General features: G+C 42.9%; 6 protein-coding genes, 3 long non-coding RNA genes and 1 other non-coding gene across 15 annotated transcripts; 5 read left to right on the top strand and 5 right to left on the bottom strand.

Annotated features, from left to right (window-relative positions):
- Positions 1-15,435: 15,435 nt before the first annotated feature.
- On the bottom strand, positions 15,436-25,458 carry LOC115251036 (uncharacterized). Its single transcript, XR_003889591.1, has 3 exons — positions 25,262-25,458; positions 16,865-17,152; positions 15,436-16,786 (listed from the first exon to the last, which is right to left on the bottom strand). It is a non-coding gene; the product is annotated as an uncharacterized lncRNA (long non-coding RNA).
- Positions 20,054-20,822, top strand: LOC115251037 (uncharacterized). The gene is made up of 3 exons (XR_003889592.1): positions 20,054-20,187; positions 20,527-20,641; positions 20,734-20,822. It is a non-coding gene; the product is annotated as an uncharacterized lncRNA (long non-coding RNA).
- A 913-nt stretch (positions 25,459-26,371) lies between the features above and the next one.
- Positions 26,372-47,717, bottom strand: fbln1 (fibulin 1). 2 transcript variants are annotated; one of them, XM_003967483.3, is made up of 17 exons: positions 47,512-47,717; positions 43,933-44,050; positions 42,418-42,547; positions 41,266-41,425; positions 40,831-40,893; positions 40,638-40,724; positions 40,389-40,526; positions 40,167-40,304; positions 39,798-39,941; positions 39,583-39,708; positions 39,323-39,448; positions 39,108-39,227; positions 38,865-38,996; positions 38,640-38,763; positions 34,656-34,801; positions 33,973-34,113; positions 26,372-26,874 (listed from the first exon to the last, which is right to left on the bottom strand). In XM_003967483.3, exons 1-17 carry the CDS (start codon positions 47,564-47,566, stop codon positions 26,735-26,737), a joined length of 2,088 nt encoding a protein of 695 aa, XP_003967532.2. In that variant the 5' UTR covers positions 47,567-47,717; the 3' UTR covers positions 26,372-26,734. The 2 variants fall into 2 exon arrangements, with proteins under 2 accessions (XP_003967532.2, XP_011605754.1); XM_011607452.2 differs by lacking the exons at positions 26,372-26,874; positions 33,973-34,113; positions 34,656-34,801 and adding an exon at positions 37,191-38,150.
- A 179-nt stretch (positions 47,718-47,896) lies between these two features.
- LOC101061951 (E3 ubiquitin-protein ligase TRIM33-like) lies at positions 47,897-57,414 on the bottom strand. Of its 2 annotated transcripts, XM_011607612.2 has the most exons (19): positions 57,360-57,414; positions 56,892-57,295; positions 56,623-56,741; positions 56,344-56,491; positions 56,064-56,196; positions 55,835-55,951; positions 54,939-55,053; positions 54,595-54,741; positions 54,368-54,482; positions 53,664-54,031; positions 52,612-52,761; positions 52,447-52,543; positions 52,303-52,360; positions 52,076-52,208; positions 51,520-51,863; positions 51,276-51,399; positions 50,783-50,842; positions 50,305-50,454; positions 47,897-50,217 (listed from the first exon to the last, which is right to left on the bottom strand). In XM_011607612.2, exons 2-19 carry the CDS (start codon positions 57,256-57,258, stop codon positions 50,089-50,091), a joined length of 2,874 nt encoding a protein of 957 aa, XP_011605914.2. In that variant the 5' UTR covers positions 57,259-57,295; positions 57,360-57,414; the 3' UTR covers positions 47,897-50,088. The 2 variants fall into 2 exon arrangements, with proteins under 2 accessions (XP_011605914.2, XP_029698074.1); XM_029842214.1 differs by having other exon boundaries at positions 50,057-50,217; positions 52,639-52,761; positions 56,892-57,411.
- LOC101070818 (3-oxo-5-beta-steroid 4-dehydrogenase) lies at positions 56,655-60,644 on the top strand. Its single transcript, XM_003967482.3, has 10 exons — positions 56,655-56,791; positions 58,137-58,266; positions 58,502-58,669; positions 58,752-58,868; positions 59,018-59,095; positions 59,326-59,448; positions 59,651-59,760; positions 59,910-60,075; positions 60,181-60,263; positions 60,355-60,644. Exons 2-10 carry the CDS (start codon positions 58,174-58,176, stop codon positions 60,395-60,397), a joined length of 981 nt encoding a protein of 326 aa, XP_003967531.1. The 5' UTR covers positions 56,655-56,791; positions 58,137-58,173; the 3' UTR covers positions 60,398-60,644.
- Positions 60,645-61,546: 902 nt separating this feature from the next.
- On the top strand, positions 61,547-68,056 carry slc6a13 (solute carrier family 6 member 13). 3 transcript variants are annotated; one of them, XM_029842216.1, is made up of 16 exons: positions 61,619-61,673; positions 61,866-61,957; positions 63,371-63,580; positions 64,188-64,322; positions 64,801-64,941; positions 65,124-65,205; positions 65,368-65,500; positions 65,647-65,781; positions 65,991-66,094; positions 66,206-66,330; positions 66,420-66,532; positions 66,604-66,741; positions 66,899-67,001; positions 67,208-67,308; positions 67,542-67,712; positions 67,889-68,056. In XM_029842216.1, the coding sequence occupies exons 2-16, from the start codon at positions 61,948-61,950 to the stop codon at positions 68,051-68,053; spliced, it is 1,866 nt and encodes a 621-aa protein (XP_029698076.1). In that variant the 5' UTR covers positions 61,619-61,673; positions 61,866-61,947; the 3' UTR covers positions 68,054-68,056. The 3 variants fall into 3 exon arrangements, with proteins under 3 accessions (XP_003967660.1, XP_029698076.1, XP_029698075.1); XM_003967611.3 differs by lacking the exon at positions 61,866-61,957 and having other exon boundaries at positions 61,547-61,673; XM_029842215.1 differs by lacking the exon at positions 61,619-61,673 and having other exon boundaries at positions 61,715-61,957.
- On the bottom strand, positions 65,398-69,944 carry LOC105416936 (uncharacterized). Its single transcript, XR_964817.2, has 4 exons — positions 69,742-69,944; positions 69,552-69,669; positions 67,576-67,703; positions 65,398-65,532 (listed from the first exon to the last, which is right to left on the bottom strand). It is a non-coding gene; the product is annotated as an uncharacterized lncRNA (long non-coding RNA).
- mon2 (MON2 homolog, regulator of endosome-to-Golgi trafficking) lies at positions 69,567-90,482 on the top strand. Of its 2 annotated transcripts, XM_011607450.2 has the most exons (36): positions 69,567-69,707; positions 73,570-73,633; positions 74,203-74,330; positions 76,168-76,299; positions 76,534-76,663; positions 76,829-76,926; positions 77,243-77,368; positions 77,478-77,672; positions 77,951-78,075; positions 78,297-78,436; positions 78,594-78,747; positions 78,946-79,136; positions 79,218-79,299; positions 79,396-79,577; positions 79,990-80,102; positions 80,306-80,410; positions 80,692-80,772; positions 80,860-80,933; positions 81,021-81,111; positions 81,207-81,308; positions 81,533-81,535; positions 82,259-82,369; positions 83,017-83,192; positions 83,340-83,502; positions 83,734-84,027; positions 84,138-84,336; positions 84,972-85,615; positions 85,774-85,917; positions 86,765-86,782; positions 87,232-87,360; positions 88,111-88,301; positions 88,381-88,441; positions 88,521-88,644; positions 88,783-88,990; positions 89,227-89,309; positions 89,706-90,482. In XM_011607450.2, the coding sequence occupies exons 1-36, from the start codon at positions 69,600-69,602 to the stop codon at positions 89,867-89,869; spliced, it is 5,133 nt and encodes a 1,710-aa protein (XP_011605752.2). In that variant the 5' UTR covers positions 69,567-69,599; the 3' UTR covers positions 89,870-90,482. The 2 variants fall into 2 exon arrangements, with proteins under 2 accessions (XP_011605752.2, XP_011605753.2); XM_011607451.2 differs by lacking the exons at positions 81,533-81,535; positions 86,765-86,782.
- A 919-nt stretch (positions 90,483-91,401) lies between these two features.
- On the top strand, positions 91,402-91,485 carry mirlet7i (microRNA let-7i). Its single transcript, NR_105319.1, has one exon. It is a non-coding gene; the product is annotated as a microRNA let-7i (primary transcript).
- Positions 91,486-94,620: 3,135 nt separating this feature from the next.
- Positions 94,621-111,013, bottom strand: ppm1h (protein phosphatase, Mg2+/Mn2+ dependent, 1H). Its single transcript, XM_011607448.2, has 10 exons — positions 110,401-111,013; positions 106,097-106,262; positions 104,812-105,168; positions 101,638-101,750; positions 101,470-101,554; positions 101,198-101,316; positions 97,919-97,982; positions 96,860-96,967; positions 95,698-95,849; positions 94,621-95,509 (listed from the first exon to the last, which is right to left on the bottom strand). The coding sequence occupies exons 1-10, from the start codon at positions 110,631-110,633 to the stop codon at positions 95,362-95,364; spliced, it is 1,545 nt and encodes a 514-aa protein (XP_011605750.2). The 5' UTR covers positions 110,634-111,013; the 3' UTR covers positions 94,621-95,361.
- Positions 111,014-121,896: the final 10,883 nt, after the last annotated feature.

Genomic DNA, 121,896 nt, shown 5'->3' with positions numbered 1-121,896 from the left:
GATTCATGTCAATACCTTCATCTTGTCAGCTTTGCTCCAGACATGCAGACCATTTATGTGGAAGAGTGAGCCTGCATTAAGGAAGGATTACAGAATCCCAAAGGTTAAACATGGCCTGACCTGATCCCTTTTCCACCAGGAGGTGGACTCACAGGACGAGCCTCTCCTTTATGAGAATGGTTATTGCCGGTTTGTTTTTAAGCGCATCACTTTCTAAATCTCCAGCTGAAGCTGGAAATGGCTCCACCACTTACAGATTTCGCTCAAACGCTGTCAATGTGTTTACGGTGCCATAGGCTCTGTGTGCTGTAGCCTGCAGACTACACTGATGCATATTGGTACATTTAAGCAGGAGAAACCTGATTTATGTGGTTGTCATCAACCTTATCATCACTGTGTGAACTTTGGCAGCGGTTTGAAAATAAAAGATATTCATAAAATGGAAGAAAGCATCTATCCACATGCCTGACAAGAACGCTGTGGTCAGTGCCAGCAACATTTTACTTGATGCAATATTCCTTTACAACAAAAAAAAACAACAGGAAAAATATGTTATGGATCCATTGGAATAGCTGTGCTATGCTTTGATTTGCATGCGGGCTGTGGGAAATGTGGGTACTTGCGGAGTAATCTCCAGGATTGAGGTAATAACTGTAATTTATCTCACCGTTAATTCTTAGACCGCACGCTCTCCTCATCCACCCATGTGTCAATCAGTCAGTCAGGAAATCAGACAGGCTGACAGGCTGGCCAGCGCAGTGTCTCTGAGCCTGCCTGATACCAAAGATCGGGCCAAGCAGAGGTTGGTCACGCTGCAGAAATATGCTACCGGATAGAAAACAGAACTTTTGGTTCCTGCTGAGTCAAACCCACAGATCTCATTAAGTCATTATGTGATAATTAGTCTGCGTGTTAGTGGAAAGGTAGAATAAGAAAAGTGCTGCAGTCCGCTGCCGAGGATGTAATCTTCAGTCACTCAGCAACAGCTCGGCGGCTGGTGATTGCCATGTAATCAGTGTGTTGATCTAATTTGTGCTGACTTTGACGTGCTGCACACACACACACACACACACACACACACACACACACACACACACACACACACACACACACACACACTGGCCAGCGCTCGTGTTTTAAACTAGCAAGTGAGGTTACACTTGGAGCAGGTCATTCTGTGCTTGCATTAGCACTTGGCACAGGGTCCAAATCAAGTTCTGGCAGCACATCCAAGCCCACGGTCACGAAGAACCTACTGAGCGTGTGTCCGAGCAACAGAAGGGCCATAAACCGACTACAAGTGAATAGAAACACACTGTAAAAGCAAACGGAGATCTTTTCAAAGAAAGAGAAATTAAAAATGTTTCTCAAACCTGCATGATAAACGGGTGATTTACATGAATTACATGTTAAAGAAAACCAAGTGGATAATGTTTTTTTTATTTAAATTCTGTTTAAGTAACACTTTTCTGAATATGTCTGGTACCGCAGCAAGAATCAGTTACAAGAGTCATTAAAATGATTCTGACTAATGAAGATCAATACAAGGGCATAGCAGGGAAACAGCAACGTAGGCGTATCTAACTTTTAGTTAGCGCTGTGGCTTTGCTTCTTAGATTTGGCAGATTTAAAGCTTTTCTGCGAAACAGAATCCATTAGTGACTTTGTTTTTGGTACATAGCCAACTGGACAAATACAATGACTGTACTGTATACCAAGCAACGCAGGGTTGTCCTGGTGCCAATCACATTAATATCACAGAAAATCTGTTCAAATTAAATGTGATTATAATTATACCCGCTTGTGGCCCATGCGCAGCTTATTATTGCCGCTGTTGTACATCATTTTCAATCTGTTCTTCCAATTTTAGTAATACTTTGACTAAACTTTCATGCTATCAGCCGACACATCCAGCACCTCCATTACAAGTCCTGGCTGGAAAACGTTATGGATGGCCTGCCCACAGCTGTCTTTACCTACGGCGATGTGTTAATGTGTGAATGTATGATTAGTCATGATTTCAGGGGTCATTTCTTAATCATTTTAATGTGGTAGTTCTCAGTGTGTGCCAGTGGTAACAGGCTTCGGGGATTAAAACTGACCCAGCCAAAGCAGCAGCTGCACCTGATACATGAGGAGCTGATGGCAGGTACAGCAGGTGCCCTCCTCTAAATAAAGACTTTTATCAAGGCTTAATGATAAAAGTCTGGAATTTATTGATATTAATATGTGCACATATACCTAAAATATGTTAAATCTCTCCAAGAGAGAAGGGTGGTGAAAGCAGAAGAAAGAAAGGGTCAAGAAATGCTGCAATAGATTTAACATATTCCAGTGATATAGGGACCACAGACGGAGTTTTATTGTGTGTAGAATATATGAACACTTTATCTAAATGCACACATGTCATCGCCACTGTGATGCAAGCTATATTTATTATAGGTAATAAATAATATGTCAAGTCATGCTTGTTTGAAAGGTGAGATGTGAGGTTATGCTTTCATAACCTACTAGTTTGTAACATGTCAGCAATGCTTCTTTGCTTCAGCACAATCACAGAAACACTCACACACATCACAGATCAACCACAGATTATAGGCCACTTCTTCAGTAATTACTACTGGCCAGCCCGAAGGCATAATCTTGTAATTTCCTCAGTGATGCGCAAAGCATGCAACTCCATACATGCGCACCGATTCCACAATCATATCAGCTATTTGTTGCAACAACACACCTTTAATTCTTCATATAAGACAAGACAAGGTGGTGAAGAAAAGTGAAAAATATTAATAAAATCACTGAAGTTTGGAAATTGTTAAGGTTTCTTCTTGTGAATATGAGCTTTTGGATGAAACTGTCATGCTGCCTGGTCTCCTAAACCTCCGCAGTGGTTCTCAAATTTGCCATTAACTCACTGGAACCGTGGGCAGCTGTGTATGGAGTGAAAGTTGGGATAAATGCCGAGTGCATACGAGGAGAGAGGACTTGAGTACAAATGAAAGGAGGTGATAGGAGAAGAGCTTGAATTAGACCAGAACGTGTGGAAGGTGAAGCGGGCTCTGTTCTGTCGGTGCAGGATCCTGCTGCTGCTCCACAGGTCATCCCTGACGTTAATGTTAACATTCTCCAGACCCGCTGTCCTGCCGTCCTTTCCACATTAGAACAAAGATTTACTGCAGCTTGTTGAACCTTTTATCAGCACGCTGAGGTCTTCATTAGGCGTCTGGGGGAGAGGTTAGTGTCCTAATTTTTGCCAAATAATTGAAACATTACATCATGATGATCTGTTTCAACTAGCATGTTCAACATCTAAACACCTCATTGCCACGAGGTGCATGATAGCCAGTTCTGCCATTCTACTTGGTTTGTTTTATTTGTGTCATTCTGCATTTTGGGCTTTGTGATGTTTACAAAAGCTAGAAATTATGCTGATTTAGCTCTTTACACATCGTTTTTGCTGAGTTCGGGAACCAAATATGGTGCAATTGATTACTATGACATCATCCGAGTTTACCGTAACCTGTTACGCAACAGTCGGATCTTCAGCTGACCATTCAGAACTATTAATTATCCTGTCTCGGCGAGCGACGCTCCAAGCAAGTATTAAAGTGGGGATGGAAATTCTTTTGCCAACACTCTGACAGCCAGATACTGATACTGACTCCTAGTGTTGCAGCAATGCAGACATTGCCTCACAGCGCACACAAGACGGTACCTGTCAGCAACACTTCTGATTAAAAGATTCTTTCAAGTACAGTAACTACAAAGAGAGGGAGAGACGCTCAGGTTATATTTGTGTTTCCCACCCAGATGTCAAAACAAGAAGGAGATTTCAACCAAAATACGAATTAGAGGAGAATGATTTTTTTTTTCCAAACCGCGTACAAGATAAATATATGAATTATGTAGAAATGCACAAACAGGCAGCTATCTATATAGTGAGCCTGCTAAATCCGCGGAACAAAGGGTGAATTCTGCGTGTAAATTCCAGGAACCTCTTTAGGAGGATCCACTGCCTGGTGTTGAGAGCTGTCCTGTGCTGTTTCTGCTAGTGACGCCTATACTGCCGTCTCTCTTTTAAACCCTCTCAAATCCAATTTTTTTTAGCAGAGTGCGTTGCCATAATCTCATCTGCCGTCCTGCTACTGCTCAAAGTAAGGCCATCAAGGTTCTGGATGTCAATCATATTCTGGTGAGCATTTTGAGAAAAGAAATGGTGTTACTGTAAATGAATCAGGATCTTTATCCTGTGGAAAAGCTTTTAAGATTTTATTCTTCCAATTTCACTACAGAACCTTGTTCTCCCATGTATGTGCTATATGAAATAAAACCGGTTTACATAGTTTAGCTGATCCCTTTTAGCATTGCTCGAGAGTCAGGCTTTATTTTGGTTGTCTCATTCAGCATTGGAGCCATTCATCAAAGCAACAATGTGAATTATGTCCGATAAAAGTCCAGCGGCCTACAGGAAAAGCAGTTGTCCACACATCCATATGTATCAACGTGCGCCCACAATAATGTGGAGCCATAAAATGACCAAGCTGACCTCTTCCTTTACTGTAGTCCTCCATGAGGTCAGCGCAGCCGCTTTAACCACAAAAATAGTTTTTTTCTTCCTCCTGCTTCCCTTTTCTCCCATGGGAATTGCAACTCCGTGTTTTCCTGTTCTGCCGAATGTTTATTCTAGTAGGCATGGTGGTGGTGTGATATCTGAGCTGCAATGAGCCAAAACTGCTGTAAACACATTCCTAACGATACCTGACCGATGAATGTTAAACATGTAGGTAATGTGAGTGCTACTGAACCATGCCGGAGCCACGTCGCTTAGTGGGAGCGTACCTCAATTAGCCGCTTTCCAAATATGAGGGGGAATGGCGTGTGACAAACATCAGGCTGAATTCTCATCTGCAGCTCGTAGCAGGGTGTCTGGGATGGGCGAGGAGACGAAGGCAATCGATTGAACACAGCTCGCGTCTGGCCGGGCAGCTGGCAATCACATAATAGAACTAGAATAGAATTTTAGCGTGGAAGCGGGGATCAGCTGGTTTAGTCTGGGAGGTGAATAAAGGCACTGGGTACTGACTACAGAGAGATCTGCGGTGACTGGTCTGGTTAAATCTTGTCTGTACCAACCTTTCAGCAAAGAACCAGATGACAAATACAGCAGAGACCAGGCTGGCTGCGGTGGGCGTGTGCGGGAGGGGGTCTGATTCCTGTTACATCATCTCTCACAGACTTATCTGTCTGTGGTCGCGGGTGGTATTTGTCTGGACTGGCAGTGAGTCACACTTTCTGTTTACCTCCATATGAACCCATCCCTGAAGCTCCTCGTCCGCTTCCATGAGGACCAGTAGCAGGGTGGCTTCCACTGGGAATGTGCTGCGCCAACACCTTGCCTAACCGTGACACCTTTCCTGTGGTGCAGGCACTAGTTGCTTTATAAAAAAATCCCTTGGCTCTAACTGGCCATGTAAATATAGCTCTTCTGCTTGGGCTGTTCTTCCTCTGCAGCAGACGTAGGTCAAACATGTTGAAAATACTGTTCTAACATTTAAACCCTTTGAGCTGCTGGATTTGTAGGATTTGCCACAAAGGAAAATAAATGAATGGCAGGCTATTTAGACAAGTAGAGAAAAGTGTTTAGAGGGAAATTTATAACATATTAAAATGAAATTGAAATAGCTTGATGTGGCAGACCAAAGCCACCTGGATTGTTGAAACAAGCAGGCCTGCTTGTAAAAGAGACATATAAAAGAATAAAGTCCACGCTAAATATGGCACAAAGAGCAAGTGAGGGGAAAATTTCCACCTTTCTTATTTTTCCAAATTTCTTATTTGTTGTGCAGAATGTCTTAAATTGTTATAAACAAAGACTTTTGGATGGGATTACGTCTTCAAACAGACATTAAGCACTCAACACTGTGAACGCTGATGTTGCAAATGCAACTTAAAAAGAAATTCATGAGAGTGCAGAAAATAAACGTGTGTTGCATATTGCGCCATATTATTGTTTACAGGAAAGACAGAGTCATCCGTCATAATAAGCCGGACGTAATTTCCCTTTATTTTCCTCAGCTTTCAGCAACATTCTGTTGCATACGTGACAAAGGGTGACCCTGCAGGACAAACTGGAGGAGACATTACACTGTGATCATGAAGATGCAAATTAAGCTTTTCCTTCATAAATGCGAGATAGAAGCTCTCATTTTATTAGTATTTTGAGCTCCCCCCCTCAAAAAAAATCACATTTTTTACCAAAATGTAATTGTTCTTGTACAAGTTGTTCAACTTCAGAGGGTTTATGCATATTCAGACTGACTAACCACATTGTATCCCTGTCTTGACTGGTTTCTAAATAAAGATCAAATGTATTGTGTTACCTCAGATGTTGTAACTTCCAGGAGTTGCTGCTGGATGCTTGGCAACTGGTCATAGCCATGAAACAGGAAAGCAAATAAACTCTGCAAAGCCACAAATTTGTTGGCCTGTTTTGTTATCATTGAACAAAAGCATGCTAGTTTGGGGCTATGCTAACCATAGTTACCACGCAGACATTCTCGTCTGTCTCGCTAATTGCCCAAAATACCAAGTTGATGCAAACAACAAAATTAAATTTCTATAAAAAGAGAGGTCAAATAAAACTTGAGTACAGCCTAAGGAGCCACACACCTCACTAGCCGCCCTCGCTTTCGCTCCTCCCCACCACTGCACTTCCTATAGCAGCTACTTGGCAGGATCTCATGTGACACTCCCCCCATGAGCAAGCTCAACATTAACCAATGATGACAACATTCTCAAACGATCAGGAAGACCCATCATCCGGACACAAACTCAGATTAGTGGCTCATCCCTGGTCAAAAGAACCCCTGGCGCCTTGCTCTGGCGTCCAAATCTAAACCAGCAAACTGGACAGGCTTTAGACTTCTACTTCCCTTCACCATCACAAATGCCACTGCCAGACAACTGATACCCCCCCAACATTCTCTTTTGTACATACTGATCCCTGAATTAATGTGAGTCTCCTTTTTCAACAACATAAAGGATATATAATGGGTAAAGACAGCATGGAATATGATTATTTTTGTGTGCAAATTTTCTAAGAACACCCGATGTGACTGTAACACTGCAACCACAGACCCTCACCTGTCTACAACTAGCTGTGTCTCCACTATCTCTCTTGAACCTTTAGACAAGGAATAACTGTGTCTGCATCTGTTTCCAAGTCTAAGTGGAAACCACAGAGCAGCTAACGAGACAATGTTAGAGGCAATCAAGAAAGCCAGGCTTTGCATTTATTATAAGGAGACCAACAAAGGCTCTGGATTCATGCCACGGAGATGAGGCCACACTTCCAGTAGAGCAAGACTAATCATGAATGCAAATAAGTGCAATGAAAGAAACAAGTGAGAGAGGTGCAGTCACAGTCCTTTGGTAAACCTCTGGGAAACAGCACTTGGCACATCTCAGCGGTTCTACTTATCACTCAAAGCGAGACCAGAACAAGCAATCTGCTGAGACATTAATGTTTCTGCACCGAGCGACCACCAAAAGAGAGGCCAGATTAATCAGTCAACAACAGATTTCCAAAGTTTGAGGAAAGGTAATTTGTAATGTGTAGTTTTATAGCTGCAATAATGTATGCACCATAAAGGTAGATGCGACTCATCGTTCCCAAGATGGATTATAGAGACGAGCAGGCTAACATGTTTTATCCACTATGTGACAGCTTTATTGGAGTTATGTTGATTTGTAACCCCAAACCTGACGCTCCAATTGCCTTTATCAGTCAAATCCAATGGTTTGAGATCTGAGATATACATACTGTATACTGTGTAGATTAGCAATTCATATATCTACATAAATAAATTTAAACAGATGCCAGAAAACAAACCAGCTAAGAGACAGAATATGCAAGAAAAAGGAAAGTAATTCTCAGACAGCCAAACACTGACCAACCGATCAAAATAATTAAAAAAAAACAGTTTTGTACTCGAATACGTGACTTAGAAATTTGTTTATGTTAGATGTGATCTGATACAAGTTTAAGTGGTTGCACTCTAAATCAATAGCTGGAGATTTAGAGAAGTATGCAATGGCTGCTGGCACAGAAGTGAACCGTTCATGGCAGAGGGCATCTAGAATACGGAGGAGTGTGCCAGTTCGCGTTGAAACATAAGCAAATACTCAATGAATGAGCCAGTTTACAGGAAAAGCCGGAGCCCGGTGGAGATAGCTACTAATCTGTGCATGAAGCAGAAAGCCAAACACAGAGCAACCACAAGACAGGCCACCCGAGTACGACAGCCAAATGCATCAGACACCTTCGGGTGATACCAAACCACAGGACGCGCAAGAAGCATGAGAGCCTCGGCAAAAGCAGAGCAGCTGTAACCCACTGTTGAAACAACTGACCACACAGAGTAGGTAAAAAAGAGCAGCCATCCCACCACTGACTGTAAGGAGCAAGAAAGTCAATACACAACAATACAACACAGGATGTGCAAAGGATTTGTCGACCGCCGGTGTTTACAATGGACTGATATGCAGTTTGGTAGTTGAAATAAAATAAGTCAATGAAAAACAGGCCTTATTAAAGTTGGGTTTTTATTTTTTTAGTCCAGACTGTTCATTCAAAAAAGAACATTTTGGGCTGTAGTAAGCTGTTAAAGGAGCTGAAAGTATCAATGAGTAGATCCAGGCACTCCATTCAAGGGCTGAGATTTGTCTGAAATATTCTTTAGTGTGACATGTTTCAATAATTTGTAAAACAAACAAACAAAAAAGGCTGGACATACATTGATTGGAATCATACCGTCAACAAAAACACAAATCTTTGACTCCGACCTGAATCTGAATTTCACAGGACTTCTGACTCGACTTGTAGCAGTGGAAAATAGTGCCGCATGAGTCAGAAGAAGATTCAGAGTTTGACATGAATGAACTGACTTCATGCAGCGTGCGGTCACGTGCCGTGCCCCCAGCTTTGATCAGAAGAGAGAATTGCACCACATTGTCTAGTAGATTTTAGAAACACACACACTGAGATGACAAAGGAAGATGCGAAGAATAGGACAACCTCAATAGACATTCATTTCTGTTTTAAGCAAAAATGGCAAATAGAGTCAGATAATAGATGAGACTGATGAGGCGTAGTTTCAAAGGAACCATATTTTTTCAACTCGGGTGTTTTCACATTATTTACAATGTTGCAGTGGCATGTGCAACAAAATAAGGCAAAAAATATAATAAAAATACACTTTTCGTGACAGACTTTCAAACATTGACACAACAATAAGTTATTTTTTTAAATTACAGTATATAATTATGCATACAAAATTGGCTTACAAAGAAAGAACAATGTTTGGGTTTTTTCCACTAAATTATCATGCAAAGTCGGAGTCATTCAATGAATGACTCCCTTTGCAAAGTTCAGGAATGTGTGGGGACTCCATTCACAGAGCAATGGTCAATTATACAGCGAGCCAAAATAAAAGACTTTCACACGACTATAACTCATATTGACAACAAAACAATAACAGTGTGGTTGGTTCACAAACAAGAAAAAAATGAATGTGGGCTTTCCCAACATATTTCCCTGTGGAAAAGCCTGTTTGTCCTCAATGGAGAGTGTCACATTCTTTGCCATCAGTGTTACATCAAGCTATATGGCCTTGTGTTGTGGGTTTCCACAAGGGAGTGACAATTCCCTCTCGACCATTATTTTCAAAGCATGTGCTACATTGGTTGGATCTGATTTTAATTTTGTGTTTTTTTTCTTGGTTACAAATTGGTTCATTGACTAATCATTATTATTTATAACTCTTCAAACTGAGGCATCTAATCTCACTAAGCTTTACACAGGCGTGTAAAAATGTGGTCTCGCCCATCCATAAGAAAGTGAGGACCACATAAGCAAATACAGCAGTAAACAGGAAACATGGGCATAAGAATGCAAAATCCTTTCTGCACTTCCAGCTCCAGTTTATCCAGCAGACCGGCATCTATTTCTGGGAGACTGTGAAAGCAGCCACCATCTATTACTGCTAAAAGAAAATGCTACTACCCTTTGGAAACCGAACCTGCTTGCTGGAGAGTGATGGAATGTAGCAAGGAAAATTTATTCAAATAGTACCGTTCTTTAATAGAATTCTTGACTTCAAACCCCAAGTATTCGCTTTTAAAGAAAGGATTGTGTTCACTTGCATTTTTCTGTTTTACGTCTTTATGTTGGCAACATGCTGGGAATGGATGGGTAACTCTTCATTAAAATAAGCTCCCCAATCAAGTGGGTTTCTAATGGCAAAGTTGCACCTACGCCTGAGTGAGCTTGAGGCCTCAAGATGGTTGAGTGAAGGCCTGAAGCTGGAATTCTGGTTTCATGGGAAACAACTAGTTAGCCATTCAAACAGGCTGGCAAAGGACAGCTTTCCATGAAACGTGATGAGCAGAGAGAAAGAGGGGATTTAGAAGATGATGCCGTAAATTAATCCTGGACACGCCATGTCTTTTACAAGTATTGCCTTGTTGAAATAGACTACAAAGGGTGGACGACAAAGAGGAGAGGGGCTGAAAGAAAAGGTTAGAAGGAGAATAAGGTGGGGGTTACCACCTACCTCTGAAGTTTGCGAAAGGAAAGATGCACCCTTTTGAGTCTCAGGGAGATTAGACATTTCTTCAAGTGACAAAACACCTTATTAACCTCTGCGTGACCTCTGAGGATTGACCCTTGACTTATGACCCTGCTGTACCTTTTTCCAGTAGGGAGTCATCAGCATGAGGCTTTTCATTCCAACTAGCAGTTGTGCAAAAATGCTAAAAGAACAAGAGAATGTGAGGATTGTGTAGGTGCAAGCAGAACAAAACAAGGAAGGATATAGAGGGGGGGGTGCTCCAAGAGAGAAGAGTTTAATTAGACAAGGCACCTCTGGTAATCCACTCTTGCCCTTTTCACAACAAAAGGGTGGAAGGGATGAGCAGAGCTAGTTGAGAAGTTTTTAACAAGGGGTCAGAGAAACTTTGGTTAAGAACATGGGCCTTTAGCAAATCCACTAGCAAATCCACAGATTAGTCTGCTCCACTGTTTTCAGGAAGTCCACTCCCACCAACACAGTGTGCAAGCAGAAGATTTAGAAACTGTGCAGACACTCCAAGCCACGGAGCTGGATGGCAGGGCGTGCATGCGTGTGTGTGCCCTCATTCGCAACCGTATATGCAAGATGGCATGTGTCTGTGTCCAGGGTGTGCACAGAAGGATGGCAGACTGAGGAAGGGGTTTGTCAAGAAGGTTTTGGGCTCAAGCTTGAAGCTCTGACCAAAAGAATTCAGCAATCACTCAAGACTTTTTGTCCACAAAAAGAACTGCAGATGGTCGCTGGGACACTATGACCTCTCTACAGATAATATGTTCTTTGGAAACTGTTGTTCCTTACGGTTTCATTAAATCTTCTTTGATATTTACATGGCCTGTTAAGCTATTCTTTATACACTCAGTTGGGTCAAAATATGAAATTCTCCCCTTTAAGTAAACACCATGCTTTCTTCCCCACAGAGTCACTTGACCACAACCAAAATCGTTTGTGGACAGCAACAGAAGTCAGCACAAGACCCTGAGTCAAATCTTCAGTTACTGCTTTTCTGACAAAAGTCTTCTCTTGTTCCATCTTCTTCCCCTCCTTTATCTACTATTTGCCACAGTGTGTTTGCAGCACAGGCTTCCTGTGCTATTCAACCTGGAGAAATGGGGCATTGGAGTGATGACAAGGAGTAAGAATCACTTGCAAGCACTGAATCGGGCACAGCAGAGTCCTGCAACTATTTGAACTAGACCTCTTTGAACTCTGAGACCAGAATAGAAGAGAGAAAACACATTAGTAAAATAGGCAGAAAGCTGAGACACAAAAGGCAAATGATTTATTATAGCTTTCAGCTGAAATACCTGTGGAGGAGTGCAGACCCTCAGATTCTTTTCGAGCAGCGTACAGACCAGGATAAGAGAGTCAGTGCTGAGAGATACGCTGGAATGAGGAGCCAGGGAGTCTTTGGCAGTGTGGGTCGACAGAGAAGATGTTAGTACCCTTACTTGTAGGTGGGAATTTCAGGGAGAGGTAACGAAAGGGAGGTCTGCTGAATGTCTGTTTTGTAGTTTTCAGGTGTTTTTAGTTGCTGCGTATTCGAAGCCAGCGGAGATTCCACAGACACCTGCCGTGTCTAATCGGCTCTTTTATTTTAGCTTATTTAAGGGAGTGGAGAATTTTTTTTCCCCCTTATGTGAAATGTTATTTTGGCAAAGTGTCTGGAACATCAGATCATCACAAATTTTAATCATACCACATATTGGAAGCGAGAGCCAGGTGGTCCTGTAAATCGCTTGAGGCACCACAACCGATGATCCTACCTCTCCTTGTTCTTGGCAATTCCAATGCTGACAGCTTAGATGACAGGATAAAGTGGATCCATCCTTCTGGGCATGAAAATAAAACCTCAAGGGGAGTAAATTGCAGTAACAGTAGTTGAGTAAACGTGGTTTCCCCTGTGACAGTTTGAAGCCAACGCGTAACATTAGAGTTAGACTGAAGTTGCTTTTTGTCTCTTTCTCTGTTGTGTGCTGGACTCTTTGGGGAATCTCTCCGAGTGCTGCTCTCTGGTTTATCAGTGTTTGAAAGATTTCTTGCTAGGAAAAGAAGACAGCAGATATGCAACTATTCCTTGACCACCTGCATTTATTTAATAAATGCTGTCAGGCGGGGGGAAAAGAAGGCATTTATAATCCACAACTTGGAATTAAAATTCTGCACTCATATTTGCAAGAGCAAGATAAAACATGCTGTCCAATTCCAACCTCTGTGAAGACTAGTTTGGAGAATGCATTAAGTGTGCATAAAACCTTGAGCAAAGTATATGATCTTAGTTTCATATCTTTCTGGGAAACAGTATATTTAGTATAAAGACCCCCGTCTCTTTTGGGGTAAGATCAACTCTCAGATTGTCAAATGAAAATAGAGGGTTTTCATTCAGTCTAAAATTACTCAAAAATGCTAAAGGTTTAAAAAGAGTCACGGAAGACGTGCATTAATCATTTAGCATGAAGTATAGAGATAATAGCAAGCACTCTCTGGCTGTCAAGGAAAGCAGTGACGCGTTCCCATTAAAAAAAGAAACCACAAAAAAACAGAGTACAACAAAGTGGGTGTGGAGCATTATTTATTCATTATTTTACAAACATGTGCTCTGATAGATTTATGAAAGGCATCCACCACAGCATCCAACCACAGCCGCTTTCTTATTCATTCATTCATTCCAAAAAAAGTTGTATTCTCAACTTCCGAACTTCAGTTTCCATTAAATGAGTCAATATAATTTCTGTCATAAATGTGGCTTTGCCGTCCTGTTTTCAAGTCATTCTCATGCTAAATGCTTCCCAGATGAGCAGTTACTTTTATTACTGGCACTATTGCATTTTACACATGCAAAAGAAAATTCCTTCCTCTGTCTAGCTTTTGGCTGTCTGCCTTTTGATACGATTCATAGCTTTTATGCACTTTTAAAGCATGCATTTTTTTTCTTTTAGACTTAGTTATGAGCAAATGAAAGAGTGCATATTTAGAGAAATAAGCAAAATGCTTTTCCTGTTAATTCTCGTTGAACTTCAAATCCACAATGCATTTTAGAATCACAGCTATTTTCCACTAAGGATTGCTTCTATGGAACATTCCTTACGCGGCTGGAAGATTGTAGCGACTTTGAATTAGAGTGAAATCTAGCTAAACAAAGTTGCCCACAATACAAAGTGCTGGGCAGGTTGGTTAAACAACTTTGTTTTTTTTGTTTGCTGTTTGTGCTAACGTGGATGCCAAATTACTCATTTGTGATGTCTGTATTTCTAACTGTGTATTTTCTCATTGTAACTCGCAGATGGGGCACGCTAAAAACGGCAGTGATTTAATTGCTTCCAATCTGTTGTTATTTCCAAGAGCAAATAGGTTGAAAATTGTCACCGTGCATTAATGTTGCCTGTTCACAGGATTTGACATTAACATTCATTCTTAGTGTTCATTTTCATACACACCTCCCTGGTCACACCCTGTTCTTTATCTAAAAAATGGCAGGTTAATGGAAAAACAAATGTTTAACTTGAACTTAAAAATAATTTCCGCACACATTGCTAAGAGGACCACACACAGGTACTATACACACTAAAACAACACCTATGCTTGAATTCAAATGGGTGACTTGTTCTCTCTTATTCTCTCACTCACTTACACACAGCTTTGGTTTCTGCTACCCAGGACCTGAATTTCTTCCTTCCTTGGGTGTGAAGATTGTGGCTGTCCTTTAGTAACACCCTAAAATATGCATCAAGCTTTTAATTGCAATGGAAAAGGGCTCTAAGATAGAACAAAGAAAAATGAGGGCTCATTGCACTAACAACACTAGAACACTAGTGTGTTCATGCATCCTGGGCAGGAGGAAGCCGGAGTATAATGAGGAAAATCGATGAACAATTATTGTAAAGTTTGGCTATGCGGTTTATACCCACCATATAACCTCCATCTACATGTGTACATGAAGTAGCCCTTGTACAGTTTGGACTGCCAAGCTGTTGTGAAGAGCTGACACTAGTTAACAAGAGCCAGCATGAACCAAAGTGTCTGACTTTGCCTGCAAGGACAGTAAATGATGACTCATCGCTGGGCATCTAAAAATAACTGTTGAGTTAACATCACAGCGACACATAAGAAAAGCACATGAACTTCAGTTTAGAGTTTGTGGAAGAAAGAAAAATATGGAGGATGATGGTAAGTGGACTTCTGTGATGTTTCGTGGCTTTGCACGGATTAATGAAAGATTGTGTCGGTGTTGATAGGTTAAGGTAAACAAGTTTCCATCTTCAACTGAAGAGATGAAGCAGGTGAGTAATTGAGCAGTTAAATTAGTTTAATACCTTGACCAAAGTTCTGACATCTATATAGAATGTCTAAATTTTTAAAGATTGCAGGAACTAAAGTATATCTCCTCTGCATTTTCTGCTGTTGCGCATTTAATCGCTAGATCAGTAAGTAAATAATATGCGTATCTGGAAGGTTCTGACTGCTGCAATTGCACAATGAAAACCAAAGAACATTTCACACAACCCCAAAACCAATTCCATAGTGGGATACGAATCATTTTCCAGGTCAGAGTATCCACATTAGGTCAGTTAAATCCATTAATGGAAACAAAAAAAAAATCAACCTTGGCATATGTGTCTTAAACAGGCACCCACCAAGACACCTCTGACTGCTCACAAGGACCCACCACCCAATACTGAATGGAAGAGTGGCAGATAAAGAGGAAAAAAGAAAAGTCTCCAAACATGTGGGAGCCTACAAGGTCAAGTGGAGGAAAAGATTTTTGGTTTGATGAAACCAAAATGGAGCCCTTTGTCCATCATGCAAGACGTTCCGGTTGGTCGACAATAAACTCGGCATCTCAACTGTCAGTGTGAATGTTCTGGAGTCAAATGCAGGCTCCTCATATTTGAACCCCAATCCAACAGGATTTGGAGTAGCTTTGCAAAGGAAATTGGAATAAAGTTGCAGCGTCGGCCAAAGACCTATCTAGGCAGACTTGGTGTTTGTGAATATAGTAAAAGTTTGTCCACTGCATGACCTTACCAGTGCTCTTTTTTAACAGTTTCAGCTGCCACTTCTTTGTAGAAATGTTATAATGTGTGTTTTTGTTCTATTTTCTTTTGGTCAGAAAAGCCAAAATTCAGTTTATTTATAGATACTTTTGCAGTTTTAACAAGATACATTAAGTTGTCATATATTACATATACAATTTAATGACAGCCTATAAAGATGATTTTCTGGGAGTAAATGCTACCCCATCTATCACTCAGACCACCAGCCTACAATAAATGATGCTTAGGCTTTCTACAACCAACAGAGTGTCAACTAACACATCATCAGCATTCCTGAAGTATTGCCCAGTGAAAAGGTATATTTACACACGCCATAATAACACAATTGTTCAATTGGTTTGCATGAAATGTGAAATGAAATGGGAGGAGAGTGGACTCAGTGTAAGGCGAATAAATTCAGAGAGCAGGGAATTGTCTTTCTTGCCTTGTTTACCATCTACATGCAATACAAATCAGGATGCTTACAAAAATCTGCTTTTCTTTCCAATCTATGGGTGTTGTGTGGTTTCTTGTCAAATACAATCATGTACAGCAAACCCTCTTTGATAGAGACTGTTCAGATGAACGTTAGCACAGCGTTTGGGATGAAATTGTTGCCCACATGGCTGCATTTAGGTTGTTTACTTTTCATTGCAACCGAGTGGGTGTTCAGCATGTTTTGGACCTTGGATGTCCAGCCTGTCCCATCACGTCTCCAAATTTAATGCTTCATTTTGGGTGGGGGCCTTGGAAAGTTTTTGATTTTGTGCTTTTAAGTGGTTTTTATTAGCATTTGTTTTTTTTTCTTATGATGACACCCCAGTGAAATGTAACAAGTCTGTCAAGAATTCTCTAATACATGAGAGGAAAGCTGAAAATATTAATGATCAAATCACAGTTGTAGCAGCTCCAAGACTTTCCAATGCCCAAACAAGTATTCCAACAACCAGTCCACATGTCCAGAGGCTGACTAGTGAGGTGTTATGGGTATTTTCTTCAGAGAGGAGACCCTGGAACTGCTCAAGAACTTCAGTTAACTTGGTTAGTTTGGCATAATCAGCTCCTTTCTTGTGTCATACTAATCCATAACTGCCATGGAGGGAGTTGTTGTTTCGAGTGGTTAACCTGCAGGGGAGGTGTGAGTAGCAGAAGACATTAGATCGAGGGACAATTACATTTAAATTACATGTGTTCCATTATTACCTTGAAACACTTGTGTTAAAGTCACACCAAACCATTAAACTATCATTACTCCAAGCCCCCCCATGAGGCTGAAATTTTACAATAGGTGGTGGCAAGCCAAGCAATATGTCACACAATTCAGAAGAACACCAAGTGTGCCAAGCAGAAACCATACCGTAGTTCACTTCTCCACAAGACTCCAGAGACTCAGAGTCGCTGAAGTTGTGGCCAGAGCCGCACTACAGTTTGACCTTAATGTGTGTCACAGGTCTGGTTGGTCCCCTGCTGGTGGAACAATGGTGTCCAGAGCTGAAATGAAAGGGATAGCTTCTTGAGGTCAGGATAATATAATGCACAAGTTGGCTCTCAAATAAAAATGGTTTGTTGTTCTTAAAAGGAGGTTGAGGTTTTGGGGTTTTAGTCTGTCACCCCCACACCAAACTACCTTGACATTTGTTACAATGGCAGCCTTATGGTGAATACATTATGACCTTTTGAATTTAACACAAGAGGGTGATTGGCAGAAAACTTGTTTCACTGTGACTAGAGCTCTGCTTTGCCCACCTAAATGTCAGCTCTGTATAAATTTGAAGTGAGAGCGTGTATAGAGTATCATGGCCATTACTATGGTTTCTGTACAAAATCACGAGGGACATTTTTCTACTTTCAAGGCAAAAATAAAGAGCTGAATTTATGCTAGGACAAAATGTGACTAGAAATATGAATTCTTATGTGATTTTACCAAATTTATAAGCCAATGCGTTTAAAAAAAGAAGCTAAATATCTGTTTGGATTTCAGTGATCATGTCGGAGCACAGAGAAGGTAGACTATTAGAGAGGTGGCCCCAAACTGAAACTGGACCTTTCATTGGGGTCCATTGAGTCACATGACGGTAGGGTGGCTCATTACCTCTGGGGATCTCTTCCAAGATGAATTCCAAAAATGGGATACAGGGAGTCCCAGTCAATTTTTGGGACTTGATTAAATGACAAGGCTCTTTCAGGTTCACATACGCACAGAATAATGAAACTGGAAAGCACTCTGTTTTCACCACACTACTGAGTTCCGGTCTCTTTTCTCCCCTCTTGCATATTTCAACTTTTTTCCATTTTTGCTTTTATTTCAGTTGTTGCCATTCTCTATCTCACTGTTTCCTTCTGCAAACTGACCTTCCCAGGCTGGCCTGGGTCTTTATATTTCAGGCTTTGAGGCTACATCTGAAACAAAAGCAAAATTATGGGTCTGGTTTGGCTTGGGGAGAGCATATTGACCCCGGCGTGTGGTTTTCTTAGGCCAGACCAGAGAGAGGTGAGGTGGGGAGAAGAATTTGTGTGAATCTAGCTGCGTATTTGAAGAAAACCCAATAACCACAGCTAATTTGAATGTGCTATTATCAAGGGGGTGGGGTGGGGGTGTAAACTTGGGCTGACCAGTGATGCCATACAATTCACACAGCTTTTTTATGAAGAGACTTTGGGCGGAATATAGCTTTGAGAGTAACACTATCAGATCATAAATCTTCTCACCTCTTCAACACTTGTCAAACTCATTTTGTTTCTACTTCTACCGTGACTTCTGGCACTTGCTGTGTATAATCAGAAAACAGTATTTTATATATATAAAAGTCTTAATTGCACATGATATGTCAAATTATAAAACCCATTTTATAGAAGGGGCCAGAGGCAGAAAGCACATGATATTGTAGTATATTGTTGGTACACAAATAAGGGGGCAATGTGGCACAAGACAACATGTATTTTGGGATCTTACGCAGATGGATGACCTGACACAAGTTAAATAATCAGTAAAAAGGAGTTTCCTACAACAGGTCATCATCACACTGTGTGGTCTTGAACCCTATTTAGGCCTAGTGGGTGAACACTATACAATTAGGTACGCCATGTTTCACAGCAGCAGCAGCGTCTCAGGTTTGCTTCTCACATATTCTTCCTACCATACATGGTAAACGCATCCAAACTGGCTTATGGCTGATTGTATCATGCAATATGAATAACACAATTATAAAACCCCAGGAGACACACATCGTGTTTATGGAACTGCACATTCTGCAAAGGAAGACCTGACTAAATGCAGGAATGAAAGCGATGCCTCAGATGGCAATTTTGGAGTGAGAAGATAATGTGTATGTTTCTTGGCCTGAAGGTGTTTGACGCAGAGACTTTTGGGACAGGATGGAGAGCGATGCGTGACTATTTTTGCGTAACGTAAATATTTAACGAAATGCTCATGTTGTTTTCATCAAAGACTGAAAATTCAAGAAACCGCAGCCGCTAAAGTTCCTGTTATAAATCCGTTTAAAGTATTAAACAATTGTATCTTATACGCTCCCAAGAGGATTTCATCAGGCATCTGAGAAGACAGTGTCAGCACCAAAACAAAGTCGTCAAGTTTTCTGGTTTGCACGTTTGTGGAGTAGTCAATCGCCAAGTATTTGGCATGTTTATAGACTTAAGTCAGTGACTGCTGATAGATGACAGAAAGTATTTCCCTGAAGACAGAGTAGACGGCCTTGTTTTTAGGAGGTGGGTGTGTAATTTTGGGAAAAGGAGCAACAATGGAAAGAAAAGCTGTTTTTATTCCTCTAGCGAAATGGTGCCATGCTTCATTCATGATGGTGGAAAAGACTATTAAATCATCAAGTCATGAAATGTAGATGCTGGTATCACACCCAGGACTGTCTTGTACGAGCCCAGCACAAAGCCGCAGCTCTGGAATCATACTTTTTTAGAATTATTACAGTTAGATCCCATGTCACTGCAGCCATGGTCCGACAAGAAACCTCCATGCTTCTACTAAGTGTGCGATGTTGGGGGATTACACAGCCAGCTTGAGTTGCTAGATTTACTTCTAGTGGTCGTTAACATGTTTGTAGGCGTTTGATAAATGAAAGAAACAATATTGCATATTATCTTTTTAGTCACAACATCAAATCTGTCAAATTTTACATTGAGAAATAAGTGATTCTAACCTAAGAGGCTTAGAATGAGATGAAGATGTACACGATTATCAGAGACAGTACAGGATGGATGTTTTGGGTGAATGAGTGCATACAGAGGAGTTCCGATTTGTGGAAAGCTGCATCCAGCAAAACTATCAGACATAGGAAAAGCTAAACACTGGACAACTTAATGGATGCAAAGACGACATTCAACAACTGCTGTGAGAGAGCAAGCAAAGGAGATTGGAGAGGTCGAAGCGGATGCCATAAAAGGGAAGAACCAAAAGTGGAAGAGGTCATCCAAACAAATGGACGGCTTCCGTGGACGATGCGCTGCAGGTTCCAAGGGTGGCCAGTGGTCAGTTTTCCACACTTGATGTGTAGGTAAGCGGGCATTCACGAGAGGTCTGGGCAAAAGTCTGTGTGTGGTCCATAAAAGTCTAATGCCAATATTGTCCAAAAAAATGTTGCCAAATCCACAGTACGTAAAAACATGGTAATACTTGCTTAAATGTAAGAAACCCTTTACTGAAAAATACACAAACAGACATCGTCTTCCACGGAATATACTGTAAATGTTTTTACTGGATTGCACATGTGCCCGTGTCCCTGAAAAAAGTGTGTTTATCTTCCTCAAGGACAGTAAGTCACAGTCACAACAGAGGCCATTTCCCAGATGTGTTTTTATTGCTGCAGTAAGTGTTTTTCTTTTTTTTTAAACAGCAGCATAACTGAGACAATAGGATGGAACAACAGACATTATGAAGACATTTTCTGGCTTGAACTATGGCTAATAGTCGTGTCCCAGAGGATATAGCGAAGGCTGCCACTTCATCCTGTAGGTTCCATGTAGCAAAGAGTGAGTCTGCTCTTAATTTTGGTGCAGGGAACATCAGTAAGACTCATTCTATTCTTCAATTCATCCCACAGACACACCAGAACAGCTAGCAGTTACTGCAAGCTACATTTTCCACGGGAGACAGCCGCAAGCCCAAAAGCAAAGCAAAATGTCATCACCCAGGAATTCGAGAAATACCAGAAGGTCTGAGTTTTATTACAAAAATCATCTGTGAGCACAAACAAATCTGGAGCGCAAACATGCTTTTTAATTGAAATGGCAGATGGTCCCATCATGGGTAAGACAGCAGTGAGAAGGGACTGTGGAAAACAAAGCGTCCACAGTGACCACGACCCTTCATTTCTGCTGCTTCAACAAGGAGACAGGGTCTGGGGTTGGAACCCACAAAATTCAAACAGAACTCATTATTGTTGCTCCAGTGAGAGACGCACAGACAGACCAATTCACAGTTTCAAGTCGGGGCTGTTTATCCACTTCATCATCTTTGTTGTGTTTCTTTTATGCAGTTTCCCTGATAGCTCTGGGAATGGAGCCACGTTCGTACTGGCCCGAGTGCGACAAGCTATTGGGAAATAATTGGTTAAAATGCAACATTTGCCCTGAAATAAACAGTAAACAAATTGGAAATGACCTACAGGGTAAACGCTCGCGTGAATGCTTATCCCTCGGCAGTCTGCAATTTTTGGAATCCCACCATTTTAAATGTTCAACATGATTTGAATCATATGCATCAAAACGTTTTCGGTTCGCTGGCAATATAGCGAAAATGCTATATAGAACTAAATCTCCCTTAAAGATGCCTTGCCTTCCAGACTGGTCATAGTAACTGGATCCTCTGTTTAAAGTTTGCTGTAGCAGGGGACTGACTGTGTGGTTTCCATTCTGTTGGGCTGTAACCGATTGTCCCGGTGACCACAAAAAGGCATAAAAAGGAAGGAGGGTGAGGGTATAGAAGAATTTGGGAGAAGCCAGAGATCAATGTCTCAATGGCTTCCAGAGTCTCCGCTAGCCTTAATGCATTTTAACCCTAAAGCCTTTTCTGCAGCATCTGCTTTATCTTTACAAAACAACAATCAAAGCGATGTGATGCACAGTTTGAATAACATCATCACAGACACAGGATACGGTGTCTAACGACCAGTCTGGCTCCTTTGAACTTTACACTAATAGGGTAAAAATTGCTTGATTTATTGAAATCATCCAGACATGAGAGGAAACAAAAAAAAAACAAAAGACAACCTCCCAGTGGTCTAACAACAATGAGAGCCACATGTCCATTAAGAACATGTTTTCTTCCATTGTGCACAGCAGATATGTGTTCATAAGGGTGCGCAAATGTATACAAGAAATGTATGGCCAATAAACTCACTGTTGTTGTGATTAAGTGACGTTTAGCCGTTCCGTGGAGGCATCCGTACCTTGTGGGTAACCATTAACAAAGCCCGCTTTGTCCGTGTAACCTACTGCTAATGCAATAAAAACATTTTGATGGATTTCTCCAAAGACTCTGAAGTCATAAAAGGCAGAAAACACCCGCTCGGAAAAACAAACAGTGACATATTACTTATCACTGCCGCTACATTTAGTCCCAGAGAAGAGCACCGTGGCCGTTTAGCGTAACCAAAGGCCCTCCACTCGTTAATACAGCAGATGACCTTTGTCTCATTGCAGTTCCTGGAAACCTTAATCATCGTATAGTCATGCAGAGCAGAAACACGGTAGCGTTAATGGGAAAGCATGCCCACGCATTCAGCTATCGATTGTCTATTGTGTGTCATGGTTAACTGAATGCAGACCCAGTGGTTAAAAAGATGTGCTCTAGATGACTTAGCATTGCCTCTATTTATGCTTTACGGTTTTTTTTCTTTTATATTCTTTTTTTTTATAGTAGCTAGGTCAAGCTAAATATGATGACGTGTTCTCATTATTTCAGTCTGCTTCATACACTATGTGATGAGTGCTACAACTGTATGAAACCAAATGTTTTGATAAATTTGGTCAAAATAGTGTCATAAACCTCTGAGGAGCGTAGCAGTTACAGCTGTTGAGTGATTTCCTGATGGATCGCTGGGTGTGATAGCGACAGCTGCGCGCGATGATTTTTGCCTCATCCTTGTCCAGCTTCTTATGATTACGTACTTGTCACCTCTTGTCCAAACATGCAGTTAAATCACTCCGCTAACTGCCCATCCTGCTCTTTTCTGCTGTTTGGGTCACGTCTGACCACTGCTCGGCACCTCCGTGACGTCTGAGGAGGTGAGAGGTGTCCACTGAGAGATGACAGTTGAGATGAGAGCCTCAGACGGAGGCAAAACAAAACGTTTGGCACATACAGTAACCTCCTCGCCCCTTCTTTACATACAGTCTAAATTTAAACGTCACAGGTCAAACGGTTTCTTTTTGCCCAAGAAAATGAAATCGGCGGCGAAAGACAGAATCGGGTTTTTCCACATTAGGTCAGAATCTCTTCAAAAGACCGAATACACGAACAGGAACTGCAGCCGTCTTTAAACTTAAGAAGGAAAACTCCTCCTGAATAGACATAGTTTCTTTAATAAACAGTCTGTTTTTTGTCTTTATAAAAGGCATATTCCTTCTTTCCAACAGGCAATAAACTGACCAAACATATAACAAATAAATGCCATATTAAAGTCAACCATTGTGTTCCAGAAAAAGATGAATTTGCAGTCAAAGGTCACTGACAATTTTAGGTCACCATCCCATTACGGTTATGTGGTTGGATTTATTTCGCTCTTTCTCAATGATACGGGTCCGCGTGAGCACCGTGGACGTCACGGTCTGTTCTGAGCGCCTTGTAACAACACAGAAGCTGCATGTTGAATTTTCATGAGTACAACCCTCGGCCTGTGATTGATCCTCTGTGTACTCTGGCAACACGCTGGGTTCAGCAGTGGTTGTAAATAATTAGGTTGAAAATCTCTAAGTTATGGAGGGACACACTCGTATGTTTTCTGTTTTTCTTGGGGTCAAGGTGGAGCGCTTGCTTGATTGTCATTCAAAACCCCAACACGTTCAGCTGATTGACAAGGATGCAGCCAATAAAGGGACACAGTCTTATAAAAATTGTAGGTACACATGAAATACAGCATTGAGGAGTCAATACTGACGATCCTATTTTAGGTTCCAGTACACTTTTCCAGGTAAGATTTTTACATGATGAATCTTCGTTTCACTTCAGAATGAAAATGATTCATTAAAAATTGTAGAACAATGATGTTTTTTCCTCCAATGCCTGTTCCTCTAATAAAAAGTGGTGACAACATGCTGAGGATGTGGGCCGTAAACCTGAGTACAGTGTTATGTTGTATGTGTCTGCCATCTATTGGACCTCAGCGAAACACCACTCCACAAATTCCCCAAAGTCTGGTTTGTTGTGGGTCCGAGGTCTTTGGGTTTTCTTCGATCCTTAATTCTTTTCCCGATTAGCTTTCTGCTCAGTAATGCAGCAGCTACTCCCACGCAGGAACACTGGGAGTATAAACCCAACTATATTACATGTGTTTACACATGCACGTATATGTGATGAATGTAAAAACAGCGCATGAAAGATGATGATTGGAGAGAATCAATCACAGCTTGTTAAAATGTTTCAAATAACATTAAATAAAAACGAGCCACCCTCTCATTTTTTATCCTGAATCGCAAAGGATGGCAGGGAAGGGGGCCGGATTGATGCAGGAGCACCACCTGTTGGCCTTAATAACAGCGTGGCCGGACTCCACTATTTCCATATCCTGTCCATTCAGAGCCAAACTCCACCACGAGTCCACATTGAGCAGCCTGACAGCCGTTGTGCCACGGCAGGGCGCGGGCAGACAGCAAACACAGTCGGTTTAGTCATACCAAGCAGGGGCCTCCGTACAGGCAGCTCTTTCTTTCTGGGATTTTGATGGAGAGTCTGGCAGAAGATGTTTGCTCATTTGTCCCCACATGGATGTGGTTTGGTAACACTGCTTCTCCAGCTTTGTATTGTCGAGGCTCGGAGCCAGCCAGACATTTCCTGGGTGTCCTCCCACAGTCCTTTATTGTCGTTGCTGTTAAGTTTCTTACCGTGTGCTTGTGGATTTGAATGTACAGTAGGACAGAAATGTTTCACGCGGGCGCTCGGAGCCAATTCTGTTCTATTGTATTTCTCCGTCCATTCAAACTGACACCATCCCTTATTTCAGTCTCCTGTGAAATGGAGGAGATGATGTTCGTACTACATGGGCTTTATTTTACTTGTGAGAATTGAAATGGCTTGAATTCAGCTAGCGGTGGTGGAAATTGGACATGATGAACACTTTTCTCACCGCTGATTAGCATAGCAGCTGACAGATTTACAGATGTACCAAATGTCACGACAAGGTTCTTTTAATTTCCTGGATAATTTTATATCCTTGCGGACGTGAGAGATTTTCAGCCTCTTCCGAACCATCCTTCAAAATACGCCTTTCCCGGTTGAGGTGAATTATTGTATTACAAGTTAGGCTAGTCCGCCTTGGTCATGTGAAGATTAGAAATAGCTTCAGAAGACACAGCCAGAGGAAACCATTGACTAAAAAAATGTGTTTTAAGCATTCACACACAGACTTGTACCTTCTTTTTATGTCACCACCAGGCTGACCTGCTGGCCTCCATTTCCTCTGTAGAGGATATCCCCCTTCAGTAGAGCATTAATATCCATCAAAGCAGAAGACTGGAGACCCTGAAGTGTTTGCCTCCTCCACTAAAGTGTCTTTGAACCCCCCCAGAGGCTCTGGTCCGGCCCGGCCGCAGCGATGATTACAGTCTCCCAGTTAGGCTGCTACTGACGTGCTCAGATCACTTTGCGTCTGATGTTTGATGGAGAGCAAAGTTCTGGTTCACTGATAAGTGTAATTAGGAATGTGGTTGCTGGTACTGATGTTTGTGGTCGCTAAGTGCAGCTGCTACCACCTCCCCATGTGAAGAGAAGCTTACCTTCCCCAGCAGGAGATAAAGGATACAGGAGAGGTGTTTACGGCCATGGAAATGGTGAACTGCTCCTCATGGGCACCCTTACACCACAGAGGGCATTCAGAGGACATGCTCCCAGCCTCCCGTATCATTAGCTGCTGAATCAATACAGCATTCTAAATGTCACCATGGAAACTGAGTTTCCAAAGATTGTCCTGAATAAAAGCACACAGGCTTAGATAGGTTCTATTTGTGCGTCTCTGTTCGTTCGTATTGAGGTTTTGGTATTATCAAGCTCACACGCCTCATCATCATTGAGAAAGTCATCGTCACTGATGACTTCTCTTTCACAATGTTTGCACAGTGACTGGATTACCGCTGTGGGGAAATGTGGTGTTTGCATTTCAGGGTCATTTTTGGGGGGTCTGCGCGTTGGCAGGTCAAATACCAGCACTGCCTTGGGTTTTTTTTTCCCCACTGAGGATATGTTATGTAGCAAATGCAATTCTAGGTTAAAGCTAATGAATAAAGTTAGTTTCGATTGAAGCTCGTCAGCGACACGAGGCGGCTGAATCATGTTGCGCTGATTTTGTTCCCCTTCATCCATTAGATATAAATGTGCTTGAAATTTAACCCTTGTGTGGTGTTCAGGTCTGTGGGACCCGTTTTCACTTTTTATTAAAAGAAAAATGATAAAATTAATTAATTTTATCATCACAGACCCGAACACCACACAAGGGTTAAATGCTTTGGAACACAAAATAAAAACTACCATAACTAAAATAGTGTTTATTTTACAGGGGAGATCAAGGTTAATGTTACAAAACAAAGGTTTATAATGTCATATAAAAAATATTGATAAATCATCGTGTCCATGAATGACCTTTCTACATGCATGCACTTTCAATTCAAATAATATTCTGAAAATCCCATTTCTTCAAGATTACTTTCTCAAATCTTAGCTCCATTTAGCCGGAAGTGTTTAGGTGGAGGTCGAGTGTTTTAAGTTATAAACTGCCTACAGCTATCAGTTACGATATTAAAGTCTGTAACTGATGGTAGCGTTGAGAAAACAGGACCAGCGAGTACAGTGTCAGAAAAAACAAAAAAACACATGGCGAAATCTGACTCCTTTCAGAACCAAAACTCGGAGACAAAGACGTGAACATTGATGATGTTTTGGCCAGATTCGCCCTGGTGTGAAACATTGCGCATGGACAGTTTCAGGAGTGTAGACAGTGGACCGATCAGGGGTTTCACCTGGCGTACGACACCTGGAGGAAATAAAAACAGACGAAGATATCAGGAAACTAGCATTGGTTTAACTTCTATGGGTAGGTTACCCAAAAAAGATGAATATGAATATGGTTGAATATGGTTGTTAAATGTCCAAGAATTTCCTTTTTTTTCTCCACTTGTACATCAAAGCGGATTGTTGTGGTGACAAATGGAGTTTTCTGATTTCTAAAGATTCTTCCGACACGCTCATGCGGTCGAAAACAAAAGAATTTAGTTGGCGGTTCCCGGCACCCTGGAAAATAGTGTCATAAATCATATAAACTGTCATTTAACAAGTCTTGTTCCACGACCAAAGTCCTGGTCACAGTCTGTTAAAAGCAGAAGTGTTTCAGATGCATGTTTCAGCTGTCTGTCACACTCGTCTGTCAACTTTGTCTCTTTTTTACGCACAGCAGTTTTCATTCGATACAGCTGTGCAAATATGTTAGCTGCACTTACCGATTCCACGAGGTTCTGTTGTGCAAAGCAGTTCTGCGGTTGACGCGCTGGTAAGATGTTATTGTGCAACTTCGAGGACACGTGGTAATTTCCAATGTTTTTGAGATTAATTTATGTGCGTTAATAAACGCAAACATCAAAGGTCTTGAAGTTAATCTTAACAGCTAACATTGCACCATAGGAGCTTTCAAAGGGGCAAAGCATGGTCATTTCACAAATCCACCCATCACATTATCCCTAAGCTTTGGTGTTTGCTGTTCAGATCTATATTTTTTCAACACATAAAGTGTACAGTTGAAGTCAACAGCAAGCCGAGTCAAAACTGCCCGTCTGAAATAAATACCCCCGCGATTCCCCCCATGGACAGAAGACACTCTGGTAAAAATATATGGGAAAATAAACACACGGCAACAAAGCATTACTGAATTCCTGTGGAATTCATTGGGCCCTCTTTACTAAGTGAACATTTGATTACAGGGGGAGAAAGGCCAGTGTTTATACAGGCTGTCAGCAGGTCTTTTCCCTGCAGAAGACTGGTGACATTTCACTTCATATCTGTTTCAGCAGCCTACAGCAGATGCGTTCAGGCAACGCAAACGCAGCACCGTCCCCCTTAACAACAGTAACCGCCTCACGTTGACCCTTTTGCTGCCCCTAAACCTCATTTCATGGGTTAAATTCAGGTTTGCACGAGCGAACCGCGGATCACATCCCACAGTGGTCAGACTTACGAGGTGCTACTTTGTGGTAATAACGCAATGAAACTTATTTGGAAGTTGCTCACCACAGGACAAATAGTGATCCCGCTACGTGCCATCTGTTGCCTCTTTGGCGACACTGGTGTTTCTCAACAACCAGCCTTTCTCCTTTTCTTCCTCCTGCCTCATTTCTTCCTGAGGGGGCCTGGTGTTTGCAGCACCATCACTGCGACCCGCAAGGCTAAATGAGTCCCATGTGTTTGATGGAGGGCAGCAGCTTTAGTCACGCGATACAGCCATGGAGGCTTTGCTCCAGGAATCCATCTTTTAACTCTGGGAGGGCAAGCAGCAGAGCTTGAACCGTTGTCTCCATCTCTCTGTCACTTTGTTTTGCTCCCTCGTCCATCTCCGGGTGCGAGCTGTAGGCGCACAGCAGATTCCAGCGATAAGCCCTTGAAAAAGTGTGGAATGGGGCCCACTTCTACCAGGGTTGCCACCGTGTTTTGGTGTTTTGGCCCTCTGTTGCATAGTGACAGTGAAAGGAGGGGAGTGGCACCGAGTATCTATTGTTTCCGTCGTGTCAGAGCGAAGGGAAAAAGCTAACCTCTGCCGTCGGCCCGACGACAGATGCAGCATTCAGCGAGTAACTGACGTGAAAGGCGAGAAAAAAAACAATCACTTTTGAGCTTGAAAATGAGCCGTGAACCAAATGAGATGGCGCTGCGCTCCGACCTGAGCCACACAGGCCTTCAGGACTTCAGGACTTACCCGCCTTCGTAACTCAAACAAGTTTAAAAGCTCCGGTGCTGGGCTTAACAAGCACACAATGACGATGAAAAAGACATCATGATGAGCACAATCTGGACCACCACAAAGACAGATGGGCTTGAGTCCACATTAAGGCTTCTTTTAAATTGCAACAATTATGGTCTATATCTAACAAGGGGCTAAACATTCTATGATTGAGGCCAACTGAGGATAATTTTCCATCTGAATATCCGAAAAAGTAATTCTGAGAGAACCAAGAAGCACAAAAGCAGAACGACATCACTCCTATGGGGAAAATGTTGTCTGTCTCACAGTTCTGCAAATCTATTGAATGATTACATGCTGTTGAATTTAAGCAACTGCTTTTTCAGCTCTTGGAGCATTTTTTCCCCCCCTTAGATATGAACCCGAGGAAAAAACACTCAGCCTAACCCTACGCTATCCTACCACATAGCCTGTATCTTTACACTGTTTTAAGTCTCAGTAAACTCCTGAAAAAAAATGGAAGAGTCCTCATTGCCGGGAAAACATCAGCTAAGAGCTTCAACATACTCACATGAAACTTAAGGTGAAACCACAATTGCATATTCATCTTTATTCCATCTACACTATAGGGGGAATAGCCAACAGCCACAACAGGTTTGCATTGGCTGCAGCCTCACCTGAGATTAATTTATAAGTAAACATGGGAAGCCTTTCAAAACCAATTGGAACTGAACTAAGTCAAGGACATCTGAGGCCTGAAGTACTTATGCAGGAAGAGAAAGTATTAATATTGGAAAGTCTATGGTGTATTTCCATCTCACTGAGGATATCTACCGCACGGAGCAGAGGTGACTATGCTGCCTAGAACAGACACCATCAAAGAAGCCATATGATGTATCTGCTCTTTAAACACTACGCCACATCACAGAGTAGCTCCCTCTGCAGAAAATAGCTTAAAATGAAGGAATGCAAATATGCTACTGCTAGCATGCATTTATTTAGCCATTTGTCATCGTCCTTGCCCATGATGGCTACGATATTGAAGGCTTACATGTAAACAGTACAATTTCTGGGTTTTCTGGTTTATACAAGTCAGCTCGGAAGTGTATGACAAAATCCAAAATGAATGGGTTTAACACTAGAAACAAATGAAAAGTATCCATTGGCCTCACCACAGTATAGTATAATGACACACTGGTTATGGTTCTATGTATGTTCACTGCAGTGAAACCATTGGAGAGCCTCCAGGTACTGTACAACGTTCCCATGCACAAAGTCACTACAGGGTGTTCTTTAGCATCATTATGGCTGTACTTGTATTATGGTGTAGAATGGAACACTTTTTAGTGTACACACTGAGTCTGCAAGAATGCTCAAATCTGCCAGAACCTCTTTTTCTGCAATAAGGTCATAAAACTTCTCAAACTTGCCAAAGAAACTGCTAGCTCCCTTGTTTCCCCATTAGCAACACAACCAATTTCAGTTTTAATAATGCAGCGGTACAGCTGCAAAACCCGCCGGCCATAAGAACGATGATGACCAGGCAAGTCAGGCCGTCCAAGCCGAAATCTGACCACTCCAAAGAAGAGAGTGGTCAAATATTTGGAGGGTGATTAACCATAAGACGACGTTACAGATCTCTTAATGGCGCTTTGCGGGGAATCTCTTAATAGTGCCATTTAAAAAGGAGCGATATGGGGCTGGTTGGTTCCCTAATGGACTCACTCTTTTCTGGTAGCTGTGGGCAAATGACACAAGTGCACCAACATCTTAAACCGCTGCTTTTGCACTATATTACAAGTGATTATTCAAAGCCACAGCTCATAAATAAGGAGCATAAAATAAATTCACTATGTACGCGGAGTGGATAGGATGTCAGGAAAAAGATACAAACATAAACAACATTCTCCCTTTCTTAGATTATTGCAAGACAGCCAAAAGGAATGGCAAATATAAAAAAACAGCCCAAACCAAGGGAGATAAACGCAACCGATAAATATAAAATGAACCTTTATTGCTCGTGTTATGTAATGTATACATATCAGTGTTTTGACTGGACATGTTTTGGCTATGAAGACATTTATTATTTGCATCTCTCTTCGTCAAGACCACCTGTGGAGAATAGTTTGGGTCTGACTAGGTGTAGGAGACCCTGTTTTGATTAGCTGTAGCTGAGGCAGGCCCAGATTTCTCGTGGGCTTGGCGCACTCTTGTGGGCCTGCTGCATCCACTCAAACATGAAGAGCGAGTTGTCTGCTTATCTCCACGGCTGTCTTCGGCTCCTCACCAGCGCAGCCGCAAGCCAGAGCCGCAAGTTCCACTGGCTCTGAAGTAGTCGCGTCTCGCACAGTGAGCCTACATTCCACTGGGCACTGCGGACGGCTAGACCAACGACAATCATGACCTGCAGAGAGACCTCTTCCATTCATCTTACTGGCTGCCTCGCTGGCTGCCAGGCCTGTGCCAGCGGTGATGCCAGAGGGTTTTTTTTTTTCCTCTACAAAGTATAAAAAACCACAAGGGCATATTTCCACCTGCATTTCAAAAATGAATGGAATTCCTCTTAGGTTTCACTCACATAAGGGTATGATGGCAAAGTAAATTCCATCCGGTAAAAATAACTTAGATGAAGCATGATTATTTGAATGCATTCTGGGTTATTTTGGGGGGTTTCTTTACCCATAGTTTCTACTACTGGGTGCCTCATTTTTCACAGCATACATCAAGAATCTTTCAACAAATTAAAGTAATAATGAAGCTAAAAGAACGTCCTTTCGCCAACTCAGCCACATTATGTGGAAGTGAGAAATTTGCACGTGCTGTCTGTCAAATATTCAGGCCACAGACTTGACAGAAGTCTTCAGTAGAATGTTTTCTATGTGGGGACTTATTCACCCACCTGCTGAATGTCAAAATAAATCATGCCATTATCAGCCCTGTTCAAGCGATCTAGCCCTCATCGCAAGCGGAGGGCCGCATCGGCATGCATTCCTCCACTGTTTGTGTTTCCAAATATATGGATGCGCGATGTGTCAGAGCTGCCATCCTTGGTGTCAGGATAACACAGTATATCACTTTGGTGCACATACCTGCCGGGATCTGTGGCCACGCTAGTCAGAGAGTCGCAAGAATGCGTTTGATGGATTTCGATTATGCTTTCCAACTGTTGAGGGCCTGTTGTATTCGCAGAAAGGCGCTCAGGCTGTCAGGTTCGTCTTCCAGATGTGACAGCGGTAAAGTGGTGAGGGAGCCAGTGACGGATGACCAAAAACCGCCAACAGACTGTCGACATTCACGCGCATGTGTGCGTGCACGTCCGCGAAACCCCGCATGCCTTGCACGCAGCCAGCTTGATTTTAAAATAGCAAGTGAGCAGAACGGAAACGGACGGAAGCCAATCAAACCTTTTAAAAATCCCTTCAAGAGCTTATAAATGGATTCCGATAATTCCTAATTGCCACCGTTGTCCCTTTCAAAAACACATAACGGTGCCAAAAATAATCACCAATGTTAGTTCGAGTTCACGCACTTGTTCAGAAGTGGAGACGCCATGTCTGCAACTCTTCACGTCCCACCAAGCTGGAATACCAATGCTGGAGACACTGGAGATACTGGAAACTAACGCGTTTGAATAGGACACGTCAGCCGGCCTCATTGGAGGGTTACGCAACGGCAGCATCTGTGGCCCAAATCACCAGCAGCACAAGCCGCTAAATAAAAAAACCGCGAGGGCCTTCATGGCTTCGTGGACGCCACACGTCATGGCGAGCGCCCGGTGACCAAGAGGATAAAGCCTCAACTTGAATGTATAATGGACAACCGGTGCTAACATGGAAGAGCTGCGTCCAATAAGCGTCCAACGGGTTTGGGAGAGAAGTGGCTTCGCACAAACAGGCCTTTCATGTGGTTGTCGGCTGAAGTGCTCCAAAGCTCGGCGAGACGCTGAGGCCTAGGACGGGGAAGTGGAACAATACATCCAACCACATGAAGCAGACAGCCCAAGATTACTTCTGCACACATTTTCTTCGTCTTTCCCCTCTTTTCGTACAATCGAACTCTCCCACTTTGTCGTTTGCACTCCCTTCATTCGCTTCCCTCCCTTGTGTGCGCGCATCCATGCGTGCCCCTGTGTAATGAGCAGTACCATAAACAGGGAATTCCTCCTAAATCCTCTCACACAGACGCGGCGAAGATGATATATTACAAAATAAGGCTTATCGCTCATATGGAATTCACCACTGCACATTCCAAAACAATAGCAGTATTGCAAGACTAGGATATAATTATAGCTGCTTCAGCCATGAGCTCGAGTATCTGATTTCTCTCATGTCCCTGTGTTAATGTTTGCATATTAAAACACACATCTGTTTCTGCAAAAGTTTACGAGAGAATAATTGCGCCGACGGTCCATCCTGAACCGTGGATGGCCATACATCCTCTCCCGTTCCTCGGTGTCTCTCGGCTTATGGAGACAAATGTGCATATCGGCCAGCCATCCCATCATCCATCAGTGCAAACGGACACGTCCTTCCCACATACCACCCTGCCTGCCTCGCAACACCAAATAAAAACACTAAAACGGTTTCATACTTGGGGCACGGCCTCGACCAACGCCTATGTTGTTATTTACAACTGGAGATGGCTGCTGCTTTCTTTTTTGCATATGCTGGAAGTCACAACGAGCAGGCAGTTTCCACGTCAGCTGCAATCATTCATGCGTACATGCGTCTGCATTCACACGCGCGGATTCGAGCGCAGACCTCATAAGTTATTGTAGAAAATAACGATCTGCTTTGAATAAGCCTACCCATAGAAAAGGGGAATTAAACGCTGCTTTGCTTAACCGCGAGACCATGAAAACCGATGCCAAATATTTAGCGAGGCCGAGAAACAAAAAAAAGTTTTGTCTCAGAGCCACTGGAGACACAGACACCAAGAGCCACAGTACAGACGATGACAACTGCATGAAGCCACCATACTGCAAAGACCATAGCGGGACCTATCATATGCATTGATGTCAGCACCTCACCATTATCCGTGTGGGATCTTGCTTTTATCAAAAGCAAAACAAAAACCTGCACGTGACAGTCACTGAGGCTGTAAATGCCAACTACTGTATGTGCAAGAGGGTCGGTTTAAATGGACTTGACAATACACAAAGCAGAGTAAAATTCCAGTACTCACCCACATACATTCCATTCTCTACCCGCTTCATGATGTCAAAGGCATTGTCCACGTTACCTTCCAGGATGTCAAACTTGACATCATAACTGCCCGAGTGATAGGAGCCATAAGCCGGCACGGTGGTTCTCAGGAAAACAAACTCTGTTGGAAGATCACAGTTAGATAGGGAGGGGGAAAAAAGCTTTTAAAGAATAATAATTGCTCAGGGATTAAGCTCCCGATCCTCAACTAACTAATGCTTTCTTTCCAAGAAAAAGACAATAAAAAAGGAAGTAGAACCATCTTTATTGCAGATCAAGAGGTCACAGTGGGGTTGATGCTTTTCCGTTGTTGCTGCTCAAGTTTAGGGTCTTTACACCCCATATCAGAGCTTATGAGACATGACAAGAGCTTAACTTCCCCTGAGCGTGAGCGCGTTAAATTAGGGCCAGTGTCTGCATGTGATTATTAAAGCAACTCAGGACCCTATAGGACGGGTGGGCCACCCGTGTGCATCATGGAAGAGATCATGGGGGGGCTGGGGGTTGTCAAAGGCAGTCACATAGATTCTGACAGCTGCGGGAAAATGTATGTGGTGGCCACTCAAAAAATTAAGAGTCATCTTTCTGTGGGTTGCTTCCAATGTTGAGCTCCAACAGACAGATTTTACAGATTATATGGCTGTAAGACGGACCGGTACCTACCCTCCGGCTTCAGAAACTCTCTGAATGTAGGCAGGGAGATGACCGTGTGGGACAGCGAGTGGATAGGGTCCAGCACGCAGGCCATATCGTTGGGCTGGCAGGACTTTACACAGCGGATGGTGTCAGAGAGCTGAATCCTCTGGAGTCTAAAGATGGGAATAATCAGACACATGGCTAACATGACCTCTGACCTTTAGGTGATGTGTATTTAAAACAATGATAGCAAAACACCTTCAGTTTTTAAAGAAGATTCTAGCTAGGCACCACTGGAAGACGGCAACTGCCTCATCAAGACGCGTGTTGGGGGACTCCGATGGCTACTAAAGCAGCCAAAATCCAGGCTGTGTGATTTGAAAGAATAATAAACCAATGTTCGAAGCGCGTGCTGAAGTCAACCTTCGCAGACTGTGGACACTAGAGATGCCACTGATGCGTTTCTGATGCAATATTTCAGACCCTGTGGGAAATGAATTACTACGCTTGGGAAGAATAATCCACAACCTGCTCAGGAAAATATTTGGATTTGCTGAGCATCCCCAGCCTCATATCAGATAATCTCTCGAGGGGGATTTATGGGACAAGGGAGTGTTCTAAAAGACTCGTAAATTGTGAGCAACATGACTCGACAACTCCCCAGCCTCTCCTCAGGGCAGCTCTCATCCTATTATTTAGGGCTTTGTTTATTCCACAGACTAATCAGTGACAGGTTGGAGGGAATGGAGGGCCTCCACTGGCTCAAGCTAACGCCACCTGAAGTATCACGTTACACTTCCTGTCAACATCCTGACAGGGGTTTCAGAGTTTTTTTTGTCTTGTCTTTGACATGCTGGACTTTAAATTCAAAGTTGGACTGAAAAAGTCGGCATGGCTATATTGGGTTATCGACTTAATGTGCGCAGCGGCTATATGCTACATTGTGAGTCATGATCCGTGGATCTCTGGCACGCCTCACGGGACCCACTGGCTGCAGCTAAAAAGAGCAGGCGCTTCTTGGGTTGCTGGGCTCCTTCCATTGAGAGTGAGAGGAGAAGCCCCTGACAAAAAGTCAAGCCACCACTGGGTAGGGGCTTGTAATTAGCAATTAGCGGGTGGGTCCAAGTTTTGCTTTGGTGCGGGCCAAACCCACAAAATGTTCTCCGAGTTTATAATACCATGGCCAGAGCTGCAGAGAGACCCACACTGGGCCCTGGAGGATAAGGTGAAAGTTCTGTTGCAAAAGTGAGTACATTTAAAGGAATATAAACCGGGTCCGGGTTTGCTTTTCAAGCAGGGGCAGGTGGCAAAGTTTGTCTAATTACAACACATTATGGGTTCATTTGCATGTCCATTTACACCAGATAAACACGTACTCATGCATTTTACATGTGCAGACAAGCATGCATTGGCGTGTGAACATCTGTGTTTGTGCATGCACAAATGTCTTCCTGATCTTCCCCGATACCTCACGTGGCCCAGCCCACCAGAAAAACCCCAATACTTTCAGACCAGAAAGAAAAACAGACTTTTTGGATGAAAGTTCTCTGGTCAGCGTAGGCCCTTTTATTCTCTCTCTCTCTTTTTTGTAATTAGTATTTATAGTCGGCATGTTGATAACGCCCCAACACAAACACTGCAGGGCATCATTCATTCTGCATGTGGTGATGTTGCTGGACCACAAATTGTTCAGACCACCGGCCAGAGCCCAGAGCCCCATAACTCAATGTCATACGGGAGGAAAAAACCCTCCACACACCACTGTATTCTTATTTTAAGGATCTCCCCATCGGGGACCAAGTGCATCCTTACTAGTCTGACAGCTTCGGACAGGAGGAACCTCGGACATCTGAATTTACAGTTATTATAAGCCACAGCCCTCAGGCTACGGCCTCATAGCATGTCAAACTATTTATATTTTCTCTTGCTGCACATTTCCTTCTGCTGTGCCACTGCAACGCATTGCATGTCTCTTAGTCAGCCTTCGTTCAGATCATTTGGGTTTTATACCCGCAGTTTTCAGTGGAAATCTGTGTGTTTTACATTAAGCCCCCCGGATGAATGATTATACACAGATCGATGCATTCATGCAGCAAAGTAAAAGCATTAGGGTGAGTTATTGCTCAAATTCACAGATTTTCAGTTCTTGTAATGTGCTTAGGCTTTTTTTAGATTCAAAACATTTTTCGCTGGAAGAACCATTTAAATCAATGTCTGTGTAAATTCTCAGTCATCCAGGTCATTGTATCCAAGGTAGTTTTCTCTGTCAACTGGACTGGGTTTCTTCTCAAGAGAAGAAACCCAGTCCAGTTGACAGAGAAAACTACCTTGGACATTTAAATCAATCACATCTCGACGGGTAACGCCAAAAAACGAATTGCGAATTGTTTGATTTTGTCATTGGTTATCCTTGTCACCGAAGCTGTCAGAATTTTTAACAGTTTTAGGATGTCTTTATGCTTTTATGTGTGATTCGGCCTGGCCTTCCAGCTGCTCCCTGTGCTGCCTTTGATTATATTCCACAATTCACCATTAAAAAGAAGTGGCTTTGACTTGAACATGTGTTATTTCTATTTCGATTTTAATAGAAAACTGTTCATCCAACACATAAACCATAAAATGCTGCAAACGTCAGACTTTATCATGCAACCATCATCAAATTACACTCAACTGTAGGCACTTGGTCGTGACCCTCTTGTGACATATGCTGATCTAGTGCGCCACCTAGGGGTGACTCATGGCGCATTACTACCTTCTAACGTTAAAAAGTTGAAAGAAATGAGTAAAAAATATGAAAGTACATGTCCTGTTTCTTTAGTTTATGCTTTAAAAACGTTGCCCTCTTCCCACTGCTACAGGCTCTGCGACCATCCTATAACCCCCAAAAAACAAACTACTGTTTCAAGAAATTTGACATCAACCAAATTATTTTACAGTCTCTTTTTCCTCTTGTCTCCATGATACTTTGAACTACATCGTGTATAAAGCGAGTTAAGAAATGAAACTAACTATCTTTGTTAATAAAGATGGTTGGTGGACTCATTACATCACTAACTGGTAATAATAGGTGATACAATCAATTTTCTACGATGTTAAAAATGACAGAACAAGAACTCTGTTCCTCTAAGTCATAGCCGAGTCTATTCTGAATGGGGTTCATAAGCTAGTTTGGGCTCCGTTGGAGTAACAAACACCAGCACTTTAGCCAGATACGTGCTGAGGGTGCCGTAGCGACGCAATCTAAGCTCCAAAGACAGGTCAAAGTCCTGCGGCTTGTCGATGACCTTCGCCACTGACATCACGCCGCCGGTGAGCACTCGCGCCGTCTTGAAGAAACCGCCTTCATTGCCAGCAGTGATAGCGACCTGGATGTCGTCGCCGGCCACATTGTGGGAGGGGCCCATGCGGAAGATGTCGGTGGAGACGGGGATGTTGGTTGGGAAGGTGAGGTAGTAGTAGGTTATTCTCAGTGGCATGGCCAGGCACTCTTCAGACTCATTGCAAAGCAAGCGTTCGCATCGACTGCAATGACAGGAAGATGTGGGGGGAGGAGGGGGGCAAGGCAGGATAAAACAAAACAGGCAGAGGGAGAAAGAAAAAAGATGTGACTTGTATTGCCGTGCGTGGCATGCAGTGGAAGGAACATGAGTCTGCAGCATTTACACACATGTCGGGTCAGTACTGATGGATCTGTGGCTCATGCAAGACTGGCGCCACCATTAAAGAGTGATCTTCCATACAACTGTGGTGTGCATTTCTTTTGTTTTACAAAAACAGAACATGCTCCAGCTTCCTTGAAGTTATTCCAGCATGGAACATACTGGACATGCAAAGCCTCGATCCACACGTATGACTCCCGACGACCATATTTAAAAGTGACGGGACTGGTCGCTGTCCGGTTGGGAGAAACTGCAACTTTGTTCTGAGAGTATTTGGTGTGTACAGCTCGTATCTGGTCTTCCTAATTTCCCTGGAACACGTGTGCAAAAGAGGGGCAATCAAGGCACTCACGTCTCTCCGACGCGGCGGTAGTTGGTTGGGCATTCCAAGGACAGGCATCTGAATCCCCCCTGTATGTTAAAGCAGCTTTGATTCTCTGTGCACGTGTGCGTTCCTGTCAGGCATTCATCCACATCTGCGAAGGAAAAAAAAAAAATTCAAATCATTAAAATGCAGCTGCGTTTACCAAAATAAGTCAACGTGCTGGAGTGTGATGTTCCCGCGAGATCCCCGTACCCTGACAGCTGCGACCATTTGAGGTCAAGGTGTAGCCGCTGACGGGACAGGAACAGTGGAAGCTGCCCGGCGTGTTGTGACAGCGATAGGAACAAATATGGCCTCCGGTGGGAAGGGCGCACTCATCTATGTCTGAGACATGAGTGGCAACATGAGATTAAAAGCAGAAAAGTACAGTAAATATGGCCTGCTGCTAAAATAGAGCTCTGAGCATTCTTTATTAGCGCAGGAACACAACTTTACCTTCACAAGTCAGGCCATCGATGTCACTTAGCTGATAGCCGCGGCGGCAGTAGCACTGATAGGAGCCGAACACGTTGGCGCACTCTTGACTGCATGGGTTGCTCTCGCACTCGTTCAAATCTGCACGGAAAGGATCCGGTCTGACAAGTGCTAAACCGTGTGTGTCGCTAACTTGGATAAATAGAAACCTGAAGGAATATTAAGCATTACATTACCATCACAGTTTCTCCCATCGCTTGCTAGCTTGAAGCCAGTGGTGCAGCTACATTTGTAGGAGCCCAGAGTGTTTTCACACTTGTGGGCACAAAGACGACCAGGATAGTGCCTGCATTCGTTTATATCTAAAACACCAAGTGACCAGGGTTTAGAACAAAGTTCCATTCACTTGCATAGACAGAGTACGACCCTGACTTTGGGACATGCAAAGGGATCCAATGGGGTTTATTTCTGTGTGGCGAAGGAAAACTTTGCTTACCCTCACATAACCGCCTGATGCTGTTAAAGACGTAGCCAGCCTGACACTCACAGCGATAAGAGCCCACCATGTTGATGCAGCCGTGACCGAGACAAACATTCTCGGGGTTTTTACATTCGTCAATATCTGCACAGACGGACGGCATTTTAACAAAGACACGCACCTCCGCTGCATTGGAAAGGCCTTTCTACAGCTTTTTTCTATTGTAGCCATACCAGTGCATCGTTTGCCATCTTCGCTGAGGTGATATCCTCGGCCACAGGTAACAGAGTTCCTCTGGCAGTTGTAGGAGCCGACGGTGTTGATACACATCTGCCCTCTGTGGCATGGGCTCGTGTGACTGACACATTCATTGATGTCTTAAAACAGAAATAAAACAAACAACAGTGTATAATTTAAGTCTCTTCCAGCTTTGAGTTTGACTTTTTTTTTAAAGGCACTAGACACCAGATGGCAGCACTTGCATTCAAACGTTTAAGCTTTGACCAAATAATAGAAGGAACTCAACACCTGCATCACTGCTAAAGATGAAAATTGTGCGAATCCCTCCTGATGTTTTCTCTATCTCCCCAATATCTGCTCACCGATGCATTGGCCAAGGGCATCCTGGATGAACCCTGCGCCACACTTGACCTTCGGGAGACAGCGGAATGATCCCTGCGTGTTCTGGCACGCAAAATCCTGGCCGCAGTTATGGATTCCAGTCTCACACTCGTCAATATCTTAGTGAAGAAGTCACCGATTTATTGCAATAACACTTATTACAACAAATTTCAGACATGCAGCCGTCCAGCAGTCCCACTCACCTTTGCAGTTGTTATTATCAGTGAGTTCGTAGCCAGTCCCACAGCTAACCTCTCTCTGGCAACGGAAGGAGCCCTCTGTGTTGATGCACCGCTCTCCTCCACGACAGTTGCTGGCACTCAGCAAACACTCATTGATGTCTAAGAGGGTTTGAATGCAGAACCTCTGTGATTGTGAACTTTTAAGGCCTCTCTTTCTCTCTCTCTCGCTCTCTGCTCTTGCAAACAACTCAGCGTTCAGAGGAGACATACCTTCACAGGTCTTTTCGTCCGGTTTAAGTTTGTAGCCGTCGAAACAGCCGCACGTGTCGTTGCCCACGCAGCGCTGTGCGCACACCCCTGGAGAAAAAATTTTAAAAAACAGCCAAAGAATTCCGGCTGGGTGATCATTGTTTTCTCTAGATTAAATCACTGAGTGTGTGTTTACTGGCTTGTTACACTATACCTTTGCACTCATCAGTCAGAACTGAGTTATCTCCATTTTTATCTGTATCATCCTGGGCTGGCACTGCCAGGGAGAAATACGAGCGTGTGTTAAATACATCATGTTAACATTTCATATTTCTTTGAAAAAGAAGCATATATCATTGGCAATCCTTGTGTTTATATTATTTTTAATTTGTCTGGTTTTATGTGAAACAAAACATGTCTCATTTTTTCCCTTTTTGGCACTTGCTTTTTGAACGTAACAGCATTATGATATTTGTCCACCAGAGGGCGTTCCACAACAAAACCAGGGTTATAAATTGATCATTACTGTTCCTTTTTTTCCCTAAAGAAATATTTACATAAACCGATACAACCAATAAATGCATTGTCGTTCACTGCAGAGGATTTTTAAAGTGGTTTTTCATCTGTTATGCTTTGTGTTTCTACCCACATTTAGTTTGCAGTGTCGGTGTGGTCTGGTTGAGCTGGACTTCGGCTGCACAGCAATCCCGGGACACCTGGCCACACCGGTGCCCAACAGACAGGTTGTGGTCGCACGGTAGACTCTGTTCATGAGCCACCTTCCCCAGAAGACAACAGTCGCAGCACATCTACAATAGCAGAACAAATGGATGAGACAGAAACTAAAAAACAAGTAAGCGACGGTCGCCAGATATTTTGAGGTGTTAAGACACCTCAGTTATTTTCCAATCAACATTTAGAAAAACATCAAGAAACCCCTCGGATAGGAAAAATAATCCTTAAATATCACACAGTGGTGAGGTGACAGCAGCACCTCTACCCATCAATCATTGTGACAGGTTTTAATGTCAGACGTCAATGTGGGAGAAAATGTTACAGAGCATGAAGGATGGGTGTGTTTGTGTTAAACCGAGCAAAATGAGAGCATGAGAGATTAAACTCATCGTGCTCAGTTTTCCAGCACCTCTATAATATGGCTGGCTGTATTGTTAAATATGAACGCTGATAGACGTGTGTTAATTCTAATGACTACAAAATTACCAGAATTAGACTACAAGATTACGAGAAACTCCGATGCAGAGTTCATTAGCTCCAGTTGACTCCAATAAACTCAGCATGTGCTTGAAACATGAGCCACATCCGAAAACTTTCATTCAAATGAATTAAAATTGATGTCTGTGATGTTGCACTATCTGATAAAGAGTGAAAAATACCACATTTAGTTGTATGAGACGATCTAGCCTCGCAAGACAATGATAAAAGTTTACATTTAGCCACATTCTTTGTGTGATATGAAGGGAAAATAAAGTCGGGGTTTTGCTGAAAGACAATAAAACCGTTTGAGAGGTTCTTGGATTATGGCTGCAGTGGAGTCAGAAGTAAAATTATAATATCTGACAGTAACAGTGTCCAGGCCTCCCTGGAGAGACATGCTTCATCCTGCACACACACACACACAGACACACACTCACACAGAGGCCTCATCAATCATTTGCCTCCATACTGGCAGCATACAGGGTGATGTAATGTAGAATGATATATTAGAGGGACATATTTGATGCAGGTTGTGTGTAATTTCCGTCCATCTTTTTTTTTGCTTGTTATTTTCACACTGACCCACCTTTGTAGTCTTGGTCTCGCAGGTGTTGCCGAATAAGGAATCACAGGATCCTTGGTTTTTGGCCATGTTGATGCCAGTGGTGCACATGTTATCCTCCAGCACTGCTAGACAGCAGTGCTCCTGCACCGCCCTGTCAGCGAGAGGAGGGGGGACAGGTACATTAACTCCCCGTTCTTATCAATAGTCTCCCTGCTGCCTCAAAGTGAAGCCCATTAAAATCAGCCTGGGGCGAGCCCGATGGGGATCGGGCTAAAAATGCCTGAGTGGATTGTGTGTGTGTGGGTGTGTGTGTGTACGGGTGTGTGTCTGGATTTAGCTGAGGCTGTGGAAATGTGTTGTGTTTTACAGCAGTAACGTCATTTTATTTAAAATATTCTTCAAGGCTGGACGCCACGAGCACTAAGGTCAGGTTGGATGGATGGATGGATGGATGGATGGATGGATGGATGGATGGATGGATGGATGGATGGATGGAAGCCCCTCCCTTTATTAATGCACCGTGCCTGTTTGGGATTAATTACATCACTAGAGCCGAATGGCTGTTGTTTTCCTTGGAAATTAGCACAGACATGCTGATGTGGTCTCCAGCACGTTCTTCCATGATGTAATGGAGCACAAATCCCAGAATCTCTGCTGCTTATAATGTCTGTCGGCGTGCAAAAACAAGCTCATCCCCTCGTGCGTGAGCGTCATTATCAAAACACCATTAATGTCCTCATCACAAAGAAATGCCCTTGTGTTGTCTCGGGTGAGAGTCGGCGGCTCCCTCTCTGTCTGCTCTCAATCTCTGCCAAAGTGTTACTTTACGGGACCGTCAGCCACCCCCCTGTTCCCCCCATTTCCAAAAACTCCTCGCAAACTCTTACCAGAAATCTCTTTCCACATAAACCAATGAAGACGTCAAAATCGAGGCACACCTCTGCTGCAGGACCTTTTAAGGGCACGTTTGCTCCCTTGTTTTTTCTCTGTTCTCTTTTCCCTCATCTTTTCTTCTTTTCCTCGTGGTGTAATTGTTCAGATTTCCTGTTATTCTCTCTCGCTCCATCGTCCTTCTACGTTTCACCTCGGAGGTATTTCCTGGATTTCTTAACAGTCTCTCTCCTGATCTCCCCCCCCCCCCCCCCCCGCCCTTTTTGACCCTAATTCCCCCGCACGCCCCTGCCCTTCTCCTCTATCCCTCCTTACACTGTAATTTAGCCACTTAGGGTGGCTGTGATTATGTTTGCTGTCAGGGTGCACAGCAGCAGCAGACCTTCCAGGCTGTGTGGACCCATGGAAGCACTCCTAGAGTTACCAGCCAAGCTGTTATTATGCCACCATGGTTGGTGTTTCCTGCTCACATCTGAAGTGAATATTGTGCCTGGCGCAAGGAGTGGGGTAAAGTCCTCTCGCGTGTGGGACCTGCAGACGTTTCACCCATCCCTCGCTCTTCTGTGTCCAGCAAGTCATAACTCAGAAGATCAGACGTCGAAGATCCAGGGGGGAGAGAAAAGTTTGCCAGATGACGTTGCTTACATGCACGTGCTGGACCCAAAGATGAGCGGGATGGACGAGCAGTCCTCGTTGTTTTTGGCCCGTTTCTGGCCATCCCTGCAGCAGTCCTCTATGGAGATCTGCTCTCCTCCTGTGGACACTAAAAAAAAAGACAGCACAAAGTGTGTTTTTGCAAATCGCTCAGCTTCAGCTCTCAGCGTGCTACCCTTGATGGTTTTTACACCCATTAAGAGGATGCACGCGTCCCTAAGGATTCCGAGCAACGTGCTGTTTATTTGCAGTGCAAGTGGAGCACGACGACTGGTCAGTTTGATATCTAAACACAGAAAAATGGGATATTTTCATTATCCACTGACTTTGGTTTCAAGTGCTCACAAAAAAGAAGGACAAACAGAGCTGTAAACAGTCTGGTAAATTAAACCACTTGTAGCGAATGTTTTTGCCAGAGATAAAGATTTGTTTTTGCAGATACAAGGGCGTTTTGTTTTTTTTCCCTCTTGACTGGAAGCTAACCAGCCACGCAACGATCTGGCAATTTATTCACGTGAACTGGAGAGCGTGCAACTCTCTAAAGCAGGGGAGATGGAGAAAACTGCCTCACACAGAGAGAGATGGGGGGGGGGGGGGTAACCTGCTGTACAAGTTGGTCGTTTAACAGTTTAATTAAATCTAAACTATAACCAAGTTCATCTGTTGGCAATAGATGCTCTGATTCAGGAGACTTGGGGTTATTTGTGGAGTTTCAAAACCATGTATTAGAAATCTGTGATCCAGTGTTGAAGGCCAGCAGGGACACTTTCTACCAGTGACCACAAGAAAGCCGCAATATTTTTAACATCTTGGATCATACTACATGAAGGATGAGTACGTTTGCAGAAAGGAGTAAATCTCAGAAGGGGATTTATTACAGGAGAGCCACATTAGCTGACTCACTACTGACTTCTGGAAGTCTGGCACACCCCGCAGTCCCCCGGCCAATAAACACTGTAGCAGCTGGATGAAATGGGATGGCATTTTAAAAGCCTTTCACGTGGGCCCAGCCTAAGCCCTCCAGATCTCAGAGTCTCAGTGTTTAAGACCGGTCTGCAAAGTAACACCAGGGTGCTTTAGCGAGTTTTAAAAGATATTTTGTTCGCAATAGATAACAACAGGCTCATAAAAGAGCTGGGAGAGTAATTTAAGCCTTATATAACTTTGCTAATGGACCAAAGAGCAGTTCTCACAATGCTGTTAATCTTGTCTGTGTGGTTTCTTTAAGATTTTGACAGATTCTTGCAAATTGCCCAATTTGCGTTGAAGATTTAAAAGCCAAAGTAGCATCTCTCCAGCTTCGACATTAAAAAAGATATTGCATCCTCTCTGGGCGTGGGCATCGGGTATGTTTTAAATGACGAGAATAGACACTCTACTCTGCAAATGACTTCCCGGAGAGCCGTTCATCCCCTGCAGATACATTCAGAACAAGGAGAATCTCTGTCATTCCAGCGACACCACCGTCGGCTGCTCTGCAAACCCAGATTGAAAAAGCAGAAGGGCCCTAAATTAAATGTGTGGTGCCGTTTCATTAGCAGAGCTAGTAGCAGCAGACGCAGTCACTGCTCTCTGCGATGCATTGTCTTTCTTTCTGGACCGTGCCGACTCCAGTCTTGGACAGCAGTGCTGGTGGTGAGAGCTATTGTGTCTTGGCAGAGCAGCACATGGCTTGCGTGTGTCTAGACACCTCATATAAACAAGGCCTAATGAGCCTGCTGGTGCAGCGCCACTCAGGCCACAGCCAAACGTCACAACAGCAGTGTGCTCCTCAGCACGCTCCAGGCCTATTTAGAGGTTTCTCCAGACTTAATGACAGAAAAACACCGTTTCCTCCATTCTTGTCAGCTATTGTCTGGCACACGTGGGTTTTTTGACACGCTTAACTGTTATGTCTGTGTTTGACTCATGACTGCTCCTTAAGAAGATGAAACATTAGAGTAAGTGACCCTGCTGTGAGAATCGCCCCCTGTGTGACCAGGGTTACTGGGAACACTTGGATATGCCTCATCCCATCCATGTGTGACCCTGCGGCAGGCATGTGTGCATAAATCACACTCTTGTCTAGATAAGACTGGCCAGACACCAGTTAGCATCACAGCATACCAAGATACTTGGCCTTTGACTCAGAGGGTAAGACACCACTTAAATGAAAGCTTTCTTGAAATTGTCCTAGGAATCCATTGATGATTGACTCTGTAGTGCAGGGGTGGCCAACCAGTCAGAGCCTAAGAGCCACATTTTTTACTGTGTTACCGCAAAGAGCCACATCATACACGTGGGCACACATAAACATCACCTCATCCCTTCCTCACACACACAGACCTCTGCTTAGCCAGATTTATTGTAAATGTCACACACCAACATGATAATGATAGAATTTGACTTCTACAGACCACGGGCCAGTCATTTTCAACAATGAACATTGTGTGCACTGTCTCACACACACAAACTCCCAATTCAAACTAAGTCCACAAACAAAAATATCTCTTTTTTCTCTTACTATGTATGTTGCTTAGTGGGACTTCTGGCATTCCTTGCTTAGAACAATCCTCTTCAAATCTGGCTTGTATTCAGTTGTTGCCAGGCAGTCGGAACAGATCGATGCTTTGGTTTCAAGTGTTTCAGGGTAGAAAACACAGACTCGCAGACGTATGTTGACCCAAATATTGACAGGATCTTAAGCGCAGCCCGTTTGACATTGGGCTATTTTTCCATTGGCACACTTTTCCAGAACCCAATGGCCCGTTCCCTTAAAGCAGGTTTCAGTTGGTCCTCCTCACAAAGATCGATCATCTCCAACTCAGCTGCAGCCTCATCTGTGACTGGCGGTGCTTTCCAACAGTGCGTCTTCACATTAAATGGGGCAACGAGGAATACGATCTGTGGCCTTTTCAGTTGTAGATCACGGAACCGGGTCACGAAGCTTTCGTGCATTTTTTCCTGCCATTTTGAAGGCGAACTTGACACTAATTGTTTACTCAAAAGATCATGTCCCTACCGAGAAACTTTGCGGTATTTTCATCTAAGGCGCATGCGCTTTTGGCGAACGTACCGTATTGAACTCAAGCGAACTGAACACGCACATTAAAAAAACACAAACCCAAACTTTGATATGAACGTTAGAGCTGCATGAAACCAGGCAAAGAGGAGCCGCGGGTTGGCCAGGCCTGCAGTAGTGTAATGACAATAATGCAATTTTAATTTGATGGGACACTTTCTAGTATGGTCTTATTCTATATAAACATGCACAAAAAACTACAGAGAATTGCCACAATTTTGAAGCATTACTGTACATTTTTATTTATACATTGATATTTTCAACCCAGCCGTTTAAAGTCGTTTAAATGAAAGGCAGACTGAGCGTCTGCAGACTGTCGTGACATGCCCCACAGTTCTGTGACAAATTCATCACCTCTGGTCTGGCACCGGAACTTTAAATATCCCGGCAATTGGGTGCGCAGAAAATCGGACCCATTTTCTTTTTTCTTGTGCAGTTTTACATGATACTGTCCAGCCTCGCAAAACAGATGTTTGCAACTTTTTAACTAAAAGATTAAGTTAACTTACCTTGGGCAAGCAGCGTTTCGAACAGAGCGCACAGCAGCACTACGCGCAGATCCATTGAATGACCGATTAGGAGAGAAAAAAGTGAACAAAGAAAGGTGTCCGAGTATTTCAAGCTTTTGATATTCTGCTGAATGCGTTTGAACCTCCGTGTTCCTGTAATCAACGCAGACGGAGTCCGATGATGTGATGGAGTTGAGCAAGTCGCGGTTGCTGCGTGACTGGAGGAATGAGCGTCTAATTATGGCACAGTGAGGGGCGGGCTGGGGGTCACACACACCGACTCACTCATGCTCATCAAATCCAACCCTTTACTGTCCACGATCAACTCGTGCGTATGCGAAAACAATTATAATCTGGCTATTGGAGTTTAAAGTTTCGATATGTGCGTAAACGGGAGTGAATTTCAGCGTTTAGGGTTAGAAAGTATCAAGCAACAAATGTTGACACGTGTTGGAAGAGCTGAAATACATTGAAGTTACTCTGGGCGTATATTTCTAGCCTTTATTGCACGGTTTTACAGGTAGGCATGCACATATGGAGATTGTCTCCCCATCTATGGCGAAGTTCTCTGTTTGTGACTAATGACTCCTCTGATTGCTCAACATCTGGAGTCGGTTTTGGGGTAGTTTGGAAATCTGTGTTGGCTCTGACCAGACAGCAGAAACTCTAACTTTCTGAGATATATCAGAGGAAATGGGGGCGAATTTAAAACGAAATCTTTTCATTACCACTGTCTACAAAACGCTGGATGCATTCTGGCACTGGGTTCCCTGAATCTTACCAACTCTTTCTACACTTAATTTCATCAGATTTTCACATCCAGCAGTTTATGGTCGTTTTACTGCCGAACCCATTAATCTGTTTTATTAATAAAAGTCTTTAGAAAGTATAAACAAACTTGTCTTTTTCCATTTGTTCTCCACTCTGGAAAATTGCTAATGTTAGAGAAAGATTATTTCTTCTCCACATTACTGCAGCCAAAAAATATTTTTCTCTTTTATTATTAATTATTTTAGGATGAACATAACTGTTCAGTGTTCACCTGAACTCAAGAAACGAGAGATGTTTGCATCTACTTAATAATTTCTGTCATAATTAGGAGCGCCCAGTCATAAACAAACCACTCTCTCACACACCGATACAAAGAGAAACACGCACACACACACACACACATCTGTTGCAGTGGGCAAAACATGCAGAGATAATTGAAAAAGTGCCTCTCAAACGTTTTGTACCAACTGAGACCATCTGCAAATTCAATCAGTCTCCTGATTCTGGGCATTGTGACAGGAGAGAGGTTGAATAATCTAATCAGAGCCATATGTCTCCAGCACCAGTCTAGCCAGTCTGGAAACACCACCAAAGGCTTCATATCAGGACACCACAGACATACAAGAAAGCCCACAAGTAAACAGCACGTTATAAAAGAGTCATGGCGCTGTTTAGGCGTGAGTGACAATTCTTTCCTCTGTTTTTCAGTCCACCAGTCTGTTTGGTATTGCTGCTCGTACTCTCGTTTCTATTTAATGTTGGATGACTACATACATCGGGATTAATAAGCGGTCTATGGCAATGCGTTCAGGTTGCTTTTAGGGTGGCCAGGGACTGGGCTTGGGGTCAATTATCCAATCTGTCACGTCTCCATCAACGCTTGCGTGTGTTCTTTGCAGTCCTCTTCTCTTCAGCAGTATTCTCATGTGTATTTAAACACAGTAACAATAAAAGTTTCTGTTTCTTCTGGAACACCTCGGCATGGACGTCAAATTCCTCACATCTATTACCAAATCTGCCGGGCCTCTCCCCCACCTCTCAACCCCATTTGAGCTTGAACAGCAGCGGGAGCTGACCTTAAGTGCACCGGTGGAGGAAATTGGAGGGGGTGAGGTCACATTCAATCCATGTTAATCTTGTTATGAAAAGCGCAATACAGTTGCTTTGAAGCAGAACAATGCTCGTGCTGCCACATCTGTGACAATCAAACGGAGGCCACTGACACAGCTGCGCAGCCGGAGAGCCGCCTGCGAGGCCCTGGGGACTCATTTACCCACCTACAATGGACGTGCGGTATTGAGGGACTCAAAGATATAAACTATGGGTCAGGAAGGTTTATGTCAAACGTTGTCAACTCGCACATGCAGTCATCAAGCACTAAAGCAAAGTAGGTGCAAAGTGTCATTTTTCATTATACCCTGTAAACACCTGCCACCTGGCTTGCATACGTGCAGCTTTATGGGCTTTATGTTCTGCCTTTTGAATATAAAATTGTTTGAAGCATTTTCAACTGCCTCTGATTCCTTTTTGATGTTTTCTTCAACTGGTCAGCGATAAATTTTCTCCTTTTTCCACATAAGGTAGACCACACACTTCAAAGTTCTTGATTGTTCCCCTTCCTCGAACCTGCTATATTTACACATGTAGAGCAAAACAGGAAGAGCGGCCCAGACGTGACCACGCCATCTTTCATTGCTGCTGATTGTAACTGAGTTGAGAACGACAACTTCAACTGGCAACACAAAGAACTTGGATGCGTTCTGGGAAACTGGAAAACACTCAAGTTGTACAGGACGAAATGGGCCGTCAAGAGACCGAGTCGGGAGTGGACGGAGATTTCATCTCAGGAAAAGTGTGTTCTGGGAAGACGTTCTTCAGGCGTTCTTCAAACTGCTCATTAAGCCCCTTGGATGCCGCGGTAGCTCCTGGTTCAGGCTGAAAAGCAGGTAGCATTTTATTACAATGTGTCAGGTCATCTGCAACGCTGAAAAACACTTTTGTGCACAGTGTTTGAGGCAGAACCTTAGTGGCCCAGTTCCTGCAGGCCAGCCTGACATCTGACACAAACTCTGCCAGGTTTTTGTAGCGCAGACTCTCTGTCGCTTCCAGTCGTTTCCTCACAGTGTGAAGCATTGATGGTCCACTCCCATTCTTCCTATTATTGGCACACACCTACAATATTCACCAACATGGTGAGAATAACAGTATTAGACGCAACATAATTATTGATATCTATTGTGTTACAGATCTGCACTGAGGCAGTTTATGAGGGTCTGGGGCCATTTTGAGTTACATCCAGACACAAACAGTCAAAAAATTCTCTTAAATCTCAAAATATTGGCTGTGACAGCAGGATAAACACAAGACTTGTGTATTTGTAGTACAGGACTGGCATTCTCTACTTGTGAACCTTCCAGTTTTATGAAAGAACACTGCAGAATTTGCACCACTCATTTGCCTATACAGTAACTCAATGTGACGTTAATCCCGTTGGACTCACCGTGGGGGATTCTCCGAAGTCTGGGCTGCAAAACAAGTGCAGCAACAGTCTCTCACATTTCTGTAAGAGTAGAAAAGGAACATCAATTCATGCAAAAAGGAAAACTTTAAACCATTTAGTCTGTTTCAGTGTTACATCCCGTGTGTTTGTGTGTGTGGGGATGGGGGGGGGTTCCTTTTTTCTAGTGTTTGTGTCCTACAGAGTTAGTTCCCACTCCCTGAACCCATACTCTTATTTCCTCATATTTTTCTGATGATTATCAATAAATGTGGAAAAACCATCTCACAAGCTGCTTCCTCTCCTTTATGTTATTCCCTTTTTGTGATCTCCCTCTCTTGTGATATTATGGGTCATAATATCCATATATTACACACATTATAGCAGGTAGTCTATAAAAGGTTTCCACAAAAATAGTGCAGCAATGGAGAGTTCATTAAAGGATCCACACAATATCACAAACAGGAGATGCTTGGACTCTAATTAGAGTACTGACTCTCTTTTCCTCGGGAAGAAATCCTCCCTCAGACTCCGACTCCGTCTTCACTCCTCTGGCTTTGGGTTTGCATTTGGAGCCCATCTCAGGGGAATCAAGGCAGAAGGAACACGACCAACAGCCACTGAAGACAGAGCAGAGATCTAATTCAAATGTGTGTGAGCAGGCAGGACCTAGCGCTAATGCCAGGAGTAAAAAATAATGGGATTGTTTGCAGGCACAAATGCTGCCTGACAAAGCTCACCTTGGAACGTTTCGGAGTGCTGGAATGTGGCAAAAAAGGTGAAAATGCTTGGAGCACTTATCGCAGAGCAACAGCTCCCCCCCTGTCTGACACACGGTGCACACGCCTCTGTCAGAGCGCTTTAACGGAGCTTTACGCTGCGTCTCTCCTTTGAGCAAACTGTTATGATCATTTCCGTTGCTGTTGCTGTGGTCTTGGGGTGTGCTATGAGTGTGCACGGGCATCTGGACTTTATCAGTGACTCTTGGACGGGTGGAGACGTCCTCCCTGTCTTGGCTGCTCACTTGGGTCAGCAGGTCTGGTTGGTCACCTGTGCTGTCAGGGAGGTTTGTCCTTTTGGTGTCCTGAAATTGAGGATAACAGACAACAAGAATCAGGATTAGGTCCATCTACAAGTAGCTTCTATCCTAAAAGAGGCAATTTTTAGCATTAATATGAAAATAAGTGAATAAGCTTGAAAGTGACATTTTTTTAGCCATTCCAATCTATATTAAAATGCAGTTTTACCACAGAACTTGGATAAAAGTAAAGTTTAAAACCTTATTTTTCTCCTTACATAGCTAATGTCGTCATCTGGTTCATCTTTGATGACTACGATGGGACCTGGTGATGGTCTCGGTCTCTTCCTGACAGATGGGCCTTCGTCTCCAATGGTCTGATGTGTTTCTGCAGGTTCCCAGGAAGCAGATCTTGAGGAAAAGAAGGACGATCAGTCAAAATAAATCATTATTCACTAGATGTGATATGGGGGGGGGGGGGTTAAAGACCATGTTGTTTCCTTACTCTGAATTCTCCTCCTGGGAAACAGCAGCGAGCCCTGCTGGGTTCTGCTTCCCTTGCACTAAAGACAAATGAAAATTGTGTTATTTTTATCCTTAATAAGTCTGTAGCCTGCAACAGCATATGATAAAAAAACTGCTACTCTACCATCTGTACATGGCACACAAGACACAGGGGTCTGTGGTGGATTTCTCGTAGTGGCATATACTGGATCAGTCCTTTGATTCAGATATGGTGACTCAGCCTAAACACGCAATCAGAAATTAGTGGATAAGTCATTTAATATGAAGATCAAGTCAAATTTGTGTGTACTTTCATATAATGGATGATGTCACTCGCCGTGTGTCGTGGCTGAGGCAGAGCGACGTCTCCAATGGGCACGGGTGATGAGTAAAGAGGTGAAGAGAACGTACCTCCAGGTTTAGATTGGTAGCCGGAGCTGCTACCCAACAACCTATAATGCTGCAAACGACAGGGGAAACAGAACAGTGAGATAAATCTAAAGCAGCATAGATGCATTCAGGTTCAGTGTTTGGAGTTGTAACATTAGGTACATCACAAAAACTCTTTGTGTCTGCTATATCAGGGATGTTTCCTGTCACACAGATGTGTGGTTTGAACATCTCTGAGGGCTTTAATTCAAGACGTTCTTCATCACATGAGTCACAGCTTTTGCAATCCTTCCAAGAATCATGTTTTTTTTGTCAATGTAGTGCAAAAAAGACACAACAGAAGAGAAGTCCAGTGGATGTCATGACATTTTTTTTTTTGTAAAGTCATTACTTAGTTGCTATGAGCTCATTTTTACTGCTCTTTCAGCTGCACCGAAATAACACAGAAACTAAAACTTTGTAGCCTCATAATGTTTCCCTGAAATTACTTCAGGCTGATTGTAATAACTAAATAAATGAAAAAGTGATGAAATGCCATCAGCTCGCACTGAACACACCCAGAATTCGACAACAGCGGAAGAATCTTTGCTTATTGAGAGTATCAGAGTTCATTGCGGGGCAATAACAGCTTGTTCACATCAGCGACTCGAGCACACACAGCAGACTACAGAGCGTCAGACCCGGAGCCAAAACACCCTCTGAAGCAGACTAAACAATACAGATATTATCAATTGCTTCTAATGGAATTCCGGGTGTGTCCTGTGCCGGAGCGACCGCTGCACATGTGGAGAGGTTTTATTTTTGCGATTATTGGTCAAAAGCTTGACTGAAATCCACTCTGACAAGGAAAGACGTGAATTGTCCAGGATGTGAAGGCTGTCGGGTCTATTTAGGACATTGCCATCTGCTGTCTGTCCTTGTTAGGGCGGCTTGTCAGTCAAATGGAAACGCACACAAGAATCACACACTAACCTGCGGGTTAAACCCAGGGTTTGGTGGGCCGCTGGTCGGGCCGGTGTTGCTCGGAGGAGGCACCATAAACCTGCAATGTAGTTGGGCACCCACGTTGTGGGAGGGAGCACGTTGGAGAACGGTCTGGGGCCCGGACCGGGGCAGCCTGACGCTCTGGCACCATCCCCAAGGCGGCTGGGCTTGCCAGTGGGTCGTTGGGTTTAGCTTCTCTACCTCCATTTGGAGCAGAGCCAGAGTGTTCCGGGGGTTTCCGATGGCAAAACCGTAGGGGGAGCCCGAGGGTCCTTCCCTAGGGTTCTTGACATCATGAGGAATACCCTGAAAACCTGGCAGCCGTTTGCCTGGTGTGCTCTCCACCAGCAGAGAGCCTGTGGGAATCCGTGCACACAACAGGAATAAGCAGAAGAAGCAAGGATAGAAAATAGAAAATGCAGTTTTCAGTTACTTTATAGTTAATGCAGGTTTGGTGGGCCATTAATGCTTTGGTCTGTTTAATATTGACCACCTTATTTATGTTTAAACTTATATGGTTGAAAGCTGGCAGCAAACTACTTTGAATGGAAACAACAACATACATGCAGAGAACAGTACATTTTATTCTAAATGCTAATGTGATTAGCCAATAATACAGTTTAGTCCTTCATAAATACGCATTAACATGTGATCAATATCAGCTCCTACAACATAGACACTGTGTTTCTTACCCAGATCAAGACTGGAAGCCCAATATGGGGAGCGACCCTGAAAGCGTATGACAGTCTGCGGCACAAATGATGTGCTGCACTTTGCCTGCAGGAGGTTTCCAATCTGGAAGAGAATCTGCAACAGAAGGGACGTCATTAATAATTTTCAGTGTGAGACACTAGTGTGTGTCCCCACTTTGTTACAGAGCTGCGTGGGCAGAGAAGCTCAATGATCAGGGGAGCCTTACTAAACGTTTACAGTGCAGGAAGGCCGTGCCCTTGTTCCTGGCGGTGGCCCACTTGGTGAAGCCGATGACGTGATCCAGGTGTCTGGACAGATAGCCGATGTCCTCCTGCTGTTTTTGTAAAACCCTCTTGTGATCCTTTGTTACACTCTGAAAGAGCAGGAAGAAGCCAACATCTGCAGTATTCATGGATCTTGAGGGTGTTCACTCGGGGCCTGAGGGCAAAACAGACATCTCTGCCTGCAAATAAGCGAGCTTGTACACAAAGCTGCAGCATGTGATGAGAATATCCTAATATTTGATTTCTCACAAATGACCGGGTGCTTAATCAAAACCGGTTTTTGTACCTCGAGTTGATTTAACAGCATCTGGCCCTTTTTGTTCATCTCCGCAATCAAGCTGCAGATGGAGTTTTTTATTTCAGTCTCAACCGATGTGCGGTTCTCCTCCGCCTGGAGAAGCCTGGATACATAAACGTGCAGTATGTTTAGGGGGAAAAAAGACATGTTGACGTGGAGATCTCCTCAACTTCGTGAATAGAAAATGGACACAGAGTCCAAATGAGCACAGAAGTTTAGAAGAGCCAAGTCCAAAACATTTATTCTCTAAAAGCAGCAAAGAAGAAAAAGAGAAGAAACATGAGAAGAAACATGAGCAATCCCAAAGGAGTTCTAAGGAAGAACTAAACACCCTATGTGTCTATCTTTTATACCTTAAAACCCGGGCGTGGGGACAACCCCTTACCCCTCTTTTACTTATATAATTTTACTTACCTTGACCATAAACCTTTTCTATCAGTGTCCAAAATAAGGATGTCTTCCTCGTCCGTATCTCCTCTTTCCCATTTATCATTTCTACTGGTGTCCGGAATACTTCACTTTGGGTTTTTTTAAAAAGAAATGTCAGCCGTTGGCTTCATTAGTGTCCCTCGTGTCTAACTGTCTATCATCCTCTGACATTGATGGATAGTACATGACACAAATGACTTAGTGCACTATACACCATTATCACACTTCATATATTATTGAGACAGTTGTGTATACATATGCCTTATGGCACTTATGGATACATTAACCGGATTCTCATTTGAGCAAAACTTACTTAAAACATAAACTACGTGTCTTGAGCCACATTCTTATGACGAATTACATTGACCACATACGTTAAATTTTATTAGAAACATAAGCTTTTCAAGCTGAGGGGGAAAAAACACTACAATGCAGGTGCATATGAGAATATATACCTGTTGTTTATGGCAGAGGACACCTCTTCAATGAGCATCCTTTTGTCCTGCAGCTGATGGGTCATGCTGTCTACATGCTGCTTGTGATACTTATAAGCATCCTCAAGGAAATGATACCTGACAGAGTGAAGGGAAACAGCCTTAATTTAAAAAACATATATATTATTGTGCTGCTCTCAAGGTGCATCCCATGCATTGGTCTGTGGTTTATAACGCACTTGGGACGCACCTGTGGTCTTTGTGCCTGACCAGCTGACAGTCACGGCAGGTCAGCAGGTCACAGGTCTCACAGAACAACTTCACCGGCTCTTGTTTGTGGATACCACAGAACATCGGCCTCTGAGTTGACCATCCGTGGATTTCTGAAAAATGAAATGACTTTGCATTCATCAGAGAAATATCTAACATTAAGCAGCTTGATGAAGCGGCGGTAGCTGCAAAATAGAACAGAAACAGCAGAGCAACAACAGCAGAGGACCTTGAAAAGTATCTAAACGGGCTCAATCTACCTTCTGATACTTCTTCCTTCTGTGTGATAGTGTGATCTTTGGTAAATTTGACCCTTTGGTGCGCCTCCACACAGGCAGAGCACAGGTACTCGACACAGATTACACAAAACCCCACCGCCTCGGTGTTGTCATCACAGGTCATGCAGATCTGAGAAATGGGAGCAGAGAATGATCATTCTCGGAATCGTGATAAGCTGGCTGATAAGATGTTACATTGTGGTCGGCAGGAGTTAAATTAGTAAGTAAAGGTGCGGCCCCCATATGACCGTGCGTTCTAACCTGAGCTGATCTTTCCACTGTGCTGCTGGGAGCTTCGACTGAGTCCTCCACAAAAACATTTTCCATTACGTCCACTTCCATACACTCCTGTCTGCACACCGGACAGCGGATCACATTCACTGGGGCAAAACATAACCATTATTCTGGGTCTCGGAGGCAAACGAGAACGGTGAGTATGGTTGTTTTGTTTTTTAAAGCATTGATCGTTATTGTACTTGAACACATCTGAGATCGGTTCGTGGTTGTTGTTGGTAAACAAAGAGACTCACGTGGTTTCACACTGTCCACCCGGGAGTTTGGCGCCTCGACCATGGCCAAATTCCTCGACGGCGTGGGCAAACATTTCTTGCAAAACGAGTGCAGGCACGGAAGAAGTTTAGGCTCCCGACTGTAGAAGTTCAGGCAGCAAACGGGACACGAGTTTAGATTGTTTAGCTCAGCTGCAGCGCACTTTTCTTCTTGCACTTGCATGCTCTCAGCTTCGTTCTCTAAAAGCACGGCGGCGGCTGCAGCAGAAGCCCCCGCTGCCTCCTCCTGTTCTTCGCAGGCATCCATATGCTGCACTTTCAGATGGTGTCGTGCGACGTGCGCCCGCACAGGTGAGAGCAGCAAGGCGCAAGAGTCATTTTCTCGCATGTCTCCTTCGGCGTGAACAGCCAATTTCCTCTTGCAGCTGCAGTTTGTATTAAAATAATTTAAAAAAACAACAACATATATTTCTCAAAATGCGCTCCCACCTTTTCTAAGGATGACGCAGATGTTGCACCGGTTGCAGTGGAGAAGGGGGGGGGGGGGGGGGGGGGGGTCTGGTGGGTGGGTGGGGGGGGGGGGGGGGGAGATAGATAGATAGATAGATAGATAGATAGATAGATAGATAGATAGATAGATAGATAGATAGATAGATAGACAATCAATATGTGACTCAACAGCGCCATGTATTGGTGCAGTTGTTTACTGCACCGCGGTAACGTTTTTTTAAGGTACACTCACGAAGCCATTGAGCCAAGTCGTCCTGAACTTCGGTCAGATCATCACGAACACACACACACGTAATGCTACATTTGAGAGGACATTCTCCAACCGCCCCCCCCCCCCCCCAACCCCCTTCCTATTCAACCCTAAACAGACTTATGAAGATATGAGGACCAGCCAATATGTCCATACAAAATGCCCCCAGTTCCCTATAAGAATGCATATTTTGGTAAGCATATACAAGAACACACACATTGGAAGTTCTTGTGATGACACATAATGAGTCTTCTCTGTCATATTTAATGCTGTGCTCGACTCCTTATAAACTGCCCTAAAACGAGCTTCATGGAAGAAACACCATCCACCTCAAGGTTCTTGTAAAGGTTCAGTAAAAACAGAAATCAAAAACATACTTTGATAAGCTATATCCAGTAGTTCGAGTCTGACAGTGAATGTTTTCTGCCGATGTCATAAACATGTGGACTGGACCCAATGGTCCCTTGTTCAAAGTTCAATCTCTTAATAATTTACCTATTTGACAGGCAGCCGAGCCTTCATCCTATTCATCCATTTGCCAGCATGAGCCTGACAGCGGAAAACCACAGGATCCCTCTCAGTGATGGAAACCACATTCCAGTTCTGGGACTGGGCACATACGCAAACCCTCGATTGGTGAGAAAGATCTAATCTGTTTAAATTGTAAACTCTGCTATATTGATGTGTTCTATGTATGGTGCTAATGTTTAACCAGTACCAGATTTTTGTGGAGCAGCAGTGTTAAAATCTGGTACTGGTTAAACATTAGCACCGTACATAGAACACATCAATACAGTATAGAGTGGGGGGAAAACATGTTCCCCAAGCCTAAACACAAGAAGTACACACAAATATCATTTTCTTTCACCAGACACCCAAAGGCACCGCACTTGAGTGTGTCAAGCATGCCATAGATGTGGGTTACAGACATTTTGATAGTGCGTTGGTTTATTTTAATGAAGGTGAAGTAGGTCAAGCCATTAGAGAGAAGATTGCTGATGGCACCGTGAGAAGAGAGGACATCTTCTATTGTGGAAAGGTGTGTTAAAAGTCAAGTCAGGCCTTTTTTCCCCCCTCTATGCATCCACATTACATGTAATTCTACCCTGTGTCTTCCTCAGCTCTGGAACACCTTCCATCCACCAGAGTTGGTGAGACCAGCCCTGGAGAGAACACTGGATGAGTTAAAGCTAGACTATGTGGATCTTTATATCGTGGAGCTTCCAATGGCTTTCAAGGTTTTCATGCATTCCAGCTGCATTGTTCCAAAGGGCTCGACCCAAATCAGTGTTATTCACAGATTTACATTAAAGTTAAACTCACTTTACTTGTTTAAAATACAGCAGCACACTGCCTTTTTAAAAAAAAAATTGTACTTCTATTTTAGCCTGGAAATGACTTTTACCCAAAAGACAAAGATGGAAAATACATCTACCACCACACAGACCTCTGCGCAACATGGGAGGTGAGGTTTGTCATTTTTAGATAGATATAATGTCATATTGTGCATTTTATTGCCTTTCCTTTATGCTCAATCTGCATTTAGAAAATCAGGATCAAGGTCAGTGCCATAAAGAGTCAAACTCTGCTCATTTTGCCCTTTTTCACCTGGCGTTATCTTGGTCTCCTCTATCTCAGTCAATCTGTAAAGATAAATCTCTGTCCGTCTTTAAGTGGATCTTTTCTTCTCCACAGGCTCTGGAGGCCTGTGTAGATGCCGGCCTGGTGAAGTCCCTCGGGGTCTCAAACTTCAACCGCAGACAGCTGGAGCTTCTGCTGAATAAACCTGGCCTCAAGTACAAACCTGTGTCCAACCAGGTGACCCTGACTTATCTCACTAAATCCACAGAGTCAAATTAGGTTGTAATATGTAAATGTAGAATTTGGAATTCTGTTTGAATCATGAGTCATTACTTCTTGCACTGAATGGAAATTTCAAGAAGTGCGTAACCGTAATGGTGTGGTTTATGTTTCCTTCAACTGTAACGTGTATCGACTCTGTGCTTGCACGTACCTGTAGGTTGAATGTCATCCGTATTTTACACAACCAAAACTCCTGGAGTTCTGTCTCAAACACGACATTGTGATTGTTGGCTACTGCCCCATTGGCTCCTCCAGAGATGCATCCTGGTGTGTGTGGAATTCATTTCTGTTCAACGTTGTATTTAATATAGCAGAAATCTTCAGAAATTGAGCAGAAAGTTGCAAAGTTGATAAAAGAAGCAGTGGCACATTACGTTCAGGAACCTGAATAATACTAACTTATTGTCTGTTTTCAGGGTGAATTTGAAAAGCCCTCCCCTGCTGGAGGATGAGGTGCTCATATCCATCGGGAAAAAGTACAACAAGAGCAGTGCCCAGGTGGCTCTGCGCTTCAATGCCCAGCGGGGGGTGGTAGTCATCCCCAAGAGCTTCAACCTGGAGAGGATCAAACACAACTTTCAGGTGAGTGTATGAAAATGCTGCCCGGTTAATTGGAACTTTGATAATACCTGGAACAGACACTAATAGTGCTTATTTGTTCATTTGGATTCCGCCCCCACCCTCCAGATATTTGATTTTTCTCTCACCGATGAAGAAATGAAAGCCATTGAGGCCCTAAATAAAGATATTCGTTTTGTGGAGCTGCTGATGTAAGTTAAAATAGATGATGCATGCAAGTTTTACGGTATAAGTCATGTGCTTTTGTCCTTACACTCCGCCGTCTATTTTTTTTCCAAACAGGTGGAGTGACCATCCAGAATATCCCTTCCATGATGAATATTAAAAGTGTTCGATTGTTGGATTTTACTAATACTAAAAGCCTGACGTCAATACCTACATTTTATCGCAAGTTCATTTTTTTTAAATTGACCACAAGAGGGCGCCAACAAACAGGAATGAATGGCCAAATTTAAAATTCCATTATGTTTATCGTGGATGTTTGACTTCGAATGCAACGATCTATGTAAAATTTGAGTGTATCAGCTAGCATTACTTTAAAAATACATCCATTTAAACAAAAAAAATGACTTCAATAAGACTTTGTAGATCATTCATGCATTTTATGACATTTTCTCTTTGTTTGATTGGATATTTGGCTATATATTTAGTCTTAGTTGCACTTTCAAGTACAATTATGGTTTTAACGTAAGTCCAAAATAGCAATTCAGGCATATCCTCTAAATGCCCCCCCCCCATCAGCTGATATCGTTTTGTTTTACATAACCTTTAAAGGTGTAGAAACAACACAACTGTTGACTGGATTATCTTTTCATGACATCAGGTTTAGCTACTTTCAGATAGAATTCCACAATAACCTCTGACAATGAAGAGGAGTTTTTTAAGTTACATCATAATAGATGACTGTATGAATGGGGAATAAATGAGTAGAAATGGTTGAAGGAAAAGTGTTTTGGTTTAACTTTTCAAGTCTGCCTTTTATTCATTCATGTTACAAACATGGCCTAGATTTAAATACTCTTGGGTTACCCAATGTCATGTTGTTAATGATTTATTAGCTGGATGTTTTCACTTCTACAACATATGAGTGACTTTTCTTTTCTTTCTTTTTTTTTACATACATATACAGTATGTAATAAAGCAAGATAAAATAATGAGGGTAAAATCCAAAAGCAAAAGAACAAAATTGGGGGGGGGAAAGGCAATCATTAGTGGGAGGTAATTATGGGACGGTGCTCACTTTTACTCATGAGCATGAATGAGTTGCATGTGACTTTTTCACAATTAATTGGTTACTTGCCAGGACACTCAGTGTATATGTCTCTCGTTCCGATATGGAACGACCCCGGAGAGATGTGTGTCAAAGGGTTATGCAATCAGTCCCTCACTGAGACAGCACAGACCGCCAGTATGCAGCGTATGTGGGTGTCTGAAAAGAAATGGATAAAGAGGGGGGGTTGGGGGGGGGGGGGGAGTGAAAAATCCCACTGCAGGCTGCAAACAAGTTTTCATTTTCTCAGATCACATCTCATCTCCCATGTATGTGTAAAATCTGCTAAAGCGTGAGAAGGATTCTATTCCAAGGTGCATCATCTTGGCAGGTGAGTGCCTTGGATTATGGGGTATATCCAACAAATGGCTTAATAAACACTACTATATAAAAAGCCTGTTATAAAAAGAAATAATCCAGTGTGCACCTGCAGATTTATGCAACAACTGAGCAGCTGTGAGATTATTGAAAATTGGCCTCAAACTAATAAGTCATTAATTGCATTCGTTTGTAAATCTTTAAGAGGCAAAGGTAGGCATTGGGTAGCGCTTTACGTAATCAACCTGACACTCAGACCTACAGTACACCTGCACCACCAGTGTGAGATGAAATCAGGTAAGAAAAACAAGCCTTTACAAAAAACAAAAAACTTTTAAACGCAGAAAGAATTTCATTTGTGACTGATGTTTCCTGCTAGAAGTGATGCAAAGTTTGCTGTTTTTTAGGTGTAGAATTGAATATTAAATTTAGTGCTGGCAGAAAGTAAACATAGAGGTTAAGGAACCATAGTTCATTGAAGTCTGTAACCTTCTGGAAGGTAATTATTAGATGTTACTGCAGAGTATGTGCAGTTTATAATTAAAGCATTTCTTATGGTTGTAGCATGTTGAAATACGCCCGGGAACTTTAAATTCAAAGCTAAAGCAAAGATGTACAGTTTAACTCACATGGTTTTCTTTAGTATATGTTTTAAAATACCTTTCAATTTTCATTTCTCCTTCTATGTATCCAAAAATGTTGCTTTGCTTCGTTTTATTGACCGATTTATCCCTTTGGGGGTCGTGACGAGGGAGCTGGAGCCTATATGGGCAATGTATGTTTTGCCTACACCGGGTCTTGAACCAAAATCCCTCCACTTCTCAGCACAGTCCTGAGCAGACTGAGCAACCACCTCCCCCATGTTGCAATAACGCTCAATTGTCTATGCAAATATCAAAGTTCATCTTACAAATCTACACGGGGGTCCAATAAGTTACTTTAAAACAAAATAATCACGGCTACTTTTGCATATCTAATTAGAATCCGAAAGGAAAGATTTCAAGTGTTGATGCAAGTATTGTGTGGCATTTTTCCTGCTCTTTGGAGGGTCTCAGCACTCGGAAAGAAAAAAAAAATGTGTGAAAGAGTTCAGTCAAGTGTGAGCTCGCTGCAAGGCTCCGATTCTCTTGCCAGCAGAGAAAGGCGCTCCTTGGCTTTTTTTTTCCCTGAGGTACTTTCTTAAGACCAGAGGTTCTGTTTCTTACAACAAGACACAAATGGTCCATAGTCGATGCTTTAGGCATCTAAAACTTCGCCGCACAGACAGACAGGAAGGTGGGAGGTTTCGGGGAGATGCTTGTACTTTTAATATCACATGCAGAATTATGATCGTGTTAGAATGGAGACACTGACAGAGGCCACAATGCGCATCAAAAAGAGAAGGCCTGGTCTTTCAAGTTTTTCAGCACCATTAGCCTTTTAAGCTGAGTCTGGAACTTGGTCATGCTGCATGAAATCAATTGTGAACAGAAACCTGAAAAATGACATACCGTGAGAAGGACTTTAACTTGAGGCTGGTTTTCTTGATACTTCACTCCTTGTGATTTTATATCTTAGCACTGACAGGTAGTCTAAAGCGAACATGTATTTCTTAAATGACAGTATTTCTAGGGATTTCTTGCCTAATTCTATCGGAATAATTTCTGAATTTTGTTTGTTATCCTATTCCATTCTTTGCCTCTCCTTTTTCTAACATGCTTTAATGCACAGGGGACACAGGCAACATGGAGAACACATGCAATGTAGAGCCGTCCGACGTGGACAGCAGGCTGCCAGACGCTGTGCCTGGCTCGGAGGAGAAGGTGATGGACAGGGGACAGTGGAGCAACAAGATTGAGTATTTATTATCAGTGGCTGGAGAAATTATAGGCTTGGGGAATGTCTGGCGCTTCCCCTACCTGTGTTATAAGAATGGAGGAGGTGAGTGCTAGAATGACCTATCTTTAATTTGGTAACTCACGATGTGTTCTAAAGGATGTCTAATCATTGACATTTATTTACTAGCTGCACGTGGTCTATAAAGGCAAGCCTGTCTGGAGCGTCATAATTTATTGAGAACATTGTTTGTTTTGCCGATAGCAAAATATATGGCTTCCTAAAACATGCTTTCAAGGCTTCAGCAATATTTTCCAAGTATCTGAAGGAACATAGTTGAATTAGCCCAGTTTAGATAAGGAGATGCACAAGAGTTAATGTTTGACCTCTGCTAGAGGGATTCAATAATCACTGAAGGTCGCGCTTGATTATCAACTGGAAGGGGTCCAGGAAGAGGCAAACCAGTGAAGCACAGTGTGCTCAAAGGTTCAGGATGTCAAACACAGCATATTAAAAGGGTGAGGGAAAATAAAAATGAGGGTGAATGATTATTTTCATGGCCAGTTCAGCAACTGTAACCACAACCCCCACCTCTTTACAAATACACACACTCTTAAAGCTAGTTTGCATGCAGGCAGGAATGTGATAACAATATAAATGTCATTTCAATAACTAAAAATGTATCTGAATTTACTAATCTGCACAATCACAGGTGCATTCTTTATCCCGTACCTCCTCTTCCTGTTTGTTTGTGGCATCCCCATCTTCTTGCTGGAAACGTCTCTGGGCCAGTATACCAGTGAGGGGGGGATCACCTGCTGGAGGAAGGTCTGTCCATTGTTTGAAGGTAATCCCTTATTTTTAGTCGCAGTAGCAACTTAAACAGGCAACCACTAAATCTAAGAGTATAAAGAAATCTCCATTTTGGAACAGCAGAGGGGTGCACTGGTTCTGCCATGGGTCTATTGCTACCTCTCGCCCAGTGACCACTGGACAGACATGGCACCTGTCACTGTCATTTTTGCTTTCACGGCAAAACAGGCTAATTATTCACTGATGTTTTTGTAAAAGCACTGAGGCGTTTACACTATTACTGCTGCACACACACATATGTAACTACAAATTTGTAAATCTTGCTACACCTTTGTCTCTCATTTACTAGAATTGGCGCAATAATTCCATTATAGGTTCCAGCGCTGCCAGTGAACCTTTTGACGTTGACTCAAAGGAATGTCTGTTAAAGAACTACACCACTTAGACTGCTCTAACAAACTAGTTTTAAAACTGGCCACAGCTTAAAAGTATTTTAATGTCATTGTTTCCAGGTTTGGGTTATGCCACCCAGGTGATTGTTGCTCTGCTTAATATCTATTACATCGTTGTGTTAGCCTGGGCCATCTTCTACCTGTCCAACTGTTTCACCTGGGATCTGCCCTGGGCGTCCTGCAACAACACCTGGAACACAGGTGGGGTATACAATCAACACATCCCGTTGCAGACACTCCTGTTCAGCTCCTGTGCTGAATTTCCTTCTCACTTTCAGTCAAAGCATCTTTTCACTTTGCCTTGTGTGACTTAGAAACCTCAGAGAAAGCCCAGAATCCTTTGGGAGACTGAAAGTCTTTTTTTCCCCTCTATTTCATTCAAGATTCTTGTACAGCAGTTCAGCAGTGGAATAGTTCCATCAGTCACCATGAGAACGCCACCTCTCCCATCATTGAGTTCTGGGAGTAAGTGCTTTTCTTAATTGTTTGTCCGTTCTTGTCCTTGAACAGCTCTCGATGCCTCCCAGTTCGCCAGCCTTTTTCATATAATCATCATTTTCTTGCCTTTCTATCTGTTTATTTATTATCATTATTTACACTTGTCCTGCGTGTCGTTGGGCGCTCCAGGAGACGCGTGCTGAGAATTTCCTCAGGCATTGGAGATATTGGCTCTTTAAATTGGGACCTGGCCATATGTCTGGCTGTTGCATGGATCCTCTGTTACTTCTGCATCTGGAAAGGAGTCAAGTCCACTGGCAAGGTGAGACCTCTTCTTTATTTATGTTCTGATATCTGATATGCAGAAATAATGACATTAGTGGAAAATTCAAACACACCAGCTGAACAATAGAAGCAAATATTTGTCTTAAACTGGGACTTTTTTTTAATTTTCATGTTTCTCCTCAGGTGGTTTATTTCACGGCCACCTTTCCGTACATCATGTTAATCATCCTCTTGATTAGAGGAGTCACCCTGCCTGGAGCCTCTCGGGGAATCTTCTTCTACCTCTACCCTGATCTGAGTCGACTTTCTGATCCACAGGTGGGCTGGAAATCATCAAGGTCACCTACATTTTTAGGGTGCACTCTGCAGTCTTGCTGTAAATGAGTTGATCTGAAATAGTTGTGTGATTAAAAAGTTCCCCTTTGTTGCTGCCAGGCCCCTGGAGGTGAATGTGAACTGTGCATAGTTTGTATCCCCGTCTTCTTATTTTTTTTCCCCGCTCATGATGTGAGTATTCTTCCTCCTAGGTATGGGTGGATGCTGGAACTCAAATCTTATTCTCCTATGCCATCTGCATCGGTTGCCTGACTGCACTGGGAAGCTACAATAAATATAACAACAACTGTTACAGGTACAGACTGAAGAATCAGCAGCATTGCAGCAACATTCTACACTTTCTCACGCAAAACACCACACTGTATGCTAACTAATTATTATATTCCCCTGTCTGTGCTGCTTTCAGAGACTGCCTGTGCCTCTGCTTTCTGAACAGTGGCACTAGCTTTGTTGCAGGTTTTGCCATCTTCTCTATCCTGGGATTTATGTCCTATGATCAGAACCTTCCCATTTCCGAAGTGGCTGAGTCTGGTTAGTTTTCCATGGATATGTACCAGTAAAACTCACTGACTCACAGATTTATTTGAATCATTATTCATTTTAAAATGTTTCCCACTCAGGTCCAGGTTTGGCCTTCATAGCCTATCCCCGCGCTGTCACCATAATGCCTTTCCCACCTCTATGGGCAGTCTGCTTCTTTACCATGATTGTCTTTCTGGGTCTAGACAGCCAGGTGAGGCTAACATCCTAAAAAAAAGCTAAAGAAGAAGTCATCTTTATTAATCTGATGTGTGATATTTCCAGTTTGTGTGTGTGGAGAGCCTGGTGACAGCTGTGATGGACATGTATCCCTCCACCTTCCGCCGTAAATATGGCAGGGAGCTCCTCATCCTGGGAGTAGCTGTGGTCACCTATCTCTTGGGGCTCATCATGGTCACAGAGGTTTGCTTGGCATGAACTGACATTCAGAGGATGTGTTTTACAGCAGAGGCCCTCTGTTACCATGTCTCCACAATCACCATAATATGGCCATTTTACTACCTCTATAAATTTTCTTCACTTTGGTACAGGATTATTAACATATTGCCTTTATGCACAGGGGGGGATGTATGTCTTCCAGCTCTTTGATTACTATGCAGCCAGTGGAATGACCCTGCTCTTCGTGGCAATACTTGAGACTATTTGCATTGCTTGGTTTTATGGTAGGCGTGATAATCATATATACAACAGTGTACCAAACAAAAGTAGCTCTTTTGATCTTTTTAAATTTGATTTCATGAATTAATGATTAGTAAGTAAAATAATCATTTGAAAAGGCAGAGGCAACTAATTACTAAATGTGACTTTTTCTTTTCTTTACACAGAATATTGATGAAATCTCCATTATGTCTCTCAATTCTTATTGCAGGTGCTGACCGTTTCTATGACAACATTGAAGACATGATTGGCTATCGTCCCAGCCCTGTTATCAAATATTGCTGGATGTTCTTCACGCCTGCAACATGCTTTGTGGGTTCCCTTTATTTTCTCTAGTTTCCTCCCTCGCGTTTCTGTTACAAGAGCGACCTCTACTGTACAATAATATATTTGCATTTAAAACTTTAACTGCCAACAGTCAAAAACAAATAACGGATTCATCAACATTCTGCAATAGACATTAAGAATGGTTAACTTTAAGATTAAAAAAAGGAAAGTGTTTTTAAATACCTCAGGTTAAATGACATCTGTACCTTTATTTTCAGGGAACCTTTGCATTTGCTGTGATCAGGTACTCACCTCTGAAGTACAACAATGAATATGTTTACCCATTGTGGGGCAATGGTATAGGCTGGATGCTGGCCCTGTCCTCCATGCTGTGTGTTCCACTTGTGGCAGCAGTTAAGTTGTATAATGCCCCTGGAACACTGAGAGAGGTGAGTTATCAGTGCTATGCAATAAACACTACAGTATAGTCACAGTATAGATATTAACCAATAAATTAATCACTTTAGGAGACACAAATGTGTCCGATCAGCAAAGTAGCCACTTGTTAGATGCAGAAGCAGCTTTGGACTGTTCATTAATATTTTCTGCATGTCACCTTTAACAGCGTCTTGTTCTTCTGACCACTCCCTCCATTGATTTACGAAAGACAAAGATAAAACAAGAGAAGCGACCATCCATTGTTGCAGCAGATGATGACATCCTCCACCAAAACTCACTTCCCACCAATGATGGCTACCTTCCTGTTGATAGCAATGAGTCTCAATGCTAGAGACATGAGCCTCGTAAAATTCTTTGGATGGCTCCAATGTCAAATTTTTATTATACCTCACTTTCCATCGCAACCAAATCTACACATAGCAGACTCCATCAGTCGACCTATTCCTGATTAGCCGTTGCAGTTCTATTGATAGTGGCAGAGGTATATGTGTACATTCTATTCAACTGGCCTCTTCTGCTATTTGCTATTTGCTTTTTAGGTTTTGTTCTGGAGATTTTTATTTACACTTGGGCTGGAATCTGTCAACAGATTTTAATTTATTCTAACTTAAAATAAATATGTCACGCTGATTCCAATATCATGTGTGCCCAGTTTGTTTTTAGATGTATATTTAAATGAGCTCTACAGAATATTGTAATTGAGAACTGCAATTATATTAACTTTCATAAGTTTTTGATCAATTTTATAACAATTTTCTTTATCTATGATAATGCACTGCACTGTTTCATTAAAGCTTAATTCATATACTGAATCCTTAACCACTGATTGCAAATTCAAAATACATTTAATTGTAACTTTTTAGCAATTGCAACTGTGTCTCATTTCATTACCCCCATCAAGGAGGTAATGTGACAGCAGCGTTTATGTCTGATTGTGAACTAAATAACTTATATGAAAAAAGTTAAAGCGATTAAATGAGATTTTACTTGTCATTACTTTTCATGCAAAGAATTTTTAAGATCAAATACCCCCTAAATTATTTATATATTTATCAAGAAAGAGTTATGTTGGCCACATGGTTTTGGAAACAAAAACCCTTGTAAACAGTAGACTGATATTGGGGGAATGCAGTTTATCATATTGTCATTTATTAACACTGCAAAATCAAGGCTGAAAACCCCAATTTTGTATTTAATTGTGGCCTATTTGAAAGTGAATTTGTGCAAAGTAGCATGATGCGTTTTTTTATTATTATTTTTAAGGTATGATTATCACATTACAAGCAATATCCTTCGACTACCTAATCTCTTGTATCAAAATGTCACCATTTCTCATTTTATTACAGTCAACTGGATAGTATAGCCAATTCTTTCGATGTTAAATTGTTCTGTATTTTTAAAAGAAATCGTAATCGAGCTGTTTTCCCAACAGGGGCCGCTGCTGTAATTCATGTGAAGCAGTCACTGTTTACGGAAGTCCGAGTGACGTGTCATTGTCCAGCAAAGCATTGTGGGAAAGGAAGTGGAGCTGTCGGCCGCTGATGGCCGATCGCACAATTTGGCAGATATTTTCGATTAGTGAGCAGCAATAAGAAGTGGACATAAATGGGAACTATATCGCTTCCCTAAGCTAATGTCACCAGGCTGCGAAGGAGGCGAACATATGCCGGTGACATCGCTGCTGTCCCCAACACGGACACTCGAAGCACAGAAGTGGGATACTGTGTCAATGGACCGTGGCGTTTTTATTTTATTTTCCATGGGAGCCGACTGAAGTATCAACGGATCGTGGTGTGGCCGCGGATGCGTGTTGGGCGACTCTACTATACCTTAGCGTTTGAAGTTTCTTGAGATTTCTGTCGAAGACGCCGTCAAAGATGTCAACCAGCAGTCCCGAAGCGGTGAAGAAATTGTTGGAGAACATGCAGACGGACCTGCGGTCTCTGTCTATGGAGTGCAAGAAGAAATTCCCTCCAGTCAAAGAGGTTAGCCTCCCAGTTAGCTACATGAAACCGTTACCTAAATCATGAGGTTGATTTCGAATCCCCATCGTTTAAGGTCTTCGTTTGTGCCCGTTTCCCATCAGCCACCGGGGCCTGTGTTCTGTTGTGGGTCGTGGATGTTGAGGTGTACTCGCACTGTGCTGCTGAAAGCAAAGTTGGGCCCGAATTGCAACCAATTGTTGCAACACAAAGCGGTTTGCAGGGCCGGTGGAGCACTGTCCGAGGAGATTATGAAGCTTTATTGCAACGTTTGTGTCTCGTAATCAAACTGACCTATAACACCCAGCTCGGCTGTGTCAGTTGATTTACGAGGTAATTACACACACTGGGCTTCAACAGCTTTAAATAATCAAAATAACTTTTACTACGGCTCTGTTGTTCATATTATTTTTTTGTACTTTTTTTTCATATAGAGTTAGGGCTTATTTTTGTCTTTGCAATCTTGCAAGATAGTTTGCAAACCACTTTTTTTTTCTCAGCTTCGTCAACAGAAAAGTCAAATCTCCAATTTCGTGTGTTTGTGGTTGACTTACTAAATGTGAGAAACCGCATTACTGATCATTACTAGCCTCATCTTTAAAAAAGAGTGGCATAATGAGGTGTCTGGACCGTAGACATCAGTTTCATGGAGTATATTGTTTAAATCCCACTCCATTATATTAATGTCACACATTAATTATTAAACTACTTACTTTGCTAGATTTTCTGTAGATATTCACTGTTACCCTGAGCAAATGAGCACAGGTTACAGCTAATATGTGCCATAGTTGTGTATTATGCCTTGACAACATCACAGTTGGAGCCACTTGGCCTTAATTGCCTGTAATTCTTAGCTCCTGCAAGCTCAGTCTTTTGTTGCTCTGTCACTGTGGTCATTAAACAAGTTCATATGAGGCTTTTGGGGCTCAGCAAGATGGTGCATATCAGTACCCCGACTTTATTAAACCCCATATCTCACTTGCATGTCTTAACCCGCTCTGTAATCTCTATGAAGAATATGGTCCAAGGTTCCTTGCATCTCAGGGTGCTCGTTGGCCCCGACCAAAGGAATCCCGATGAAACATCTCCATTATCCCTAAAATTGCCACTTCGACATCACAGTGTTGCAGGGTGACACTGATGTCCTCCTGGGCTTATTAATGGAATTGTGATTGAAAAATAAACAACCTTTTTCAATTTCATCACGCTATTGTGATTAAACCTCCAGGGATTGTTGTGCGGTGCTACAGATAAAGGGAGGCTATTGTTCATTTAACTTCATTTTATGCCTTTTTGCACACTTCATTTAGTCTTTTATAATGTACCTTGTTTTTAAGATCTCTGTGTATTCTTTTAATTGGTCTGTATCTGGTTAGCATGTAGCTATTTAGCTCATGTGTTTCATCTTATCTTAATGCCAACCTTTTTTAGGAAAGAATAGCAGTGTTCTTGCAGAACAAACCCTTGTTTTTTTAAGGTTGAAAGGACAGAATGAACTGGTCCCAGTTGTTTTTTCCCCTGCATCCTAGTCCAGTCAGTGAAGCCACCACAACACTGATGCTTGCTGTGCGTTTTCCTTTTGACTGGGTGAAATGGCCATGGGGGGGTCTTCTCTCTGTCCTTTAAAGAATCAGCTGTAGCTAGACGTTCACTGAGCCATCTGATCACTTCTGCACTGCGAGAAACCTTTGAGATATCGACCAACTCTTGTGGTTTTCTTTTTCCAAGCTAAAATTTTGCAGGCTCAGGTCGAAATATACCAAACGAATCAGGATTTGGCGACGTGACACGTTTGCTTCTGACTCAAAAGGCCTTTTATGCTTAGTCAGTTCACAAAATCTGCTGAATGCTGAGTCTGTCACCACATTTTTTCGGGGGGAAGTTGGTCTCAGATGAGTTTCACTAGTGCTGCTTTTCACTTCAGTGTTCTTCCAGGCCAACATGGGTCATTCTGAAATGAGAATCTTTGCATTTTACACACCGTTATACTGCCAGGTTTACTTTCAGATTCAAAATATTTTTCGGGAACATTGTGTAAATTCTACTTTAAACAATAAAGAAGTCACATTAAATTTTTATTTTACGTGACAGATTTTTTCTCTTAATGTTCAAATTCCTATTAAGAAAGTTTTAGCAGCATGTAAAGTTTTCTCAAATAAATAGAATATCTCTTGAACTGTTGTTTTCTGATACAATCAAATACTTCTTTCTTGTCTTAGTTGCTGACTTTGCATAGTTCACTGACATCTTTTCAGCCTTTATTTGTCTATATAGCCAACATTTTTTAGAGTATAATAAAGGTCCCCAGACTGTTTTTTTTTTTTGGGGGGGGGGGGTGGCTTTTCAGCAAATCAGATTAAAAAGTAAAAACCCTCTCCACTTATGACAGTGTGGAATTTGTTTGACATCAGGTCACTGACATGTTCTCTTTGACAGCTAAGGTCTACCAGTGATTAGCAACAATAGCGTTCATCACAGCTTGCTATGTTCCATGCTATATGCTCATGGTTCTAGGTCCAAAAATGCAGCCTCAGCTTGGCAACAAAAACTTCATCTTGGCGAAGTGTTTGGAGATAAAGTTCTGCAAAATTATTTGAAAGTTTATTATGTTTCTTTTAGAGGCCAATGCTTGAAAAAAGCATGCTGGTTCCATCCCCAGGCTCCTCGGTTTTTGGCACTGCCTCATTTCCGTGATCGAAAGCTTTTGAAGATTGTGCAGATTGGCTCAATGATGCAACACATCTGTCCTTGAGGGTCATATTTCTGGTTTATTTCATTACTGGGACAGGACACTGCACTGTCACAATCTCTAAAAATGCATCAAGCATAAGGTTATGAGTTAGTTACATCATGGTTTATACATTTCTAGGGTGGTTTTATTGATGTTTTGATCCCCCTCCAAACCATATTTTTGATTAGTTCCGTCCTCCCCAGATTTTGTCGTCCTCGCTCTTGTCATTTTTGCTTTATGTTGTTCCGTCCTTTCAGCTGCTGCGATAACAAGCGCGGCCACGGAACGAGACAAACAAATCTCTGTGTTTTGCCTGCCGCCTTGTAAAGACATCTGGCCCAGTTTGAGGAACAATAGGGTGGCGGGAGCCTAGCATTTTTTCAAAGATTAACTTTATCAGGGAATGGCGTGAAAAAAGCCAGCTCAACCTTTAACCCAGTGTGCTAACCCACAATTTCAAGTTCTCACTTTGCCAGTGACAGTTGAAGCTCTGATGCCTCCTTGCCAGATATTACAGCCACTCTAAGGAGCATTTGCATAATGACTTTCACACAAACTGTGTCTAATGGTCAAATAATTTATTTATTTCTATCATTTACAAAAAGAAACATTCAATCTGATCAGTATTTCTGGCTTCTGAGATTGCAAAATGATCTTCACCTGAGCTTAGTTTGAATAGATATGCTGATTTCTGTTTACTGTAAGTTTGTGCGCTGCTAATGGAGTTTTTTGCAGATGGTATCTGAACATGTCATATTCATAATAAATAAATTGAGAGAGGCATTACTGTCCATCGCGACTACGAGGTTTCACTGTCAGTCTGAAGGATTTTCCTCCAAGTCCCAAAATGAAGTACAAATTGAGGATGCTTGGAGCAAATGGAATGCATAGCTGGAAAATAGAGAAGCTGCAGAGTTTATAAAGCAGATTATATTTTGTATCTACCTCTGGGGAAATCCATTTTTTTCACAGCTCTCTGCTGGAGAAGCTTAGTTGCCGTGCATGCAGGGCCAAATAGTTCCTCCCCTGTGGTCATCGCAGCCAGACTCTGAGTCAATAGCACAGTTGTGCATCTTTGGAGGGGTAAATATTATACTGAATGTAAAGCTCTAATTTCTTCTTATTTTCCCCCAGGCTGCAGAGTCTGGCATTGTCAAGATCAAAACTATTGCAGCCAGAAACACAGAGATACTCAGAGGTAAGGAAGACGGGTTCAAAATCCACATCTTTTTTTTTTTGTAAATAGCAAGTGCACTGGAACAAGTGGAGTTGTTCTTGTGAACCACTGAGAATTAATCCATTTAGTCTAGTCAGAATTCTCACCAGTCCAGTTGAGCCGGAAACTATTTCCATTCTGTCTTCATAAACAAACGCCCAGCTTCTAATAAGAGTTGTAGAGGCTGCAACTTGAGGCAACATTTAAAGATTTCTGCGCTTAGACTGTGCAATCTGATGTAGCTTTGGAATTTCCGTAGAAATCAGTGTTTTGTGAAATTATCAGTTATTATTTGGAATGAATTATTTAGCTCCTTTGAATTGAAGATTTCTAAAGATATATCTGGCAGAACTGAGGTAGAACTGAGGTAGAACTGTGGAGGACACGGGGAGGGAGACTTTCCATAGTTTGAGCAGCCACTGCTGCGAAAGCACGGCCCCTTACAGTTAAGCCTCATTTTTAGGACTTGTAACTGGTTTTCAGGCTTTGAAGAACCAAGCGTATATCAGGTGTGACATATAGTGACAAGCGGTTTAATCTCATTCCTGCAGCTCTGAAGGAGAACAGCTCGGAGGTCGTTCAACCTTTCCTGATGGGCTGTGGCACCAAAGAGCCAAAGATCACCCAGCTCTGTCTGGCTGCCATCCAGAGACTTATGTCCCATGAAGTAGTGTCTGAGGTAAGTATCCTGACTCGTTTACACTGACCACGGTATTAGATTACTCGTGTTTATATTAAATAGTGGTTTAATGAAACATAGTAAAGGCTGTTTTTTGCTAAGCTGATAACAACTTGCAGCAGTTTGTCCACAACAGCCTTCAGGTGGTGGTCATCTCCTCCTCGTTTCCATTGTCCTTTTGGGATGCAGCTTCTAAGTGAGATCAATATAGGGCCTTTGCTCTCATCTTGAGGTTTATTGAGTGACTGAAGGCGATTATTATGTACGAGAGTGCCTTCACGCAGCCTTGCAGAGGATTTTGTTCTTTCCCGTCACGATTAAGAACATTTCTTTTGAAGCTTGACATTAATGCCTCAGGTCACTCAATCATTGATCATATATCAGAGCCGTGTACTGTTTTAATTATAGGAAAGTCTGTCCAAATCAAAGTAGGGAGCTGTTGAGTTTGGAGCAAACACAATGTCCCTGAAGGTTTTGCCTATTCTGTTTACTAAAATGTTGTTCTGCTTAATATGTCCTGCAGTTGTGTCATATGCATCTTTTATTTTTCCATTTATTTTAATTTTTAGTGCACCTGTTGTCTAGAAATGTATCATGAATTAAAATAAAACATGTTTAGTGTTTACTACCATTAAAAAATTAATTATTTTCATTGGTTTTCATCTTAAATCTGTTGCTGCTGGCAACAGATTTCTAAATCTGTTGCTGCTGGCAACAGATTTAAGCTGGCAGCGACTAAACTGCAACATCTCTTTGATAAGTTCACTGTGAGCTTATGTTTACTGCCTTTGTGGGGACATTGAAGCCATAACAAACGTGCAACATTCTCACAGTAGTGTGTGTTTATTGTGGTTTACATATCACTGTCAGTGTCATTTTATTTCTTCAGTTCATTACACTATTGGAATCTTACACAAGATAATATTGCAAAGTTTCACAGATACTGGAGATGGTAACAGGTTGTATTATGGCTTTTGTTCAAGGTTTTTGTCATGTGTACAAGGACACTCAACTGAAGTAACTGATGAGGGTTTTTGCAAGTTCAACACTAGAGGTTGTACAAAAAGAAAACAACACGTAATTCTTTAGGCATTTTCAAGGGGTGATTATTTCCCCCGTAGAGAGACAGGTTTTGATGAGGTGTCTTGGAATACGTCATTACCTCTTGCTGAGGAAATCCTATAATTCCCATATCCTCCGTGAGAGTACTACCAATATTTCCAGATCATAAGTAGATTTCTGCTATTCAGCACTAAGAATTGATTCTGAAAAGAAATCATTTGGTTCTTACATAGTAATAACACTTGTTAATGGTTTCCTCTTTGTTTTCCTGGTACTTCCTTGTACTTAAACCCCCCCAGGTCACATTCTTTCATTTTTTAAATTTAATAACACTTTTCTCTCCTCCATGATCGGCTGCCCATCGACTAAATTAGCACAAGTTAATTGCATTAGAAAAATACATTATTTCAAATTAATTCCAATGAATTAAACATTCTGCGTTGGCAGCCCATGCATGAATGAATGTGTCTCGAGGGTTTGTATAATGCGTTGTGTTGCCCTGTTTATACTTTGGTGTCAATTACTTTCATCATCAAGTAACAAAATATTCAACCAGAACTAGTTTATTGTTCCTTCCGGTTCTCAATATGATGCCTGTTTGCAGACGGCACCGACTGGTTCCACAAGTGTGTGTTTCTGTGCGTTTCTTTGTTGAGTCATGTGACTGAGAGTGCCTCAGCTCTGTTTCAGTGGAGTTTAAACAGTGTAATGCTATGTTTTCATTAAGGTCCATGTGTACAGTCATGGCGTGTGTGTATTTGTGTGTGTGTGACAGGCAGCTGCAGGGAACATCATCAACATGCTGTGGCAGCTAATGGAGAATGGTTTGGAGGAGCTGAAACTTTTACAGACCGTCCTTGTACTGCTGACGACCAACACGGTGGTACATGACGAAGTACTCTCCAAGGTACATCCCAAGCACGCTCTTTTACCCCAAACACTGCTCATATATGGTGTATTCACAAGAAACTGCACTGCTCAGACAGGCAGATGCATCTATAAGTGTTGTTTTATTTTTGGTAGTTACATTCGGTTAAGCTTTTCTTTCCATCGACCTTCTTACTTGAACAACAAATGCATTGTCACTTAATTTAGGCTCACTACTCAATATACAGAAGCCTGATCCTCTTGTTGTCGCCAGGCAATCGTGCTGTGTTTCCGCCTGCACTTCACCAAGGACAACATCACCAACAACACAGCAGCTGCCACTGTCAGACAGGTTGTCACTGTGGTCTTTGAGCGGATGGTGGCTGAAGATGAGCGGTTCAAAGGTCAGAGGACATTTGGGCTGTCTGAACTGATTTTATTATCTGCTGTGTAACGCCTCTTGAAGGACTGATAAAAAATCTAAATGAAATAATCCAGCCTGTTACTGTAAGAGTGTATAATGCAGCCATGGGAGAAATGCCTCATGTTACGAGCTGCCTTGCCTCCAGGTATTGTGGAGCAGCCTCCTCCCGTGCAGGGCAACACCAACAGGCGGTCTGTCACCACTCTGAGGCCAAGCGCCAAAGACGCTTATATGTTGTTCCAGGTATGTCCACCAGAGGGAGACATCCTTCCACACACCTCCCACAAATTAGGAGTAAAATCTTTAGACATGATGGGTTTTATGTCTTGTGATGTCACCTATGGAGGGATTCTGTGAGCAAATCCCCACAAGTGGAATTTAATATGACTTCTGTCTTCCTTTAATTTTGAGCTTTATTAGTCTTGAATAAAAGCGTCTTTCAGACTGTCAGTCCTCGCCCACTGCTCTTTTTTGTGGTTATGCAAAGCTCAGTGATTTGATTATTTTCAACCATTGTGAAATGTGAATTCTGTAAAATGCCATTTGCGTGCTCTTGCAGGATTTGTGCCAGCTGGTAAATGCAGATGCGCCTTACTGGTTGGTGGGCATGACAGAGATGACTCGGACATTTGGATTAGAACTGCTAGAGTCTGTTCTTAATGATTTTCCTGGAGTTTTTCTACAGGTATTGTTCATCCTCTTGCATTTCATTGGATTTTTAGCCTTTTTTCATTAAATTTTAGGCTCATGACTACATATTAGTATCCATTTCTCTCTCTCTGTCTCCTTCACAGCACCAGGAGTTCAGCTTCCTGCTGAAGGAACGAGTCTGTCCGCTTGTGATCAAACTCTTCTCACCCAACATTAAGTTTCGTCAGGGCAGCAGCAGCGCCTCATCACCAGCTCCTGTGGAGAAACCCTACTTCCCCATCTGCATGAGACTGCTGCGTGTTGTCTCAGTCCTCATCAAGCATTTCTACAGTTTACTGGTATTGGAGCAATGAAATAAAGGAGACACTTTTGCTTATCCAGTCTGATCTGAATTAAAGGAAGGACCACCACTTTATCTTAATCTACTCCAACTGTTTTAATGAGCCTCATCAAATGGCCATTGAAATTGAAATAAATTTATTAAATTGCTAAAGAATTGGAGGATTTTTACCACAGGGTACCTTCAGTTTGCAGTACAATGGTGGCTGAATGTCCCACCTAGACTTGGATGTCTAATGTTGTAAAATGTTGTCTTAAGTTTATTGTTATTTTGCAGGTGACTGAGTGTGAGATCTTTTTGTCTCTGCTGGTGAAGTTTCTTGATGGGGAGAAACCACAGTGGCTGAGAGCTGTGGCTGTGGAATCAGTCCACCGGCTGTGTGTGCAACCACATTTATTACGGTAAGAAGAAAGATGACTGCGCCAGTTTGATATATTACCTTTTCCCATTACAGTTTGATGTGCTTCGTAGTCCACTGTGTTTACTCTTTTTAACATATACAGTTGAGTGTAAGCTGTGGCCTTTGGCTAACCAAGCAAATATTAAGTCAAGCAGGTCTCACTGTGGTTCTGGACTGTCAGTTTCACACAGTTTCTATATTCATGTCTACTTTTTCCCCCAGTTCATTCTGTCAGTCGTATGACATGAAACAGCACTCCACTAAGGTGTTCAGAGACATCGTCAATGCACTCGGCTCCTTCATCCAGTCCCTCTTTATTGTTCCCAATGCAGGAAACAGTGCTGCTGCTAGTGCGCCCGCAGGTCAGTCTCTCCATTTGTTATTGTTTCCATGAACCCTTCAAAAGCACACCCTCATTTTATTAGGAAAGCGTCACAGTTAAATCCACCTACCTCAGCTGTGCTCAAGGTCTGCCCCATCTCATCTACTGTTCTCATTACTCTTTGATTTTCTGTGCAGGTGGCTCAGGTTCAGGTACCCAGGGTGTGGCACAAGGTGGCCCAGGTGCAGGAGGGGTCAGCGGAAATCTTTCCACGCAGGCTGCTTTTGAATTCCGTGGCACCTGGATTCCCCTCATGACTGTTAGTGTCCAGGGCAGTGCTAAGGCCACGTAGTAAGTCCCACGTTGTATGATAAAATGACTTTTATAAATTAAATTTGCATATTTAATTCTTGCAAAACAACACAAAGCAAGACTGTTTTTTGAGGGAATAAATATCCTGCTACATGCAACATAAATGCTAGCTTTTATTAGCTATTTGTATCCTAAAAATGTGTGTCGTTTTTCTTTACCTTTTCTTTCTACCTCCAGTTTAGAGATGCTGGACAAGGTGGAGCCTCCTTCAATCCCAGAAGGCTATGCCATGTCTGTGGCCTTCAGTGCTCTCCTTGACCTGGTACGAGGCATCACAACTATGATTGAAAGAGAACTGTCCGTAGAGGAAGAAGCAGCTGCAGAGTTCAGGGAGGCTCATCCTGATAAGGAGTGGCAGCCACCACCAGGTGTGGAGATGAGATACATTAAATAAAAGTGAAAGAAAAGAAAATCCCCACTAACTCACTAACTATGTGCTCCCTTAACAGAAGCCCATGTTGTATGGGAGGAGATGGTCAATGCTTGCTGGTGTGGCTTGTTAGCTGCTTTGTCTTTGCTTTTAGATGCCAGGTAAGTAGAAAATTACAATGAAAGAAGAAGGATATTGAAATTGAAGCATTTTTTATTATTTCATATGTGTTAAAACCTCTCGTTCAATCTCCTCAGCACTGACGAGACTGCGACAGAGAACATCTTAAAAGCAGAACTGACCATGGCCTCACTGTGTGGTCGACTTGGCCTGGTGACCCCCCGTGATGCCTTCATCACAGCCATCTGCAAAGCCTCTCTCCCACCACATTATGCCTTGACTGTGCTGAGCAGTAATGGAGCCAACCTCTCCACCAAAGGTGTGGAATATAATCAATGCAACACTTTTATTCACATTAATGTTCAACTAATGAGCTCCTCAGCTCCCAGGATGTAGAAAAGCATCCTGCGAAACCAGCTTAACGCAAACTGCCGATATTTTGCGTGTCCCTTTTGCCCAACAGTGTTAATCCTTAACTTTGCATGGTGGCTTAATTAAGAGTCCCGGAGAGGCTGCAGATGAATAAATACACAAATACACACCACTCTCAAATCAGCAACTTGGGCACTCATTATTTACATATTACCTTGTCGAGATAAAGCTGGCAAATTGGGTCTCAGCTTGAGATGGATGTCTGCCTTGAGTTAATTAAGAAAGTTGCGAAATTCTTTCGTGTGCGTTACTGTCTCTGATTTTAATGCCGGGTGTTTGGACATGTGTACTCTTCACAGCATACTCAATCCAGGGCCAGAATGTGCAGATCATCAGCCCCACCAGCGAGTCTCATCAGCAGGTGGTGGCTGTCGGGCAGCCGCTCTCCGCTCAGCCCCAGGGCACAGTAGTGGTAAAGACACGCACAATTACGTCACAACAGCGTTAACAGAGAATTGATGGGTTATTAAAATCCCCCCAAAAATAGATCTTTACAGAGAACATTTCTCAACTTATCTGTGTTACAATGCCTGAAACACAAATGTAAGGATGTTAACATATTTTTTCAGCTTGAAAATGTCTCCACTATTATATATTTGTCTGTCGTTGTGTCAGCTGACTGCGAAGAACATCCAGTGTATGCGGACGTTGTTGAATTTGGCCCACTGTCATGGTGCAGTACTGGGCACCTCCTGGCAGCTAGTACTGGCCACACTGCAGGTAAATCATCTCTATGGCAGACCACAGCTGTATTCCTGTTAATTACACACATTTAGGTAGCCTTTCATTACCATATGTGCACTTATAAGATCATTTAATTTAAGATGCTGGTTTAGAGAAAATGTATCACATTTGCAAACAAAACCCTTTTCCCCCTCATACCCTGAAGAAGAGACAAAGCTACTTTTTTTCTATCTACCTTTCCTTTTGGTTTTATCTGCTGTGATAAAATGTTGGTGGCTTCCTTGCCTACCCTGAAGTATCTCACTGTTTTCTTTAAGCATCTAGTGTGGATCTTGGGGTTGAAGCCGGGGGCGGGCGGTGCCCTGAAGCCCGGCAGAGCTGTGGAAGGACCCAGCACAGTGAGTAATCCTGCAGTTAGTACAGATCTTTGATTTTGTTATCGGTGCAGGCAGGAAAAAAAACAGCTCACGTCTTTAACCCCCAAGGTGCTGACCACAGCTGTGATGACCGACCTGCCCGTTATCTCCAATATCTTGTCCAGACTCTTTGAAAGCTCCCAGTAAGAACTATTTCTGTGTAAACAAAATAAATCTTTAAAGTAACTCTTTATTACCAAAATATTCCTAATTTGCACTGTGCATCCTAGATACCTGGATGACGTGTCCTTGCATCACTTGATCAATGCCCTCTGTTCCCTCTCCATGGAAGCCATGGAAATGGCCTATGGAAACAATAAGGTCAATATTTTATCAAGCAGATTTGATGTACAGAAATGTTTTTCTTGTTTCACACATAGTGGATTTTAATTGGAGTGTTTATTGTCTGTCTTCAGGAGCCTTCTCTGTTCGCTGTGGCCAAGCTGCTGGAGACTGGCCTGGTCAACATGGACCGCATAGAAATCTTGTGGAGACCATTAACAGGTCACCTTTTGGAGGTAAAATCTGTTGCTGAGACAATATAAACAATTAAATGCACCAAAGGAGCTTTTTATATTTAGAGGTTCCATTTTGATTATAACGTTGTTACCTTTATGAGTCGATGCATGGCTGCACCTGTCAGAGGACTCCTGTGTAGAGCTGTGTGTTTTTAAAACTATCCTGAGGAGTTCTTCATATTTTCTTCTGTTTTCCTCTCTTTTGCACCCTTACTGTTTTGCAGAAGGTAAGCTCAGACCATGTTTTTTACAATCATCTGCTTCCTCCCTCCGTTTTGCGCTGATTTCTCCTCAATCTCGCAGCAAAAACGTGGTCCAAAATGTGTCTGTGCTCTTGTGCCAATTTTTAGTTTTGTCCTCTTTTGCACATTCAAATAGTAATTTGTAAGTGACCAATCGTGTGAAAATGCACCAGCGAAGTGCTTTAAACAAAATGCCATTTCTGTCTTGTTTACTTACAGCTGCACATTGCGATATGGAACACTAAATTTGATTGATTAGAAATTGAGTACAGCAAAGAATGGAAAAATAATAAACAGATACATTTGATGCTTCAAGGTTTCCGCCTGCATCTTATTAGCAGTGGCTGATGTGTGCCTGTAAGGAGTGCATTTTGTTTCTTCCTCTCTTCTAAAGCTTGGCATTAAATCTGACAAACAGCCGAAAAACCAAAGATGATTAATTAAATTCACAGTTTAGCTTCGCATGGTTTAATTTCACTGGGATTTTGAAAGTTGAAGACAGGCTTTTGTGTCACGGTAGGTTCAGTTAAATCTTTATTCATCGTCTGAATGAATACGTACACCAGCTTTGATGATTGTACTGTCAAAAACATTGGACTCACACGTCTATTGGATTATGTCACGTCCACCATCTGCAAACACTGCTGGGAAACACAACCCTGAACCATCTCTGCATTCAATGAGCCGTCTCTGGTCCGTCTCCTGCAGGTCTGTCAGCACCCAAACTCCAGAATGAGAGAGTGGGGCGCCGAAGCATTAACCGCTCTTATTAAAGCTGGACTTGCCTTCAAACATGACCCTCCGCTGGCACACAATCAGGTATAAACCTGCATAGGAATCGCTGAGCAATTTCCATTCTTCTCCCAAGGACTGTTTGATCTTCTTGTCTTTGTTTTTTGGGTGCTTATAATGACATTTATAAACATCCTCCCTGGCTGATGTAGAAAAGAACGTGGGTTAAATCACTGAGGAATGAAATGTCACACAATTTCTCCCGTCACTCCAAACAAAAGAATTACCTTCATGCGGGTGTTAACAGACAAAGAGGGTGACAGGAAAGTGATTTCCAAGAAGATTAATAGAGCCGTGGGAACTAAACAAATTATGTCGATGGTGAAATGCAAGTAATTTTCGTCAAGGTTTTTCATTCAATGCTTAGCTATTAAATATTATTATAAAAAACTATAATTGTGTGGACACCCACTGTATCCAGCCATCCTCTGAAATGAATACGTATGGAAAATCATTAAATATTTGATTCAGACTGAAACACATTGAATGCAAGAGATGTTGCAACACTTCTGTGGTGGGGGACCATTTTGAAAAAAGTATTTCTAGTTATATTTCCTAATAAATACATAATTCTGCTTCATTGTGTCTACAGATTTCATATTTGCCATCATATACGACACATTTTCAAAGGTTTTTTCATCAGCAACCTTTTGTTTCTTGTGTTGTTTCCCAAGCGGCTGCAGCTGATGCTGCTTAACCCCCTGAAGGAGTTGTCCAACGTGCTCCATGCAGACATCCGGCAGAAACAGCTGGAGAGTGTCCTGCAGATTCTCCAGAGTCAAGGTGACAGTCTGGGGCCCGGCTGGCCCCTCGTCTTGGGTGTCATAGGAGCCATCCGAAATGACCAAGGGTAAGAATAGGAGAACAAACAGGGCTGTTACACCCTTCGCTGACTCCTAAATTGGGATGTATGGGATGTATGCACATGTATTACATGTAAAAAGGCACTGTAACTAATTTAGGGATGTAACCTCCCGCTGTGTGTCCTTTCTCGCAGGGAATCCTTGATCCGAACAGCCTTCCAGTGCCTGCAGTTGGTGGTGACAGACTTCCTGCCAACAATGCCTTGCACCTGCCTCCAGATTGTCGTGGATGTAGCTGGAAGTTTTGGCTTGCAGAACCAGGAACTCAACATCAGCCTGACCTCCATCGGACTGCTGGTGAGAAAACAAAAGTTCAAGATTTGTGGTGGGGTTATGCTTTTGCATCAGTCAGACACACTCTAAGAATGAAACATAGAGCTAAAATGTATTTTGTTGAATTATGTTATCAAATTTGACATCTAATAGATACTTTATACATTATTCAAGACATGAGAAACCCTATATTGATCTATGGGTTACTCTATTCATTCATTCACTTTATACCCTTTCATGCTGCTTCATCCACAGTGGAACATCTCAGACTATTTCTTCCAAAGAGGAGAAGCCATCACACAAGAGTTAGAAAAAGATGAAGAAGCTCTGCAGAAACAGGCTCAAGAGAAAGGAGAGATCCTGAACCGGCCCTTCCACCCTGCCCCCCCTTTCGATTGCCTGTGGTTGTGCCTGTATGCCAAGCTGGGCGAGTTGTGCGTTGACCCACGGCCCGCTGTGCGTAAAAGCGCCGGACAGACATTGTTTTCAACCATTGCAGCGCATGGGACCCTGCTGCAGCAGCAAACGTGGCATATCGTGATCTGGAAGGTACTGAGCAATTCCTTTTTATCATTTTATAACATCTAAAATATCTTTTTATTCCCGTTTTTCCTTCTTTGCATCCATCTCTTTTTTGCATTTGCACTTGTCACCACTAGGTATTGTTCCACTTGCTCGATCGTGTGAGAAGGTCGTCCACCACAGCCGATAAGGAGAAGATCGAGTCGGGCGGCGGGAACATCCTGATTCACCATTCCCGAGACACGGCAGAGAAACAATGGGCAGAAACGTGGGTTCTGACTCTGGCCGGGGTGGCACGCATTTTCAACACACGGCGGTATCTGCTTCAACAGTTAGGTGAGCCTTCCAGTTATCCAGACTCTGCACCAGCCATAATGTGGAAGTCCAACATACTACAGGAATAGGACACAGCTGACTTGGAGTTATAAACACAATAAATAAAATGATATGTTTATTTGTATTCATAAATAAAAGTCGAGTGTAACAAAGGTCCAAAAAAGGCCAAGTTGTTACTGCAATATTACTGCATATAAAGTTTGTTTTAAGCCCCAATAAACATGACCTAATATTCCAGTGAGACCTGACTGATAAAATGCGTGTTCTCATTAGCTGCTCTCATCCCTCTGAACATCTTAACCAGAGCCAAATTGCAAGAGGCATCTTATAATATACAGCACAATTTCCAGCCTAATACATGTAAAATGGCTTAGAGCAACGCAGTCCTTCCTAAAAATAACCAGGACCAAATGAATAATTACAACTGGTAAAGTAATATCACTTTATGGGCCTCTGAGGATTGTTTAATGTATTCAGAATTAGACCGTGTTCAGTGGTGAACCTGCCGTTGTCGATGGGGGTGCCATCTCACTGTCTGCGGCCCTTGAATCAGATGCAGCACATATCACCGTTCCATTTATCACATTATAATTGGCAGTTTCGCACTGCCCCGCCATTTTGTCTGGTGTCCGCAGGGGATTTCTTCGAGGCCTGGGAGGTGCTGTTAAACCACATTCAGTCGGCTGCTCTCAGTAAAAACAACGAAGTCTCGCTGGCCGCCCTAAAGAGCTTTCAAGAAATCCTCCAGATAGTTACACCTGTGAAAGACTCGGACAAAGCAAGCGATGCATTCGCTGCCATGGGTGTCCCCCCTGTGCTCATTGATCCCCTCTCTGCATCCGGACCAGGCAGACCCCTTATCCGTTCAGACTCGCTAGTTGAGCGGCTTACACGCTACAATGGCGCGGAGCTGCAGGCCCCTCCGCCAGGTGAGGATTCAGCTTTAGAAGACTCTGCCTTGTGGTGGTCTGCTTGGAACACATGGTATCGAACTGGAACGGACAGCACGAGACCTCCAAGCGACGTGACGGGGAAGCTGTCCTTCATCCCCAGTCAGCCTTTCCTCACAGCGCTGATCCAGATTTTCCCGGCTCTCTACCAGCATATAAAAGCAAACTTCAGTATGGAGGATCTGAAGAAACTTGGGGTCATCCTCCATGGAGCTGTGTCTGTGCCTATCAGTAGTGATGCCTCACCCTTCATTCTCCCCTCATACACTGAGGCGGTGCTCACCAGCCTACAGGAATCTGTGCTAACATCTCTGGATGTTTTACAGAAGGTGAGCAAAGGAAATTGACTCCCCAAAGATGATATAATAACCCTCACTGATTTCAGTTTCCTCTACCAATTTTAATACGTCACTCTGCTAAATATGCAACGTGTCATCCCACAGTCGATGTGAGCAGTGTTTGTTCCTCTGTTCCCTCCCTGCTGCAGGCCATCTGTGTGGGACCGGAGAACCTGCAGGTCATGTACCCGGCCATCTTTGAGCAGCTGCTCCTCTTCGTGGAGTTCTCCTGCAAGCCTCCTCAGTACGGCAGAATGGAAACAAAACACGTGGCCAATGCCAAATGCAACCAGGTAGGAGGTGGAAGCAGAACTGCCAGAAATACGCCTTGGTTTCCATTCGCATGTAGTGTTTCGCTGTTAGTCTAGTTGGATTATTGGATCATTTGAGCATATAAGCTTTATCGTATCAGAAGTTGAGCAAGATCACCACTCCTCTTTGGTGTTCATGAACACCCCCCATCTTTGTCTGTCCCGTGCTATTTGTTCCTCATAATCCTCCTATTATTATTCATCCTGTTGGTAAAATGCCAAACTGTTTTCCTAGTTTACAGTCAAAATGAAAAATCAAAAAGTTACGATCACGTAAAATGTTGCTTTTGAATAGCAAAAAAAGTATTTAAATAAAAAGTATTTTAAGTAAAAGTATTTTTTTTAAAGTATTTAGATTGCAATCTGTTATTGGCAGTACTAAAAAAACACAGGACTGGTGATTTATTTATTTTTTACTAATTTCTTTCCTTTTTTGAATCAGTAGAAGACGCTTCATTTTTTCTAACAAAGAAATGCTTGTGCTACATGTTCCATGTCTTAATTCATGTCAGGGTGTTGAATGTGCATGTGGGGCCCAGACTTGGTGCGATCCTGGACAATTTTGTTGATCTGAATCAGCTTAAATCCTTGGAAGTTGAAGAGGATCAAATAAATTCCCGAGCCAACCAAACAGATGTGATGGGTGGTCTTTATTGGCCTCTGTCAGCTTTTCTCTAATCACCTTTCTGATAGAAGTGATTTACGTTCCCCCTCTAAAAAGCAGGTCACTGATCTGTCTAGCCAGAAACAACACTGTAAATTAAATAAGTCATCAGTTTAATTGCATTGTTCTCTCATTCTGTTTCTTTGGACTGGATAACCTTTGTAGATCCAGCTGTTTGCACCGGTGAGTTTTGCCTGTGGCAGCTGTCAGTGTCTCTCACTCGCTCCATGCTCGCTGTCTCTGCCTGCCACTAACAGGTGGTTTTGGTCTCTGTGTGCACCGTCCATGTGCAGCTCCAGTCATAACTGATTTTGTGTTGTTTTTTGTCGTTTTTTTTTTTTTTCTTCATCCGTGTTTGATTTGTATTCGTATTTCTCAAAGACACACCTTGTAACATACAGTCATCTCTTGGGCTTGGAAGCATTTTATCTGCAGTACTGACTTACAAACCTTGAAGCGGACTTTCACTACTATCAGAGTTCTGTAATACATCTATTATGAATACTTCTACAATGTGTGCCTTTTAAAAATGCTGCTTTGTGTGAAGGGATATTGTTTTGTTTTTTTTACACATTAATTTATATGTCCCCTCCTGCTTTACTTCCTTTGACTGAATTTTCTTATACATACAGGCAGAGTGGGTTGCCTTAAACTATGTACCCTTTGCTGAGAGGTCTCTGGAGGTGGTGGTAGATCTGTACCATAAAACGGCATGCCACAAAGCAGTCATCAACGAGAAGGTTCTGCAGAACATTATCAAGGTATCCAACGCCGCACTTCTGACCTTTGGACAGGAATAATGCAGTGGTATTCCTCATAGCCTCCCCTCCACTCATGTGCAAACGTGGCTGAATTTTCAGTCGCCTGCTTATTTAACCACTCTCACGCAATTCAAGTCACTTTCAAGATTCTGACTCCTGCTGCATCTTCAGGTCACATCTGACCCAAAAGCAGTTGTAAATGTGAAGCTTTAGAAGGCTATATTTGTGCTGTGCAAGAATGTGCAGGTTATACTTTGTCTTACACTTTGAACATTTCCAGTAAGGAAAGAACAGACGAGCTAAACATTGGCTCCATACAAAGTCTTGGTGTAACCTGGGGCCCTGGGGCAGGCTCCTAACCTCTGCACTGCATTTATTCTCCCTGCAGTAGTATTTATTATCTCGACAATTATCTCGTAACAGTGTGGCAGCATAATTCCCTGATGAATTCAACAGAGTAAATGAACACAACACTGAAATCTTCCCTGAACGAAAGCACAAACGGCACGTAATCCCCTCTCTCGGTATCAAATCCATACCCAGAGGATTAGAACAGAACAAGAGAGAACACAATGTAGCACAGAGGTGAGGGATCCTTGACGACCCAGCCTGTGAGAGCACCGATGGGCGCACAAATGTGGGACAGTAGCGATCAGTGAGATCGAGGGGATTCCTCAGTAGAAAGCCCATCGTAAATGTACTCTTGGTCACCCATCAGGTATTTGATTCCTTCTCTTCATTTGTCTTCAGACCTTAAAAATGCCTCTAGGGTTGAAGTACGCCTGTCCATCAGAGAGCACCTGGAAGCTCGCCGTTTCCTCCCTGCTCAAAGTGCTGTCCATCGGGCTGCCGGTGGCCCGGCAGCACGCCTCCTCCGGGAAGTTCGAGACTATGTGGCCAGAGCTGGCCCATGCCTTCGAAGATTTCCTTTTTACCAAAAGGTACAAACGTGTTTTAAGCGTACTTCTGCGCGGCTCGGAGAATCTAAGCTCATTGTTTCTGGCGATCGTCCTTTCGCAGCACTCCCCCGGATAATCTCTCCATTCAAGAATTTCAGAAGAATGAAGGCGTTGATGTCGAGGTAAGCGACGAACCGGGAGTTTTGTGGCTATTATTTTTTGAGCAGCCAGCGCACTGATGTTGTGTCTCCCTTAATTTAGGTCGTCCAGCTCATCAGCACAGAGATTTTACCGTTCGCTAATTTCATTCCCAAAGACTTTGTTGGCCAGATCATGGCTATGCTTAACAGAGGCTCCATTCACTCACAGTCCGCCTCCTTTACTGGTGAGTCGGAGCTCATTAAACAATATTACTATCACAAGCTGGACATCTATACGTGTAAAACAGCCTGAGTGGGCCTCACCACATCATTTTCTCTCAAATCTTCCTCGTCTAATTAGGTAAATGTTTTTTCTCTCTCAGAGGCAGAGATAGATGTGAGGATGAGGGAGGAGTTTTCCAAGGTGTGCTTCGAGACGCTTCTGCAGTTCTCCTTCAGCAACAAGGTGTCCACCCCGCAGGAAGGCTACATATCCCGCATGGCCCTCTCCGTGCTGCTCAAGAGGTCTCAGGACGTGCTGCGCCGCTACGTGGAGGACGAGAGACTGAGCGGACGCTGTCCTCTGCCCCGGTAAATACTGCATAGCCATTTATATTGGCATCAGCTTATTCCTGCCCAAGGTCTGCTCACATTCCTTTGAGCATTTAAAAAAAAAAAGCTTGAATGTAGATTTTTATGTGCTACTGAATGCTTGACTCAGTAATTGTGCCAGCATTCTCTTCATTTCACCATTTCGCCCAGTTCTGTATCATCCTTGATCTCTACGTAATCAAGTCTTTTTTTTTTTTTTACATTTTTCATTTCAGACAACAAGTGACTGAGATTATCTTTGTGCTGAAAGCAATTAGCACGCTGATGGACTCGCTTAAAAAGACGCAACCAGAAAATGGTGAGTACGAAACTGTGGAAATAGATCACCCAAAAAAAAATAGAGAGAGAAGACATGAATGATAATGGCACTCTCCCAGTCTTCCAGCTGCTCATTCCATTAAAACGTGTCAGAGCATAATTGGGAGTGTTTTTTTTTCTGAATAACTGTGATTTCCAGACTGAGGAAAGCTTTTTTTTTCCCAGCAAGGTCGACCCATTATTATATTCATTATCGCTGGGATGTATGGAAATCAAGCTCTCAAATTCCATTCCTTCAAGATGTTAAGATAACCAAGATTGTTTCCATGCACATGTGGGATTTCTATCAGATGGGAGAAAGGGACTTCTTTGATTGCCTCATTCCACAATTCATATTGCCTGTCTCCCCTTTTGTTCCTTTGTGTTCCTCCTGCAGTGGATGACAACACGTGGGCTCAGGTGATCGGCCTGTACCCCACGCTGGTGGAGTGCATCACGTGCTCCTCGTCTGAGGTGAGCTCGGCTCTGAAAGAGGCCCTGGGACCCTTCAAAGACTTCATGCAGCCTCCCGTCGCTCGAGTCCAGAACGGAGAGACCTGAGCAGGTTCATTCTCAGCCCTTTTTGTTGGTGTTTTTTTGTTTTTTTTTTATCTCTACATATAATGAAGAAATCTTGAATGTGTCTTTTCAACTCATGTGCTTTAAAAGAGCACGGACGTGAACTCTATACGAGCCTCATCCACGGTGACATGAAGCAACCTGCCGTTTACCGACCTCCGATCCGCATCGGAGGCTTCACTCGTGCATCATTGTATGCTTCTCATGTGAGCTGAACACCCCCCCCCCCCCCCATCCCCCCCAAATTTTCGCGGAGACTCGACTGCATTCAGTGTTAATTCCAGAGATTTTCCAAAAAGGAATTTTTTTTAAAAAAGCAGCGTGGCCTATTTGTCTAGTTTGTCTTATTTTCCCGGTGGCGCCCAGTCAGTGTACAGTACTCGGTAATGGTGACGGTGTAAAGCAAACAGGAAAAAAACAAAACAAAAACGGGCTTGTATTGAATTAAAACTGAACACTTTTGCAACATTTTCAACAGTGAGGATTTTATGCAAGCAAACAAATCTTAACTGTAACATTCCATGTCATCTTTAGCCAGCTGTCTGATAAGGGATGTACTTGTCTGTATAAAATAAATGGGACAGTTCTAAAATCACCTTTGTGCTCTTACTATGTTTTTAAATCACTCACACTGTTCACGGTTTTGATAATGTGCAACATTCTAACATCCAAACACGACATGGTGCTGCCATTTTGTGCTGATGATGCCATTTGCAGCCAGGATGTTCTGTTGTGTGCAGCTGCTGGCCACCAGGTTTCTATATTAAAGCATTTTCTTATTCATTCTATGTGTTCTAGACAAAGTGAAGGTTAAAGCGCCATCATTGAACTCCTCAAACTGTTCTTCCACACAAAATACATCTGCAAATGAGTGATGAAATATCAATTAAGGTTGTAAATTTCAGGGGATTAGCGTTTGGGGAGGACATGGACGTTTTATGAATGTGCATCATTTCATTCAACATAAACCTTTTCTCTTATCATTGATTGGTTTTGTTAAAAACATTACACCTTTATTATTTTAAACATCGTTTGGTCCTCTCTACACAACCCATTGACATTCTTGGTCTCTTTTCTGCAGCCCTGGATGTAAAACTGAGGAGAAGATTGCTGCAGGGGGAACCTCAGCAATGGCTTTTCCCTTCATTATTATAGTCCGCACGTCCGACAGCACACTGGTGCTCTCTGTGCGGGGACCCTTCGGCCCCCTCCCTCGCTGCTCTCGCTCCACAGCTTCAGATCATAGGTCACAGGAGGGGAAAGGGCCGTTTTGTGGCCGACACTGACGAGGCAGAGGAGGAGGGGGAGGCTGATCCGCTTGGGCGGGGTTTCCCTCTTATTCAAGTCTGCGCGGAAGGAGAGCGAGGCGGCCAGAAGACGGACATTCTTCAGCTGCAGCCGAAGGGATCGTGGCTTTTCGAGGCGCCGCGTTTCCTCTTTGATATTTTGCAACATTTTTTTTTTTTTAAAGAACATTTTTCGCTTCTTTCGTTCCTGCTTTTTTTGGCCACGTACTGGCTGAGGTAGTAGTTTGTGCTGTTGGTTGGGTTGTGACACTGCCCGCTATGGAGATGACTGCGCAAGCTACTGCCTTGCTAGTGCTGGTGCCCTCGCTTCAACCGAAGGAAAATGTCTGAAACCAGCCGTCCTTTCACTGATGTTTTACGGTTTTAAACAGGTAATGCGCGCCCTTAAGGATATGGTGCTCGCCTTTTGTATTATAATTGTCATTTGGTGCCGTTCGGACGGAACATGACGGCCGCAGTGTTGCATTTTCGTGCTCATGCTGTATCGCATTTTCGTTGAATAAAATAGTGATTTGGCTTTGGAGGAAAAGCATTTGTGTGCAGTGGTGATTTTTAAACCGAGAAATGTGAACTCGCACGTTATTGGTGAAATGCTCACGTGCACGGTTTTTTTTTTTTTTTTTAATGCACGAATAAAGTCCATATCTGCTATGGATTTGCGATGTTTTCCAACACCCCGGGCGGAGTGGGCTGCGTTAATAGCATGTAGGTCAACGGTGCTGTTGCTATGAGGGGAGGAGTGACGTGGCTTCTGCTGCCCATAGGTATCCTCCATAGTGCATCCACACGAGGTTGCTTAATGAGACCCCTAGACGTCCTTTGTCGATAACCCCGCATACCATCAGACGCGAACTGATCGCGCTTTCTCCTGCTGAACCTGAACGCCTCACCCGTGCGTAAATCTGCACCCTCGCCGCCGTTGTCCGCCGAATAATCTGATTATTACGATAAATCAGGATGGTGTGTGCTTCTGGGCTGGAAGTCTCTGGTATGCGCAGACGGATTCGTGACTTAAACCCCCACCGTAACACCTCATCAATCCCCCCCCAACAGCAGCATTTCGGCAGCGGCGGCGCTGATGTGGGTCATGCGTCCCGAGTTAACCTTTGAAATCCCGCTCCTGCACAACGGCATCTGGTGGCATTAGTATGCTCAGTCAGTCAGGGCGGGGGGTTTAGTCCTTGCGCTCACATCCTAGATGATGGTTAGTGTCTGATTGGATACCGCGTTTGACCTTCCAATGAATTGCTTACATTTGACAGTAAGGTGATTTAATATTTATTTTCTGCAGAAGCTCAGCTCGCTGTCACGTGTGCACAGACAGAGACCCATGCAAATGAAGATACTTAGAAAGACAGGAGACTTGAGACATATTGCCTGTTGATTATCAGCTCCCATATTCAAATGGTAGTCTCTGTCTCAGGCAAGCAGTCGTTCCTCTGGTGTAAAACACAATTTATCATATCCTGGATAGAGAGAGGCAGCCAACGGATCATGTCCTCGTCATCCATCTTGTCTCAAAGCTGTCACCTGAGTTTGGCTGCGCATAAATCATGTTCAAGGCTACAGAAGCTCTGAAGCGGTGAACTGGAGCCCCCTCCGTCCACAACTCTGCACCTTCTGAAGCAGCCACACCCTGGCCCCTGACAGGACAATCTGGTCTCCTGCAACCGTTCTGCATCAAACGGTTTCAGTCACTGCTGCAGAACATTCAGCCAACCGCTAGTTTCAGCCTCTCCAAAGTAAAACTTTTCCTTTTTTAATATTTCAATTTCGATTAAAAATTTGAAATGCTCACAAAAGGCAGTCAAACTTGGCGATATTCTCCAAAAAAGGAAAAAAAAATAGGTCATTTTGATCGAGAAATAGAGAGCAAAGCTTGGTGTTTTGTCAGAGCTGAAGGGAGGGGGCAACCTAAAGAGATCATTGATCAGAACTCAAGTGTTCTTTTGCAAATATGCCCAATATGATCTCTTCCCCCTCTGAGATCACGAGAGTGAAATGTGTAGTTGAAACTGTTGAGAAGCTATTTGGATAATAGATTCACAATTTAAGCCATTTTTAGTCTGTCGATTTTTTTTTTTTTTTTTCTGGCATTGTTCATATAAAATGGGTCAGAATCAGCCAGGCGACTGCCAGCTTCCATCAAACAATCCCAAAAACTGAACACACATGCATCCCTCTGTAAAGGTGTGTTTTTGCCTTCCCTTTTCCACTGGAGGTTCTTCTCCGCGTCGGCTCTGCCTGGATGGCAGGGCTGCAACCTTGGAGAAAAAAAAACAAAAAACAAGCCGCCCACAGAAATGACTGTGTCATCACTACCGTCATCCAATCTGGACCACACACACACACACACGAGTGTGGGGTGCCAGATCAGTTCTGGCCTGACTGGAGGAGGATGCGGTGCTGGCCTGTGGGGACCAGATGGTCCTCTGGCTCCCACACAGCTCCCAGGACGAGTAGATGTACAGAAAACATAGGAAGGTGTGTGACAGGTTCAAATATGTTTATCTTGTTAATATGATTAACACAAATTAATCCACACATTTTGTATATTGGTCTAAAATAATAGATTTGATCTGTTGATCTCAAAAGAAATGGAATAAAGTGGACTTGAATACACATAAAAGTCTGTTTAATTGTATCCTGAGTGTATATTAGCCCATTACAATATGTAAAATTGATGTAATTCTCCAATAGAATCAGGAAATCAGAAGCCTCTTATTTACTAGAAGTTTACTAAGGGTTGAAGATCTTCTCAGTTTCGAGTAGTTTGCAAAAATGTCCACATCTGATGTTCAAGATGGACCCCCCCTTTACAACGCAGAACAAGACCTTTCCCGGGAAACATCCGTTAAAAGTCACAAAAACTGCGAACTCTTCATCGTGCGCTCTGATCTACGGTCTCTTATCGAGTGTTCATATCTGCTGTTTCACCTTAAATGACAATACCATCCTTCATTGTTGCGTGTGTGAGGATGAAGCGATCTCACCATCTTTGCTGTGTGTGTGTGTGTGTGTGTGTGCTGAATTACAGCCCTCCAGCCTGTAATCTTCTGTCAGGCTATTCCATGAACTAATACCCTTCATCCACATCACTTTGGAGATTCACTTAACACAGTTTGACACAGTGTTGATGCTCTAATTCTGTACGTCGACCAGAGAGGAAATCTGTTCCCGTTCAAGCCAGCCAGATTTTCTGGCCAGTAATTGTGCGGCTTTTACATTATAAAAACGGGAAAAGCTTTTACCTCCCCTCTTCTCCATTATGGAGGAAATCATTTAAATTACATACATCTGAAAAGCAGTTTAAATTGCTTGATTTCCACCACTGGGACTCTTGATTCCAAGTTCCATCAGTGAGGCATTTCATATGCACTTATGCAGCGACAACAAACACACATCAATTAATCACGCTGCACATTAATATGGAAAAAGGTTAAAACATCATTTTTTAATACAGCATCAAAGTGAGGATGTAAACCACTTTTTCCAGGTTTTCAAAGCAATACGAACGTCAACGTTTGTTTCAGTAAGATGTGCAACACTTCCATCGAGAGTATCTGCTCTAAATACTATATACATTTTATACAATTTAAATTAAGTTACTATGGCCCAAACTAAAGAGTGGAAAATGGAACAGAATCAAAGTGTTTTCTACATTATCCTTTCCGCAGAACCACATTAAAGATCAGAAAAATTCACTCGCCGTAAAAAGCTCAATATAATTAGAGTAAGGAGAACTGATTTTGTACGACAGGATATCCTTCGCATAGTTCCGCACGTGCACAAGAAATCACTGAAAAAAATGGCACAAACGCATCAGAAAATGGTCCAGAGCAGGACCTGTTGATATGACTCATACGCAGGTCGGATTTTTCTTCTTTACACTGTACACGTGCGCATCAAAACACATTTGGATTATATACATTTCTAATGATTGTGCAACGGTCGGTAACGGCACGACCCAAACACCCGCTGGGATGAGGGGTCCGCCATCGCCGCTTTGGGCGACAAGATTCGGGATGGCTTGAGGTCGACACCAAGATATCTTCTTTTTTAAACTTGAAATCCATGATAATTCAACCCGGGCCTTGGGAGGGGAAGAAAGTCCAAGATAAAGCACTTTAAAAGAGCAAAAGCTAGGAGGGAGGCCGGCGCTGTTCGCTAGTTCTGCTTGCTGGCGTGCGTGAGGGGGATGATGAAGACCGAGATGTCATCTCCAGAGCCTAATCTGTCATTGGAAATCTTCCAGCCTCCGTCCTTCAGCACTCCCCTTGCTCTCATCACGAGGTCTTGAGCCGCCATCGTGTACCTGCGAGAAGAAAGCGATTTAAAAAAAATAAAAAAAATAAACTTTTCATTCTTTGCTATCAATGCTGCTTCATCATCGTGTCAGCCTCTGTTGAGAGATTTGCGTAGCTGCAACGAGTCAGCAGCCGCCATCGTCTCGGTTATGAGCCGGGCTTGAAAGGAAGTTCGAGCGCCGTTAGGGGAACGTGCCTGTGCCGGTCGTCCGGATTGCAGTTTGCCAAGAAAGAGGTGACCGCTTCCGCAGCCTCCTGGTTGGACAGGACATCCCACAGGCCGTCGCTTCCCAGCACCAGAACATCATCCGCCCCGTGCTCGTACTGCCCCAGAGGGTAGACCCTGACCTGAATAAAGACAACAGGCAGAAGTTAAAGGACGGCTGATGTATATGTATTATTTACACGTTTCATGAACTAAAGAGTCCCACAACAAGGCTCGACTGTGTTAACCTTCTCCAGTCCTCTGCTGGACCGCTGCTGGAGCGTAGCAACATTTTGGCTACACGTCGGCATGCTAACACGGACCTACGATAATCCATAGTAGATAATCCAAGTTAGCACACAGCTAACATAATGGGATAATGTTTTAGATTTAACCTATTGAAATATTTGAATCAAGGTACCGATCAGACACATGGACGCAGTTATATACCTGAAACTAAATACAAAGGCAAAACAGAAACCTTAAAAGCTTCTTAGCTACTGAGAGATATATTACAGTGGCAAGATACAAATCTCATGAAAGCACATAATGCACTGAATGAGCTTGGAATGTCAAGGTTGTTGCATCCAGCGAGCCCATTGCTGCCGTAGGGGAGTTGCCTAGTTACAGCTGATACGACTTATAGCCCAACAGCCGCATAAGCAGATGTATCGGGACCAAAATAACCTCTGCTAGGTTAGGATCATTTCCATCATTACAAAAGAGAGAGGAGCTAAACTACGCACCAGAGGTTTGCTTTATGACTCAGTGGCCATGTCTGATTTCAGGATGAGTGTCAGCCGATGTCAAGGACAGAGGGAAGCCATTTGTTGAACCTCTCTGCCCTCGGGGCAGTGTACAGCCCCTCCACATGTATTATTTCTTTATCTACCAAAGGTTTTGCGTCACAAAGTGCGACGTCCACTCATTGACTATGTCTCGGGCAACAACTGTGTCCTCATAACAGCCTCCTGAGCTCCATATTTGTGCTGTTGACAGAAGAGGAGCTGCAAGCATCTCTGAGGGACAAATAACAAAGCTGCACGATTACCAAAGTATGCTAAAGCACTCATATCCTCCGCTCGGCAGTTTCAGGTTCCCTAAATTCAATCAGAATCTACTCTCGACATACAAAATGCAAAGTGCTGCCCACCTCTGGACAGCAGGACAGGAACGGCTTGATATAAATGTTGGAGTCGTGCACTTTGAGACTGTGGTCCCCGAGCCCCCGGGTGACCCCGATGGTCGCTAACACACGAGCCTGAAAGAAGAAGAGACACATTTTTAAAAACAAAAACAGGTGTGAGCAGAAGCACGTATTCGTTGTCACGCCAACCACATCTGCGGCGACAAAGGTAGATGATGAGCAGGGCTGAGGGGATCCAAAAGAGGCTGCAGGTTTCCGGGGTACCAAACAACGGTTGAACCCGTCTGTGCAAGACCTTTTTCTTCACGGGTCACCGCCGATGCATCTAAAAATGGCTGCTGGCAGAGGACTGGGATCTGGGCTAATTGAATCTACTGCACGGCAAAAGAGGGAGGGCGCACGAGGGGCCGTGCGTGGCTGGTTAGGACTGGGCCTGGACGCACTCCAGAGCGTTGAAGTGAGCATGAAGAGCATTTCAAAGCACCTCCAGCAGGAAAAGGAGAAACAATGCGATAGTTATGGCCCTGCAGATTGCTCACCGGCCTTTGAAGAGCCCCCCCCCCACATGGCGACGTGGACACGGCCGACTATGAAGCCTCACGTGTGAAGGCGGCACCTGCCCCAGTCGTCATAAATCTGCCTGCTGGAAAATGCCACCGGGAGAAAATATCCACATCGATCATGTTCTCCGATCTGACCTTTTCAATCTAACAAGGACAAGATGTCGCACGCCGCCACACGGCAGCCCCGCTGGAGGGGGGAGAAATGTCATGAACGGCGCGTCGAGCTTTCGACCTTTTACTCGTGTCAAAATACCAACAAGATTCGGCTGCGAGTGGGTGTTTTAGCTCCGTATCACAATGAGTCTTTTATCAGATCATTTACGCGATTGTTGGTTCAGGCGGGTGTCCGACCTTTGACCCTTTATCAGTACTACCTTGGATGGTGGAGGTAGGATGCCCTGGGGAAACATGGGAGGGTCTGGGGGAGGGCAGGGGCTGCTAACTGTGCCCTGCTGTGCTGAGACCACAGGCGAGGAGCACAAGCCAGCAGAGCAAAGCTTACCTTCTTCCCTTCGCCGTAGATCAGTGGAAACTTCAGGTCATCGTCCTCGATGGTTTTATAGGCCCTGCGGAGAGGAGAGAGGACACTTTCAGTTCATTGGCCGCAGACACGCGGCCTGGAGACACGCTCCCCCCCACATTTGTTAGAAACTAGCCTATTTCTCGCTCCTCTACCTGATCGCTGTCCTTGCTGAGAGGTCTATGGATGCTTTGCGTTAATGGTGGTTTTCTGTAACTCTGCTGCCACTGGTGCCTGCACGTGCACGAGGGGCTGCGCGCACGCACTGCACGAAAGGCTGGATGTAACGCAACTGAATGATGCAAGTATCCTCATTTACATTCCCCTGCTCCCAGAGCGCTGTTTAAACTTCTCCACCTAATGAATAATTTACCACCGTCAGTCGGAGCTGCAGAACAAGGCAAAGGCTCCAGAATACAAGTTCAAGTGTTCACACAGAGCACTAAAATACACTTCTTCATCCTCGTGGCTCGCGTACTTTTGTTCACCTGTGAACAGTTTGACATCACCTGTGTCAGAATCAGAAAGACCTCCAATTTGAGCCAGTTTCCAAGGAACTGATGGGACAGTTTTCCTTAAACGATTCAGACCAGGTGCAACACAAACAGAGAAATTCATTTTGAGCAGCCAAATAATTTAGGAATGCTATTAAAATAAAGGAATGAAGAGTTTGAGTCATTAAAAGAAATGACTGCTGATGTTTCCGCCTGTTGTATTACTTTTGACGACACACAACGCAAATAAAATTTCCTAAATGTGACCCCCTCCCTCTCCAGACCTGCTCCGCTTGCTTCATCCAACATATTCCAGCTGGTACGGAGCAGATTAGCAGGGATGGATGATTTTTACATTACTGCTGGTTCCACTCAGAGACGCCATATGTTTCCACCTTGGGCGAGCGCTATACTGCCGCAGTCAGCACTTTTCCCAGCAGCACGCGCAGCGAGCGTTATCGTAGAAAACACATCCCATAAACACAGAAATGCAGTTTGGAACTCAGGGCTTCGGGATTGCAGCGCAAAATAAATCAACTTATGTTTGTAGGATTCAAAATTTATGACAGAGACACACGTTATCACTCTTTTTGACAGTCATGGGTTCTACTCAGGGGAAGTTTCCTGTTAAAATGGAATTTTCCCTTTGGCTCTGTGGCCTTTAGTGGACGAATTAGGCTCTGTAAAGTGTTTGGTGACAATGTACCGTTACAGATGCCACATAAATAAGCATAAAATTAAAGACTGAGATTGAATTCAGAGGAGAGAAATGAGGTAAACAAGGGCTGCAGTGTTTGACCGATGCTGCTTTGGCATTCAGGGGGGTGTTTGGATGGGAGAGAATGAAAGGAGGGATGAGGGGAGAGAGTATTGAAGTGACTTCTTACGCACAGCCTCCCAGTCAGCAGACACACACACACACACCCTGGGGCAGACTTGGAGGTGACACTGTGGCGCGCCTGTGTCAGCACCAGATGAGTCAGGCAAATTGGGGGGGATAGAGAAGAGCTCAAATCAACTATTTGGCCAACCTTGAATGGCTCTTCGTTGACAGAGGCAGGCATAATGCCAGCGGGGAGACGTGAGTAATGAATTGATGAAGGCCTGTGTCAGTCTCCCTCCAATCATATTCACTGTCATTAAAAGCAGGAGTACAGAGGCGGGAAGCTCAGTTACTATTCATCCTGGCCCTCCTACAGTATGTAGCCTCCACACTTTCTCCTCAGATTTCTTCATCACCTCTTGCTCTCTTTCTCTCTTCATTTATTCCCCCGGTCGACTCGCTTCTTGCACTAAGCGAAGCTCGTTTGGTCCGGTCCGAGGACACTACCTTCCTACCCGCTGGCTGCGGCTGCATCGCGTCGGACACTGGTTTGATGTCCAACGGTTCTGGACGTGTCAGAAAAACCTCCACTAGCCCGGACAGTGAAGCTTACACAGATTTGCTTCAGGAAGATGAAGCGAACGGGGAGGCAGCACAGAAAGAGGTGGGCTGCAGAGGTGGCCTTGATCGTGGCTGCCTTTGAAAGTAACGCAGTTTACACCCACACAACTACCACTCAAATACACATAAGAGCACGATTGCTAAACGTAAAGAATGCACCCCAATGGAGGCATAAAAAAGAGGCAGCGTATCCACGGAACGGAGCTGCACCTGCAGACGAAGCAGAAGGCTGGCATCGGAGCCATCAGCAAGCACCCCGACTAGCTACTAATTTAAGACCCAGACGTAGCCTGGCTGAGAGAGGCAGAACTGGGTTATGGTGGAACCAGATTAAAAATACATCACAGTAGTTCTGCCCTGCCGAGGCAGAGTGAATGTTCTGGGCCTAATGTGGAACAGTGGCTAACTGACCTACATCTGCGGGGACACTACAGAACGCTGCACTCAGGTGCTGCCCTTAATCATCTGCAGGCAACACAAAGAAACAGACATGACGGATGCAATTACTACAGTCCAACAGGAAGTGGCGGCTTTAAAAGCTCCTTTGTCTTCATTACATTATATCAAATGACAAAGTGATTTGACTGCAGAATTAATCAGCGCTGATGTCAAAGTATATTAAATGGGCATTTTTCTTTTTGTTCGATGCTTGAGACAGAGAAACGCATCCAGCCTGCACGCGTTATCGATTCCTCCGGTCAAATTTGTCATTTGTATCCGACGCATTTGTTGAAATGAGCTCGGCCTCATCTGGCAACGCATCAAAATGTGGCGTAAAACAGGACCAATTGTGCACTTATTTTACGTGGCTTCTCCTATATTTAATGCTGGGGTGCTGGTACTGCATTGCCATTGTTTCACATTCAATACCTGACCCCATGGGTGCCTCTCCACCTTCCTTTTTACTCTTTCATGTCTGTCTATCGGCACTCTCACTTTTATTTATTTTCTACACCATCTTCTGCAATTTCTCGCTCTAAAATATGAAAGCTGAGACTTCCCCCTGCCTAGATTTTTCTTCTCACGTTCTTCACATACCAAAGCAAAAGATTCAATGTCAGTTTCCTGAAGCTTTTAAATTACTGGGTAATTAATGGGTAAAAAGGCAAAAATTACTGTATGCATATCAAATGAAATCACTTATGACTGAAGAAGGACATTTTACCTCTGCTGGCTTATAACACTAAAAAAAAGAGGATTAGGAGAAATATATATGACAAAAAATTCAAAGCTTTAGAGTGAAATATTCAAGCATAACTCCAGATGAGAAATGGAAATCAGTTCAGAAGGGGTCTAAAATCTCAATGAATATGTTTAACCCACCATCCAGACATGGTGAAGTCGCGGTACAGCATCCTCTTCCCCACCTCCTTCCTCTGGACTCTCCTTGGGAATTCTAGATGAGTAAACTCATTTCCTAACAACTGGGGCTGCATGTAAGCCTTTAATGCAGAGAAAAAAGAGAAGGGTTTGTGTCCCAGCATGACAGGAAAACATCGCGACGTGCAGTGTATGAAAGAGGAGTGCGAGGGGTCTCTGTGGGAGGGGAGGTCAGCTGGACTAATATGTGTCAGCTGCGAGAGGTTCGGTCTTACCAGGAACTGCAGGCGCTGTCTCTCAGACTCCGGCGTGAACTCTGCTGACACGGGGATGACCTCCCCCGCCCGGATAATGATAGCTCTGAGAATAAGGAACAGACAAAACAGAAATGCTTACTTTAGCCAAGTCTCCTCCTCTTCCTCTTCCTCAGAATGACGACTCACCTGCTGTCCCCTGCGTTTGCAACGTAGAGCTTCCCAAGCAAGCAGACGACCGCCAGGGCAGTGCAGCCTCCTGAGATGTTGTAGACTCCCTTCTCCTTTTCTATTTGCATATCCTGAGCACAAAAAACGCATTTCCTTCACATCCCCTATTACGCAACAGCAGGGTACTCAGAAGAGACACTGATAAGTCCTAGCCTGCCATCAAAGCTGCTGTCAAAGTAATATCAAAAATAGAAACATTCATTTAGGTGTCAACAGTCATATCAATCAGTAATAACAAGGAGGAGAGACAGAACGGATTGGAGCAAAGGCAGAGAGTGACTGCTGGATATTACACCGGCTTATTAGCCCAGATTCATTTGCCGCTAATTAAACCAAAAAGCGGTCTGAAAAAAAGAAATCAACCCATTTATTCAGAGAATAATTAACCTTTCAGTAAATTAATCAAAACGTGAAAGGAAAGTTGAACTGAGCTCCTCTCAGATCCTTTGACCCTTTAATCCTTTATCGGGCCGGCCTTAGAGGCTGCGTGCGGAGCCTTAAATTCAAAAGCAGGAAGCTGTCCCGAGGAAGCGGATCAGCCCTGCAGGGTCTCCTTCACATCCCATTTTCACCATTAACAGATTGAGCAGGACGAACAGTGTCGGTGAACACGTTTGCAGCGAGACCATCACTGACATGTTTTTACATATGTTGCCCCTTCTTTACCTTCTGTTCCTCCGCTAACTGCCTCAATCTGGTCACGATTTCAGCACTGGACTGTATGCATACCATAAAAAACACAAACGCGATCACAGGCTCGTATGCTCGTCTATTTATTTCTTGATCTGCATCTTCAATTATCTGTAAAAGCACAAATACGCATGTTCTTGAGCTTCTGACTCTATGAGCTCACGTCAGGCAGATGCATCTGTGGCACCGTGACATTGAACCAACATGGCCCGACCTGTACCCTGAGCACAAAAAGCACTCAGCAACAACACACTAAAACGTCCTCACACTGCTGGTTCAAACTTGGGCTTTGTAGCGAGTGCACGCTCACTCACACACTCATTGGAGGGTGAACAAAATGTGTCCTTCACCCTGAATGAATTATGAATCTACAGTGAATCATCCATATTCACCCTCACTGTATCAAATGTGTCTTGCTGCAGGCAGTCTTGAATAATGAAAATGTCTGCATAAACATCTACACCTTTCTCCTCTGCACCTCCACAACAGCTGAACTAAAGGAAAAACAGCAGCTAAAGAGAGTCAGAGGAGGAATACGCATGCAGGTCAACGTGTTCTTGGATTGTATGAATATAGAGTGGAAGGTATACACATACTTTTTTATATTTATCAGCTAATTTTCTTAAATGGTGAATTGATTCATTTTATTCTCAGATGCTTGTTAATTTGGCCAGTATTGGAAACCCAATTATTTAACACGTTTTTAAAAATGGTCATTTTATTCATCCATATATTGAACTGTCAGAGCAAGATTCACCATTTGTCCTTTACGAAGGTCACTTTTAAAATATAAAGAAATTTAAACCTCTCCTTAAAAATTGGACCATCAAGAGACAGTTTTGTAATTCTTTAAGGTTTAATTAAGTAGATCTCTTCCATTCCCTTTAGGAAAAGCAGATGAGACGGGGGAGCGAATGTGCAAAATCAGAGTTGGAAAAGCACTAGGGGGTCTGTGAGAGGAGAGTCAGGCAAGCAGGGTCAGACACATGTTTGCTGCTGCCTGGGAACAAGAATCAATGTGGTTTTCCTCCAACGAGGAAAGGAAGGAAAGACAGTGGAAAAACTGGCCAAATAAAATATTTTGTGAAGTTAGAAAATGTACCGACTGGTTTTACAGAGACAAAAATATAATTATTAATGATATTTCAGTACCACTTCGTAGCACCTAGTACAACCTTGTAAGAGAAAACTCTTAATTCATTCATTAAAAAATACCATTTATTTTTCTGAGGTAAGCATTCCAAGCCAATATGTCTTCTTTTACGGGCCAGTTGTTCGGATATTTAATACAACACCTCCCTCTAGCGGCGATATGGAGACCCGAATGAATTAGGAAAGCGTTTCATATTAAAACCTTCACATTTTTTTAACTAAAGTGAGTTAAATTTAAAATGCATTGTATCAATTTGAATTTAAAAAAATGGATCCATTTGAGTTAAATTTTACTTATTCTAATTTAAATTTTTAACTGATACTGATCAGACGAGCCAAATGCCAGAATGTGATGAGAAGCTGACCAAAAAAAGTCACCACGTGGGGTTTAATGACCAAATAGGTTAGAGTCTCCCATTAACTAATTGCTGTATAAGTGATTATGGTTTAGCTGGCAACAAGTTCTTTAACCCCAACTGATCCAGGAAGTAGCACCTCATTTCTTTAATGACCATATCAAACAAATTAGTAAATTATTTTCCTACAATAGGTGGTATCGGGTGTGCATTACCTGGAAAATTAAACTCAATTGCTCACAATATTGATCTTTGACTTCTTTTGCCCAACAGTGTGTCAGAGAGACCTCCACTATTTGTATTGGCTCTGGTATTGATCCATCCACCGACACACGAGTGGACCACCTGCTCTGCTTCTACGATAGATTAATAATTAAGCATGTGTTTTGCATGTAAAAAGTGTGTTGGCTGTACATCGGCTATTTTCGAGACTGGATTTGCAACAGAGCAGAGAGGTGGAGTCCTACTTGACACCCCAGAGCTTTGGTGTTTGATATATTCCAGAAAAAAGCTGTCAGTACCAAAGTTAAAAGCACACCGCCCCCACAGCTCTCTCATTAAGTGGAATATTACTTCATCCAGTTACTCCTTTCAAACCAAAGGACGTTTCGTCCTACATTAAACAGGAAACAGAAGTGCATTTGGCTCAGATAACTATCGATTTAGTTATTGACGAGTCAATGTGTTGTTACAGTAAACAGCTCGTTACGTAAATTCAAGACTTGGTACCGAACTGTCATCCAGCGCCGCACATCAAATTCATCTCAACTTTAATGGTGAAGAGATGAAGAGATGTGGTGAAGAGATGCTTTATGCGCAATATCTGACACTGGGGCCGTTTAAAAAGAAAATTCAATAAGTTCAGAAAAGTGAATGATAATCACGGTATTTTCTTTGCACATTTCAGGCTCCTCGGCTTCACCACGTTTCTTACCATGTCCTTGAAAGCATTCTCAATGGCTCCGATCACCAGGCTCTCCTGGGAAACCTTCTTCTCGGTAAAGAAGCGCGTGGGTGGGCTGCCGGGAGAGCAGGGTGCCCCTGCTGCACCCCGCAGCGATGCCGCCCTGGTGAGTGCACGCTGGGACGTCGGGGTGAGGTGGTGATTGATGGGCTCCTCTCCCAGACACGTGGGAGCCAGCAGGTTGGGAGTGCAGAGGATCTCCAACACCTCCTGAAGGTGTAGGGCAACGTGATGATGCAGGAGGTGCGAAGCCATGACGGCAGCCCCGGAGCCAGCGTGGCCGTCAAACAACGCCCAGTAGTTCAACATCAGGTCTTCTGTCCTGTCCTGTGCAGGGAAAATATAAAACCAGACAGACAAGATAGGGAGAGTCTTTGTATTTATCCGCCACCTCTGCACGAACGACTGTTCATTTGCACGTAACAATTTCTGCATCATTGCCACAGCGCGGCTGTAGGGTAATTCAAGCAGTGCTTTCCCTCCGTGGCTGTGTGACACAGAAAGCTCAGCAACAATGGCTGGGAATCACTGATGTAGCAGCGGCTCCTTTCAAACAGTCTTTTCAGAATCAGCACTTCCCCCCCTTCTGCTGTGTATCTACATAAACCTTATATAACACAGTTTGTAACACATTACATCATTGGGGTCAGAGCTGTTGTCCCCCAGACAGCGCCGGAGCTGCAGGACATCTCGCTGGTTTGTGAGAGAACAAATGCTCCAAAGCCGCATTTGTCACCTCTAGGTGTTTACCGACACTTTTGAAGGGCTAATGTGCAGTCTGTGATCAGCACGTCGGTGTAGCCTTGAAAGCGTCACCTCGCACCCGGTAGACGTGTGAGCGCCACCGTTCATGGCACACTTTTGTCTCGGCTGCCTTCAAAGGCCACGTGCCGCCGCCGCGGTTTAAAGGCCACATTTGTTTGCCGATTTACCGAATTCAACGCCGCGGAGAGCGCCGCCCCTGCTGAGCTTTGATCACACACGATGACTCCATCTTTATTTTTTTCTTACAGGCAGCGACTGCCTCAGTGAAGCAAGCAAAGAGCAGGAAAATGGCTCCCTATCGCAGCATCACTGCGGTGGTGAGTCATGAGGCGCGTGCACGAGAGTGCCCTTGGCTTCAGGTGGACATGTGAGCATCATCACTCAGAAACAGTTGCACCGGCGATAGTCACATACAGCCATTAGAAGCATCAGGCTGTCACCGTGCACAAGCGACGCTGCCACATAGGTTAAATAAAGTCGTTTCACTGACCGAGCAACTGGGGGGGTCAACCCCCTCTCCGTTAGGCAGAGACGACCTCCGGCGGGTCATGGGAATCTGGCTGGACGTGGGATTCCCTCCAGGCTTCCTTTTGATCACCAGCACCTCACAGCGGGCCTGATCCTCATTTAACGCACTTTTCCCAGCATTGATCGCCCTGGTGGACAGAGATGAGACATCACAGATGAGATCGAATCAAAATTCTGGTCAGAGGGACATTAAAGCAGCAATAAAAGTATTCCTGGCGTCCGGCGTGCATATCTGTGGACCAATTTTGGCCATGAAAATACGCTCCTGTTAACTGAAATTTAAATTAAACCTCTAATCCTGTCAATTATATTGGAAAATAACCATTTTTTTCCCCATTATATTTCATTATCGCATCATTACATTTTTCAAACGCGCTCCCTCTTGAAATTGAAAATGGAAACACTTGGAGTAATTAGTGTAACTATAATCCATTTCATTCCAGTTTTTGGAATAAATGGCTATTTAAAACTCCAGTTGTCCCAGAAGCATTAATTGTATTAGCCACGGTTTTTAAATGGTGATTAGGTCCAATGAATAAGCCCATGCAGCAGCAGTCAATAAGCAATATTATGCAAACACAAAAGCGCGTCGTAATAACTGCTTAGAAAAGAGGCCACAGACAGCAGCACCACAGGAAGTAGCATTCGTTTGACCCTGTCGAGTTGCGTGTTCGGGCCTCTGGTCTCTGATGCGAGATAGAACCCGTCCACGGCCCGAGGCAAGAGCTGTGTCTGAGAGCGGGCCTGTCAGGTCAGGTTAAATCGCTGCGCTGAGTAACGGTCACGCTAACGTCAATCTAAGCTTTACTAAGAAAGAAACAAAAGCAGTAAAACCAACAGTCTTAGTTACAGTAAATGTTGAAATGTTTTGGTTTTGTTTTCTTCCAAATCTTTCCTGTGTTATATCTGATGCAACAACACGGGATCACTTGCTGGAACGTGTGACTTGTAATGTTACAAGAAGTTGATTCAGCTGAAAGCATCAAAAAAAAAAAAAAGAAAGAACGCCAAGATTTGGTTTCTATTGCTTCTATAAATGGAACTGCAGCTAAGTGAAACATGCTTCTCCAAATAAATTCTGTCAATAAGAAAGTAATATAATCAAAAATTAGCTCAATTAAATTTAGTTGCTACATAAAGATTTTGACTATTTGCAGATCTGAGTTTCAAAACTGGGATGTTAACAGCTCCTCTGAACTGTGCTCACACATGTTCTACTGTGCATAAATCTGGACTGTGACGACAACATCTGTTTAGTTCTCGTTGCAGCATTGGCACGTGCGCAGTGTGCTGCGATTCCACCTTTCTAACGTGTAAGAAAAGTTCTGACTGACAAGGAAGGCTGAAACATTCGTGAGTCTCCCTCCTCTCCGCTGCTGCAGCTTCAATCTCTTTCAGATGGACTGTCGAGGCCTTGCAGACCTCTGCTACGTGCACACGCGGCCACTCAGACCATGAGTCGGGCCAACAGCTCTGTAAAATCTTGCAAAAACAGGAAATTATACCGATCATGAAATTAGGTGGGGAGGAATATGGTTTATACCACTAAACTAAACTTTTCTTCTATTCTTCATCCAGTCCAGGCAGTTTGGTGGACGATGTGGACAAAGTAGCAGTTATACCATTTGATACCGCTGACGCTGCTTGTGTCTGCTGCTCAGAGCAACAGAGCCAACAAGCAATCTAAGGAAGGGACCAGCGAAGTAGAGCAGGCAAACAACAACGGTGAGGCCATTTTTTTTTTTAAAAAGATTTCAATTTGTTTCATCTCTGGAGAGATGCTGAAGGATGATGTCATCGCCCTCATTTCTGCAGTGATTCTAACTGTTCTTAATCACCCTCTGACTACATATAGAACTCATTCAACCAATAAGTTATAATTGCACTTAAGACCACAGCGTATCAAACCCCATGTTTATAAGTTTACTGCTCATGGCCAAGATAAAAAAATAACATAATTGTATAGTATTCCACACGTGCCTTATATGGTTAGGTTAATATCCACATGTTAGTCAAATGCTAAAGCATTGAAATTAGTTATACTATACACTCCCCTTCTGTTTGAGCATCCCCTCCCACCATGAGCCTGGTGCTGAGCGAAAAAAAAAAAAAGGAGATCTTTCTGACCACAGGCGCCTGCTCGGGGTCAGACTTGGGTTCCTCTGCATCACCACGAGATCATAGCAACGTTACGCTAAACAAATCAAGTTTCATCAAATTTAATTATTTCAAAAAGGCTGCTTCAGTCAGCCGGCTGACTGCCCACATGACCGACACTGTTTTCCTTTTAGTTGTCTTTGCATGCACGAAAAGGAAGTCCCAGGATACATCCTGACAAGCAGTATTCAGTGATCCTTTCCAATGACGGGGCTCACTGGACCTGAAGGTCAGTGCTGCCAATCAGAAGAGGCAAGTCTGAAGCAGAACCCGGCTTCCTCCCGAGATAAACCCGAGATATCGCAACCTGAATGACAGCGGGAGAGAAATGTCAACCCTGTTTTAGCATGTTTTATCTACATTATATCATATTTGCCTCCCAATACAGGGTTGTCTGGCATTAAAGGCGATTTTGCAGCTCTCAGAGACAGCAGGCTAGCAAATCTCTGGATATGTTTACATTTCCCCTCGAAGATTAACTGTTCTCTGACCCTCCTGATATGTTGACTCTCGTTTTCTCAAGCAGGGGTGAGATTAAACTACAGTGAATCCTGCTGGTCAGCCAGCTGTTGACAAATCCCTGGTATGGCTCATCTCCGAAGATAATGCTGATGCAATGTCAAGATCTCACATATTCACAGAGAAACTCTCTCTCTCCATCTCTCTCTCTCTCTCTCTCTCTCTCTCTCTCTCTCTCTCTCCGCGTGATGTGCATGTGATCTGGCTGAAAAGTCAGCTTTTATGCCTCTAAATAAACTGTGCTGAGTTATCAGCCAGCAAGAAATAATGACTTAAACTGTTGCATGAAAATAAAAAAAACATAAATAGAGATCAGGCTAGAATTATAAAGAGGTTATGCAACATTTGGCAGCAGAGTTGGGACTTAAGGAGGCTAATTATTATGCATTTGTTTCTTGAGTTGAAGCAACCTCGTGGTAGAGTAGCAGAAGGAACCATTGCTGGGTGGCTGAAGTGAATCTTTCCAGAAGGACCTTAAATTCAACATAAACCACTCGGACTTTAAATTACAGCTCTTTTAATTGCAAATGACATCTAGCAAAATCTAGCTTCTCAATTTGTCTCTACATTATTCAAAGTGGGTGAATTTCTGGTGACCGGACAGAATAAAAGGAGCAGTCTGAAGATGTCAGCAGCCTCGCCGTCTTACTCTGCTCATGTATTTTCTTGGAAATTCCAGCGAATTGCCTCAGGGACGCAGACTAAACAGACCTGTCAACGATTTGGCTAAAGGATAATGACACATTTGCACATGTAAACTTAATTTCTGCAACACAGAGGTCGTAGAAACATGATGCGTGCACAGCTATGCACACAGTATTTGTAGTAATAGTGGCAAACTTCCATATCAGGCTATCAACAACATGGATTCCAAAGTTCATGAAAATAAAGTGAATTTTAAACTTAAAACAGCTGTGTCATTTTAAGCTTGCCTGCAGACCTCCCAAATATTTGGACTACAGGAGAATAAGTAATTCCTTGTCTCTCTTTCTGTTGTCAAATAATATGAACATAAAACCACAACTTATACAGTTATAAGGTTATTTTCTGAAATGTTCTCTGCAGAATTACTCACATTATAAGAGCACAGTTTATGGAAGATGTGCAGTAATTTTATTTGAAGCTTTTGCAGCCAAAATGTGAGTCCCACTGAAAGGAAAAACCAAATGAACCAGAGATGATGTGTTATGCAAGTACAGGATAAAAATAAAAATAAAAAAATGAAACAACACCATAAAACCACCATTTTATCCTGGAAAATTTACATGTGTGCTTAATCAGCCACTGTGCAAATTCTGCCTGAAGTGAAAGGACCCACAGTCCTACAACCACCTACTTCTAAAATTAGAGATACACACCTTTTCCCTATCTATGGGCTTGAAAGGGCCAATTCTAGCAGCCGTATCTTCAGAGGGGCTTTATTTATGTCAGACACTGTGCACCCATCCTCTGCATAAACACAGGGGCCACCACCAACAACAATAACAACAGCTGGTGCTATTGTTTACCCGCTCATGCGGTGGTCCAGGAAAACCCACCTCCCAAAGGATGCGACGTGCAAGAAAAGATGGACGCAGGCAGGTTACTCACTCTGCGTAGCCGGTGGCCCACGGCAGCCGCTTGGTCTCCTTCACGATGACGATCGGTCTCGACGCGTGATCCGCCGAGCACTCCACCTCGTCCGGGGACAATCCCAGGAACTCCGGTCTGCTGTACGGGTATTTCAGCGGTAGATCCGAGCCCCCGGAGTGATCACCGTTGGAGCCCCCGGCCATCATGCCTCCCATAAAATTAGCCACCGCCGACTTCACCCGTGTGAGCATGATCCTGCGTGGGTCCCGGCGATGCGTGTGTGTGAGCTCGGCGTCCACCGACAGGGGCCCCGCACCGAGACGCAGTTTGCCGGTGTGTGAAGCAGATCGGTCGGACGTGAATCCTCATTCAGCTCGATGAACACGGAAATAGAGACACGCTGAGGGCTGCACGCTGGTCATGTGACAAACCGGTTGCTGCTGGTGGAGTCGGTCTCGCTGGAGCTCCCTGAGCAGCTTACAAGGCTGGAGGTCAAAGGTGCCTGATCGCCGAGCAGCGACCGCCTCCAGGGTACCGAGGTGCCGTCATTAGGCGGCGTGTCATGCGCGGAAATATGCTTTTTATTCAGAGGAACGCGTGCGTGATGTGGGCCTGTCATGTGTACCGGAGCATTCCTCCCGACAGACACACACACACACAATGAGCCAAAAAAAAGAAAATTCAAATTCAGTGTGCAATGACACGCTCAGTCGTTTATTGATTTGCAATGTTACATGAAATATTAATATCCACAGCTGCTTAATATCATGTACAGTCACTGGTGATTGGAGAACATGGTCACGAGGCTGATTCACTAAACCCAGAATCTCCTGCAGGAGCAACAGGACATCAACTAACCACATCCATCATCTTCTTGACCACACCAATAAATACATAAAGGACAACTGGAGAACTTTACAAATATTCCTGACTAAAAAACAGATACATAAAACATAATTGTTCATTTTCCTATAAATTTAGCAAGTACTGCTCATTTGTACCCTCCTGGGCGGTGACTTCTTCCTTCAGACCTGAGTCCTCTGAGGATTCTGTGCAGGATCTTAGCTGTTCCTAGGACTGGACTCTTCTGCACAGAGATCTCTGATGTGGTTCCTGGTATCTGTTGGAGCCATCTATTCAGCTTTGGGGTTACTTCCCATAGTGTCCCAATCACTACTGGGACCACTGTTGCCTTCACGCCCCACCTTCTCTCTATCTCCTCCTTCAGCCCCTGATATTTCTCCAGCTTCTCGTGTTCCTTCTTCCTGATGTTGCTATCACTTTGAGATTGCTACATCTATCACCACCACTGTCTTCCGGTGTTTATCTATCACCACTATGTCAGGCTGATTGGCCACCACCATCTTGTCAGTCTGGATCTGGAAGTCCCACAGGATCTTGGTGTCTCCCACCTGGACCCTGGGACCTCCAGTCCATACTCAGTGCAGATGTTCCTGTACACTATGCCAGCCACCTGGTTATGCCACTCCATGTAGGGGCATCTGCACACAGCCTACACCTGAGGTCTTGTCTGGTATGGTAGACCCTGGCCTCTATTGCTCTGGTGCTCAGGGCCTGTTCTTGTGCGGCCATGAGTAGTAGTAGATTATGTATGTGTGTGTATATATATCCCTTAAAATCTTTTAGAACCCTCATAAAATTTAAACTCATAACACTAGATCCAAGGTTCCATGCATATCTTTCCTGTCCATGCTTATTATCAGCTGAGCGTTTATCATAGAATAACATTGGTGTTGCTGGTCCATTCCATCCATGAGTTCATGTTTACATTTATTGCCCCCTCTGATAAACGCATAAAAACACTCAGTGCAATCAGGTGTTATTGGTGCACTCTGGACCTGGTAAAAGAAAACATGACGATTACACCGAGTTTTATGTTTTTATTGTATCCGTCCATTTCGCGATGCTTTTTTGTCTCTTCCTTTTTTCCAGATTCAAGGTTTCAAGGTTAGCATTTAATTAGGTGATGCTTCCAAGTTTATCTTGATGCGGGCAGATCTTCTCCCCCAACTCTCAAGTGCCACAAAAATGTACAGAATTTAATTCTAAATGTTAAAAAATGTATATTACACATTAGAAATAAGTGTAACTTAAAATGAGCAGTATAAAACATCCTAAACTGCAAGTTTACGCATTTTTCTTCCATCTGTGATTCAGGATCAAGGAGATCACTCACACACAGCATCGCCACAGGGAATATGCCAAAAATCTGCAATCAATAATTCACGAGTCTGCCAGGAAAGAGCTCCACTGACCTAATTACAGAGGCACCCTGCCTACAAGCAGAATGTGAATAAATAGGCTTGGATTAGATGGTAAAATAAATAAATAAATAAATAAGTGGAGGATGGACATTTTTTGCTCTATTTTTGCTTTTTAAGTCAACTTTAACCTTCGTGCTCGACTATAGAGGGTCAGAGATTAGCCATGACGCAAACCTAAGTGATACACTTTACCCTGAAGTTGAAGATCATGGGTAGTGTCTACTCAAACTGCACCAACAGCAAATGGGAACTCTTTTTATAGTTTTAATTATAGTTTTATAGTTATAGTATAGACTTCATATATTCTGGCTTTATTATTTTCAAACAGGAAGCAGGATTGTGGCAGGATCAAGATAGCAAGAAGATATTGTGTGTGGGAGCAGTGGGCTTGGTATCCAATAGATGTCTCCATTGACTCATCGAGGAACACTGCTGCCTACACGCGCTGACTGAGGATAATATTAGATGATGTCAATGATTCATCAGTATAAAACAATCTTCCATATACAACCCTTAAATATACTGTACGTTTAGATCAAAATCCAGTTTGTCGGTCTTATCTCATGTTAATGGTATTTTCCTCGCCTTTCATTTGTACCATATGGCAAATTTTACCTTTATAACTACATCTAGTTAAAAAAAAAAACCTTTTGAAAATTCAGCTGGACTTCCTTTAGTTTTTGGAATATGTTTCACCTCTTATCCAAGAGGCTTCCTCAGTTCTGAATTACCTGGTGGGAACCCCAGAGTTTTGTATACTGTGCTGTTTTCCTGAATGCTGTCGTATGTGGACGTTGGTGGTCGTCTGTATTATCAAAAGGCTGTGGATCATCCTTGTCATCATCAACACACCCCTTTAATACTGTAAATTACCCCCAGCGAACAATAAGGACAGCATTCCAGATAAGTGGTGACACTTTGGTGAATATCTAAAGGAGTCCAGTTAAATTGTTTTCAAGCCAGAATTCTCTTCGACCTTGATGACGGAGGACATTCATTGACATGAAAATCCTTCCAAGCTTTCCTTTTCATATCTAGCTCTTTCAAATTTTGTATCCAACCCACAGACTAAAGTCCACTCATGCTACCTAAGTCAAAGACCTTTTTTGCATTGGTTCAGTGCAGCTGTTTGGAATTCAGAAGACTTACGCTTCTGTGAACCAGCATTTACCAGGAAATAAAACCCCTAAAAACAACAATCAAACTGAGCTGCATTTATTTTGAAGAATATAATTTCTGTATGCTACTGGTTGTTGGTGGGCTTCGTAGTCCCAGTTTAATATTTTTTTTTATGAACATAAAAAGACTCACACTCCCCTTCAAGCAACAGCAATGAATAAAACACTTTCTTTTAGAAGGCAGAAACCCCAGGCAGAACCCAGTTTGGGGAAGGTCAGGGTGAGGGACAATCATGAAGACAGAGATACACACGGACAGATCAGGGTTATTTTGTTTAAGGTTTACCACTCGCCTAGACAGGAAAGTATGACTATACATTCAAGACAGGACCCATGTTTCTCTAGAAGCTATATTTGACATCTAGAAACCTTCCAGTTACTTTGTCATCTCCAGTAATTGTGTTTCCTCACGAAATGTAAAGCATTAATATAAACTATTGGGAGCTAATGGACCAAAACCACGTTTTAACACAGAACTATGCAGTTACTTCTGCTGGAGAACAATGATTTAGTTGGATGAGTAGGTTCTACAGAAGCATAAAGAACTGCTGGAGCTCAAAGAGAGGAGCTGCAGGGAGGAAGAAATCATTATAACTGTATAAGTTAACTGACTTAGAGTCAGAAGAGAAAGTCTGCTTTAGTCCGGAGAAAGACCAATGGCAAAGAACTCGTTCCTATAATTCAACACGATCATTTTCTTGATCTCTCACTATAAAATATGAGTGTAAATGTAGGTCAAAGAAGACATTAAAACATTCGTTATACGTGTCAATACTGTTGAGCTTTTTCTATGTTACATATAGCGGTGCAGATAATGCCTGCAGCATCTCTACCCTTTATCATCCAATAATCTTCCGATTATGATTAAAATACGAATTGAAGACATATTTATCGGAAAATAAGAATACCTGCAGCACATCATGACCAAAACAATGGAATGAGGCCCCCGGTCTCTACAGTCAGGTAACCGCGAATGTGCCTGTTTATAAATAGGTGAAACAAATAAATATGGATCATTTGGATCATTCTCTTAATGCATAACACAAAAATATTTGCTACATGTGACCTGAGTGATAATATTCTAACATATAGGGTATTTATTTCCCAGTATATTTGAGGAACGTGTACATTTCATACTATTTTGAACAAGAGTATTAGTATCACTGCGTTTCAAAATAGATCTACAAGATAGATAATGTTCACGAATGTCTTTGTTTAATTGCTTTTCAAACTGACACGTGAAATATAAGGCCGGAAAAAATAGGCCGCATTACGTCACATAATCTAAAGTTGCATGTGCATTTAATGGCCAGCAGAGGTCCCCTTTGTACATAGAATGTTTGACTGCAACTACAGTATACTCTGCTCATGATCTTCGTCATTTCAAATGACCTGTAAATCAAAACTACATTCCTACAGATTGCTGCATAGCGTTGTGTTGTTACGACTGTTTGATCATAACAAACCATTCTGATTCTGATTGGTTCTGATTCTTATATCAGCATGTGTTTTCTCTAGGTACCATTCTGAGATAAGGTGTAAAATTGATCAGCAGTATGTTAACATGTGGTCTTGATCCAATTCATAGGCTATCATGATTTAAAGTAAGGTAGAGAATATCAAGCAGTTTCCAGAGCAGTTGCTAGTGTTTATTGGAGTCAGAAATCAAGATTTATAGGTGGTGATGAAGTAAAATTCCAGTTCCATCATGTGCATCAAATGTTTAAGTTTGTGGCTGCCAAAAACTCTGATAATTTTTCGTTGTTATTGCCGTCCACTTCACGAAAGAGGACCAACCTCCTACAAGGCTAGAATAAACATCTGCAAGTGGAAAGCAAGATACATCTGGTATGCACATACATGTGGGCTACAAATTACATTTCATCCGCCTTTAATACACCGTCCACCCCATATTTCCACAGACATATGCCAGAATCAAATTTAAACTTTTAGATGATGAGTTAATCAAATTTCTGTTCCCACATCTATTTCCTATGCTTTAATCAGACATTTAGAGAACATGTTCTATTTAACATGTTGTGTTTGCAAAGATTCACTTATACTAAGGGAGTCGGGCACTATAACAGCCAAAGAACATTTCTGCTTCGTGTTTATTCACTGTTCCCATTCATGCCTCTTCTAATTGCATTATAGCAACCAGTGTTGACACAGAAAACACAGACAGGAAAGGCCAATGTTTGGCCAGTTTTAAAATAGGTCAGTGAAAGGTGCTGCAGACAGACCCCAGGACAGCCAGGTTACCAAAGATTTAATAAGGTTTTTGTGTCACCAAGTGACCGTGCTCCTGGTGAAAATTAAAAATGACTTTTACCAACAGGAAACTGAAGAAAGAGGGAGAGTGGCAGAGGAGCGTGGCAATAAAGTATCATAATTAAAGTGGATCATTGTGTTGACATACAGGGTTTCTTTGCACCTTTATGTGTGTCTGTTAACACTGATTTAAGTGATTACACAGAATATAAATCTAGTAAATCGAGCTGCACTTCAGTCCGAGATAATTGCAACCGGACCGGAAAAAAGCAACAGCTCAGAGAAACATCTTTTCACCTGTGTCGCTGCACTCGTCCAATTTCTATTTCCTCAGATTGAAATTTTAATCTAATGAAGTTCGGAAAACAAGTCACGTCATTTGATTGCCAATGTACTTTTTAAAGGTGTAATCAAAGAAGGTTGTGCATCCGCAAAGGTGGATAATAGGAGGGCACATTTCAATATTGCAATAATCATCGTCTAATGTCCTATTTCAAAAAGGCAATATCCTTCTCACGTGGAACGATTCTAAGATACATCACTAAAATCCAATAAGCAATATTTAGACGAGTGTCTCTTTAAAATGTGATTTAAAATGGGTCCAAACCTTCTCTGCTCAGACGAGTGCCTGGATTTAATGGTTTAAATCTCATCAGCGCTCGTGATTAAACGCTGTTAGATACATCAATATTTAATGCAAAATGCTTCCTTTGATGATCTATATGATATATAAGTATTAATATATTATAACTGGTGCACCTTTCAGTCTGTGTTATGGTATTTTCTAACCATTCAACCTTTAGAAATACATACATTCCATGTACTTCGTGTGTGCAAGGTCTTCTTTACATTTATATGCATTTCACCTTACTGTCCCAGTACTGCATTCTTGGAACGTGGTCTTGTTGAACACTTTGTTTCTCACACGTAACGAGAGTGTTCATTATAAAATGCCCCAAAGCGATTTGAGAACAATCAATCATTTATCCAACCCAGCAAACTTATCAAGTATTAATGATACCTTATTTCTTTGGTTCTGGGAATGTCCGTAGCACAATTGCATCAGCACGCTCCCGGGCTTTTGTTGGTATCCCATTTGTTGTCATTAAAGCTTACTTTTACAGCTTTCTTTTCTCCTTTGGTCTGGTTTGACCTTCATTAAAATGGATGCGGCGTGATAACAGCTAGTGGTAACGAAACAAAAGAGACCGTTTTTGCCGTCCTTCCACTGAGTCAGTGCTCTTTTTTATAATTGATCCAATCAGTTTTCACTGCACTAGAGTGGCAACGCTGTGAGCACAAGCATTAATGTTATCCTTTAAAAGTTTTGGCGCCCTATTTTTCCTCTAGCCCTCTTCATCCTATAGTCAGTGTGAAATTTATGCGATAAAAAGGCTACAAACAGACACAACAGCCAAAATCCTTCAATTGCTTCAGTAAACCTGGATCAGGCGCTGCCTCACTCAGCCAGGATGAGACCACCAGTTTCCCCTCCTGCCTCCAGGCCAACAGACAGCAGAGGAAAAGCTCATCGTACGTGTTGCCTCAGCTTTCACTTCTGTCTTTATCCATGATCATCATAATAGACGCTCACAACCCACCGTTAAACAGCCTGGTCTGCTAATGAACACAAATATCTCCAAATTGCAAATGATAAGCGAATCCACTCCTTTATTGAAAATGTAATCTGGAGTAATCTAGTTATGGACCATGTTTACACACCACTCATAGCATGTACTGCACACCGCCTATATATGTTGTATATTCCTTGACCTAAATCTATCACAACGTGACTCCACAAACACACTGCTAAAGAGTACACAGTAAAAATCCCATGATTCCCTGAAGCCCTGGCCCCATCCCACTCTCTTTTCCCACCTCTCTATATGTACCCAGACGTGTTGTGAAAAGATAAATATCCGGTCTGTCTGGCGGAAAAAGAACCCTTTCCCACAGCACACTTTGAAAAACTGCCACTGTGCCTTTTCCACCACTGTTACTCTCAGTTTTAAGCACACAGGATTATCTCAGCCAAGAGCTCATTAGGGTAAAAAGAGACAGAATTACTTCTCTAACTGTGCTTGTTTATCTATTTGGTAACTATTTTGTCATATTGGCTCAGTTAAGCTGGATGGAAAATGCAGCTGTGCTAATGAAATAACTAATGATAATGTATTACTCTTAACAAACTAACCAAACTACCTGTACAGTGTTGCACATGATGAAAATAGTGTTAAAAATACATTGAGATGTGTAAAACATGGAGATATTCAATACACTAAAGTTGGTTTGTCTTGACATCAAAGTGTTTGCAAGCTATATTGCAGGGAACATCTGGAAGGGAAAATCAAATTTTCCATGAATCTTTTCCAAATTATTTGAGGAATATGATGAAATCCCTCATGTACAGACCACAGATTCGGATTTGTATCGTGCAGTGAAGCCTGACTTTAGCTGCCTGGGATCAGTTCCACAGGTTGCTGGTGCTCAAGTTTAGCACCTCAAACAATTGACACATAAAACAAGAGAAGGATTATTCACGTCCGCTTCCTTCGCTAATTATCTGCCACCAACTAAAGCAGACTGGAATAAATCAGTAAGCTCATTTTTATTCAAATCACTGATTACATAGCCCACGGCCTCTGTCATAACGCTAGCTAATATTAATCTTTGTGGCAGCTGGGCTGAGAAGGAGAACCTTAACTTAACTACTTGAGTTTAGCAGTTAATCTGTGATCAACCTGTTTTTCCCTATTCATTCTGCCTTGGATACTGTGATCAAGTCTCGAACTAAGATTCCACAGACACAAGCACGAACACCGAATCCTCAGCTCTGCCGACACTAATCAGGGTTTGAGGCTGTCTGAGCGAAAGAAAAATGAAATAAAAAGGCATGAATAACACTTTAAGCACCTGGGCTTTACATGTTGGTGCTGGTGGGAAACGCTGCTGGATGCTGAAATAAACGCTGCAGAAGTGTTTTGCTGCAGGCGGTTCAGTTCAATTTAGGAACTTCGTACTTGGAGAAATAGATTCTTAAAACAATCAACCGATGCCAACGGTGCCGAAAAGCTTTGATCTCTAAGGGGCAATTTACAGGGCATCAATGAAACCTGCAAAACATTTTCACTGTGGCTGACGCACACCTATCATCATAAATCTGTGAATACAGTCCTGGCCCACATCAGTGAATACGTAATAATGTTACGTTAGCTGTTGAAATGTAAAAAAGAATAACCAAACCCATGAATATTGACCAAGCGTGAGTAAATAAGTGACATTCATGCTGTGACCTTTCACTTCACAAGTGTTATAACGCTGAATATTTTGCAGGCAACACTCAGACCTTAATACTGTTCCAGCGCACAAATCAGACGCTTCACATGCATCATTCCACCACACAAAGAAGAGAAATATCAAGAAAATGATTTCATCTTGAGTACAGGGACTTCAATATTGTGTGGTTGCCATGAGCAGTGATTAGATAACCAAATTTCTGTTCACAAGAAATAAACCAATGCAATCCATTAACCAGTTTTCAATTTGCAAAATATTAAAGGTGCCCTGGGAATAGTTTTAGTCACTCTTAGCCACATTATGAAAACTGGAGGATTTGAGGCTATCTACATTAATTTCTTAAGAACTGACAGAATAATTACAACTCTAAATCCAAATGTTCCATCTCTCTTGTCTAATATAACGGAGGCTTATTACTTTGGCTCAAGTAACATGATAACTTTACGCAAAACACATATTTGTGAAGAAAATGAGAATGTATGAGCTTTAACAGATGTGTAACATCCAGTTGAGAGAAAATTATTTAATTTGTTTCTCTCTTGGCTGCATCATGTTTGAAAATGTGTCTGGCTGCATTCAGTAGATTCAGAAATTCAGCAGTTTGGTGCCAACAGGTCATCCTGAAGAGAGATCCTGGTGAGGACATTTACCATTCCAGCGCCGTTTGAGCCAAATCGCCGTCCACCTACCGCCTCACGTAGCCAAAGCTCCAGTGGTGCTGTTCCAGCTGCTTCAGAACCACACCTACACAGAGTAGTTCAGCTGTGAGGACATTCAAGTCTCAACAAAATCAGCAATATGTTTCTGTTTTAACTCTGGGCATTGAGCTCTGAAAGAAGAATGGCGCAAAGTACGTGAAAAAGTGATGTGGAGAACATCCTCCTATCGGAGACAAAAACGTTTTAAAACGACGCTGCCATAATTCAGGAACGTGTTGCTGCGGTTCTTTTCCGAGCCAGAACACTTCTATTTGGAGTTGGAGACTTCTATTGAACATTGGAAAATATTCCTATGAAGAAATTCAGCTTTTTCGCACCACACTATACAATAAACAATGATTCTAGTGTCTTTTTTGGGGGGGAAGGGGGGGGGGGGGCTTTGACAGGGAACAAATGAGGTGTGTAGCTTTGGGAATGAAATATATGTGGTCTGCTGTTACCCTGCTTTTTTCTCCTCATACAGCCAAAAACACGTCATAAAGAGACTAAAAATTTTAACCGATTGAGCAAATCTTTAATTTGTGGATTTAAACATTTTAATATACCAATTATTTCATTATAACCTGCTTAATCATGCCATCTGAATGAATTATAAGCCCGTGTAATCTTTTTAGAGAGACCAAACTGTTATTAAATCAGCAAACACCACGAATACACAGAAAGTAATGATTATATAATGTTTTAATAAGAACATCTTATGACGGCTTGATGCAGAATTTTCCATTAGATTTTGCTCTTTTTCGCAAAATATTGTTGACTATACCTGTCTTAGCCAATATCAGACACGAAGACCTGTTGGAGGTGCGAGTGCCGCCATATACCATAGAAGAAGGATCAATATTTGCTGTCATTTATGACAGTGCATTTTTAGGATTCAGGATATGAAATCGAGATGTTGCGCCGTTACCTGAGTGTTAACAAATCCTACATCAAACAGTAAAAAACCCACTCTGGGGACGATCTAGCAGGCTGATATTACATGTCAGCGAGGTGATGCTCGGGTCATTCTGTACACATTCAGTTATCACTGTGCCCGATGAGGTGGAAATGTCCTCCTGCTCCCAGGCTTCAATTAAATCTGATTTAAGATGGATTAAGTACGTGTCTCCGGTCCAAAAGTGTCTTGTCATATTGCCCTGCTGTGTGTGCATGCATGGACGCGGTGTAGAGTGATACTGTAATAGAGGCAGTAATGAGAACAGTCTACCCAAGACTGTCACTGATTAAGCTCATTTGTCCATTCTGTTAATTCTCTTTTGTCCTCATTAGTGTCCACGTGTACACATTTGTCACGCTGTGAATTTTAGATTAATGTAGTTGTGAGTCAGAGCAGCTGTCAGAACAGAACTGCTACTATTAAAACGAATGATTAGCTGAAAGGTTGCTGTAGTTTACATTATAGCTTATTAGCTTGGTTTTAGCAAAACAACCATCGCTTTGAAAAATAGCCCCCATATATGTATTTATTCCTGCAGAATTTCTCCGGTCAAAAAAAAAGTGCAACGGACGTCTCTCTTTCTCCTTATGTAACGCCGCCTTTGCATGTTATTTTTCCTGCGGTGGATGTTTAGGTTGGTGGTGAAGGTCAGTTAGCACGAGCATCTATCATTGCTGAGCAACTGAGAATTGAGCAGGACTTTTCCATCCCTGCGTGCTGCACATGGGAGGCCACAATGACTCTCAGAGGTCACATTTTAGGGTCACAATTTAACTGAACACTGATAATAGGAAAAAAGCTGATGAGCTGAGATGAGAGTCATGCCT

This window comes from Takifugu rubripes, chromosome 9, assembly GCF_901000725.2.
Source record: "Takifugu rubripes chromosome 9, fTakRub1.2, whole genome shotgun sequence".
In the NCBI taxonomy this organism is placed as follows: Eukaryota; Metazoa; Chordata; class Actinopteri; order Tetraodontiformes; family Tetraodontidae; genus Takifugu; species Takifugu rubripes.
Note: the sequence above shows the minus strand (reverse complement) of the source record. Positions and strands in the feature narration are given on the sequence as shown.

Bases quoted from the DNA above. Each gene is read 5' to 3' on its own strand.
- fbln1 (XM_003967483.3), bottom strand. From the start codon at position 47,566: ATGGATCTGCGCGTAGTGCTGCTGTGCGCTCTGTTCGAAACGCTGCTT. The intron at 40,894-41,265 runs GTGGGTAGAAAC...TCTCCCTGGCAG, and splicing joins ACCGACACTGCAAACTAAAT to TGCCAGCCCAGGATGATACA. The intron at 38,764-38,864 runs GTACGGGGATCT...TTTCCTTCGCAG, and splicing joins AAATGGTCGCAGCTGTCAGG to ATGTGGATGAATGCCTGACA.
- LOC101061951 (XM_011607612.2), bottom strand. From the start codon at position 57,258: ATGCGAGAAAATGACTCTTGCGCCTTGCTGCTCTCACCTGTGCGGGCG. The intron at 56,742-56,891 runs GTGAGTCTCTTT...GTTTTGCCCCAG, and splicing joins GGTGGACAGTGTGAAACCAC to TGAATGTGATCCGCTGTCCG. The intron at 51,864-52,075 runs GTAAGGAGAAAA...CCTCAATTTCAG, and splicing joins CAGATGACGACATTAGCTAT to GACACCAAAAGGACAAACCT.
- LOC101070818 (XM_003967482.3), top strand. From the start codon at position 58,174: ATGAGCCTGACAGCGGAAAACCACAGGATCCCTCTCAGTGATGGAAAC. The intron at 58,869-59,017 runs GTTTTCATGCAT...CTTCTATTTTAG, and splicing joins AGCTTCCAATGGCTTTCAAG to CCTGGAAATGACTTTTACCC. The intron at 59,096-59,325 runs GTGAGGTTTGTC...TCTTCTCCACAG, and splicing joins ACCTCTGCGCAACATGGGAG to GCTCTGGAGGCCTGTGTAGA.
- slc6a13 (XM_029842215.1), top strand. From the start codon at position 61,780: ATGCAACAACTGAGCAGCTGTGAGATTATTGAAAATTGGCCTCAAACT. The intron at 61,958-63,370 runs GTAAGAAAAACA...TTTAATGCACAG, and splicing joins CCAGTGTGAGATGAAATCAG to GGGACACAGGCAACATGGAG. The intron at 65,782-65,990 runs GTGGGCTGGAAA...TCTTCCTCCTAG, and splicing joins GTCGACTTTCTGATCCACAG to GTATGGGTGGATGCTGGAAC.
- mon2 (XM_011607450.2), top strand. From the start codon at position 69,600: ATGTCAACCAGCAGTCCCGAAGCGGTGAAGAAATTGTTGGAGAACATG. The intron at 78,748-78,945 runs GTAAGTCCCACG...TTCTACCTCCAG, and splicing joins GGCAGTGCTAAGGCCACGTA to TTTAGAGATGCTGGACAAGG. The intron at 79,137-79,217 runs GTGTGGAGATGA...CTCCCTTAACAG, and splicing joins GGAGTGGCAGCCACCACCAG to AAGCCCATGTTGTATGGGAG.
- ppm1h (XM_011607448.2), bottom strand. From the start codon at position 110,633: ATGCTCACACGGGTGAAGTCGGCGGTGGCTAATTTTATGGGAGGCATG. The intron at 101,317-101,469 runs GTAAGACCGAAC...TCTGCATTAAAG, and splicing joins GACAGCGCCTGCAGTTCCTG to GCTTACATGCAGCCCCAGTT. The intron at 95,510-95,697 runs GCACGTTCCCCT...TTCTTCTCGCAG, and splicing joins AATCCGGACGACCGGCACAG to GTACACGATGGCGGCTCAAG.